At 38.3% G+C, this 144,179-nt stretch overlaps 2 protein-coding genes and 1 long non-coding RNA gene across 3 annotated transcripts; 1 reads left to right on the top strand and 2 right to left on the bottom strand.

Moving 5' to 3' along the window:
• Positions 1-31,388: 31,388 nt before the first annotated feature.
• LOC132145444 (trafficking protein particle complex subunit 3-like) lies at positions 31,389-38,683 on the bottom strand. Its single transcript, XM_059556483.1, has 5 exons — positions 38,516-38,683; positions 37,318-37,415; positions 34,035-34,134; positions 31,951-32,133; positions 31,389-31,860 (listed from the first exon to the last, which is right to left on the bottom strand). Exons 1-5 carry the CDS (start codon positions 38,555-38,557, stop codon positions 31,741-31,743), a joined length of 543 nt encoding a protein of 180 aa, XP_059412466.1. The 5' UTR covers positions 38,558-38,683; the 3' UTR covers positions 31,389-31,740.
• A 31,337-nt stretch (positions 38,684-70,020) lies between these two features.
• On the top strand, positions 70,021-131,968 carry LOC132145442 (angiopoietin-2-like). Its single transcript, XM_059556482.1, has 9 exons — positions 70,021-70,801; positions 93,307-93,453; positions 94,866-94,987; positions 100,771-101,003; positions 101,232-101,356; positions 103,883-103,984; positions 105,697-105,863; positions 129,871-130,001; positions 131,381-131,968. Exons 1-9 carry the CDS (start codon positions 70,520-70,522, stop codon positions 131,539-131,541), a joined length of 1,470 nt encoding a protein of 489 aa, XP_059412465.1. The 5' UTR covers positions 70,021-70,519; the 3' UTR covers positions 131,542-131,968.
• LOC132145443 (uncharacterized) lies at positions 78,200-78,620 on the bottom strand. The gene is made up of 3 exons (XR_009434464.1): positions 78,577-78,620; positions 78,423-78,458; positions 78,200-78,326 (listed from the first exon to the last, which is right to left on the bottom strand). It is a non-coding gene; the product is annotated as an uncharacterized LOC132145443 (long non-coding RNA).
• Positions 131,969-144,179: the final 12,211 nt, after the last annotated feature.

Genomic DNA, 144,179 nt, shown 5'->3' with positions numbered 1-144,179 from the left:
ATTAATTGTTTCAAATGAAAGAGTGAAATAAACCATTTCAATATTTATTGTATGGAAATTATAATATCTTCTTTTTAGCTCTTTATAAATTACAGTTTTTCCACAAAATTATTAAATTATGTGTATTTAGTGTACATGAATAGAACTAGTTTATTCCAACATTGTCTAAAATGTTCAACCACAGAATGAAAGAAGCACAATACACTATTCAATATGTGGTTGAAAATACACTCTGGTGGAATTGAAAAAAAAAAACACTGCTGTGATGCATGCATATTCACTGTTAGGCACTGTTAATTATCAAACTAAACAAGTGAGAGCAAAAAATCTAGGATAATGAGCTCAGTTTTCTGCTATTCAGGTTTGTTCATTTATTTCCCTGTGGCAGATTTCCTTAACAGAAAAATACCATCTATTCTCATTGCCATGATCAAAAGGAAGAAAAGGATTGTTTTGCCATGGAACTTTACGCGGTCATTGCTGATGGCCAAATTGTGAATGGTTCCCTGCCCATGGCTACAGTCCATTCTGCTTCCTGCCCTATCGATCAACCTCACAAAACAAAACATTTCCTAAGCTGTGAACTTGGACAAGCACCTGTGAACATTCCCGAAAAAAAGCTTTTGATAGGACACAAGTTTGGACTGGGCACATGCTAAATATTTATCTAGCCGCCACTGGGAAGAGAAAAGAGAAGGCCGTCTAAATACTCGCAGAAGTTTAAGACTCAAGGAATAGAGAAGAATGTAAGTTTGTCCTTGGACGACTGAAGGTGAAAATATGTTTCTTATAGAATATTATTAAACACCATAAAACCAAAAGAAAGTCTTTTATCTCTCGCCCGAATATTAATGTTTATAAGCCAAAATACCATTTGAGGGAAAGAAGTGTGAAATATATGATAGTTTACCCAAATATGAAAACCCTGTCACCATGTCTTTCGAAATTCATAAGACATTTCTCTTCTTAGGAACAAAAAGAAAGAAATTTAGCAGAATATTCAAAGTATCTTTTCTCTTTTTTTTTCTCCAAACAGTGAAAGTGAGTTATCTACTGCACGATATATATCAAATAATAAAAAGATATTGTACAACATTGGAAGGCTTGGAATATAAAGCACGGATATAGTTGTTATACGTCGAATATACTATCAGTTTTAAAACTGGATGCATCCTGGTACCAATATACTTCCTTTTCCTATTGGAAGAGAGCAGCTTGAACATCTTGCTAAATCTGTCTCTGGTGTTCCACAGTAGAAAGAAAGTAATACGGTGTGAGTGTGAGAGAAATGTGCCTGTTACGCTAAATACACAAGAATGTAAAACTTAATTCATGGGCAGTTTAAAGGAGCTGTAAGCCAGCCAGCCATTTTTGGAATGCAGCATGGATATAAGATAGGCCCAGGTTGGAAATTCAAATATCCAAAGGAATGCTAATTACAGTGGAAATCAAACACCATCAATTATAGAGTTTCAGCGTTACTGCTGGTCTTTCTCCCCGACTCATTCAAAAACCATTCCTCATCCAGCTATCTCTTCCGGCCATTCTATTATGATAGGAATAGGCATGCAGAACAAGATAAAATTCATGTTGTGCTTTGTTCACTTCATCATCATATACTTCATCAACATTTACAAATATTAGCAAACGTGGGGGAAGAAATGCCTTGGAATGTCCCAGATGATAACCACAGCTCTAGAAATAAAAAACAGATTATTATTGATGAAAGGGGACACAATAATTCCTGAACTCAAATGCACTTTGGACATACATTTTTTGAATATTTAAGTCATCTGTTGGGTCTGTTTGAGAATACTGTTCTACCACAGTGTCACACCAAACCAAACACAGAATCACTGACCTCTGCTGCAGAGAATTCCTACAAGATTTACTTTGCATGGACACCACACACTCTGGCATGACTCTCTTATACGCAGCTATTTGGCTAACTAATGATCTCTAACAAAACAGTTTATTTTCTCAGGACGTGTCTTTGCGCTTGAAGAACGAGCTCTCAACAGTAAAAGCCACTGTGTTTTAACCTAATATGTAGCAGCGTATTTATTATTATAATTTATTTTTATTGATTTCAGTTTCTATTTATGTGCATGTAGAATTCACAATGAAAATATATTTATTTAAAATCAAGTAGCTTTGATTGCTGTAGGTAAAAAGATGATAGAAATTTCATTATTTAATAGCATTGCCCTTTTGTTGCTGTAAACTTGTATGACTTTTTTCCCTATGACACAAAATTGTCAGCAACAGATGTCAAGGTTCAATTTTACAACCATGGCAAACCAGTAATTAAACCCAGGTACACTTTTATGCTAAAACAAAACAGCACCAGTAGACCATGATGTCATTTAGAATAACATTTATGCCTCTGCAAAAAAATAAAATAAAAATAAATAAATAAATAAATAAATAAATAAACGAACAATAACATGAAAAATAAAAATAACAAAAATAAAAATAATAAAATAAAATGTTAAGATAAAATGTTAATAATATGTTAAGAACATTTTTCACTCTACAATGGAAGTCCTGCCTTTCAGTTAAAAGAGCCAATCACCTTTTTGATACAGGCATTTCCCCTATTGTTTACTGTAGAAAAATTCAAGATGCTCATACAAGGTGGACTGGCCTGAAAAATATAAATAAATATGTTAAAAACAGTATTTAAAAAATGGTTGCATTTTCTTTTAAGGTACAATTTGCTATTAACAAACAAGTATGACTTTTGCCTCAATAAAGTCTTAATTTGCTGCTTATTAATAGTTAGTAAGGTAATTGTTATGTTTAGTTATTGGGTAGGATTATGGATTTAGAATATGGTCATGCAGAATACTGTATGTGTTATATAAGCACTAATAAACAGCCAATATGTTAATAATAGGCATGCTAATAAGCAACTAGTCAACTATACAGTGTATATATATATATATATATATATATATATATATATATATATATATATATATATATATATATATATATAATGTAATCTTAAAATGTAATATGAAATCCAATAAACAGATTTTGGGTTTTTATTCTTTCCCCATTAATGAATATAAGAGTTGTACTTGTACTATAACTTTTGCCTATTTTGTTGTTTTATCAAGATGGCCACCAAGTGACTACCTTGCTTTAAAGTAACTAAATCAGATGGAGAAAAAACTATGGAAAATTACTTAAATTGCTTAACATATTTATTAGTTAATTTGAAAATACCCAAATATTTAACTAAATTTCATATAAAATTAATATATTATCCAAATCATTTTCTGCTTAGTTGACATGGTTGCCCATTAAAGCTATGGAATATTCAGCAGAACAGACACTCTCAACTACCTTTTTCAATGTATTTATCCCTTTTTTAGAAGGGAAGTCAGTGGTTTTTGAAGCAAAATACAGGGAAATAAGCTTAATGGTGTCAGTAGCTGAGAAAAATGTAGGAGTATGTGATTCTTCTACTGAGTTTGTTTGAACGGTGCGAGTGTGTGTGAGAATGGTGTGCATTTCAGAGTGTGCAGAGTTTATGTCTAGGCCAGTCTGGGATGGGAGAGCACTTTATGAGTCCTCTCTGCCCATCTCTAATCGGTCATCATCTTTGCACGCTAAGTTAACCGTCTGTCTGTGAGAAGACAAATACCACGGGGAAAAGACGCATTAACAGCTGCACTCGAAGCCCTGCCAAGTGTCACTTAGCGTTATTGTCAGAGCCATGCTTTAACACCATACTGCTGACCTCCATTTCCTGTTTCCTGCCCCTAGAGGGCCTAAACACAATCTGAGGAAATCATACTGCCTCGGCCCTGCAGAAGGAAGGTGTTCATTTAAACAAGAGGCCTGGGCACATGTAAATACTTTGGGCTTTGAGGAAAAAGTGCCCCACCGGTGTGTTAAAAACGAAGCAAATAATGCATCCTACCCATAATGCACATGTGGAAGACAGCAGCACAAGCTGAGAATCATTCATGAGGTTGTATAACTGAGCTCTGATTGATTCTCTTGATTTGTAGCTGATGAAATGACAGCTCATTCCATGAATCTTGCATAAAGTTATCAAGAAAAGAAGAAAATTAAAGAACTTCAAAGTGAAGCAAAGATCTGCAACTCATATACAACAGAGTGGAAATGATACTATTTGTCTGACTCTAAACAATCCAAAATGAAAATAAATGCTCGTTCATCAGGCTTACGTGACTTTCCTACTTAGAAACAACATCAGCAGAATGTTATTTAAAAACAGGGCAATATGACAATCATCAGCTCATCAAACCCATCGCCTGTTCTCTTTTTCTATTTAAAGTCTGTTAAGTATGTTTTTAAGAAACATTCAGCTGAGTTTGGAGCCAGAGGTTTGTGGTCCCGGCTAACAATGCTCTCACATGTCACTCATCTTTTATAGGTGCAGCTGACCTCTAAATAAATCATTGCGCATGCATGCGCCGTGAAGCATGGGACTAGTACAGGAAATCAAAGCAAAGGCAATCACTCGATGATGACAGACTCAAAGAGGCCTCAGCCTAAAACATACATTTTTAACGTCTGCTCCCATGGTTACCCTTCAATAAGCTGCCATAAAAACTGAGAATGATCCCTCTGAATAAAATACACAACATCCAAAGTGGCCTTTGATTTATATCTCAGACTTGTTAGTTTGATTTGAATCGTTCTTTCTGTTCCATTCCCATGTTCAGGAGTCTGGTTGTCTGTAGCACACATGGTGGTACTGTACATGCATGATGTGAAGTATTTAAATTGGTATGCAGTTTAATTTGAGGTCCCATATCTGGCAAGTCTGGTTAGCATGGGCCCCTCTTTTAGATGCATTAATATGTGTTATAAATATTGTGCTATGTTCCCCTTGGGTTAGTTTGGTGCCATTGACCTATAATGATCACCGGTATATATATTTACTTCCCTCGTAAATCCAAGTGCTTTAAAATCTCCTATTTAGCTGGAGTAAAATCCACAGAATATTCCATGCAATATCAATTGCCATTGAAATTATAAAGCAACAATGTTGAAAACTTCTAAGATCGTAAGGGTCGGCTGAGGTCTAAAGTCAGTGTTTTTGTACAAAACTGTTTTTTGATAATGTGGAAAAAGTCACCATGATTCCAACACGCAACATTTAAAACCACTTAATCATGTGGACTTCCCTGGAACATTTCTGGGAATCTATATACTGTTCCGGAGGCTGTTTTGTATTTCTGACCAAACAACACACATTTTCAGACTTGCAGTTTGTTTAACTGTGATGTTGTGGCAAATTAGATTAGAGAATCGGAGATAATGATGTCACATAAATCTGGAAATCCACAACACATGCTCGCAATCAAAATGTATATGTTCTACAGAATAAGACTAAATAAAAAATTGAATAAATAAATAAACCTTGAGATTTAGGAAAAGCAGTGACCGAAAAAAGATTCTTAGACCAAATAAATAATGCTAAAAATCTCAAACACTGTTTTAACTTCCATTACTTAACATTAATGCATCTCAACGCAGCTTTTCAGTATCCCCGTTATCTACTAAGGTTCGGCCCAGTAAGATTTTTTTTTTTGAAAGAAATTGACAATTTAATTCAGCAAGGATGCATTCAATTGGTCAAAAGTGACATTTATAATGTTAGAAAATATGTTGTTCTTTCTAATTTTATTCATCAAAGAGTCCTGAAAAAACATTCCTTTTTAAGTTTCCACAAAAATATTAAGCAGCACAACTACAGTTGTGTTCAAAATTATTCAACCCCCTAGAGACTGCAGTACTTTACAAATACAAGCTTTTCTGAAGATCCAGGATATAATAAAACTTGCATCTATAACAGTTCACTGGCATATTAAAAGTTATATTGTCAATATATAATGTAATATATTTGAGTTATAAGATTTTTTAATAATACTGCTATGTCATAATTATTCAACCCCTATTCAACATTGCTGTTTTTAAATCACTTATTTGTATGGTGGGGAATAAAACAGTCTCAAAACACAATTAAGCCTTTAGAAACTCTATTAAAAACAGAATTAGTTTGAGCTGTTACACATACAGTTTGGCCCATGCATGTATTGAAGTTGAGTAGCAGAAATGTCAACAGAGATCTCACAAAAGCAAAAGAGAATAAATATCGTAGTACTTTAGAAAGGCTAAGGCTATATGATGATTTCCAAGACATTGAAAGTTCCTAGAGACACAGTTCTCCGCCTTATTTCTTAGCTTAAAGTGTGTTTTACCAGAAAACCTTTGAGAGGTTGTGGAAGAAAATGCACAATATCATAAAATGTTTAATCAGAGCAACTGAGAAAAAACCTGCAATGTACAGCCAAAGACTTGCAAGATGACCCGATGAAAGGAGGAAAACCATTTCAATGCAGTGTGTAAGAAAAACACTAGACAAGTATGACCTTCATGTTGAGACATCTTGCTAAATACCACTCTTGATCAAGAAGAACAAAAAGCCAACTTGAACTTTATAAAATTCATTTGTGTAGACTTGTGGAGCTCTGGAGGAATGTTTTATGGAGTGATGTGACCAAACTGGAACTTTTTGGACCCATGGATCAGCGGTATGTCTGCTGCAAAAAGTGGCAAAGCTCATAAGCAGAAGAACACCATCTCCATCGTCAAACTTGGAGTTGGATCAGTCCTGTTATGGGGTTTCTTTACTGTAGAAGGAAGTGGAAATCATGACTGTATGAAGGACATCATGGATTCTTTGAAGTATCAGGCCATTTTGACAAGAATTGTGATTCCTTTGGTGCAAAAACTGAAGCTGATGATCAATGGACTTTCCTGCAGGCCAGTCATCCCAAAGTACACATTCAAATCTACTACTGCTTGGTTCAGGGATCAGTCACAGAATGTACTTGAGTGACCTGTTCAGTCTCCAGGCTTAATTCTCATTTCAAATATCTGGTTGAATTTGAAGAAAGCAGTGGCAATGTGAAAACCAAAGATTATCAGTGATCTGAAAGCTTTTTCAGGCGTGGAATGGGCCAAGACTGTAGTAGAGAGGTGACAGAAGCTTCTAAACACTTACAGACAGCGTTTATTGGTGATTTTAAAGAATAAAAGATTCTGCACAAAGGGGGTTGAATAATTTTGAACATGAATGTTTAGAGCCAATTCAAATTTTATCATGATTCATCAATGTTCCATTCTCAGAATCACTCAAAAGTGTATTAACAAACTTTCTCTAATACTTTACTGATGCCTTTGTTAAACTGATTTCATAAAATGTTATCCTCCACAGCAAATTGTCTTGCAAGTCAAGGGGGTTGAATAATTTTGAACACAACTGTATTTTCAACAATGATACAACTGCAATGATAATATATTTCTTGAGCAGAAAATAAGCATATTATAATTATTTTTGAAGGATCATGTGACACTGAAGACTGGAGTAATGATTTGCCATCATGGGAATAAATTAATTTGCAAAAATATATTCAAATGGAAAGCATTTATTATAAATTGTAAAAGTATTACACAATATCATCAAAATTGTTTAATCAAATAAATGCAGCCAAGATACTTCTTTATAACAATCTTCTGCTGAGCATTTGAACTGTAGTGTGTGTGTTCAGTGAGAAGTTAATAATATTCATCAAACATATAAAAAAAAAAGACATTTGCATAAAATTCCCATTAAGTTAATGCCACTCTCAATTCAGTTTTGTCAAGAAAGGTACTTAAATAAGATTAATTCAACACCACAAAGTCTTGCCAACAGTTGCCTTCATTTTTTTAAGTTCAGCGAACACCTCATTTTGTATAGTTTGACCTTTGGATATCCAGAAGAGCATCTCACATCGCCTCATCTCAGTCTTCTTGATCCTCTTCGTGACATACTAGGCGTCCACAGAGCTCTCCACAGCAGCACTGGGAGTCCTACACTTCACTGAATGATCATCTGTGTCTGCTGGCCCATCTTTCAGCCCTGCTAAAAATAAGAGGGAGTTGTCTGCACAGTTGTCTGGCCTGTCTGGCTCAGTTGTATTTGGTTACCTGATAAAATATTAGCCCAAGGAATTGCGGGGGTTCTGATGCAAGTAGGGGTTAACAGCTTTTTATATGGTAAAGAGATGCACACATTCAATACATCTCATCCGTCTTTCTAGAGATTCTGCTGCAGCAGACATTGAACAGCGTTCAGCTGTTGTCCAGATGTTTAGAAGGAACAAAAAGGGGAAAATGGTTCTACTGGCACGTACCTCACTGATAGCACAGAGTTGTATATCAGACTGTCAACTATCGGGCCTCTCATGAAGCAATATATTGGCATAAATTTAGCCTCAATGTTTAAGTTTGGTCTGTATTGAAAAAAAATGCATCTGGGGCATTGTTGTCAAACTGTAACAAATGTTTTGCGAACTTGTGAATTAAAAATGTTCCTCACAGACCCATTTTGATCCTGGAAGACTTGATATAATAATACTTCATACTCAGGTATTCAAGGCACTTGAAATTATATTACAATAGCAACAATCTGTTCCAAGACACTATTCAATAGGCCCTGAAAGATTATTTATAAATAGATCACCCAAAAATGAATATTAAGCCATTAGTCACTCACCCTCATGTCATTTCAAACCTGTACTACTTTCTTCTGTAGAACATAAACGATTTGTCCATACAGTGGAAGTCAGTATTCACCAAACGGTTTGGCATTCTTGCAAATATCTAAATATTATCAAAGCAGCTTAATATGAACAAACTTAATTTTTCAGAATAATTTTTTTTTCATCAAATAAACGTTCTTCCACATGTAACATGTTTTGAAAGAATAATAAACAGACTGAATTTGATCAAATAGCGCTTATAGTTAATTATCCAAAAACCCAGTCTTGCAAGTCTACAAAGTGACTTTTGCTGGCTGAAGTTCCTTCACAATCATTATTTGGCAAATTATAGTAGGTTATTATTTACAATCCCATCCTCTGCAGTTGCCTAGTGGATCATTTCGACAAATGGGATTACCTCTAAAAACCCAAAAACTAGAGGAACCTTTTCTGCGTTCTGATTTCCGACCTTACTGACTTTCATAGCTTCCAGTTGAGAAGGAAACAGACACATTACTCTCAAGTCTAATAAAAAACAAACAAAAAAAAAAACGTAATTTTCTCATGGACTGATTTGAGTCAGGCACAGCATAGGCTGAGTGAATGAATTCAGAAGGGGAGAGTTTTTAGCACAGTCGGCCAGACACATGCCTGATCGTGAATAAAAGCATCAATGGGAGTCCACCAATTACAGTCATCAATCCAACAGCAGCGACATTAAGCTGCCTAAGTACAGTAAGCTACCGAATCCATTTTTCCCCATAAATGAATATTATGTCGGTCATAATTATTATGCTCCTTTCCATATACAGAAATACAAATCAAAAGTGGAAAAAGAAAACATGAAAACAAGGACAGCACTTTTCAGCAGATTAATTTGGCATGTTTTACAAGTTTGTAATTGGGAAATGGTAATAAATCTCCAAAATGGGAGATTAAATAAGAAGAAAACTCTATGCTTAATACGTTTTTGCTGTTTGTACGAGCACACCACCACTTCATGGCCAATGCGTCATTACATTTCATTATATGCAGTTCTTTCTCACAGAGCAGACGTTGCAATGTTATTCATTACATCAGATGTTTATTAAATCCACATGCTTAATGCTGAGGCAACCGTCCTCTGCGAAATCAAAATAATGTTTAAAATGAATGTTCAACAATAGCCAAACTATACTCAGAGGCAACTAAGTAATAAATGGACAATATATCAACAATATGCTCTCTCTAGTGGACACATTCACTGACAATTTGATGCATTGAGCTTTAAATCATAGAAGTTTAAACTATGCCTTTATGGCACACTTTAAGTGCATTTACAGACGGGGAGACCACTGGTATATCTGAATTGATGGCATGAGGTCTAATACTCGCTGTATATCTAGATGTACATATTAAGATTTACATGAAATACATGCATTACCTTGTGCTAATAAAACAAAGACTGAAAGAATATAACTTTTCCACTGTCTTACTTGTTTTACAGCTCATGCAATGTGTAACAAATTGTGAAATAAAGCTAAAAGACGTTAAGTATGAAGCTGCCCCCAGAGCATGTTAAAAAATCCACTAGTGCCTTGGTGACTGTATGGCTTGATTTTAATTACAGTGAAGGGAGCTGCTTTTGAAAACAACCCAATATTTTGTTATATGGTCTGTGGTCAAATAGATTTTTCCCCCCATATTCTAATGAGGTTTAAATGAAAAGAGAAGACATTAATGACATTTCCACCCAGCTCTAATTTCAGTTACAGCTTGGCTAAATGTCAGAATCCAAATTTGACAGTAACAGATGTTGCTCATATGCTCTCAGGGGTCGCAGTGTGTTGTATGTAGAGAATTGTGACAAGCAAAAAGCAAAGCTAAATGAAAAAAAAAACTTTCTTTCACTTTCATTGCAAAATTCCAATTCATGTGTGAACTAATAAATAAATAAATAAATAAATAAATAAATAAATAAATATCAGACCATATGTTGCAAGATACAGATTAACTTAAATATATTGTTTTATGGTGCTAAATTTCCTACACCTTTCCTACCTTATTCTATTTATTCTCAGGTTAGGTAAAGTAAGTTATATCTGTCCTATCTCATAAGCATTTGAATTTCCATTACAAAACAGGTCACAAAATACTTTTCTGTGGTCTGTTCTGCTCAAGCCTAATAATCAGAGTCTTTTGGAAGACGAGGTTCTTGGCTATAATTTGAATAGTTTTAATGTAAATAAGTTAAATACTTAATTAACAAAACACTAATATAAAAACAGAAATAAAAACGAAAGCATATAATTTGCAAGCTCGGTTGTTCAGAGGCATCAATAGCAAGGCTGCCGGCACCGGAGAACCTGTTAAACAGAACCAGCATCCGATTTCCTAATTGAATTTAGTCCCTCATAGACAGCAGGTGGATTCCAATGTCTTGTGACATCATAAGGTCTGGAATTTCCCTAACAAGTTTCTTATAAGAAGCCTTCAATTCTTTCTGGGTCTTTCTTCTTTGATACCTCCTGCGCTGCTTCTGCAACACAGCATTATATGGTAATATACATGTTTCATTTCTAGCTATATTTTTGCTAATATATGCTATGACCATTTTCTCAAATATATATATATATATATATATATATATATATATATATATATATATATATATATATATATATATTATTTTCCATAACCTAAAAATTAAGACTGACAAAAAGTGACTACCTATAATTAGCAACGTGCAGAGATTCTGTAGCTAATGAAAGGAGCAGCCTGTCTTACAAGCTGCAGCATTCATGTTTGAGTAAAATCCACCCATTCTCTCTGGAGTGAACATCTGGAAGAGTCTCTCCATGTATGGGTTCCAGCAAGTGTGTCCATTTTTGATTTTCACGTCACACTGAAGATATTTTCATTCATAAGAGCAATACTGTTTACACAGACGCAGCGGCAATTGCGTTCATATGCGACTCGAGGGAGACGTGCACTGTGTGTTTCCACATGTTTGACATCTAATACCTCACACTAATTAATTGGATGATCCCTTTCACAGATCCTGCTTTCAACATCTGAATGCGCAGGCATGCCTGAGAAATTCTTTTTCATTGTATTTTCCCACTAATTGTTTACATCTGCGAACAGAGGCTTTGTGCAATCCATCCCTTTATCCCCTCATTTTCACAATAATTTGCTTTTATAGGACATTTTATATACATCAACTGTTAGTCTATGTGTTTAAGCTTTCAGGTCTTCTCTAAAAGCTAAATAACAGTGTATTTATAAAACCGCGTCCAGGTCGAAATTGTGGATATCTCAGCAAATAACTGACATGAAATAATTCACTATTTGAATTCCGACTTGAAATTGCACTACAAATATTTGTATAAAAGGCTACAATCACTGTGAATTACCTCTGACATGTTTGCACACTTTCAAAAGTCGGCTTCACAAAGCCAAAAATCAAAACACATTGCATTATTTGTGTGTGTGTCTGTGTGTGTGTGTGTATGAGAAAAAGAAATAAAGGGATAGAATGAGCCTACGAATAAAGCAAGTATAATAGGGTAGGATGGGCTGAGGGGCTTTTGTTGGTGGAAGGCATGCAGAAACTATGTGGTTTTCTCAAGGAGAAGTTAGACAGGGCAGGCCACCTCACAGAGAGAAGCTGGAGTCTCCATGGTACCATGTGGAAAAAGGGAGGGAAAGAATCCAGGCCAGAATGAAAAGAGGTAACCCTAGACGCTGAGGTGGCCTGATAGAAGTCAGAGGCCAGGGTATGGCTCCCCCTTTCCCCATCCACACCCACTTTGTGTTGTGTTGAGTGTAAGGAAGAAACTCTGCTTAGAGTCAAGATAAGCAAATATAATGGTGCCACACATTAGGTTACTGTAAGGAAGGAGAAAGCGAGAGGGAGTAAGCGAGAAAGTGAAAGAGAGAGTGTGTCTTAGCTCTATCAGCAGTCCAATCGGCTCCTCCTTTTCTTGACATTTAAGAATAGGGAGCCATGCGATAAGGAGATCTTTCTCAAGCTGAACTAGTGCCAGAAAGCGGCAGCTGAAACCATACAGTGTCAAGACCTCACCATGCTAAAGAATAGCCCAACAATAAATCACCTCAGACATTTCAATACGGAGCCTGTGGCTTTAAAAATCTCATTGTTATTCTGAAATAAGAATTATTTTAGTATTTATTTTAATTTTATAATAAATATTAATAAATGTACACACACACACACACTTCTTAAATTATAGTAGACATGCCAGTATTCGGTAATACGATATATCACGCTAATGAATATGCAGAATATTGTTATTGTGGGCACTTCTAAATACCATGAAAAATGATTAAAAATGATTCAGAATTTGGAATGCATTTTAAGAATACTATTCCCATCAACTGGTCAAAATGGACAACACCGATGTATGCTGCTTGAAAGACACATGTGCGCTCTGATGTAAAAAAGCATGCATGAGAAGCACATGGGGGAACACGTGAGAGACTGCTGAATGAAAGCGCATTCACTCTCTGACAGCAGATGGCACTAACCTGCAGAAAATGCAGCTGTTACCCTGGAAACCCCATAAATAAAGCAGCTGCTACTTTCTAAAACATATTTAAATAATTTTAAATGGCCATTTGCCAGATTTGTGTATTCACTATGATGTTCGTCACAGTGTCAAATACTTAAATATTTAGATTTAACAGGCTAACTTTTTTTTTCATTTTCATCTGGACTACAAACGCCCTAGAAGTGTTTTGATTCTTTATTTTTCATTCACACTTTATTAGGACTTCATTAATTTAATAGTTAACTTAAACTGCCAGCGAAAAAAGTTACATTATATTATACCTAAATATTAAATTATATGAATAATTATTATTAATATTATAGAAGTATATTTTAGATTAAAATCATTATTAATTGTACTACAACTAAAACTGTTGTGAAAATGATTGTATATATATATATATGAGCAACAATTTTATAACTATTTATCTCTGAAATATTAAAGTGAAGTCTGGTGAAATCAGTGGCTATCACATCTGAGTGACAAAGGGCCATAAAGACAAACTAGGTTAAAATAACAGATGTAAATATTAGGATGTAGACTGTATTCTGTTGAGAAAATACATCTCTAAACTGGCATCGTTATCTGAACTGAGGTCAGAGAGTGAGAGGCGACAATGTGCTCCTGGACCAGGATGAGCTGCTAATATTGAATTTCAGGACAAATGGTCTTCCTGCCCGCTTCCTTTCTCATCATGAAAAGATAAACATGGATGCAAAAAAACTACTGCTTTATTTGTTTTTATTAATCTTATATTAAGTGTTTTATAAAAATCAGAGTGGTTTACCCTGTCCAACATAAAGACATTTTTCAGTGCATTCATCTAACTGAATAAAGCCACAGAGGCATGTCAGGCCACAATTAACACCCACCATATGCCAGAAGAAAAAGTAATTTTGGCAAGTAAATAAAACAGGCCGGCTGCTCAACTAATTAATGCAAAATAATGCACCATGACTGAATCAAATAAAAGAGATTCAAAAGATTTTATACATAAAGATCTTATATTAAGTTTATATGGGAGGCCAAACCTTTTTTTTCAGAACTTATGGTGATGAAAAATATTATTAATAATAAAATAAGGACATAATGCACAATAAAGTTTCAATTTTGGTAATAATATATTCATGGCCAGTTCATTTTCTCAATTTAACACCACTGTATGCTAGTTTATTTGGACTCTGCATGTATGTGTTCCATCAGTTCATCTCTGTCGATAAGTTATATGACATCAACTGAACCCATATGTCAAGTCAATTTAAAAGGAAAAGAAGAACGACACCAGATTCACAGATGGAATATCTTATATACTGTTAGCTTTACAGTTCCAGAAAACCTTGCATTTTGATACATACAACTGCAGCCTGATATTTACAACGTTTGAGCAAAATAAACCCCAGGCCAGTTAGGCCTCTGTTGTAAGTGGATTAAACTTTGTATAAAGGCGTCTGCTAAATGCATAAATTTAAATGTAAATGTTAATCACATCTGACTACTAAAAGCAATGTCTGGCCTACAATAAATTTGGAGGAAGCTTCTCTGTCTCACTACATTAAAAATTAAGAAAGCCATTTTTGTTAGTAGATGATCCAAAATACTTCATCAGTCAATCAACAGAATCTCTGGCTTGTATTTCAAAACAAGATATGAGTTAATCGTTTCCTTATTTACCATCATAAATTTCATCTTTCTTGGGATATATTGGGACCTCATCTTTTTGTTTACCATCTGTGATTCCAATCGTTACTGCAGCATTATGGTGCCTGGTAGGGCTGTCTGGAGAAAAGCAGTTAAAGTACATTCATCAAAACCTTGTTTCCAACATGGTTATGTAACTTCACACTCTCTGCCCAGCATCGCTACAAAGGCTCCCTCAGGCCTCCGTAACATGTGCAAGTACACTACACGCAGACATAAAATACTAAAAGGAAACGAATACTAAGTTTCAACCTCATTTATAGTGGAGAAAGATGGTCAGCGCAGCCAATATATTTCCTTTTTCCTTTTCCCTCTTCAGATTGAAATATGCAAGCATAATAGTCAACAGAATGGACGAAAATGGCCTCAGAAAGGTTAATTCACAGCTTTTTTTCAGGGATGGAATCCCTATATTGGCAAGAGATGTTCCAGTGGCCCTGGAATGAGAGAATGCATCTACGGCTTTCCTGTGGTTTCTCTTCATCTGCAAGTCATAGTTAGACCCTGAAAGAGTCTCGGCTCCTTGCCCTCTCTTTCCACTGCCAAGTAAATGGCAGGGAAAACATTCTCTCTCTTTATTTCGCCATGTCCATCTTGTTCTTACCGGTGTAGTTAATATTTACTGAGCATAGCAGCAGAAGTCACACTCAAAATTTCCAAATGGAAACAAGTGTGGTAAATTTTTACAGACATACTGTCTTCGAGCAGTGAAGTCATTCTAACCTAGATCAACCTCACTTTCAGATTCAAATTTACAATAAATATCACATAATCCATGTGGTTCAGTAATCAAGAACCAGGTCTGGTTGGGTTAAGAAGCATTTCATCGACATAACAGGAAATAAACAACAGGGAAAAAAAGAAGGAAACATCTTTTCCATGATTGCTTACATGGGGAGAACCAGTATAATATGTTTAAAAACCACGTTTCAGAATTTGACATCTGGGAATAGCACATGAACTCAAAGCAGCATGTTTCATCAGGACAAAGTGAGGTTCGGAAGTCTTTCTGTTTTCCCTAAAAACTCTTAACAGCGACCATGTGGACGGGCTCCCAGGCGACTCAAGTGTAACATACGCCTGTGTTTCTGCCAAAGACATTGATAACCATTGTTCACCGTTGCTGTTTGACAGCTTTGTTTGCCCTCACTCATCCAAATTAGGATAATAGAAGGCAATTATTGCAGACCAGTGACCGTTAAATGTCTGTCTCTTACTCCAACGACAATTACCCATCAATTACCACGGGGTGATATTTGCTAAGTATACAAGGTCATGTCACAGTCTGCCACAAGTGAAATTGAGACCTTATCTGTCCACAAACAGGCTCTTTTCAGCTAACACGGCCCGTATAGGACCTCACAATTTTTAAAACACTGTAATAACACAGTCTGCAGTATTAGGGTGTTTTAAAGATACAAAGGTCAATTCAGGCACAAAAAATACATTTATTCATCAAAGAAATGAGAGGAAAAGGAAGCTAGCTTACTTCCTTAGTTCAGGAAAGACTTCAGTGAAATCCACCCTTCCTTTCCTGTGTGTCATGGGGTGTTAGTCCAGCTGCCAGTAGCAGCCAAGATCCCTCAAGTGTTCATTTACAGGGGAAAGATGCATCCCACTCCCACTGTCCTTGAAATGGGTAGATTGTCCATATTTTCTAGCATATCTATCTGCATAGGGAAATCTTATACTCTCACACAAAGTTCTAGATCACATGGATTCCTATTGGAATGATTGGATGTAGCTTGTTAAAATGGTGGCCAGTTTTAGGATATGATCCAAAACACACCTTTTTTGTGTATGTCCCTTTAAATGCAAATGAGCTGATGCTCCGGGCACCCTTTTCAGAATAGGGCGGAGCTTCTCTATTATTACAAGCCTGATATCTCTACAGAAAACATACTCAGTCTAAAAGTCAGTCATCTGATTGTACTTTGCATACTAAATGAGCGTTTATGTATTACACATAAAGGGAGCATGGCACAATAAAAATAATGACATATCTGGTCTCATGGTGCCATCGCGTGCTATCACAAACTTTATAAATCACGCTTGTGATTATGAGCTCGGCAAATTCAAGCGGTCGACTTCAGATTGCTTTCAAATGCAGTTTTTATGGGTTATGAAAGGTTCATATTTTGGTTTTGGGAGTCCCAACAACAGCTTGACATGCATGCAAGGTCAAAAAACACTTTCATTGTCTTATAATATGCATTAATTTTTTACCTTATTTGCTCAACTACTAATTTTTCCACCCCCTCCTTTTGCGTGAAATTAATCTACCATGATTGGTTTGATTGGATCATGCCTGTAATGCCTGATAAAGCAGCATTTGTGACCACAGTGCTGCTTTGTGTACAGCTGTTACAGGGGAAACAGCTATTTTGCTGCTTCAAAAGTGGCATCTTGTGGCAAAGAATGAATTTGCATTTTTATTCAGACCAACCCAAAAATCGACTGATGGTTTTATAAAGCAAACACTCGGAGCCGTAAATATGAACTGGTGTCCTGACATTTTATCCTACCCGTCAGATTTTCCTACCCGGGTTTACTGCGCATGCTCACATCTATATCGCGTCCTTTTTCTCATGCTAAACAACGATATTTAAAGTATCTGCATTACTGTAAGAGTAGGTTTAGGGTTGGGGTAGGTGTAGACTTTAATAAAAACGCAATCTAATTGGTAGAAAATAATATTTATTGTTGGTTTCCTGTAGCTGCATCCCTTCTAGCTACAACCGCGAATATAACACATAATTACTGTATTTTCAGTACTGTAAGGGTGGGTTTAGGGTTGTGGTAGGTGTAGAGTTTGAATCTGAATAGCACGTTCAGCGCGGGGGCGTGGTCACATTAGATATAATGAAGGGAGACATGAAAAACAGACATCACGTTGTTTTCATATGGATTACTTTATCACAGAAAATCTGTTTTCGGCGGCACTTGTTTAGTTTAAAAGTAGACATGTCAAGCTTTCTATAGATATCTCTCTCATGTCTCTTCGTTGAGTATTCACGGAGTTACAGTTCATTTTAATGACGTGTTTGTAAATAAAGATCAGCGCAGACAAAGGCTGCAGACATCACACCTTGTTTGTTATCTTTATTTTATAAGTGCACAAAGTTTTGTTGTTATTATGTCTGTATCCAAAAAAAAGTAGACCCTTTACAGATTCGATTGATGTATTGCTCTTATCTGTACGATTAAAACTGAAAGTGTAATTTAAGTTCTTTTCGGGGTTATCAGGAGAAAATGACTCAAAACGCGTATCCGCGTTAATCGACTTCAAAGGGTTAATAAACCATAACTTTGCAGTAGCATTTTTCGTTGTCGAATTGTACTACCCACTGTTTTAGTGGGAGGTAGGAAAATCTGACAGCGTAGGACAAATCGACAGAACACCGGTATATACATCCCACGGGGGAAGCACTGCCACACATAGAGTGTAACTCTTTGGGAAACACTAGCAGTCTTCATTAAAATGATGGGGACACAACACAAGGTTGGGGCTATACTAGTCTCACATAGCCAGACCTTCAGACTGATGGCAGATGGTTTGGAATCCATGGCAGTTTTCATTGGCCAAGGCCCGCCCATGAGGCCATTTGATGACGTCAAACAACCAATCAGAGTTTGTTTAGTTCAGTGTCATGTTTCAGGGTGTGGAAATGTTGCCACAATAACAGACCATTGTGTAAAACTCTTAGACGTATTTTAAGGATTCTATGAAATATTACATATACATTAAAAAATACAGCGTTTAGTTGATCCTGATAAATTCTCATCGTCACAGTTGTAAACACAACGGCTTTCTTCTTCTATGAGGGGGTTTGGCATCACAGCCTCTTTTGTTTCCTGGCAGAACATTAAAGAACATGACACGCACGTCTCCAGGAAATCCTGAACACTTCAACCAATCAGAGGACAACTTTGAAACTCCTAAAGTGTTTCCAGCTAAGTGAGCCGTATGCATCAGATGTTCAGCCATCGGTCCGTGGGCATGACTTTATGATTTATCAGTATTATACAAAAAAAATTAGTGGGTGGATTTTTAACATTATAGGCTGGTTGCTTTCACACACTGCGGCAACACAACTGTGTTCAGACACCTTATAAAAGTGATTTTTGTATAATAGGTCCCCATTAAGTGTTGCAGTTCCAACACAAACCCTCATTTCATGTTAAAAATACTGTCAGGATTTACTAAAGACACAGAGGGAAATTGGCACTGAAAAGGCGTGAACTGATTTTTGCCACTCACTTTAGTGAATATGCGTTCGTAGGAGTTTCCATTTCAATCACCCAATGCAATTTACAAAGATATGCACTCATCAATTCACTGGTACTTGCGGCATTATTTAACGCCAAAAAAAGAGCATGTCTTAAAGCAGGCGGTAATTTGAGCTGCTCTTGGTAGATTGCGGTGGTTATTATGTATATTAGATGTTGTGTCTGTGTTCTCTGTTGTGTGCATTGTCAGTAAATCACCCGCACAATATCCTCCTCCCAACGTAATTTTTATGGAATTGAGCGCTAATGCTATTTTGCCTTGTACAGTTAACCTGGCCCTAAATCCATGTGAAATTAAGAACTGAGAGTAAAGCATAGCAATACCTCAACATACTGTACATCTCTTCAGCATTAAAATAATTAATCAGAGACAAAATACCTGGATATTTCTACTCAGAAGAACATTGAGAAGCTGTCATCAGTAAAAAGTAGCCTACAGCATGTGGTCTGTCAAGAGTTGGTAATATATATATATATATATAAAAAAAACAATTTCATCATTCATAATTCTAGTAAACGTCTAAATTGTCATGTACCTTATTTTCAGACCAGTGATATTGGGGCATGACAGCAAAACATGCTAAACAGATTTAATATTAGCACAGTTTTCATGTGCAAGAGCTAGTTGCCAATGTAATCACCTCAAATTAAGTTAAATTGCATACATTTAAATTCCTGAAGTTAATGTATGATGTAGCAGTAGGCCTATCAAATGAGAAGGGTCCTGTTTTTATGAATATCAACAAGGTTCAACCGGCAACACAAGGCCACAGACCTTACAATTGCCTACTGTTAATTAAAAGTTCAAAACATCATTAATAAATTACTTTTTTTTTCTTCGCCAACAAGAACAGCAGCAGCAGAACTGGTTCTAGGAGCTATGAGTGAAAGATTCAGTGATACACTCATATTTACTTGTTTTGTTCTTGAATGAATCACTGTTTTTGAATGAATCAGTTGAATGAGTGGGTCACTGTTTTGCTCATAAACAAGGTCATTTGTTGCCATCTATTCACTGAAAATCCCCACTGGCAGTCTGTCTGGGACACATTCTTTTTACATTCACACATTCTGTACCTATGCATTGTTCTTTGACGTTTGTAAGTATAGAATGCTAAATATTGTAGAAATGTAATTTTTTGTAAAGTTGCTTTGCAATGATTTGTATCGTAAAAAGCGCCAAATGTTTCGTAATTAAAAACCTGCCTTTGGCATACTATTATGGTCATAATGGATTTCTTAATGTTTTACACTTAAAGTTAAATGAGGTTCTTTATATCCAAACCTTTAGGCTAAAACCTATACAAGTGAATGAAATCTTTCCAGACAATTCAGGAAATAAATTCCTACTGTATGAAAGGTGATCTGGGGATAATGCCAGAATAAGCTCTCAGGGGCATCCAATCCCAGACTTTATTTCTAATGGGAAAACTGTGCAGGTTGGTCTGTTTCAAAAATGAAATAGGCTTCCTTTTCCCTGTCTCAGTGATAGAGGGGATGGAATATCAGCAAATGGATAATACTTTACAACGGTTTCTTCATGAACTCTTCTATGAATGAAATAACAGCTTTGTGTACAAGAGACTCATTTGAAACTAAAACAAACATATAACATAAATAACAGGTGTGAAGCCCCATTAAATTGTTTTCAAATTGATTTATACAATACACACATATACAAAGCTAGAAAACTAGCTGTAAACAGAATATAATATATATATATATATATATATATATATAAAATATATATATATAAATAAATCAAGCTAGAACTAATAGGCTACATTTGTAAAATGAAACATTTGTTTTTCACCATTTTCTACTATCTTTTTCTACCCACCTGTTTCTACTTATCTTTTAGTGTATAATATTAATATTTTTACAGCCTTTATTTGTCATTTCCATTGATATAAATGACTGACTGATTGATTGATTTGCTGTTAGCCCCCTTAGCATTAACATCCATAACATTTAACTAGAGTCTGAATTATTCATTTCAAAATATTTCCAAATATAGAACTTATTTTAAGCAGGTGTAGCACATCTTGTTTTGTAGGGTAAGTATCTGGTCAGTTTTCTCAAAGAAAGTACAGAATCTCTTGATTCCCTCAACATTCACATCTCCTCTCAGACTCAACATGAAGTATCTGCTCATGCACCCTGAATGAACTTCTGCACAGCCTTGTTTTTGTACTGTTTGTTCTTAACTTGTTGGATGGCTCATTTCACTTTTTTGTTGAACAGTTTTGTTTCCGCTACAGATTCTGTTTAGCTACAGACACTCTTTACTTTTCACTGAGGATCCCTCTGGGCTGTTTTGGGTTTGTTGTTGGGAAAATGGCAATCTGTTTTGTGGATGTTATTGAGTCAACAGAATGTTATGTTATTGGTGATGGTGGGAACCTGCTTATCCAGGCTGGAGCTTGTCTTCATAAACTGCTCCCAGGTGGTACAGTCAAATCAATGTTTGCCAGCTGCTTACATCCCCACTTTTACCCTAAAACACTAACATTTATACATCAACAGGGAATATTAAACCTATGAGATGAACCCTGGACGGTTCTTTCAGGGTGATGGATTTATGTCTTGCTCCTTCTTGGTGTAAAAAATAATTTGGCATGTATTGCTTTGCTAAATGATTACCACAGGAGGCTACATGTGTTCTGTTCATGGTCAAACTCAAGTACTAAACAGCTTAACAGAGAGAAAATACATACACACACTGACTGCAACTTGAGTATGTTGACAGATGAACATGACCAGAGGGAAATAAAAATGTCTTTTAAATCCATTGATCTAACAGCTATTTTTTGAAAGATACAATTTTCCTTATTACCTCTCTAGTAGAGAAAATGCTATTTCAATTTCAGATTTTACTGATTAGTGTTTAATAACTAACCCTTAAAAAAAAACACGATATAAACAAAAAAATAAAATGTAGTCTTGTAAAAAAAAGAAATGGCTTTGAAGAAATTGTCCAAAACACAATTTGAAATGAAAAGAAAAATGAAAAGAAGTTTAGAAAGATCAAAATGTGCAAAACAAGGTTCAAATGTGCTTCTGTTAGAATTAGGGCAGAACAACATGAAATTCCATTTATCACCACAAAAGGTAGGTACAATTGCCAAATAGATAGTTGATCACCTGAAAACATTCACAGAGAACGTGAAGCTGGGGAGCACATAAATTTACTCTTACTTTGAGTTGGAGCCTCTGGTGACTAATAACTAAAATGTTAGGCTGAGCAATCAAAAAAAGCATATGATTCATGCAGTATGTGATGGGAGCCCTAAAAAGGATATAAAGTGTTTATTTATGTTATAAATCACGACAAGTGTTTATTTTTTCTCAAGTATAAGGAAGAAAGAGATGAAATAGTCTTATATACAGTTAGAAATTACAGATTTAGCTTGTTCTAATTAGCGCCTTGTTTGACAGATATTTAAGTCTTCTTCCATCGTTCAACTTCAGGGTTGGAACTGAACTCTGCAGGAAGGTAGACCTCCAGGACCAGGGTTGGGCACCCGTGCTTAACATGCACCCAAAACGAAAAACGTTCAGAGTTGCTGTTGGGTTAAATTTACTCAGATACGAATCATAGATGAGACTTAGGAGTAAACATGTGGTAAAATTGGAAATGGATTTTAGAGCATAAAATAGAGTCAGGAGGGTTTCTTATTTATTTGTCTGTAGAATTAGAAACACATTGTTCATTTGTATGGAAAATATTACACACAGAGTAGTGTATCAAAGATCTGGATCCAAATATCTGGCACCATTACAATACAGCTGAGAAAACTTAATTTGAACAATTTGTCTGAAAGCTATCAGGCAGCAAGTATGTGATTAGGGAGCAAGTATAACTGTACACGTTCGTAAACACAGAACCAGCACACTTTGCTATTGACACAAGCTCTGCTAACCTGCAGTTTGTATAGCCGTTTCTTTCTAAGGTGTAGGAAGACTAATGAAGCCCAAGAAAACATTTCCAGAATCCTGGTATTAGGTATAAAGTGTTATAAAAACAATACAAGCTGTCAACACTTCATTATCACCAGGGTCAAAATAAGAAGTTTCAGACTTGCACATTCGGGGTTTAACCACCAGTGTGAAAGGGCCTGAAGTATTCACCATGCCAGGCCTAACATGTGTCGAGTTCCACCCACAAGACGGAAGTTTTGGTTTTCCATTTTCCTCCTCTTTGCACATAACACCAATGGCTATTTGTACACTTTGAACTGACAGACTCACTAGTCCAAATTTCACTTTGCATTCAGGTGCGGATTTTAGCCAATAATCATATTTTAAAAGCTTTGTTTTGCTTTGCTTTGCTGCATTGGAATAAAAACTGTACCTGGTTCTTTAAATTACAGCTTAAGCAACAAGCAGAAGCGTCTGCCAACTGGTTGCATTGACTGATTGAACAAGCCTTATTGTAAGCTATAAAAATAATAAACATTAAAGACAAAATTGTGAGGTATAGTGATAGTAATTCATTTCTGTAATTGCATTTGTAATTACACTGTTGACCCATTCATTAAATGTACTTATTTTTGATGTTAAGTACGTAGTAGTTAAGGCCACTTAATACAATGTAACTTGCTCTTCAGTAAATTAGTCATATTTTGATTCAGCCTCTCTGACAGATTTGGCAAATTCATTCAGTGAAGGGTTATCCAGATTTAGCCTGGCTCTTTTCTAATGATCTGTTTAAAGAATCAGTTGATATTGAATAATTTGCTAATGAATCAGACTACACATCCCACAGTAGTGTATGTTTGGGCCTGAATGTTAACCTATCATTTATCATGCTCAGGAACTAAAAATTGCAAGATTTTGACAAACATTTTCCAATGTAAGTTACATTGTTTAGATATTACATATAATACAACTATCTTGTGAATGTGTCTAATCAGGCATGGGGAAGACTGCTGGATCTGACAGTTGTCCAGAAGACAATCATTGACACCCTTCACAAGGAGTCAGGTTATACTTGCATTTGCAGTCTACATGCCAACTTGAACTCTTGGACTACTGAAAACGTTGCAGGAAATGCTGCTGGGATCTATGATGTCATGATATGCCCACCAACGAACTTCAAATATCTTGCAAGGCATCATTCTCACACTTACGTCCCCCTTATTTCTACTCAAAATCCACAGCTTGAAATCCACTGCGTTACATCACCTAATTGACATTCATGAGCCAATGTGTTTATAAGGTTACTTAAGGGTTGTGGTTATGAGTTGCCGTCTCCAAATTTTGGTTTTCCGCTCACAATATGAGCACTGTAGTTGAATATGAATGTAATATGAAAATAAATGTAATGGCTCTGCTCTACAGAGACATGCAGAAAGCAGTTTCTAAGCCATTTATGTGGTTGTATTGATGTGTGCACGAGAGTGAGTGTTACATCTATAGAAGGTGGTGAACTTCATAGCACACGTACCTTTTTTCAATTAGAAATAGGATTGGCCCAAGAGTCATGAGATTCAAATCTGCCCCAGACATAACACCTGGCTTTTAGATTTAGCTCGGAGAGGTTCTTCAGAATATGTGCCAGTGACACCTGCCTCTTGTCATATTATTGCACCGAAGGTCAGCACGTCTGTTCTCTGCACTGTCATCGCCCACACAAATACGTCTACTTGCAATTATGCAGCAATAGCACACTCATATGGTTCTATTAAACAACAGTAATACTCGATGGATCTGAACTCTTGAGAACTCTTCTAGCTTTTAAGCACAGCTGGGGAATCGCTTTGTTCATGGCCAGTTTATATAATCAGATGCTAATCAATGTTTCTTGGTGGCCCAAGAAGCATTTGCTCCTGGAGGGCTTTCGGTATGGGCCAAAAAGAGATCTTTCAGACAATGCAGCACTCCATGACATCCTTCTTTGCGGGCAAGTTTATTGCCATACATGCCAAAAGAATTAGCACCGCTTATACAAAGGGTTCATCCACTCGTGAAATGAACCATTAAACTTAATGAGGCAAAAAATGTATTTCAATAAACACATCTATAGGTTGTGTTTTTAACAATAAAGAAAGAAACAAAGATCAAACCACCATGAATCCAAACATCTCATTATATGGCATCATTTCTATACACTCCAGAACTCTCTCCTTCCAAGAGAAACATTCAAAGGGTGCCTACATTTGTGTAAAGAGCGTACCCATTAAAAACACAGTCTCTCGTAAGAATTTTACTTTTCTTCTCAGTTCGCTGGGCACACATGGCGCAATGTGTACACAAGTTACACTGGAAAGTTTTGACTGTTTCCAAAGTGACTCATTCATGTGGGTCTGCTTGAGCATTCCATCTCCTCATGACAGAAACCACTCTGGTCTCCACAGCCCATCCTCTGTTCCAGAACATTCTCTCTTTCGGATCGAGTCGGGACACACAAAAAAAATCACAAGCAAATTAGAGTCGAGCGAGAGAGGAAAAACAGGGAGCTAAATGGCACTTCCTGCAATTTTGAGATTTGGGCAATTTGACTCTGTCGGGTGGTTTGTAATCGTTTTCAACATGTATAAAAATTTGTGAAATGTAGAAAAGGCTCTGTCTGTTCGGAAGGGAAATGAATAAATGAAAAAGCTTTATTGTGATTCTTCAAGTGAGCATACCGAAATATGACCAGACCTCCACTGTGAAGTGTATGTGCATTTATTGCAGTGAAAGACTGAGCTGTTTTAACCTCATTCGCTTTAAAAATGGGTTAAAAGGGTGGGTCTGGTCCTGGACCTGGTTTATTACACAATAAAGAACTCAAAACATTCTTGACTGCTTGATTGGAACGGCAGCTTTGACGTGGGGGAGTATTCATGTCAAGCGGACTAGTAATGACATCACCAGTGGGCCATGTTCAGGTGATGGAGTGTTGTGTCATGCTTTGTTTGGTTTTCCAAAAGAAGCCAAATTAATTTAAACAGAGACTTTGAGAAAAACATGTCAGGAGGACAATCATGTATTCAAGGAATGTCATTCGTTAGAAAACTAGTTAGTTTGGAACATGCTCGGTTTGATTTTAAAGAACTGTCCAGTCTGCAATGTCAACATACAAATGAACAGCATGCATTTTCATATATTAATGCAGCTTTGTGCAGACCTGAGTGAGGTAAGTGTATCCTGTCACTTAACGGCAAAAATAATTATAACTACATTACACCATTGTGCCAGTTACCAAATGTTTATGTTTATCTAAAGACAATTTCAGGTTTTCTTCCTAAAACGTTCTTGTGTATAGAACTACTTCATCACCTTTAGTCTAGAAACAGCTAAAAACTAAACATGGCACAGTGATATGCAACTTTAATTCGGTCAACAAACATGGAATTACTTAGTAGTCATGCATGTCTTAATTTAAGAAAGTTTCACAATCAATAAATCAAGAATGCTGACTTTCTTTTGTTGTATAAACAAAGAGAGGTCCCAAATGCACAGATGTTCTAACTGAGTAACTGCAGGTGTAGTGCATCACATTAACTACGAACATGGTCCACTAATGTTTGATAACTAGAATGCTACCACATATATGTGCATTTGAACAGTTGTATTATGTAAACCTTAAAATGTTTTCCTTGAAAAGAGTGTTTATGCTATGTTTCGTAAAAATAAATGTTACTGTTTTGGCTGATATACATTGGTGCTTTTTAATATGTTGCCCTGTATGGCTTTTTAAATACTCAAATCTGTCAGTGCCTGAACATGGAAATTTGTTTTCTCTAACGAGAAAAGATCCACTTTTAATTGTTCGCATAAATTCTACTTGGTTTGATATTTTGTTATATAACGTTAAATTATACTATACAAGTACACAACAACATATGACCTTAAGTAAACAATGGCATATTACTGAAATTAAACAATTAAATGAATTATTTTAATAATTCCCATCAATCCTCTCAAAATACTGAAACTCACTGTGATATGATCTATTAGTCTGGGGATACAATGGAAAAAGAGGACCTTTCAAGTACCATTTAAGACATTGGCAACAGGTCCAGAGTTTGCTGTGTGAGGATTTATGCTCTCTATTTGTCCCAGATGTGTTTGATTCAGATCAGCATATACCAGTAGTCATGGGAAAGTGGAAGTAGCACATTTTACATGTTATAAATATGGTGACCTATCCAAGTTAATCCTGTAAATAGTGGCGCCTAAAAATAAAAATCTGAGTTCAACAGAAGATTTTATGAATTAAATAAATAAAAAACAAACAAATGTTTGAGGACTAATATGAAAAGTCTTTGACATATGGCGTTCCTCAAGGATCTAATTACATATTTTCTTGACATCTGAGAATTACCTCAGACAAGAGGGTTTGTTGCATTTCCATCTTGTATCCTTTGATTTACTGTCTCGTGACCTTTACTGGAAACAGTGCACATGCTGCTGTTCCTGTGAGCCAGGGAAGATCATCCATTCGTGTGTCATCTCCTTTGTGCTCCAGAACAGCTGTGGGAGACTTGGACACCATGCGATGGGCTGTGATGGCTCTCCAGCATTGGGTCGGTTCTCTGCACTCCAGGGCATGTTGATATTCCCACAAGGTGTGTTTTTGAAACGCACTCGGTCTTGCCCTGCACCGTTTCCCTCCTCTGACCTCCCATCATCTCGCTGCCAATCCTTTTGTCCTGGCAAGGCTTGAAAGTAGGGGATACAGTGGAAGAATCAGAGAAAGAAAGTGAGAAGAAAAGAAAGACGGAAGAATGGATGAGGGGGATTCAATAATGGTGAGCCAGCAGCAGGCCGTCCACAGGATTTTATTGTTTCAGCGTGCCATTCAGCATTTGTTTCTGATATAGTTGCACATGGTTGCATTTAGAGGGTTTAAATGAGATTGGTGTGTACCGTCTCGTTTCCAGCGCATACGTAACGTTTGCTACTTGTATGCTAGAACTGTCCTAATAAAATAATAAAAGGGACAGTCACCCCAAAATAAAAAGTCTGTCATGAGTTACTACTCACAGTCATGCTGTTCCAAACCCGTAAGGCTTGCTTTCTTCTGTGGAACATTAAAAATGTTCACTCTGCACTATTCCATGTAATGAAAGTGGACTGGCAACAAGTACAGGTGCATCTCAATAAATTAGAATGTCGTGGAAAAGTTCATTTATTTCAGTAATTCAACTCAAATTGTGAAACTTGTGTATTAAATAAATTCAATGCACACAGACTGAAGTAGTTTAGGCTTTGGTTCTTATAATTGTGATGATTTTGGCTCACATTTAACAAAAACCCACCAATACACTATCTCAACAAATTAAAATATGGTGACATGCCAATCAGCTAATCAACTCAAAACACCTGCAAAGGTTTCCTGAGCCTTCAAAATGGTCTCTCAGTTTGGTTCACTAGGCTACACAATCATGGGGAAGACTGCTGAAATGAAAGTTGTCCAGAAGACAATCACTGACACCCTTCACAAGGAGGGTAAACCACAAACATTCATTGCCAAAGAAGCTGGCTGTTCACAGAGTGCTGTATCCAAGCATGTTAACAAAAAGTTGAGTGGAATAAAAAAATGTTGAAGAAAAAAATGCACAACCGACCGAGAGAACCGCAGCATTATGAGGATTGTTAAGCAAAATCGATTCAAGAATTTGAGTGAACTTCACAAGGAATGGACAGAGGCTGGGGTCAGGGCATCAAGAGCCACCACACACAGACATGTCAAGGAATTTGCTGAACCACAGACAACGTCAGAGGCGTCTTACCTGAGCTAAGGAGAAGAACTGGACTGTTGCCTAATGGTCCAAAGTCCTCTTTTCAGATGAGAGCAAGTTTTGTATTTCATTTGGAAACCAAGGTCCTAGAGTCTGGAGGAAGGGTGGAGAAGCTCATAGCCCAAGTTTCTTGAAGTCCAGTGTTAAGTTTCCACAGTCTGTGATGATTTGGGGTTCAATGTCATCTGCTGGTGTTGTTCCATTGTGTTTTTTGAAGTCACTTCACCCATTTACCAAGAAATTTTGGAGCACTTCATGCTTCCTTCTGCTGACCAGCTTTTTGTATATGCACTACATGCCATTGTAAGACTTCCAGAGTATGAAAAAAGAAAATTAAGATGATATTTACATAAAATCTTGCTTGTCAGTCTTGGTCACCATTCACTTTCATTGTATGCAAAAGATCAACTTAGACATCCTGCTAGACATCTAATCTAGTATTTGCATACAAATAATTATACAGGTTTTAAAACACATGAAAGTAAAAAATATTTTTGTAATCTATTTTCTAAACGCATGTTATATATATTAAGAACAGTTCATCAATTTCTTTTTTTTTTTTTTGACTTTGTGATGTTTAATCAGAAAATCTAAATTGGAATATTCTGTGAAAATGACTGATCTCTGGTGATGTATGCAAAACTTCTCCAATTATTTAGTCTGCTCAAACCATTCCCCTCCACAATCGACTGAACACTCACATTAATTTTTGAAGTGCAACATCCACATCTAAAAATCCAATCAAAAATCCATCCATATAACAGAACTTACACAAACTGCAAGAAGTTTCAGGCGTCAATGCTTTAATTTGCTACCATTGACCTGTCTTTAGACATGCAACAAAAATGGCTTGTAAAAATCAATTCATTAAAGGGCTTCTTGGAATTATTTTGTGCCTTCTCCATGAAGAATTTCAGTACTGGCCTAATATGGTGGTCACACCGATATGAGCATACAGATGACGGAGAGAAAAAAAAAAAAAACCTTACAGTATAGGAAAGATGATGAGAGGGTCATCTCATCTGGAGTCCATTCTTCTTCTCATGTCAAGATTCATATTTGTTAAAGGTGACCGTGATGGTTAATAAACACTGACACATCACTTTGTTTCGGATGCTTGGCCAATGAGATATCCTGCATTGTTAAGATGGAAGAAAGAAGGAGCAAGAGAAATACCTGAGAGCATATGGAATAGTGATACAAGTTTTCACGCAATACACAATCCCAGTTGTATATCCCCATGATACAGGGGTCTAATTCTGCCAAATGATTTACATCAAATGTCTGCGCGAAACCATTTCCATTTCTCTCGCTTTCCAATATACACATTGTACAGAATACATACATTGTATGCATAATCTAGTGAGAGGGGACAAGGGATTCGGCCTGACAGGGCTCCGCATACATTTTCCACTGTTTTTCTTGTAAATGTCCCTGAATCAAGAGCGAGTGGATAAGGAACATATTCCACAAAATAATTTCCCAGTCCCAGAGATTCAAAAACAAGCAGTTGGTGGACTCCATGAGCAATCAAATACCAAATTAAAGAGAAACACAGAAAAATCCATGAGAATGGAAAGAGAAAAAAGGTCACCCACCACAATGCTCACAGCTACCTCTAGTGGCTCAAAGAAACAAACCAATACACTTACACAATGAATGCATTATTCATCACATCAGTGTGAATCAAATCACATGAAAACTGCATCTGAATGGGCTAAAGTTTATAAAACCGAACCCATACACTAGCTTATGGGAAGCAGTAGTAGAAGCAGTAAACGTCTTTCCATTTGTGATTTATGAGGTGTGGAATTCTGGAAAAAGAAGCCCAGATCATGACGTAAAGCGATGAACAGGTGTCAGGAATGAACTTTGAGCTGCTCCGGGGAAATTAATGGCTTTCAGCGAACGGCCTTCCCCTTCCCACTGGTCAGCGTGACCATGAACCCCTCGGCTACACCACTAAAACGCACTGGCTCCCAAAACAGCCCTGTCCTGCACATGCACCAGTGACCCTCCAGGCCCTGATTGCTTCCACGTTGCTTGAGTAAACATCTGAGACGAATTAGGCCCTTGTTATTGTTGTTTAACTCTAACCACATCGTGCTGCCGCGCTGTAGGAATAACAGTCCCACGACACAAGGGCCAGTACAAGACAAGTCGAAGACGGCGATGGGGGCTGCCGTGACACTTCATTACATACGTGTGGAGGGATCTGCCCCAGGCTTGGCACACACAGGTCCCATTATCTACATACCTTGTCCCCTCCTAGACTCCCCTTAACACCACTGGCTCTCTACAAAACATGTGCGTCTCAAAAGACTGCGTCTCTGTTCTTGGCAAACATGGGGCCCTTTCTTCAAATGTTAGTTTTAGATTAGCCATCTAAAGTTGTTTTTGATACAAGTGTTACGGATATTAAAACAGCAGTGTGATACGGCCCACTCAAATGAGCGCTTTATTGCAACTGAGTAAATATTAGTTTGTGTCAAAGGCCTATTGAGTAGAAGAACGATAAATGAAGGGACTGGCCACAGTTGTTGGTAGTTAATGGTTTATTCAATCTAATTACGATACTTGACTATATAATTTAAACATTCTGTGCCATATTTATGAGTTAAATGCAAAAAGAATAACAGAAAATATACTAGAGACAAACTGACATACAAATAGAGGCTTAAGAAGGTATTTGTAGGAGATAAAAAAACATGGACCAGGTGGAAAGAACATGCCATCCTTGGTGACACATCAAGAGATGTCTTCTTGACAGTGAATTCGCATTGCAATACTTGCAATGTTTGGGGATTGGTTGGCCTTCTTGACCAAAACTGGAGTATTGGTTTCTAATCCAACATAAAAAAAGTCTCTCGAATCAAAAGTCTCTCAGTCTTATTCATCTCCAGCTGGCAGGTTCTCCTCGATCCTTTTGATGAACTTCATGCGAATTTCTGTCACATTGTCACCTCTTAGCGTGTCCTGAGCGAATCGCACATCCACTGCCATCTGAACCTGCAGAAGTAGAAAAATAACTTCAGTGTGAACAGTGATTGAGGGTTAGCAGAAGATCATCGATTCATCTCACGCAAACATGCTCTTCACCATTTCAAGAGCTCCTCTCAGCACTCCACAGAGCAGGTTGGAGTAAACTAGATTACTGTGGTTGTCAGGAAGCTCTACAAAGTCCACCAAGGGGTTGCTCTCAAGGATTAGAGAGAACTCATCTCCAGCAGGACTCCAGTTGGTCACGCTGGGGGTGATACCCAAGTACATCTTGAAGGCTACCTGTTAATGTGAAGACAAAAAGGCTCTCGAGTCTTCATGTTAACTCGCTTGGCTACATCTATGATGTCAGGGCCACATTAAGTGAATTTGCAGAGCTGCTACATTCTTTTTAGGTGCTGTATTCACAACTATGACACTGAAGTGACTTGTTTTTTTGCCCAACTGCACAGTACGGGTTTGAAAAGACATTTTGAGAACAGGCCATAAGACCACCAAAATCTTGATTACTTTTTATTTAACAGTATATCACAATTTTATAATTTGTGCTGGAAATTCAAGTAACTTAAAAAACATTTAACTATTAACAATTTTAGATAATCCATTAAATGCTTTCTTTTTATTTTAGAAACCTGGCTAGTATTAAGACTACATTTTATATTATTATTATTATTACTTTTTTAAAATGTATATCAGTTGTTTATTTACATGTAGCAAATTTTTCAATCAAATATCAAAATAAATAAATATTTTTCATACTGTTCATTATGATGTTGCAATGCCTAAAATAACTTGTTGCAAGTGCTGTTATTGTGAACTATTAAATATAAAAAGATGTAAAAAAAAAAAAAAAAAAAAAGGTAAGTTTTATAATAATAACACCAAATAAAAAGCTTTAACTAAAAAAAACCTAAAGAAGATTAGAAATGGCTATATATATATATATATATATATATATATATATATATTTTTTTTTTAAATAGCTATTGCACAAATATAAAAATAACCCAAAACTGATAAAATGACAAATGCACATTAACTTACAAAAACATGAACTAAAATTAAAATGGTTAAAATTAAAGTAAAAAAAGTAAAAATATACAAATAAAAGCAATTTTAAATTTTAATTACTATAACTATAATATATAATATACTAACTGTAATAGTCTGTAAATAATACGACACACACACACACACACACAAATATATATACACTTAATAAAAAAATAAAAACAGCTAGGAGCATTTAAAGCGATACCTTTTAGTTTTTAAGGCAATAATAAAATGAATGAATATTATAATGACAACAATTATTGGCTTATATTGAACAGAATTTAAGTCCTGTGAATCTCTTACATCCTCAGAACATCAGTGCAAAAACAGCTTCACAACAAGTAACTCCACAAAAAAAAAAAGTGTTTTTCATCCTCATTTCATAATGGATGTGCTCTGTTTGAAGCCGTAAAATAGCCAAAATACACACACCTGAGAGCGCACAATTTTGTATTAACACTCCCAGTCACTGCATTGCACAGCAACCATAAACAACTAAACAATATCCTACACATTCTAACCCTCAGTGACTTAATAAAAATTGTTTTAAAGACCCAGAGATTTAGGATTCTGATCAGGGACCTAGCAAACTGATGCATTCTGGATTAACATTCGACAACGTGGCACACGTGGAGGAAAGTGAGGAGAGAAAGACAGAGAAAACAGAAGAAAGGAGAACAGACAGACAGACGAGACCAAGCAAGCATGGACAGGTGACGGACAGAGGGAAGAACGCTCTGTCAATCCTGTCAGTGTTAACCCTATACGCTTAGGGTGAGGTGCATTGTTTCATAAAAACACAGAGTCCGTGGCTCTCGCAGACCAAAGAAAACAAGCCGAGAGGAACACGAGTGTCTCGGTTCACTCCAACGCCACACAAACGGCCCGCCAATTGGCTTTGCGATAGTGTAGCGTGGATGTTTCTCAAGCTGTGACTGTGAAAAATTTAAAACAGTAGAAAGATGTGATGAAAGCTAAGAAAATATGTGGGCTACTGCAGGTTGAAGTTCAAATTCCAGTCACTTGCTTGCGCATTAACATGCCTGCCTGCTTCTCTCTTTCTTTCTCTCTCACTTGGCCTAAGGGTGGGCTCAGCATGCGCTCTGATTGGCTCCAAGTACTCACGTTACCTTTGCAATGACATCGGCCGTTTCTCGGAAATCGTGACACCTCCCAACACTGGACCGAGCCAAGAAGTCCTCAATCAGACGCACTCCGATATTGTATCCCCTTGAAAGGATGGAAGAAGAGAAGGGAAACTGTGAAACTGTCATTGTCAGAGCAACTTCGCTTTCAATCGCCCTCATTTCACCCACCAACGCAACCCTAAGAACTATAATCTCTTTTTACTTTGAAGGTCTTACCAAAGCCCTTTAGCTTCAAGCACTCGAAAGGAGAGACACAAACTTGTTGGATGGAGAGAAAGTCAAATCTCGCTTTTGCTTATATTATATTTAATGCTTTAAAGAAGCAAGAGGAAAAAAAGATTGTATTTCAGACATGTTGCCAAACACAATATCAGTGGGACTACTGGATTAGTTCAAGGCACGGTTTAAATGAAAAGACCACCCAGCCAAAGAACACACGCTGCCCACTGATTCTCTAAATCACAACTGCTGGACTCCAAGCATCTCAGGGCTTTCCACGCATCCTCACTGCTTTCCCACAATCTTTAAAACAGAGCTTCCTGACTGGTTTTGAGTCAGGGCTCAGATTTTTCATTGAACATCAAGTGGCGACCCAACACAGTACCAAACTATTACTACAAATAAAAGCAACAAACATGTACTTGCTCAAACATAAAAATAAGTTCATACAATTATTTGAACAGGCCCAATAATATGCAAAATTATGACTGGAAATGAGATATGCACAGCCTTTAGTGCAGGAAAACATTCATAACTACATTTCAATAAGTGCATTTAAATGTACTGAGTGAGATTTCAGTGCGATTAACACCAAAGAAAATAAGTGAAAAGACATTGTAGTGTGGGTTATTTTTTATTTTTTTTAACCCTGCGTAGTTTACGTCAATGTTCTGAGCTTCTACCAAGCGACAGATGGAGATTTTGATTGGACATGGAAGGCATTTCTCTTTCCTTTGAAAAATTGATAAGACTATTTATTTTAACTATATACTGGTTTAGGGTCTGCTGTTTTTTGAGTTGTCTAGTCACCAAAGGTCCTAAAAAAAGTACCACGGTCTCCGCAAAAATATTACAACTGTTTAAAACATTGATTACAATATGATTTCCTTCCTTGAGCATCAAATCAGCATATTAGAATGATTTCTGAAGGATCATGTAACACTTAAGACTAGGGGTGTAACGGTTCACAAAATTCACGGTTCGGTTCGATACAATACACTGGTGTCACGGTTCGGTACGTTTTAGATACAGCAAAAAGAAAAAATTGGCAGATAAATTTCCTTGATTTAAAAAAAAATGTTTTATTTAATAAAAATAACAAAGTATGTTTTTTTTTTACATTGAACAATGATGGAGCTATTCTTTACCCATCTTCTATGGTGTTTTCTTAGCAGCATACTGTATAAAACAAAAACAGCTCCTTATAAAAAAAATGAAAATGTTATATTAGTTATGAACAAATACAAAGATGTTACTTTTTATATGGAACTCTATAACTCTTTATATTGAGTGTGTTTTTACTCAATTGGTTCTCTATAGGGCTTATGTTTTTTGGAACAAAGCAGGAATTACGGTCTGTCTGAAATGGGCTCGTGAAGGAATATTGTAACGGGGCTCAATTACAATAAGCATGTTCTTAAAACCTAGGCGCTCGCTCACTCAGTACGCGCTGAAGGCTCGTTGCAAAATGGCTAATGCGTTTAACAGACCAGAAATAGAAGATCCTTCAATAACCAACAGGTCTGGTGTTTGGGTGCACTTTGGATTCCCTGTAAGCTATAATGGTGATGATAGAATCAATGGTAAATAGTAAGGTCTCATATCCGCGGCTATAATGTAAATGTAGCCTACCAATCGCCGTGGTGATGTCTTATGCCCTGTTTGAATCCGTTGGAAAAGTTTGTCTAAATGCTGCGGGGATAGTTTGTTGCGTGTATGTTTCTCCTTTTTTTCGTCTTTTCCCAGATACTGACACACTAAGGTGATGTCGGCGTAAATGAGTTGACATGTTTCAAGTATTCCCGCTGGTGTTTTTTTTTTTTTTTTTTTATTCCCGCTGGTGTACCCTAGATGTGACATATCGTTGTTTTTTTATCCACCACTCTCTTGCCATCACCATTATAGCTTACAGGGAATCCAAAGTGCACCCAAACACCAGACCTGTTGGTTATTGGAGGATCTTCTATTTCTGGTCTGTTAAACGCATTGGCCATTTTGCAACGAGCCTTCAGCGCGTACTGAGTGAGCGAGCGCCTGACTGAGTAGCCTAACATAAACATATAAGTTGGTGTTTTTTTCTTCTTCGGGGGTGTCAGGGGCGTTGCCTGTTACGTCGTTTGGGTTATTGGGCTACCTTGTTGAACGCATATCATTATATTTCACAATTTTTTTTTTATTTTCCAAATATAATTAATTAGTCCAACGAACCGTTCGGTCCATAATGCGTACCGAACCGAAAGCCTCGTACCGAACGGTTCAATACGAATACGCGTATCGTTACACCCCTACTTAAGACTGGAGTAATGATGCTGAAAATTCAGTTTTGACTTCACCGGAATAAATTATATTTAAAAATATATTGCAATTGAAAACATGTATTTTAAATTGTAATACTATTTCAGAATATTGCTGTTTTGATCTTTATTTTGACTGAATAAATGCAGCCTTACTTTAAAAACATAACAATAGTCAACATGTTTTAAATACATTTTTTTTCATTTTTAATTTTTCCTGCCTTGCAACCCACCAGCTGAAAGAATCAGTGCTGTACAACATGAGATGTGAACTAGCAAACAGAAAAAAAATAGACCATCAACACTCTCATCCATCTCTTTCATCTGGATCCACTCTAACAGTGGAATTGAATCTGAGAAGTACAGCCAAGTGGGGAACAGAATCATGCATCTGAAAAACCAGGGGTGTAACCTAAAGCTAGTCGATTCATTTAACAGGGTGGGGAGAAAGACAGCTCTTGAAAAACCTAGAGTGGCACATTTTATACACTTCATACCACCTAACCCAACTTCAGCAGACTGGATGGCACAATCACCACACCTAATATAACAGCCTACTGACTATACAACACCCACACTAAACCCTCTCTGTTACAAAAAAATTAATAAAAAAAGGTGACCAGTTCCAGCACCTAATCCTTACACTGACTGCTTAATCTACAATCTTAGAAAAGAGAGAAACCGTAATTTGTTAACTGTTTAATGTGACCAGATTGGATGGATAGGTGAGAAACGGAGGAAGACAGACTCACATTTTATCCAGTTGTTTGTTGACTTCTTCATCATTTTCATAGTCCTTACACAACTGAGTGACCAAGGCTCCATAAGTGAGAGTGAATAATTCTGAATTCTGTTTAAGGGAAAGACAAGACCGCCCAAAATTACCCAACAACATGTTCACAATATTCACTGTGTTTACCGGTTAACCACTGTTAACAATTTACTAAAAATATAACCATTGCTTTTCTAAGATCAGAAAATGGGAATTTCATAACAACAGGAAACTATCCAAATGTCTGAGATTTCTAGTGGAATGCTTCTATTATGCATTTGGTAAATTAATACACCTGCTTTTTATTTCAACATTTATTATAAGCATAATAACTGGAGTGAAACAGTAACATTGGAGATACTTTTAATAGCCCCCTTTTTCTTTAATGACAGAAGCACATGGTCTGCTTGAACTTACAACCTAAAGATTGTGCTCTGCTGCATGATTTCAGAGGATCCAAATAGCACATCATGTACACAGGGTCACAGTTAAAAAAAAAAGTTATAGTTATATATATATATATATATATATATATATATATATATAAATTGTCTTAGTAATACTCAGGACTGAATGGATGCGGGCACACAGTGGTCTTGAGCGCCCTCTCACGGCACAACGTGAAGTTATCACAAACATTAATTATTACATGTCAAATTGTAGCCAAAACGTAATTTCTAGTAATGCTTGCATTTACACATCTGGATAAACTTTCTCTGCTTTCACTACTGTACTGTTTGTTCCGTGTTGAGAGTGTATCAATACTTCATATAACCTACTGCCCAGTGCAGTAATACTTATACTAAAATAAAAAGTATCACACACAATGCATAATACTATGAAAGCATGTATCATTCTAACCAATGGGCCTATATCATTATAATTCCCTCAAACGATTATTAAAAAAAAGCATTTCACAAGATTTTTTATTCAAAAACCAGTCACGATTGACTGACTGAAAGTCTAATGTCTATGCACAAAAAAAAAAAAAAAAAAAAAATTATTAACTAGTGGAATAAACGAATGCACGTCTAGGTAACATGTCTACTACGCTTTATTTATTTGTATGGAAATATACAAACACTGCTCAAACAAACTTATTTTCCGATTATTATAAAAGCATTTTAGCTAGCTGCATGCATTTAGCTCAGATCTGCGGAAACACAAGACACACTCACCATCTTCTTGCTGTCTGTGGCTCTGTTCGACTGCCTAGACATGTTGTCTTATATTACAGGTGTGTACAGATCAGTCACAGGTAATATTTTATTAATCTGCTCAATGCAAAGAGAGTCCCGTGATGTTGTTCCCGTCACTATAATAGATTTACTTCCTGAATCGCAGCTGACTCACCGGAAGTGTTTTCTTCTCTGGATTGTGGGTATTATAGTCAATTTGTAGTTCTGACTAGTTAAAGGTTTCTCGTGTAACCTAATGGAGTTTACTGAATCATTGACCATGGGTGCTTCTCAATATCCCTCCTCGTCTCCTCTCTCCTCCGTCCTCTATCCTATGACCCGGAAACCGATCGAGCTCAGCCATCTTGAAGGACATCTCAATTCTCTAATTGCACCGCGAGGAGTCGAGGATCGAGGAGTGAGGAGGCTTCCAGAGGAGTCATGAGCGAGGATACACAGGTGCATCCTATGCGGAAGAGTTTTATCGACTAAAACGTGACGCACGTATAAATTCTCCTCCCCCTTCACATCGGTCACAATAATTTTGATTTCTACTTTACTTTTGCAGTTTATATAAACCACACACCTCACATATTTCAACAGGGTATCTTTCTTTATTATTATTTATTATGAATTTCTTAAATAAACAAATTTCAACAACATGAGGGCAGATCCTCTGAGCGCTGCTTATGACGCAACGAAGTGACGCTCGAGTGATCAAGGATTCCAATGTGTAAAAAAAGCTTTCATTCGATCCCTCCGTCCTCGCGTCTTTTCCTTGCAGCCTTCCCTCGCATCCTACAGGGGGCGGAGCTGAGACGCGAGGAAAGGAAGCGAGGAGAGGAAACGAGGATGCACAAATAAGAATTGAGAAGCACCCCATGTGTTTATATGACATTTAATCACCACCAGTCCACAACATTAGTATGGAGCTCGGAGTTGTAATTTGGCATTGTAGGATGGAAAGTCAATTTATCATTTCAAAATTAGGATGCCTTTTTGGCATGTTCCAACCTCAAGTTTAGATCAAAGCAAAACATAACATTGTGGAAAACAACATAGTTGTACTTGTGACTCTATGTGGTATGTAGAACAATGAAATAAGTTATATTCAGATCAATATTTGTTGTTCATGTCAATTATAAGTAAGAGCCATAATAAGCAAGAGGTCAGTGTCACAAAGTAAACACTGAGATGTTGATCAGGAGATTCCATTCTGTGTTCCTGGACATTCTGATGTCTCTTCTCACATGCTAAAAAAATTTAAACTCAAATGAACAAAATTTTATGTCTACTTATTTATTTAGTCAGTGTCTCTAGAAGTTGGCATCTCAATTGCATTTCAGGTAAAGAATGTTGACAAGAGAACTGAAGCAGTGACTTAGGGGCCATTTACACAAAACGCTACGAAAAACACCCTTACATCGAAAAATCAGTGAAAGCACAGGGGAATGCAAAAATGCAAGATGCAAAGAGATGGAAAAAACGCAATGTATGCACTTTTAAATGTTTAACTTTTAACTGGTCCGGTGCATGGCAAACTTTTAACTCGAGTGTTGCACTTTTGGACAATAGTGTAAGGTGAGATGCTGCAAAAGATGTACGTCTGTCTAACATGTTTGTCATATTTACAGAAAAACAATGGAAAACCATGTTTTTAAACATGAGCTTGAGCAATGTGTTTTTGGAACATGGTGTAATGTGCAAGGCTATAGTACAAAAGATGCGAGACTCAAGTGCAACAGTCAAACATATCCACCATGTTAATAGAAAACAATGGAAAAGCACTTTTTGTAAAAGTCAAACTTTTTTAAACTTGAGTGCTGTTTTTATAACACTGTGTGTGTTTCAACTTGTGTGTCGCATTTTAGAATGTCATGTACGAGATGTGAGTGCAATGGTCAAACACATGTGTCTAGTGCATGTTAACAAAAAACAGTGGGAAAGCATGTTCTATAAAGGGTCAAACTTCTTTATAGTTAAGCGCCACAATTTTAGAACACTGTGTAATGTGCCAGACATTGCAAAATACAGTATGCGTGTGCAAAAATCATTGGTTTTTGTGTTTTTGTCTTGAAACTGCACTGATAAAAATGATTTTGTGGTGAAATAAATACTACATAAAAACAAATGTAATTTCTACATTAAATAATTTAGTTAAGGCAAGAATTAAAAAAAAAATAAGTACATTCTATATCAGTACTCAATTTAAGCTTGTAGAATTTAAAGTTTGAACTTATAAGTATATTTTACTAGGAATTGCTTGTTATGTTTACAAGGATTCTTTAAGTAAATATCAATGTTATGTTCCTGTATTTCCCATCATGCACTGGGGCATGAATAATTAAAAGAAAAATGTTTAATTATTCACTGTCTTTGAGTTGTATTTAACAATGTTTTATGGTTGCTTTTGTTGTTAGGTTTTAGTAACTTACTGTTTTGTGACATGTGGAGTTCATTTTCTACTCAAAATGATCCATTTATACTCAAACACTAACCACTGATTGTTACCACCATTGTGTATGGTGTACCAAGTATAGAGGTCTCTGTGTTCATTTGGAAAATAACATGTTTGAGACATATTATGTTTGAAGGAAAACATTTTTTTTTTTAATTTACTTGCATGTTTGCAAGTGAACCACATGCTTTAATATCATGGTTGTTTATGAGTGTTATTCTTGTTAGAGAAAATTTTAAAAACTGTGACCGAGAGAAATATACTGGTGTATTGCACTAAAATATGACTAAATATGAACATGTATTTACTCATCTTACCTGCACAAAAACAGATTTGGTGTCCCTCCAAATTAATAAAAAAACAGTCAAATCCAAAATCAGAATAGTATACAACCCTGTAACAATTATGTTAAATAAGACAAATATAATTTATGTATTTTATCCCATTTTAATAAACCATGTATTTACTGCTGACCTTCGACAATCCAATTCAACCATACTAAGCAAAAATAACACATTTGTGTTTCATTTTTGTTTATTGCTGAATAATGGTGAACTTTCTTCTCCAGTGTCACATTCTTCATGTAATTTGTTTGAGCTGCGCCCTCTACTTTACAGACATGAATTTACATTTTTCAGCCTGAGCATTGTTCATTTCACCTTTGTTTTGAAAGGGCTTTTCACATTTATAGGATAATAACTTATATATATATATTTTTTATTTATTATGGCAGATAATGTATTTGACAAATTCACGACATTTAACGTGTAGCCTATCTAGTTAACATACTGTAAAGTTCTGGGGTCAAGTTTAAAACAGTTTTATGTTAATTATTGCCATATTAATGTAACCATCTATGACTGAACCGAGCTGAGTCATTTTCAGAAGTGGTCTGGACTTTACAGTCAGACTCCGTCTGGTTGAACAGGAATCGGGCCAGTGCTTTACAGCCGCATCACAAACAAGTGCGTGAGAGCAGACTGCGGGCCACACTCGGCCCGGATAACACTCGCCGATGCCCTGAGCCGGAGACTCCGCAGGGCAGCCGAGCTTGGGCCGATTACTACATGCTATCTGGGTTAGCTCTAACCCTAATCAAACAAACCTGAGTTTGCTAATCAGTGTTTTCAGGATCATTAGAAAATCACAGGCAGGTGACTTTGATCAGGGCTGGAGCCAAACTCTGCACCGCTTTGGCCCTCCAGGGCAATATTTGAAAAACCCTGCTATGAGATAAGAAATCATAACTGAAATCAATAATATTTTGATAAATAACCGTGGAGTAATGTACAGCGGGCTGCTCACAAATATAACAAAATAAATTCCTTTAGGAATCCTGATCACACTGTCGAAGTTAAGGCTATTTTATAATAATGCTTATTAGGTCACTTTATATAATCTCTCATATAAGAAACTTTTTTTCTTCACTAGAATGTTGACCAGTCCTTAACATCTTACTCATCATAAATTGAAAACAGTCAATCTAAACCACTCTATATTTTCCCAAGGGAAGCCATTCCAATATTTTCTTGTTTTAAAACTACAATCCAAACTGCTCTATTTGTCCTTACAGACGCGGTTCTGTGGCATTTCTTTGTTCTTCCACTAGATGGCTGTGCAACTACATGTACGTTTATAGTGTGGTGTGACCATGAATCCATGATACAAATACAGACAGTCTTAGAATCTGATCTCTGAGTACATTAGAGCTATCATAAACTTGCTTAGTGGTATTCATATCCTGCAGGAAAAAAATGTGTGATATTTCCTTAAAAAGTTTATTTGCAGAGCTCCAAAAACTGATATTTGGACAACGACACTTAATGTCACGCTTTGCTGAGTCAGTTGATCTTACTTGAGGAGAAAAATTCAGTTTCTGCCTGTTCAATAGCAGCTGTCTCACTTTCTCTCCCGATGTTTTCTTTCTCACGCTGTACAGACTGGAAATGACGGATAAGCTCCTCAGAACAGACTTGGAATAACTTAATGCACTCAGAGCAAATACCAGCGAAACCTCAAAGTAAATAGGCTACCAGCAAACCCAGCAAAACGATATTTGTAGCTTGTGCGCCCACTCGTGAGATCATAAGTAGCAGACGTCATATCACAATGTATAAATATTCTGTAGCTATTTGGCATGTCATTACCGAATACCCAGGGAATTTTGTGCAGGTTTGGAAAAGGCTGGCTTAGACTTAAAGTGGTGCTTTATTTGGGATTCTTTCTCTTTTTAAATCTTAAGTGACAACATTATGGTATACACAGTCAAATTATTAGTCTGTGTGGAATTATTTGTGATTTCTAAAGGCCTTTAGGAATCATTTCTCAGAGTAGTGATTAGTCATTCTACCATAATGTTGCTTGGTCCACCCATCACAGCGTGCATCTACTGTATATGTCAGTGATCTCTGGCTGAACTTCATGGAATGTTGCTTAGCAAAGAAGTAACACAGAAACAGTACAGTCTGGCCGTTGGGAAAGGTATTATCCCCATTTCACAGGATATATTCTCACAACAATCTCTAAAGCTGCAGATTTGAAGGAAAGCAGTTGTAAGAGGTTTGATCTGGAGGAGTTATGGGGCAGCCAGTGGCAGTCTGAAAATCAATGATGTGCATGTCAGGCTTTGTTTTAAGCTAATACGTGATAATAATTTCAAAATGCAAAAATGCACTTGTAAGCACCAATGCTATTTTTTTTTAAGTATTGTTTCATTTTTATACAGCTTACTAAAGAGAAAAAAGTTCTGTTGCCATTTTGCATGGAGAGATAATACAATTTCAGGCATAATATCGTAAGGAAAGGGTTTGAGATTATGTTCGTATCACTCTTGCCACAGATATTTAATCTGCTGCAAATTCAAAATATCTTTGAGTCATCTGTTCCACTTTTAGCAAAGATTGAAGTATAAACCCTGGGTTGCATTGCAAAAACTTTTTCTTCTTCACACTACATTATAAGAGGACTAAAAAAAACACACAAAGGCTGCTTCAGAAGGCCTTGATGTACTTTTTTAGCTTATAACGGGACACTCGATAATGTTAGTTGCTCTGTCCTCATCTATTAAATTAGCTACAGTGAGGGTGAGCCAGGATCATAGTCCTCTCTCCCGTGTTATCATTTGGCATCCTTCTGGCAGTGTTATAAATCCAGTCTCTTAAGCGCAAAGATCAGCAGAAAACCGAAAAGGTTCTCACCCAATGAAGGAGGCTTGTGCCTTGTCAGATTGAATCTAAAGTATGCAAAAGTACAAGGTGTAAAATTTAGATTGAATTTATGCTTTTTGGCATGAATGCATCTTGCAATGCTTCCAGAGCTTCATTTCTTAAATTCAAACCAATATAGGAGAGCATTGTAATCGACTTTATTCTATTCAAGCTTTTTTTAAATTATGCTTTTTTGATGTTGCTTATTGCCACCTTTTTTTTAAAGCTGGGATGAGATGAAAATTCACCTTATGTATTTTCAAAATGGATGTTTATCTGTGCATGTTTTTTTTCTTTCTTTTTCTTCTTCTTCTACCTACAGTAATACTCAAAATGTCATATCTTGATCTTCTGGGGGACATCTCAAATCATTTAAAGAGTTAGTTCACCCAAACTCACGAATGCTTGGCAGAGACTGATATGGAAGAGAAGAATTGTTGAATAAAGTCCTAGTCTTTGTTTTCTTTGCACACAAAAAGTATTCTCATAGCTTCATAAAATTATTTGAATCCTTCCTTACAATCAACTGCATGCTTGTGTTCAGATCTTCCTCCGTCCAGTCAACAATCAATGAATGAATGAAGTCCTGCCCTACATTCTTTTTCATTGTGTATATCAGAATACAGATGAAAAGCCTACATTGGTTTCATGACAACTTTAAAGACTGTACGTTTTCCAGAAAACATCTGCAATTGGTTAGTCTCGCCTCAAACTATTGCCACTGGTTGAGCTGACGTTCCTGTGACAAGATGGTAGGGATGCTTAAAGAAACCAAACAATGTTGGCAAGCACAATGTTTACACTTCTTAGCGGAACTATTCTTTTGTATTTTCACTAAATAAAGCTGAGCTAGACAAAAAAAATGCAATATCAAAAATTTGTTACTTAAAGAGGACAATTCTGTCATCATTTACTCAACCTCACCGCCATTCCAAATACCATCCAATATATATTGTGGAACAGAAAATAGGGTATTTGGAAGAATATCTCCTCCTGTGTTCTATAAAAGTCATACAAATTTGAAATGATTAAATGTAGATTATTGATTGAACTATCACTTTAAACTATATCAGAGCTCTTATGCTAGAGTTTCAAAGGGCTCATATAATAACTCTAATCACACAGCAGCATCTTTGGTCCAGGAACAGTGCCTTTCCTGAAAATGAGACCATCTGTTTGGGAGAGGACTGTGATGTCTGTATTACGCTGGCTGATTTTAGAGTAACAGAGAGAGTGCTGAAAAGGGAATATCACACTACAAAATCGCAGCCTCCAGCAGGGGAGGGTGACCAGTGCCATGAGGAAATTAGAAAGCACAGAATGAGGGAGAGAGTAAAAGAAAGCAAAGGATGGGGTAGACACCACAGCTGAGGCTCCATGGCAACCAGTGTTTTGAGTAGGAGGACTAAACACCATGCAGACCTTAGTCAGGCTATCAAAGAGTGCTTGCCAGGGAAAGCTCTGATAGTGAATGAGTAAACCTATCTTAAATGCTGTTTGTAGATATATATTTTATTTATATTGGGCAGTGTTAATAAGGCAGAATCAGTACAAAGTAAATGTCATATGAAGTGGTAGAACATACAAGAGAATTGTAATATTATGACCGTGCTGGGGAAACCACTTCGCAACTAAGCTACTCATATTTTACAGTTAAACTACAGTCCAGCTACTCTTTTGAAGTAAATGATTACACTATATAGACTTATTGTAAAATCAAGTTTTTAGACAATGGTTTTTCATAAACTATACAGCATACACTACCATTCAAAAGCGTAAAAACAATAAAGATATTGTGAAATTGCATTACAATTTAAAATAAGCTTTTTCTATTTGAATATATTTTAATCTGTAGTTTATTGCTGTGATGGTAACTATTAATTTTCTGCAGTCATTACTCCAGTCTTTAGTGTCATATGATACTTTAGAAATCATTCTAATATGATAATTTGCTGCTAAAGAATTCTTAATGTTATCCATGTTAAAAACACATCTAATATTTTTGAGTTTCTTGATGCATTATTTTATTTCATTATCTTCTTCAGGAATCCCTCAGCATTTATTTGAATTATAGAAACCTTTTTTTACAGGTTATAAGACTTTACTGTCACTTTTGAACAATTAAATGCATCCATATTTAAGTGCATAAATAAGTTTTACTGACCCCAAATGTTTGAACAGTGGTATATGCATGAATATACTTTTTAATGTGAGTAAATTGCAACATGAATAAAATATAACAGTGGCTGTTAATATATTTTATTTACAAGAAACTATAAAAATAGATATTTGTCAGAATGACAAATGTACATTCATTATAAAATCATCAATCCTATAAAGTGTACACATTGGGGATGTTATAAATATTACAAGCTAGCCGTTAAATCAAAGTAAATATAAGATTCCAAACCATCTGCTACTGCTTCAGTGATTTGATCTGATCGTAGGCAGTTCTAAATGGCAAAGGATTACGATGCTGTGCTTCAACTTCCTAACTTAGTTCATTTCGGACCAGCGCCCAGAGCTGACCGGCTGAAAATTTACGGTGAGAAATCTCAGAATAAATACTATGTATCCAGCGGGATGCTTGAAGAGATAGTTTGGCCTTGTTTGGACAACTGGATAAGCGATAAAGTGCTTTGACCGCAGCCCACATGGTCTCTGAACCGTGGGTGTTCCAGAACCACGTGTTCTTAAAGAGCAGTTTAATATATACATTTGATAATCTTAATAGGTTAACTAACCGAGCTTAGATGCATTCTGCTGCAATAAATCTCTGTGTCATTCACTAATTGCATTTTTACTCATGCGCAGAAAAAAATTCAGCTGGGTTCACAACAGGAATTTGTTCTGCAGGGAGGATGTGCCTGTTATGGAAGCCTGTTTCCACCATAGAAACATAAGTATAATAATAATAATAATAATAATAATAATAATTTAATTGTGACTTCTTAGCTCATTTCTTACTCTCTCTTTTTTGTCACAATTTTCAGTTTATATCTCTTAATAGACTTTTTCTTGCAATTCTAAGATGTAAACTTGCAATTCTGAGTAAAAAATAAAATAACAATTAATTGCGAGATAACATAACTTGCTTTTGCAAGATAAAAACTCATAATTCTGAGAAGAAAGTCTTAATTATGAGAAACAAACTCGCAATTGAGAGAAATGTGAGATAAAAAGTCGTAATTATTATAATTTTTTTAAATATATTTTGGTAGACAGAATTGCAAAATGTAAAATCTGAATTCTAGATACATTTCAGAATTGTGAAATGTAAATTTGGAATTGTGAGGAAAAGAGTTGAAACTTTGAGTTTATATCTTACAATTCTGTTTTTGTTTGTTTCTGCCACAGAATGCAAAATAGAAAAGTTGATGCGTTTCTGTGTTTATAAAAATACTGTATTTTTTTGTTCCTTTTCTTATTGTTTTTCTTATCTTTAATGCAGAAACACGCTTTCATAGCCTTAGCTAGTATTCAGTGTAATACACACCCAAACTTCCATATGAGGGAAATAATTCTGTTCTGTAACGATGCACACTTTTACACTTTTATATAGACATAAATTACATGTGATTTGATATTTTTGTGCATATTTTGTGAATTGTAGAACCATTTAGTTAATGCACTTCCCATTTATATTATATAATTTAATTTGAGTGTATTTTAATTTTTATGTATATTTTGTATACACATTTATTTAGATATTTATTCCTAAATTTATTTGCAAATGCATTGATGAAAACTTCATATAGACACATTGAATGAGACTCAACGAGTGGTGCAGAATTTGTTCAGGGCACTGAGATGTTTACTTGGAGATTGTTGAACACTTTATGATACTGCTCAGAGTGTATCGCTATCTGTGACAGCACCCCACCGCTAAATATATTATCAGCCTGCCTCAATTCCTCCCATGTCTCCAAAACATGATTATCCCCTTTGATTTGTCTAGAGCTATTAGATACATCACACACCTACCACTTCTCTACAAGTGCTTGTCATGTGTTTGATGAGAACCTTAGGATATGGATGGATTTAAACAATGTTTGCAAATAGAGATTGATCTTGTAAATACTTTCGTCAGTGTTTTTCCGAGAATTTACAGGAAGCTGAATGTGCACATTAAACTAATCTAACACTTTGCCTTGGTTATACAATGTAATGGGCTTCAAAATGAATAGTTCCGGCCACGAGTTTGTCATTTTGAAGTGCAGAATTTACATCTACTTTTCATGCACTGCTCGGACGTAAATGTGAATGCACTCATGCACACAAATTGACTTTCACATACAGCTTGAATGTAAATGAGGGGCTTTTCACATGTTTTCACATCTGCTGAGTGGGATGTTTTCTGTGCAAAACTCACTCAGAAGCACAGTGCATCCATGAAACAACATCTGCATCCATTCAAGTGAGCATTCTCTGAAATGTCTAATTTTCTTTCTTGCTCTGCATTGATGTTGCAGTTAAGTATTTGTGAGCTGCAAAGAATGCAGATACAACAGAGAAAAATATACAAAATACTATCATTTTCTTAAAATATTTATGGGGTTCTGTTGTGATGGATACAACTTGGTGTAGAAAATAGATTAGTAGAATTGTGTTACATAGCAATTGCAACTATAACTTCTTATTTGGTGATGAATGTTCTTAGATTGATGCTTCAGTATAGACCTTTAAGTTATTTACAAGGTTTTATTGGCTGTATTTGTTAAAAGTGACATTAGAAGTTCAGTTCTCCCATGCCAAGCATCTGAGGCAGTAAGGGAAATACTTTGTTCCCTGTATTAAGTCCTGTCACATTCATGAGTGAGTAGTATGCATTTAGAAGAAAAATGTTGAGTGTGTGGTGACCCCTGAACTCTAAATATGTTTATTAAAACCACAAAGACCCTAATGAATGCCACAGGGACCAGACTGAAAGATGAAGGCAGAGGAAAAACAATTGGTTAAGTCACTTCTGAGCTGGGTCATTAGCCACATTATGTAAGGGCATATATAATATTTGAATGAAAACCCATCCATTCTCCTTTTCTGAAAATTAATGTGTGATGTCTCTTATGAAAACGAGAGATAATGCTGCTTCTTGTACTTTCTTAAGTGAAAATCCCTCCTGAAATTGTTATATTATGCATGTACTGTACTTTGAAGCTAAGCTTTAAATAACCATTTTTAATGTAAAGGGTATAATAATTGAATCTGTGTACTTTCATTATACTTATAGTGTTTTTCTAAAATAGAAGAGCGTTATATTTATAAGACAGTCCATTTTTCACCATAGTAAATCAATAACATTTCCAGTTTTGGAGACTACATGATTCACTTGATGAAAACCAACAAATAATTTCACAGATATCAACAGCACATCGATTAAATCAGCTGTTGCAATAAACAGACTAATTTCGTGCACATTCAGATCATGGCTTTGTGTTCTTCTGTAAATGCCTGCAGACCAGTTTAATGCCCAACCATAAAACATGCCCTCAGATTGGGCTTTAAGGTGTGTGATTTATAGTGCTGTACAAGCAAATGATAATGAACAGCCCTCGAATGAGTTTCTCTATTATTGGCAACCATTGCACAGAAGCTTAACCCAAAGATTTCTTTTGTTTCCTGAACTCTAGTCCAAACCATTAAAACAGCAGGACATGTTTCTCGGGATGTGATAACACCCACATATTACAATTAGAGAGATCTGCTCCTCTTTCATCATCATAAATCTGTCTAAATGATTTCTTGCTCATTTTCTCTCCGCCTCTCTCTCTCTCTCTCGTGATGAAATCATCTTGTGAGGTTCCACAACCTATTTGAGGAATGGGCTGTTTGCTCCGAATGGTACATTAAAACAATAATTCACCGGGGACCCGATGTTCCCCCGAATTCACGCTAGTCTTGCCGAATTTTTTCTCTGTCAGAGTTTTGTGATGTATGCTGCTAATATCTTAATCTTTAAAACTTTCAGTCAAACTCTAAGATATTTTGCTCGTTTTCAAGTCACTTGTACACATCATTGTCTACTTAATCAATGACTTGCATTGAAAACAGACATGAGTGTTGATGACAAACATTCAGTTAAATATCCAAGATATATAGTCTCCAGTATTCTTTCCTAGTAGGTCTGATCATACACTGAAAAATCAGTTTTAGTATTATAAGATAATTGCAGTTATGATTATAGGATATGAGATGATGTAACCTTGTTTTTGCTACAAGGGGTTGTGTATTAACATTGACAGTTTCTTTTATAAACCAACTGTGACTGGACTGTATTGTGTATATACATATTTTAAGTAGTGCTGTAAAATGATTAATTGCGATTAATCACATCCAAAATAAAAGTTATTATTTACATACTATATGTATGTGCACTGTGTTTATTTATTATGTATATATAAATACACAGACATACAGTATATATTTTGAAAATATATTCATATGTATATACATTTATATAATTGTATTTTAAATTATATATATATATTTTTTAATATATAAACAGCATATTTTAAATATATACAGTTTGTATTTATATATATACATAATAAATATACACAGATCACACTCATATAGTTTGTAAACAAAAACATTTATTTTCGATGCAATTAACTGTGATTAATTGTTTGACAGCACTACTTTAAAGGAACAATTAACCCAATAATGAACATTTGTTGAAAATGTACTCACCCTCAGGCAATTCAAGAGGAGAAATTTAGCATTACATCACTTGCTCACCAATCCTCTGCAGTGATTGGGTGCCGTCAGAATGAAAGTCCAAACAGCTGATAAAAACTTTACAGTAATCCACAATTAATCCACATGTCTCCAGTTCATCAATCAATGTCTTGTAAGGTGAAAAGCTGCATGTTGTTAATAATAATAATCATCAACATCATCATCATCATCATCATCATCATTTAAGGGATAGTTCCTCCAAAAATAAATATTTGATGTTTATCTGCTTACCCCTGGGGCATCCAAGACTTTGTTTCTTCAATAGAACACAAACCAAGATATTAAGCTCAAACCGTTGCAGTCTACCAGTCTTATAATGTAATTGGATGGGAATCATGGCAAAAAAAATAAAAAATAGACAACACCAAATTAAACCCTGTGGCTCGTCACGATACTTTGATGTGTAAAGACAATATCTGAACTGTTAGAACCCTCTGAGCGCGTCCTGTTGTGCGAGTTCTCAGCAGCAGGTGCATGAGGCATCTTCTTCTTGCTTTATGGTGGATTACAAGTCTTATAAGTGCATTACCGCCACCTATCTCTCAAATGGACCATTGCAACTCTATCTACAATCTCAATTAGGAGTGTCAGTGGTCCACATAAGTCTGCGATCCACCATAAAGCAAGAAGAAGAAGACGCCTCAAGTGCCTGCTGCTGAGAACACGGACAACAGGACATGGTCACGAGAGTTCTTACAGTTCAGACATTGCGTGAATCAGTGGTAAAAAATAATATAAATACTGTTCTGTTTCTTGCACAGACCGATGGTTTTGTGTCTACACACATAAGTGTATCGTCACGAGGCGCATGGTTTAATTTGGTTTTGTTTGTACGTTTTTTTGTACGTTTTTTTTTATTGTATGTTTTAGCCATGATTCCGATCCACTTACATTATAAGAGTGATAGACTGCAATGGTTGGAGCTAAAAATCTTGGTTTGTGTTCTGCTGAAGAAACAAAGTCACCTACATCTTGGATTCCCTGGGGGTAAGCAGATAAACATCATATTTCCATTTTTGGGTGAACTATCCCTTTAAGACTATTTTAACTTCTACTCATATTTTTTGATGGTTTCAAAGTGAATAAATGTTCAGCAAGTTAACTTTTTTGGATGAACTTTTCCTTTAAGGAAAAGGACACATTTGTTTGCATTGTATTATGTGATTTCACTACAATGCAATAGAGAATATTTGTGTTGTACCCTACTTCAGATTTTAAAAGGTGGTTGAGTTAAAAAAAAACAGAGACTGAAGTACTCTTAAATAGAGTTTAGAATTGACTATGATTTATTGTACATTTTCAGGTTGGCAGTCCCAGTACCTTGTAAAAGTCGGAAATAATAAAAGTAAAATCTCCCTTGAAGCTGCTTTGTGCAGTATATATAATCTATACAGTAAAGAAAACACTTTATTTATAAGGCAGATGGAGCATTATTTTTATCAGTACACAGATACTTTGTTATTTTCTGTAAATTAAAAGTTGCTTAAACCTTAAAATAAAACTTAATTGCATCTTCTTCTGTCATTTGTGCACAGGAAGCAACAAATGTAATTAATCTAATAAATAGAGATATATATGTACACCTGCTGTCGATGTGGCATTAAATCTCTGCCACAGCATATACTGTATGTTACTTCAGATACAGCTTCTGATTTGTTTTTACAGATTGAAGACCCTTTTGCCGATGTCTGTGTTTAATAACACATTCCCAGCAGCCTGTACAGGCCGGAAAAGTGAAAACAGCTATGTGGGAACAGAGGCACCATGAAACAAACCCCTGCAGAATGCAAGGCAACACTTGTTCAGGAAGATACAGTTGACACCATTAGAGGAAACTAAAAACACTTGTTAACATCAGAGTAAAAAAAAAAAAAAACCTTGACTGGGAGCTTAGCATTCTTTTCCCTCGGACCTGTAGAGTTATTCGGCTGTGATCTCCATGCTGCTTGATGTTGCATAGCGTTCTATAAAGGAAAAGAGCATGTTAGTGTTTATTTTTTTAGTTGAATTCACATGTGTATTGCACAAGGGTGTTGTGTGTTTAGTCATTCGAGAACCTTGATACTGCTAGTTGTGTTGCTAGTAATTTGATACTGTGCTATGATCATTTGTACTGGACTATTCCTGGAATTTGTGTTTAGAGCTGGTTTGTGTTTCGTTTAATGGGAAAAAAATAATTATAATAATCTTTTACTACTCCCATTTTGTCACTGGAAAGCTTATTTCCCCCTTCCGACAAAAACTTCATTGTCTAAAAGCTATTCTGCTAACTGGGTGTTGTGAAAAAAAGTTAATCTAGGTGATGCAATTGATTACAATTTATGGAGGAGTTACTTGTGCAAGATCTACAGTTATGCACAGGGCAATTGAAGGTGTTTTTATTACTTGATGTATTGGTTTTTCCTTACAATCGCTTAGCCAGCCCAGCTCATTATATTAAAGTGGGTGGGAAAGGACAAAGTCTGTTATACAAGGTGAAAGATGGGATTGAATACAATACAAAGCCACAGTTCCCCCAGAGTATTCCAGACAATGTTGGCGAGAAAATCATCCTTAAAGATTTGACCAATCAATACAAGGCTTTTGAGAGACAAATAACCAAATTTGATCAGCAAATGCTGGAGAAAGGATTGAAATGACATTAATTTTTCTCGATGGAATTGGAATACAGTGTTCGTAGTTTACAGATCATGTCTTCTTGTGATTGATGGGAGAGCAGAGGAAAAGACTCACTCTAAAGAGAGCTGACAGGAGTCTCATAAGAAGACCAGTTGCAAACATTTCAGCACCTTTTGAGTTGGACATTCGGGTCTGAAGGAAACCCCCCTGCTGTGTTGGACCCTCTTTGTGCTTCTGTCCACATCAGGTGTTACAAACTTCAACCAGCCGCTTTGCGAAGAAGAAAACTACTGATGAGGGGTCAAAGTGCAAAAACAAAAGGAACATAATGATGAAGGCATGTAAAAATGCATATAATTTCGAAATTATACAAAAAATACATTCTATATCTACACCGTAAAAAAATGGATAATGTACGTACTGGCAGAAAATTACCAGGACATTTTCCATTAAATTTACGGACACTTCCTTCAACATTAAAATGAAAAAAATCTGTAGATTAACATTTTCTTCCGTACCATAAACAGAAAATCCGTTATGCAGAGATTTAAAAAAAAAAATCTATAACATAGGCCTATATTTTGTAGCAAATAAATCCAGCACAATATGTACAAATTGAACATGGTTTATTTTTTACCTCATGTGAACATTCTTAAAAATGCGTTTAGTAGCTTTTATTTGCCTTAAACAGGTGAAGACAAAAATATTATGACATCATTTAATTTAACAATGTGAAAAGCACAATTTAAAATGTTTGTATTATAAAAGACTTTTAAGTTTTAAACAGCAAAATGCAGAAAAAAGAAAATATGAGCAGGTACTTGTACAATATTGGTGTTGCACCAAATAGTGGTCACAAAGATAAACATTTTCAAATACATAGGGTAAAAATTTATACAAAGACAGGGCTGTCATTATTAACAATTGCTACAGATTTATAGTCAATAGTCAAGTGAAATGACACCATTTTCCAATAGAACACAACATTATTTAAAAGCACAAAATGTGAATTCTGACATCAGTTACTCTGCCTCATACGATTTCCATTCATCTTCGAAACAAAAATGAAGAGTATTTTTAATGAAATCTCTGCTTTCTGTCCCTCCATTGACAGCCTATGCAACTACCATTTCAAGGTCCAATACAGTATAGCTGTCAGATTTAATTAAAATGGATCTTCATTAGTGTTCCAAAAATGAACAAAAATGTCTAACAGGATTGGATTGAGATTTTTCATATAATATTATGGGTGAACTAAACCTAGTTAGATTAACTAAAATTTTATTCCTGCTAAATTATCTGCATCTACAATAGACATAAAAAAAAAGGTTTGTACAGCATTTGAAAATAAAGAACAGAGACATTAATGTTAAACTAAGAGAACTATACAATCTAAATTAAGATCAGGGGGTCCAAGTGTTTGTGTGCTTTTAGTATCTCTTGCCATGTGCCCGTTTGAGAAAAGTACTTTTTTTTTTTTTTTTTTTTTTTTTTTGCTGCATGTTCAGTCCAAGTCCCAAATTGAGATTTGAAAAACAAACTTGGAATCTAGTAGTTCATACATGAGTCTTGGAAACGTAGATTCCCTTCATCTGAACCTTTGACGCTCATTCAGGATTTCTTCACAGGAAGACTGAATGAAAGTGAAGTACAGAGTAATGTGCAGAACAGGTTGAGATTGAATTATCAAGTTCCATTTTAAACATTGCTTATAAATTGCTAAACTTGCATTTCCAGTAGTGTCCAATTGCATCGGTCACATGATCTTGTCAACAATGTTTTATGATATACTTAAAGAGATAGTTCACATAAAAATGAAAACTGTCATTAATCACTCATCTTCATGTTGTTCTAAACCCGTTAGTCATTAAATTATCTTCAGAACACAAAATTAACATAAAATTACAGTTGAACTACTGATGTCACATGCACCATTTATTCGATGTCCTTATACTACATTTCTGTGCCTTGATCGTGGTAGGGCACTTGCTGTCTATGTAGGGTCAGAAAGCTCTCAGATTCCATAAAAAATATTTTAATTTGTGTTCTAAAGATGAATGAAGGTCTTACAGGTTCGAAACAAAAAGAGGGTGAGTAATTAATGACAGAATTTTTGTTTTTGAGTGAACTAACACTTATTATTTTCAATGTCAATGTCACTTTTATTTGTATGGCACCATTCAAACAACACATGTTGACCAATGTGCTTTACACCATCTCAATAAAACAATACAAAAATATTAGGACAAACTGATAAAAAATATATATATATATATAAATAGTAATAATCATTATCATCAAATAGATGAATAAGCCATTTCAAACAAGTGTGTCTTAAGTTGTACTTTAAAAACATTTACAGAATCAGCGTCCCTAACATGTGATGGTAAGCTATTCCAAAGTTTTGGAGCAACTACCCCAAAGACACGATCCCCTTTCTGGCTTAGCTTGGTCCTCGGAACTTTTAATGGCAACATAACAAAATGCTTTATACACAGTTTCATTTGATATGTTTCTTACATTTGTATGAATTCCAGCGTAGGTGCCATTCTCCTCTAGATGGAGAAATGGTAACTGGTATGACAGCAATCTGGAATCAACAATAACAATAAACAAATTATAAACAACACATTTTTAAATTCAAAAAGCCACTCCAAATAATTTTAACATAAACAAGCCGATGAAATGTCTAAACCTACCTCGTTTGGCAGAAAAGTTGTGTTATCCTTGAAGAACTCGGTGACGTTACATTTAACAAAAAATTATTTACAAAGGAAGAGTGAGAACCATTCTCAAAATCCTAAATCCGACTTTAAAATGAGATTTTGACCAAGACTATCTCCCTGAATAATGGCGCCTGCACAAGCACTGGTTTCGCACCAATTGTCGACTGAGCTTCTTGTACCCACAATGCAAAGCGTATTTAAAAAATATGGAGAAACGCCTGTAAAAAGAAAATACGGACCATTCCTTTAAATTATTACGGTATATTGTACTGTATTTTTATGGACTTTTTTCCCATTACTGTAATTGCGTAAATTACTACAAACTATTGAAGCAAACTGCTAATTTTCATTTACGTTAAAGAATTATGTTCTAAAAATGTAAATAAATCATGTGAAAGAATGTCACTCTTTTCTTTGAAGAAAATATTACTTTGTATGAAGTCACTGAAATTGTTCAAACTGTAAAGATGAAAAGTGAGTATTTTCTGTACTGGTGTTTGATGCTAGTGTTTTTCCTCTCAGTGTGTTCTGAGTGACAGTGTGTGTTATCTGTCATGGTTCATGAATCGGCTGTCTCACACTGAGGTGTCTGCGTGAGTGTAATTGTTTGGGTGTGGTTACTCATTGTGTTGATTAGTGTCACCACCTGTCGTTGATTTCACCTCCCTTTATATGCCAGTAATTTCCCTCTCATGTTGTCAGATCGTTGCGGTTGTTCCCTGGTGTGCGTCTGTTCTCGTGTCTCGTCAGCCCAGTTCTCCGTCTGGATTTCGTCAGTTCTTCGTGTCGTCTGGATTTCATCAGTTCCTCGTGTCGTCTGGATGTTCCACGGTTCCTGGGTTTCTCTACACCCTCTTCACCGCACCACCACCGGATCGCCATCTCGTCCCTGCTTCAACCACCACCTGATTGTTTGTCCCCGACCTGTGTCTTAATTCTGACTTTCATAATTAAACCTTATTTACTTGCACCTTGCATCCTCTTGTTATTTCATCACAGAACGATCTGACCAAACCATGGATGCAGCATGCACTTCCCAACTCAATGATTTCATCGCTCACAGCATCTCACGAATGGACCAACAAGAAGAAGACATTTCAGGCACAGGTCGTGCGGTGCAAGCACTTGTGAAGAAGGTGTCCGAGCTCACCCAACAGGTACAACTTCTACGGACTCCCACTGCGCCCCCCCATGCCGTCTGTTCCCCCACCACCAGCGCCTTCAGCAGCAGAGGGACCAGAGCCACGCCTACCCACACCAGAGGGATATTCCGGTGAGCCTGAATTTTGTAGAGCATTCCTCACGAGATGTTACATGCATTTCGCTTTACAGCCACGTACTTTTCAGAGCGAACAGACAAAGGTTGCATTTGTATTAACCCTGCTGTCAGGGAGAGCAGCGCTTTGGGGAACGGCAGTGTGGGAGAACGGACACAACTGCTGCACCTCGTTCCAGCCATTCTCCGAATAGATGAGGAGAGTTTTTGATCGTGCAGTGGTGGGTAAGGAGCCGGCCAGATTACTCACTGAACTGCGACAGGGAGAAGGCTCGGTGGCGGATTTCTCCATTCGATTCCGCACCCTGGCCGCAGAGTGCCGTTGGAATGAGGAAGCACAGTGGGATATGTTCCTGCATGGGCTGGCTGACCGCGTTCATAAGGAGATTTACGCCATGGACTTACCAGAGACGTTGAACGGACTGATAGAACTTGCCCTGAGAGTAGACGCTCGTCTGAATCGCGTGACCCGGCTGACGCGCCCCAGCTGTCCACAGCCCAGCTCAGAGGACCACCAGCCCGATGGTGCGAGCTCGGTCAGCCCCGCATTCGATCACGAGCCCATGCAGGTGGGGAGAGCTCGGATTTCCCGGGAGGAGAGAGAGAGGCGGAGATCCTAGGGACTTTGCCTATACTGTGGCCGGGCGGGCCACTTCATCCACTCCTGTCCAGTAAAAGAGCAGGCCCGGTAGTAAGTATGAGGCTACTATCGGATGGGATCTCCGCCGAGAAGACCTCATCACCATCATCGACCCTCCTCCCGGTAAGACTGAGATGGCGAACGTCGAGGCACTGCACCAATGCACTACTGGATTCGGGAGCGGAGGGTAATTTCATGGACTTTAAACTGGCTGTTCAACTTCAGATCCCCATCACTCCTCTCTCGCACTAGATCACTGTCAACGCACTCAATGGACAAGAGCTTCCCCGGATTAAACATTCCACTGAAAGTATCACCCTCATCACTTCTGGCAATCACACAGAAACCCTCTCATTCCTCCTCATGGACTCACCACTTGCACCAGTGGTTTGGGACACCCGTGGCTCTCTAAACACAACCCCCGGATTGACTGGTGCAATAACACAATTTCCAAATGGAGTAACCACTGTCATGAATCCTGTTTAGTGTCTGCCTGTCCCTCTGTGTCTGGTTCTGTGTTTCAGAGTAAGGCGGCGGATTTGTCTAACGTGCCCGCGGAGTACCTCGACCTGAAGGAAGTGTTCAGTAAGTCCCGTACTGCTTCTCTCCCTCCGCATCGTTCCTATGACTGTGCGATAGATCTACTGCCAGGTAAGACTCTGCCTAAGGGCAAACTTTACTCTCTTTCTGTTCCCGAGAGGGAGGCCATGGAGAAATATATTTCTGATTCTCTGGCCTCTGGGTTCATCCAGCCTTCCTCTTCTCCTGCAGGGGCGGGGTTCTTTTTCATTGGAAAGATGGATGGTTCTTTGTGACCTTGCACTGATTACCGAGAGCTGAACAACATCATGGTAAAGAATTCTTATCCTTTGCCGTAGATGTCTTCAGCTTTCGAGAGGTTGCAGGGAGCATCCATTTTCACGAAACTGGACTTACGCAATGTATATCATTTGGTTCGCATCAGGAAGGGGGATGAATGGAAAACCGCTTTTAATACCCCCAGGGGGCACTTTGAATATTTGGTTATGCCCTTCAGGCTTTCCAACAGCCCAGCGGTTTTCCAGGCACTCGTGAATGACGTGTTGAGAGACATGGTAGATCAATTCATATATGTTTACCTGGATGATATATTGATTTTTTTCTTCGTCTCTCCAGGAACATGTTCAACACGTCAGACGAGTGCTCCAGAGACTGTTAGAGAATGGGCTTTTTGTCAAGGCGGAGAAATGCTCGTTTCATGCACAGTCTGTTCCCTTCCTAGGGTACATCATCTCTTCTGAGGGAGTGCGCATGGACCCTGAAAGATTAAGGCTGTGGTAGATTGGCCAAGTCCAGATTCCCATAAGGTCCTACAGCGGTTTCTGGGGTTCGCCAATTTTTACTGACGTTTCATTCGCAAATTCAGCCAACTAGTCGCACCTCTGACTGCCTTTACCTCCCCCGAACGACGTTCAGGTGGTCAAACACTGCCGAGGCAGTGTTCACCAACCTCAAAAGTCACTTCGTTTCGGCTCCCGTTCTCGTCACCCCTGATCCCACACGTCAGTTCGTGGTGGAGGTCGACGCGTCAGAGGTGGGAGTAGGAGCAGTGCTTTCACAACGCGCTTCCTCAGACGATAAGATGCATCCCTGCGCGTTCTTTTCTCATCGACTATCGCCTGGCGAACGTAATTATGACATTGGTAACAGAGAGTTGTTGGCAGTTAAGTTAGCATTGAAGGAGTGGCGTCATAGGTTCTGGGGTACCTTTTATCGTTTGGACCGACCATAAGAATCTTGAATACATCAGATCAGCTAAAAGACTCAACTCCAGGCAGGCTCGGTGGGCTCTTTTTTTTTTTCTGACGTTTTGATTTTTTTCTCTCGTACCGCCCTGGGTCTAAAAACATCAAACCCGACTCTTTATCTCATATTTTTGATCCATCCGAACGCCCGGTCACTCCCGAGTGTATTTTATCCGAGAAAGTTGTCATCTCCACTCTGGTATGGGAGGTCGAATCGAAGGTCAAGACAGCCTTAGAAGGGGTAACGCCTCCGCCTGGTTGCACACCGAGTCGTTTGTTTGTGCCGGTGGGGTTACGGTCCGGCGTTATTCGATGGGGTAATTGCTCCAACGTGGCTTGTCACCCAGGAGTGACTCGCACTATTTTTCTAGTTAAGCAACGATTCTGTTGGCCACTAATGGCTCGCGACATTCACGATTTTGTTTTAGCTTGCTCAGTCTGTGCCACTGGTAAGACATCTAACCGACCCCTAGACGGGTTACTTCGACCGCTGCCTGTCCCTTCGAGACCCTGGTCCCATATCGCTCTAGATTTTGCCTCTCACCGCCCTCCCGCCCTCTAATGGCATGACGGTTGTTTTAACCGTAGTGGACCGGTTCTCAAAGGGAGCACATTTCATCCCCTTGCCCAAATTACGTTCAGCCAAGGAGACAGCGGTCACAGTCATAGATCACGTCTTTCGGTTACATGGCCTCCCAATGGACGTGGTCTCTGACAGGGGTTCCCAATTCGTATCCAAATTTTGGCAAGAATTTTGTAAATTACTGGGGGCCACGGTCAGTTTGTCCTCGGGCTATCATCCCCAGAGCAATGGTCAGTCTGAGCGAACCAATCAGGACCTCGAGAGAATGTTGCGATGTTTGGTTGCCAAGAATCCGTCATCCTGGAGCCAACAGCTTTCTATGGTGGAGTACGGCCACAATTCGTTGCCAGTGTCATCCACGGGCCTCTCACCATTTAAGTGTAGTTTAGGTTACCAGCCACCAATTTTTCAGAGTCTGGAATCCAAAGTCGCGGTCCCCTCTGCTCACGCATTCGTCCAGAGGTGCCACCGTACTTGGACTAGAGCCCGTGAGACTCTACTCCAAGCAGGGGGGCGCATAAAGGCAAAGGCCGATCGCCACAGGTCAAAGCCTCCCATTTACGTCGCGGGTCAAAGAATGTGGCTTTCTACCAAGAATATTCCTCTCCGCTCCGTGTCTAATAAGTTAGCTCCCAAATTCATTGGCCCGTTTCCTGTCACCAAAATTATTAGTCCGGTGGCAGTCCGACTCCGGCGTACAGGAGAATTCACCCCGCCTTCCATGTGTCTAAAATTAAGCTCGTGTTTTATTCTTACATTAATCCGCATGCCCCGATCCCCCCCCCCCCCCCCCCCCCCCCCGCCGCGACTCCTAAGAGGCGTTCCTAAGGGGAGGGGTACTGTCACGGTTCATGAATCGGCTGTCTCACACTGAGGTGTCTGCGTGAGTGTAATTGTGTGGGTGTGGTTACTCATTGTGTTGATTAGTGTCACCAGCTGTCATTGATTTCACCTCCCTTTATATGCCAGTAATTTCCCTCTCATGTTGTCAGATCGTTGTGGTTGTTCCCTGGTGTGCGTCTGTTCTCGTGTCTCGTCAGCCCAGTTCTCCGTCTGGATTTCGTCAGTTCTTCGTGTCGTCTGGATTTCGTCAGTTCCTCGTGTCGTCTGGATGTTCCACGGTTCCTGGGTTTCTCTACACCCTCTTCACCGCACCACCACCGGATCGCCATCTCGTCCCTGCTTCAACCACCACCTGATTGTTTGTCCCCAACCTGTGTCTTAATTCTGACTTTCATAATTAAACCTTATTTACTTGCACCTTGCATCCTCTTGTTATTTCATCACATTGTCTCAGTGAGGGTTGTGTGTAATGTTTGGCTGCACTGAGCCTGTTTTGAGCCATGTGTTAAGAGTTGTGTTGCTTGGAATGAGTTTTGCAGGTGAAGTGAACTGTTTAGCTCAGGTGACTGTTGGTAGTGCAGACTGTAGTTAGAGTTTTGCACATGTAGCTCCAGTTGTGCTCAGAAAAAAACTCTAATGTTGAAAACTTTTGCTTATTACAGTTTTTTTCGATTGCTAAATGACAGTGTGCACAACTGGAGTCACATGTGCAAAACTCTAACTACAGTCTACACAGCAGCAGTTCATGTGGACCAAACTCTAGTTCGTTTTTCATTGCTTGAACACAATTTTCAAAACTCTACACACTTATCCCGTGACTTTAACCACAACCTGCACAACACTGTGGATTTACAGCACTTTGTTCAAATGCTAACACACTGCTGTCAAAACTGTGAAGCGCACATTCAAAACAGAAGAGATTTCAAACAATGCTGATTGCAGTTTCAGGATTGGCCCCTCAATTATTTGTTCGAATTACAGTTTGTACTTTTAGTTTCTACCTTTTTTTTCTGACGTTTTGATTTTTTTCTCTCGTACCGCCCTGGGTCTAAAAACATCACTGTAAACATGTTACTGTAATTCTGTAAATTACTACAGACTATTGAAGCAAACTGCTAATTTTCATTTACCTTACAGTTTTTCTCAATTGCTAAGACACATTTCTTTTAAGCTGCTCTCCTTTTCTCTAAACTGTGAACACAAAACCCAATTTTCAAGCTACATTCACAAAACCTCAGACTCTTCTTGCAAAACCAAACTTTCACCTCAAAACAGTTCAATCTGTGCTCAAAACTGAACTATGTTGTCAAATCGTGCCCCAGGTCAATCAAAATTAAAAACACTACTGAACAGTCACTAAACACTACGTAGAAAAATAGAAAACACAATGCTCAGGACATGAAGCTGGATAAATAAATGTTTATTGTTCACTGTAGGCTAAATGCATGTTGCAAAACAAAACAAAAAAAACTGTGCATTTAGCACTTGTACAAAAAGACAAAACAGAAATCTTATGCGTGTGCCACTTGTGTACAGTAAGCTGATGTAAAAGTATAGTACAAAAATATACAAATAAGTGCATTACTCACAGCATCATGTCTCCGTACAGGGTCAGGCCACAGTACTTCATCCACATCACAGGCCACATTTTGTCTGGCTGAGCAATGGGGGAAAAAACCCTGGCATGCTGTATCCAGGCTTGGCATGCCTCCACACCTATGTCACCACAGGCAAGTCCCATGACTTGCAGGAGATTTACCCTGGTGTAAGGTTGGCATTCATATACCTTCCACCGTCATGAGGAGAAGAATTCCTCAATGGGGTTTAGGAAAGGGGAGTACGGTGGAAGGCAAAGATTGATAAAACCTTGGTTCATATTGAACCACTCTCTAACCTGGGCTCTGTGAAAACTCACATTGTCCCAAACAACAACATAGATGGGATGCTCATCCTATTGCCCTAACAGAGCATCTCGCATGTGATTGAGGAAAATGAGGAGCTGGTGAGTGTTGTAGGGCCCCAGGTTGGCATTATGGTGGACAACCCCATGATTGCTGATGGCAGCACATAATGTGACATTGCCACCACGCTGCCCAGGAACACCAACAATGGCCCAATGGCCAATCACATTACGGCCTCTCCTTCTCCTTTTGGTCAGATTTAATATATATATTTAGTATATAGTATGTCATACAGTAATTGCTGTCAACATTTACACACTGTACTATAATGTCAAAAAAAGGTAATTACCTCACCTCTTCTCTAAATCTTCGGATTATGGTGGACACAATGAATTTACTGATGTTTGGTTTTACCCTTTGTCCAGCCTCCCTCATGCTCATACCATGGACAAGAACATGGTCAATCACAGTAGCTCTGATTTCATCAGATATTACTGTTCTTTGTCTTCGCCTACCACCTCGACCACCTCGACCTCCTCTCACACGAACTCTTCCTCTCAGATTTCTATCCATTGTAGGGCCTCACAAACCAGTGCTCTATGAACTGTCTTACTGTATATGTTCCCTCACATCATTAGCCACAAGTGTGATCAATTTTGAGTTGTTGTGTTCAAATGGTGACATCTGTGCTTTAATTGTGTTTGACTTTTGTCACCTGTGCTCACCATTATGTAGCACGGGTGCATCACAATGAAAATGTGTTGGCAAGTTGTGTCTAAACAGGTGAAAAGTGCTTATGGTTTTGCCAAAAGAGTGATTGATTCAATCAGTGGGTTCAGGCAACTGAGCATTTGGTTCAGACAATAGGATTTAGTGTTTTAGCAATTGAGAAAAACTGTAAAGAATTGTTATGTTCTAAAAATGTAAATAAATCATGTGAAAGAATGTCCCTCTTTTCTTTGAAGAAAATATTACTTTGTATGAAGTCACTGATATTGTTCAGACTATAAAGATGAAAAGTTAGTATTTTCTGTCTTGGTGTTTGATGCTAGTGTTTTTCCTCTCAGTGTGTTCTGAGTGACAGTGTGTGTTATCTCAGTGAGGGTTGTGTGTAGTGTTTGGCTGCACTGAGCCTGTTTTGAGCCATGTGTTAAGAGTTGTGTTGCTTGGAATGAGTTTTGCAGGTGAAGTGAACTGTTAAGCTCAGCTGACTGTTGGTAGTGCAGACTGTAGTTAGAGTTTTGCACATGTAGCTCCAGTTGTGCTCACTGTCGTTTAGCAATCGAAAAAAACTGTAATATATTTGTGGAAACATTTTTTTTGGGAACATTTTTTTTCCAGGACACATTGATTATTGAAAAATTCAAATAGACAGCAGAAAATAAGATATTATTTGTAACATTTTACATGTCTTTGCTGTCACTTTTGATCAATTTAATGCATCCTTACTAGTGCATTTTTGTTTGTTTATTTATTTATTTTTGGTAGTGTTAAGCAAAACAAACAAACAAACAAACAAAAAACCGGCATACTGATATACGATACCCTCACATTATATTATTTATCAATTGTTATTTTAGTTGAATTTTACAGTAATCTAAAATAGAATAAAAGTCACAGTCATTTAAATGTTTTTTACCGGTTTTACAAGCAATAAATGTATGAATGTGTAGATATAGACCTGATTAAGCATCATGCCCTGGTTTCACATGTATGCCATCCCCTACAGGCACACACATCAAAATAAAATGGATCTTTTGAACACACTCCAGGACATTTTGTAGGGAGGGTAAAGTCTCTACGACTTCCTGATTCACACAAAGCATAAAGAGAAAGACAGCTGGCTCTAATATGCTCTCTAACCATAAAATGCTGTGTATTACCCAACCACCACTGAAACAGCCATTCGTACAACATGTGAACCACATTAAAGATCATTATGCCTTAAACGTGACACACATGTTCAGGGCCACTGCAGGACCTCAGCAGGAGAAGCATCCATGCTAGATTAACATGCTAGTCGACTTAACATGGCATGAAGTGTGATCATGTTTAACTGCTTCGCTCCTTCAGTTACGACTGCATAATCTAATCCAATAACAACTATTTACACAGAGATTAGTGACATTAGCATTGAGGACTCCTTTTGACTCCTCTAACAGCCTGAATTAAGAATAACAGATAATTTAGGCTAAATTGTTAGTATTGAGATCTTCTGGCCAGACAGATTAGCATGCAAACACTAAAACTTACGACTGCATTTCGCTTATTGCTTTAATTGCTTAGAAACCACTTTAAGATTGTTTGTGGGGGCAGTGTTTTTTTACAAGCGGCTTGCTGTGACTAATGAGAACTTTTAGGAGTTGAAAATGGAGCAAACGGCGATATTTTTACAGCACGGTGATCAGAGCAGTTGTTGGTCGTAATATAAAAATGAAAAACAGATACGCTTACACCATCCTGACAGGAGTATTGAATAAAAGTTTATGATATGATATATGTGGCCTTGGTAAGAGCCCTGAAATATAGTTTCAACAAAAAACTGAAACATTCAGTGTAAAAAGAGAGAAGATCATCATAAATGCCTGGAAAATCTGGATCCCCTCTTGGTAATGTCCTGCTTTACTGGCACTATTAAACCTGTCTGTTCGCTATTACATGATCTTAGCTTCCAGGTAAAGGTCCATTTATTGTATTTTTAAATGTTGTTCTGAGGGTTCACATGAGTTTAGAGGGCACTCACGTTATCTTGCAATAATTTAAGAAAATTCTTTTTTTTTGGAGAAGAATCAAAGTTCTCTGCAGGACTCTATATATGGCACGATTTTTAGATCTTGTAATAAAACTGTCATTTTCACAATTCACAATCCAAAGACAAGACAAAGGATCATAATGGTTTTTCCTGCCAAGACCTGTCAAAGGTGAAATTACCCTGGCGCTGGAAATCAGAGCCTTCATGTAAGTGTTGTCCTGTCCCCATGGAAATAAAGTCTTGTTTGTGTAGAAACATTAGTGGGGTCAGAGGTTAAAGGCGTTGAATGACATCACCATTGCTATAGTTTAGGAATACGTTTTACATGTATTGTTCCTGTAAATTAAAAACTGATGCTAAACATGCACTTCTGTCATGACATCAGGCAATACTGTGAACTTAAAGCTTTTTAATAATTTCAGTTCATTTTGCAGCCCTGTTAGCAGTGCAATAAATGTTTGCAATACCATCATTCACATGACTGGCCTTTATAGGAATAGTTCATCATTTAAAAACCACCATGTCTTTAAAAACTTTGTTAGGTTACACTTTATTTTAAAGTGCTCTTGTTACAGTGTAATTAAACAATTAAGTACTGAGTAATATTAATTAATAACTTGTACTTATGATAGGGTTTGGTTTAGGGTTAGTTGTATGTAATTATGCATAATTTCCTGTTATTGCTATATATTAATGCTATATCTAAAATGAATAGCGGCCATGGCTATCAAGCAAGAATTTCAGAATAACAACTTGTATTTAATTTTTTTTCCCTCAAAGAAAGCTATAAAAAATATTATTTTTTACTTTTTGAAGCTTGAGGATCTCTGGGCACCATCCACTTTCATTTTGTTCCTCCCAAGTGTTTTTTTTTTTGTTTTGTTTTTTAAATCCTTTTGTGTTTCACAGAAGAAAGAAAGACATGCTGGTTTTGGAATGCTGAGCAGATTTTATACAACAATAAGGATAGCGGCCAATAATGATTTGTTCTTGTATAAGGGACTGTTTTCTGTCTTCTTTACATGCTGTGAGAGCTGGTTTGGTTTGCTGTTTGTAGAGTGACAAATCCACCGAAATAGACATTAAATGGCTATTGATATTGCCCCGAAGGCTTGTTTCTTTTCTCCATGCTGAAATAATACTCGCCTGCCTTTTGACAGGCCCAAGATAGAAGATAAACTCTTTCTGCCCTGATAGAGATGCCGGTTCATGTCACTTCGCAAAATGACTGGTTTGTCCGATTGAGAACCTTTGGGGAGGTTAGTAAAATACCAGCCCTTTGACGTAGAGCAAACCCAGAGCTCTGACTGGACTGGTTCACTAAGTACTTGCAAATTTCTTCTGTCCCTGATGCTTTCGATGGACCAAAACTGGTCGTTCAAAACATGATAGTTTTGACTAACAGCTAAATGTTGTTTATACTGTACCTTAATCAATTAAAATCAATTCAGAATTTAAGTACATCAATTGTGTGTTTGTGTGTGTGTGTGTGCACATGCTTATTATCTTATTATTTTAATACTAATAATTAATTATAATTCAGTACTAAGTTCCATGTATTTTGCCAAAATCACTAAATTTTGTATGATTTTATAGTAAAAAACATTTTCAATAATAATAAAAAAAACATACTCTCAGTTTGTTCAGCAATAAGTAATTTTCCTTCTATCTGAGCCATTCAAGATTGATATAATGACAGTGTTAAGCTTTATAATATCTAATTCAGTGCTGTTGTCTGCCACAATAATGTAATATGCTTGACTGCTTTAATTTTGGGGTCCATGATTAATTTGACAATTTATTTATTTTTTTTTTATAAAAAAAATTTTATGGAATGTCAAGGAAACTGTAGTCTTTTTTCTGTGTTTTTTTTATTTTTTTATATCAATTGCGTGTGTTCATGTTGTGATAATCACTTCATTTTTACTCAAGCAAAATATCAGCACATGGTTCTCAGTGTGAAAGTGAGTTTGGCAATGATAAAAACAAGATTATTTTCACCAGTCAGAGTAGGAAAATTAGTGGTTTGTTCTGTTATGATGAACTATTGAACCTAAACAAACCATATCATATTCTGAAGCCTCTCCGCGCACATCTGCACAATTGATCATAGCTTTTAGCTTTCGCCGTGACCTCAACTACCCCCTCACACCGCTATGCATACTTTGATCAGTTTCTATGATGGACACTGCGACAATAAAGGCATTCAGAGAGTTGCAAAACATCGCCCACACGCTCTCTAGTACACCCTGATCCACGAGGCATCACATCATTACCAGCAGACTGTTCTTATTTAGCTGCTGCGCTAAAGAATTTAGCAAGACAGATGAACCTGTTTCTGTCAGTACAGACATAAAGAAAGATAAGAAGAGGGAGGGAGAGGAGGAGACGAACTCCTGTCAAAGAAAAGACATGTATAGACAATTAATTTTTCTTTGTGTTGGCAACTTAATACCATTATATACCCACAGGATTTTTATAGCTACTAACTTTCCATTAAGTGTAAACCATTTATGAATTATAGCATGTAAAAGTGTAAAAGGAAACAGTTTAAGTGAATGAGATTGACTCTGTTAGATTTTATCTTGCGTCTGGCAAAAGCAAATGAAAGAGGGAGGAAGATTTAAGCTCTCAGATGTTCCTGAGACTATTCATACCAGTTTCTGGCACGCAGTCTAAAGGCCAGGCTGTATTAGTCAGTGGGAACCAGTAATGGAAGGATGACTTTAATAGTACACACAAATCTACATTGTAAACTATGAGAATAATGGCCAGGGGTTAAATTGGGTCAGAGCGATCTAGAATGCTATTCCACCAGGCTAGACTCAAATAACTTGCAGACTCTTTGTCAATCAATTCATATGTAGTGCAGATGTGGTTTGATGCACTTCTTTCAGCTTTATTTAGCAAGCTTCATTACATTAAATATTAACCTTCCTATAATGAGTGGCAGTCCCAATCTGAGAAAAATATAACTTTTACAGAAAAAAGGAAAGAACTTCCCATTTATGGTGAAAAATTGTAAGCACAATACTGTAAAATCAGTTTTTGCAAATAAAAACTAAGATTTACCTTATAATTTACAGTAATAACCAGTAGAAGGGAATTCCCAGAATTTCCTAGATGGCGCATCACATGTGATTTATACTTGAAATAAACATTTTTGTTTCTTCTCTTTTTAGTATCTGTAATTTACATTATGGGTGTCCCTTTTGCTTAGATTTAGTTCATGTTTATTGCAGTATTTTAGTGTCATATATGTAAACCTAATTGTGTTTTTATTTTGTGTGCATGACTCTGTGCCTCGTCTCTTTTATGAATGATCTCTGACTGATCACATGACTCTGTTTTATTTACTCATGTATTTTTGTGGTGGTTATCAACACATTTTTAAGGAAATTCAAGTAGACTGTTATATTAATATTAAACAATTATACATTTCATATTATAGTTACCTAGAAAACTAAAGTGCTGAATTTTTAAATATATAAATTTCAATTTCAATTTTAAATAAAAATAAGCATAACTTTTAACACACATTTAATTTATATCATATGAAAGAAAAAACAATCAAAAATAATAATAATAATAATCCCAGATTTTCTCAGATTTTGATCTCAGACCTTTAGATCCACTGTATTTTTTACCAAATTATTTAATGCATGGTCACCATCAGATCATAGCCTCCAAACTTAAAAAATCCCATTTTAACCACCACTAACATCCCACATTCCCGTATCCAGCTTCTTTTCCCATGTAGCTGTGCAGGTGTGGACCCATAAGCCATTGCTCTGAGGGAGAGATGGCAGGGGGTTAATGAAAAGAGAATGTTATCTGTTTGGGTATTTTGTGGTGGTTGCTGTGGGCATTTTTGCAGCTTCCATTTGAAAATGCTGAGAAAGGGAAGGGGGAGTATGTAAGAGACGGAGAGAGAGGAAGAATGAAGGAGGGGGTTGAGTGATTATGTGTCAAAAGAAGGGATTTTAGATTCAGTCTTTAAAAAGCTCTGGCACTGAGTTCAGAAGTTCCCAGACTCAAAACTCCCAAACCTGGACAGTCACAACGAGTGAGTGAGGACGGTGCAAAGCCAGCGCGGGAAACTGAGAAAGAGGGTAAATAAACAGAGAGGATGTTTCTAGTTCTGAGCTGTGCTGAGCGCAAAGTAAGCAAGGAATAGGAAACAATCTCCCCCTCCAGGCTGTCATCTGGACAGTGTTGCTTTTAAATCTACTGCATTTTTTGGCAAACTGCAATACAAGTATGCTGTTGTAGAATAAGATCTCTCTGGAACAACTCATCAAGCAAAGAAAAAGGAAAAAAGAAAGAAGCAAGTAGAACTTGAACTCCGAACTTCATAAAAGTTTGGACAAGTGCAAATCCGAGCGAAGCGCTCTCATCCGACCTGCTTCTAGAGGAGTGCCCACGCGATTCCATCCTTCCCTGGATTATAAGTTTCCTACCGTCAGCATTTTTCTGGGATGGGCTGGCTGCTGTGTCTGTGTTACCTGGCAGCAGCAGTGGCTGTGGCTATTGGCTCGGAAAGACGACAGCACCAGGTGCAGCATGGCCCCTGCCGTTACACTTTTATCCTTCCAGAGGTGGAGCAGTGCCGACCTGCAGGGGACTTCCAGGTGACTAACTCCCTCCAGCGGGACTCGCCCTCGGCCCCGGAGTCGCCCAACGCAGAACCCACCTGGCAGGAAAGGAAGCTGGAGACCCTAGAAAGTGCCACAGAGAACAATACACAGTGGCTGCAGAAGGTATCGTGAATTAGCTTCAAAAATCTAAACCTCATTCTGTCTGTTTCACTCTCATCTTTCATTTGCATCAGTGGTTCTCAAATTATGTTGCATATTCGTCCTGGTCATGTATAGCTAGAAAGAATTAGCTAAATACTAAACTGCTAGATTAGGGTTTCCCAAATTGAGGTTTGTGAAAGGAATGCTGGTGTTCATGGGTTGTTGAAAATTAATTAATTAAAAAATAAAATGTTATAAATGCAACATAATTTTTTTCACCATGGTGCTGCAACCCTGTATTAAAAAGTAAAAAAAATAAGCTTACAAAAAAAAAAAAAATAATAAATAAATAAATATTTTATCTGTTTATTTGCATGCCATGTGTTCATTAACTGACATCAGAGAACCGTGAATATGCAAATGTGTTATTAAATGATTGAAATACTACTTTTAAATCTCAGGGGGACTTCAAGGATATATTTTACATCTAAGGGTTTCGGCTTGGTTTGGGAACCTCTGTGCTAAATGATAGCTAACAAGATAAGTTAGCAAGAGGCTTATCAACTTTTAAAAGGAAGTAGAAATCATTTTTGTTGACGTCAAAGGCTGTACATGCAATCAAACGTTATGGTATTATGCTGCAAAATTTGGTATGGTTAAGCAGATCACATGGTTGGTGTTCCAAAACTGCTTGTTTTAGTGACCTGGAAATTTGAGGTGCAGACTTTGACATATTTCAATTAAAACAAAAACGAAATTCTTCTTGGTAGAAGGTTGAACGTTTGTGTGACATCCTCGAACACCATGAACAAAGTTGTGAAAGGAAATACAACCCAGACTAACATGGTTTGTGTTGACCACAATGTATTCGTCTAGTGAATTATAGGCAGCCAAGCATGAACTTGTTGAAATTTAGACATTTAGAAACCAAACTGTAAATATTTGAGCTTTTCAGACTACGTCATGGATAATTTGGGAGTTCTTGGAAATATTAATTTTTAGTGTTTGATTGTAAGGGGATTTTGTTTACTTTCGTACAATAAATAATTTTGATGCTTTTTTGGGCCGCCACTTGATGTCTAATGTGAATTCTGGATTCTGAAGCCAAACCACTTGCGAACAAGTTTATGTGCATTATTTATGCTTCTGCACTATAGATGTGTCCCAATCTGCATTAAACATTATCCTCACATGGTTATTGAATTTGGGAGGAGAGAGAAAGAGAGAGGTAAATCTTGAATGTGTTTAAGCAAGATTTCCTGAATGTGTAGATCTTTTTAGCTGGTGGACAGTTTGTCAGTATCAGTTTTAAAACACGGATTTGGCCTCCATTAAGAGCCGGATCCATTTCTCTCTATCATATTTTTAGAGCATAAAACAGCAGCATTGATTCTGCGGTGTAAAAAGAAGTAGCCTATATATTTCTACCTAATCTAACCCCTTAAAAATAACTTTTGCTTATGTAATCGAATGAAATCAGGTTGATACTTCAATTACATTTATTCATTTAGCAGGTCCTTTTATCCGATGCTTGAATAAAAATATTCCTGTCATATCATATAATATATTGACTTTGATAAGTCTATTTAACTTCTCTTTTTTTTTTTAGGTTTCCTGATAAACATTGTTACAGTGTGCTTCTGGCTAACATAATTCAAGCTTATCTCAGAAAACATTCTGTTTGACAGGGATATTGCTGTTTATAAAGATACCAACAGTTAAAACCTGCAGATTATTGTTCGGAAATTTGAGATAATGTTGTTTTTGCAGTGAAGGTCTTTTAAAGTCTGATAAGATTAAGGCACAGTCTTTTCATACAGTAATTCAAATCAATTGTGCGTTTGTAGTCAGTTTATCTCTGTGCCCTTTGCACTACATTTCAAAGAGAAGGTCCTTACTTGTCACATCACCACTTGCAGATTCTGCTATTTAGGTCTTCTAAAACACTCAGTACTTCTAATCAGGGGCGTCGGACTGGGGGTAAAACCAGTACTGATTACCAGGGCCCCAAAGGAAGCGAGGGCCCTTGAAAAGTCTGGAATATATTTTATTTACCTGGATATTTTCATGGGCAGGGCCATGGGGTCCCATCAGGACTGCCTATGCATAGGGCCCGGGATCTTGTGCAACGTCCCTGCTTCTAATATATGCCTGTTCTGTGCTAAACAAACAACAACATGGTTTATATGTTACATGTCCCAGCTTTGGCCTACTCTGTTTGTCACCCAGCCTATGGGCCATTTGGAAAGTCTGTCTCGTTATTCAGCCCTCCTATCGGTTTGCTCCATAAATATGGAGACGAAGTGGGCTCAGTATAATACGTGCATAACAGAAATGTTCCTGCATGCCAAAGGATTACAAAAAGGGTCAAAAACACACATGAGTTGGCTCACTTTTCATTTTACAGGCCATACATCTGGCACAAGGTGCATTTAACTGACAGTAGAAGGTATAGGGGGAAAAAAGTGAAGTGGCTACTATATCTTAGAAACAGCGGTCTAGACAGACCCTCTTGACATGCCTATATGCACGCTTTCACCAGCGGGCCAAATGTTGTATAAATTATTATTTTACTCCCTCTCCGGTCATTGAGTGCAGTGTGCGGTAGGAGCAGCAGCTTCCTGAGCACTGGCGAGTGTTGACCTCTGGCCCGCTGCTGAGTGGATTGAACTGGGTTTTCAACACCACAGATGATCTGCTTTGCATATGTATTACTAGACTTTCTGGCCAGAGGCCACACATGAGACGGTATATCCGTTTCACACACACACACACACACACACACACACACACACACACACACACACACACACACACACACACACACACACACACACACACACACACACACACACACACACACTAAACTCCCACATGATTATCTGACCCCTAGGGTCTTCAAGACCCATACCCCCCAAAGAAAACATGAGCTATTCCTGGATGTTCTTCAATGAATTTCCAATGAGGGGACAAGCATGCCGAAATACATGTCGAAGTTCCTGATTTCTGATGAATCACATTCATCCTGTGGATGGTCAGTAGGAGGTGTTTATACTGCTATAGATTAAATGTATGAGAGATTTTGATCAAAACCAAATTTTAGGTCTTCATCAAAGCTGCTTGCAGCTTATCTTTCCTGGTCTTTTTGCTATTCATATTAGACTTATATGACAGATGTAGTCTGGTTCTTTAAATCAAGATGGTAAAAGAATGAGGTTACATTTTTGCCAGTGTTAGAGAAGCTATTTTTAAACTTTAGCTTTCAAGGGTAATTTAAAATGATTAAACTACAGTCAATACATGTTTTAGGAAAATTTAATGAGAAAAAGTTCTTTTAAAAGTTCTTCATTTAAGTTCTTTAAGAGGGCATTTAAGATCTCAATTAGGATCACAGTTGAAATAAATCTGCAAGATATATAACTGAATAGAAAACAATGATGAACATCAGCATTTACTGCTTCAGAAAGGTAGACACTTAAATTAAAAAAGGGTTGGGTCTTTCTGAAAAAGGTATTAAAATATAAATAATGCACTGTATATCTTATAGATCCATTTTGAATGTTGATGTGTGTGTGTGTATTCCACGCACAATCAGATGGCACACATTTCATGATTGGTTTGAGTATAAAATGTGATTCATACATGGGTGTAAAACTAAACAAACCTATTATGAACAGCAATTAACACAAATCCTCTTGCACGGAAATGTTTATTCAGTCACTATTCAGAAAAGAGAGAACAGCAAACAAGAAAAAACACAACAAGCTCATTGTGTCATAGTACTGGCACAACAAACCAAAAAGCCTTCATATATTTTTTGTTTTTGAGGTGAATAAATCACCATTCTTCCAGGCAAGAACACATCTTGATGTGAAATATACACAGGCAGTTGCAGTTTCTTGGCTTCCCAACATCCGTTCTAAACACTGTGTTCTAATCCAAAATAATCTTCTACGACAGATCTGCTGCTTGCTTATGCAGCCTTTGTCTCTCAGTTTAAAGCAGCCAAGATGCACTGACATGTCCTGCTAAAAAAAGATAGGAAAAACAAAATGAGTGAGAGACAGACAGACGAGATAGAGAACCATAGGAAAAAGTGAATTAAAGGAATAGTTCACCCCAAAATCTGTTCCAATGAAGAAATAAACTCATCTACATCTTGGATGGCCTGAGGGTACATATATATACATTTTTTTTAGGGGGACATTAGTTTTAAGGAATTACTTCAAACCCAAAATGAAAGGTTTTTATTTTCCAAAAAAATGGTAATTCCATGGCTTTAAAGCTACTAAAAAGTAATATAAAAGTAGTCCTACTAATTTGTATACTAAATATGGCATCATTAGTGCAGGTTAGATGTCAGTAACAGCAAACATCATTGATTCACGTTTCAAAACCAAATGTCATAATGTCAAAACTACTTTTGTAGTTTGTTTCTGGATCTTGACAGTGGTTGATAATGTACTGTATGTAAAAGATGTATGTGAATGTTCTCTACCAAACCTTTTTGTGCGTACCATGGGGAGAAAAAGAACATACAGTTTTTAAACATCGGGGGGGCGAGTATAATATAAAAAAAGTTCAGTCTTGCACAATAAAATAATTCTTGCTCAATTGTCCTTGAGAAGACGCATTTATTGTTTTCAGTAAAGCTTCACAGAGAGCCTGGAGTGTTCATGTTTGGCCCCATTTAATAATAAATCTAATTTTCCAGGAAATGGGAAAATACAAATGGACTAGGCCACTTTTTAATACAGTTGCATTTTTTATGACTCGTTATTTAACTCAATTAAAACCTTTTGAATGTTCATTACTGAAAGTGGCGGAACAGCAATATTAAAGAAGGTTTAATCAATGCTTCTTTAGTTTGCTGAGAAGCTCATCTACTTAGAGACTGGCAAAAAAAAAATCCTTAAAGAGAAATGTTGAAATTATATGGTATAGTGAAGATATGAAAGGATTTCTCTTCCCTTCTTTTATTTTTTGAAAGGGTCACATCAATCTGAGATCTGTTTATAACTCTCAGATGCTTGGTGCCTCGATTTTATAGTTTGCATAAATGGTCAAGATCTTTAATTATTTATTTTAGCCTTCCCTCATATAACATCCAATGAGGAATTAAACTGAGTGAACAAAACATTTTTTACTCAAGGGCACTCACACCAGTGTAACAGTAGTTGTGGCCGAAAGATGCGATGGATAGTGAATATGGTATGAAGCACACAGTGTCATGGCTTCTCTGTAAGATGCTGTTTAGTTGCGGACAGTGGCACAGAAGATGGATGAGGGTGTATTTGTATTGCCTCATTAGAATTGTACAGTGTGCCCTGATGTCCATTTGTCCAAAGGGAGTCAAGCATTGTCAGTAAGATTGATTGTACAGTACTTGTTTTAGCGTTAATTTCTGACCATGCATTTCATATTGATTGTTTTTTGCTGTTTTGGCCTGGTGCCAACAACCACCAACAGATTTGTTTTTTTGGTTTTGTCGGTTCAGTGTGTTACCCCTCTTGGCATCTCTTTATGTTGATCAGTATATACAGTATATATACAGGTGCATCTCAATAAATTAGAATGTCGTGGAAAAGTTAATTTATTTCAGTAATTCAACTCAAATTGTGAAACTTTTGTATTAAATAATTTCAGTGCACAGACTTAAGTAGTTTAAGTCTTTGGTCCTTTTAACTGTGATGATTTTGGCTCACATTTAACAAAAATCCACCACTTCACTATCTCAACAGATTAGAATACTTCATAAGATCAATAATAATAATAATAATAATAATAATAATAATAAAAGTTTTAGTGAAGTTTTGGCCTTCTGGAAATTATGTTCATTTACTCTACATGTACTCAATTCTTGGTAGGGGCTCCTATTGCTTTAATTACTGCCTCAATTTGGCATGGCATGGAGGTGAGTTTGGAGTTTGTGGCAATGCTGAGGTGGTATGTAAGCCCAGGTTTCTTTGACAGTGGCCTTCATCTCATCTGCATTTTTTGGTCTCTTGTTTCTCATTTTCCTCTTGACAATACCCCATAGATTCACCTTGGGGTTCAGGTCTGGTGAGTTTGCTAGCCAGTCAAGCACACCAGCACCATTGTCATTTAACCAACTTTTGGTGCATCTGGCAATGTGGGCAGGTGACAAATCCTGCTGGAAAATGAACTCAGCATCTTCAAAAAGCTGGTCAGCAGAATGAAACATGAAGTGCTCCAAAATTTCTTGGTAAACCAGTGCAGTGACTTTGGTTTTCAAAAAACACAATGGACCAACAGCAGCAGATGACATTTCACCCTAAATCATCACAGACTGTGGAAACTTAACTGGACTTCAAGCAACTTGGGCTATGAGCTTTTCCACCCTTCCTCCAGACTCTAGGACCTTGGTTTCCAAATGAAATACAAAACTTGCTCTCATCTGAAAAGAGGACTTTGGACCACTTGGCAACAGTACGGTTCTTCTTCTCCTTTACCCAGGTAAGACGACTCTGACATTATCTGTGGTTCAGCAAATTCCTTGACACGTCTGTGTGTGGTGGCTTTTGATGCATTGACCCCAGCCTCAGTCCATTCCTTATGAAGTTCACTAAAATTATTTTTCCTTCCTCTCAACTTTCTGTTAACTCTCCATAACTAATTAATCTAATTAACGCGTTAAATTACCAGCCCTATAATATATATATATATAGCACAGTTGTGCTCATGAATTTACATGCTTCCTGCAGAATATGCAAAATGTTAATAATTTTAACAAAATAACAGGGATCATGAAAATTGTATGTTATTGTTTATTTAATACTGTCCTGAATAAGCTATTTCACATTTCAGATGTTTATATATTCTCCACAAGACAAAATAATAAGTGAATTTATAAAAATGACCCCATTCAAAAGTTTACATACCCTTGATATGTCTTAATACTGTGTGTCGTTTTCCTGGATGATCCATGACTGTCTTTCTGTTTTGTGATAGTTGTTCATAAGTCCCTTGTTGGTCTCGAGCAGTTCAACTCAAGCTGTTCTTAAGAAAAATCCTCAAGCTCCTGCACATTCTTTGGTTTCCAACGTTTTATATCTGAACCAACAGTGACTTACCATCTTTTTACATGGTGGACAATTGGGGGACTCATACATAACTATTATGTAAGGTGAAAACATTTACTGATGCTCAAGAAGGCAACATGTTCAGATTTAATCAAAAATATCTTAATTTGTGTTCCGAAGAAGAACGAAGGTCTTACGGGTTTGGAATAACATGAGGGTGAGTAATTACTGACAGACTTTTCATTTTTGGGTGAACTAACCCTTTAATATAAAATACATTTAACTTTTATAAAATACAATGAAATACAATACTGTACCAGGTGTGCTTAGTGATGCTGTCAAACAACACTTGAATCAGTAATGCACGGATGTGAGACTTCTTCTTAAAGCCGGAATCCTTCCTCTGCAAAGCTGCTTGCAGTTCAGGGGGAAAGACAGGCAGGTTGTATACTGCTGGCCAAGGTTGGGCAACAAATGAGCCCTCATTCTCACAGGGTTCTTGTCTGTAAACATGAATACAATGTTGAAGTCTTTTATATAGGATTTCATTTTACTTGCCACAATACAGTTTGTTCAAAATTCAAAACAATGATACATACTGAGTACAAGATATTTGAGGCACTTCAGTTTCCAGGCTGTTTGAAGAATTATAAAAATATAAGGATTTTAAGAATATAAGGATTTTAAGCTTGGTTAGCATTTGTTTGTTTTATATTTAACAACAATGATTAATATTTAACAACACAGACTTACTTTTTTAACTTATTAAGCTCCTTCATAAATGTCACCTGATGTTCCTCTTCAGGAACTCGAGCTGCGGCGAATCGCTTTGGGGAACGCGTTCAGCGTACGCGACTCTGAATATCGTGTGTAATCAGTCCAATGGAAGGGCGTGACGTCACCGACGTGGTGACGTAAGCGACCAGGAAGCTATAAAAGCACGTGCCACGCAGCTGGCGTCAGCTTCGCGTCTTTCAGCAAGCGCTCTGTGTGTGAATGTCGGTGCGGCTGCTTCGTTCCCGGAGGGCCCTCTTCGAGGAGGGGGCCTTCGCCAGCGTTCCCCGCGGTGCTGGTCCCGCTTCTGCCGAGGCAGAACGGCGGCTGCACTCGTGGGGTTCGCAAGTCGATCTGGTAGAGGGAATGGAGACGGGCCAGTCCCTATCTCCTTCCACTTCTGCCAGATCCGGCACCCAATCCCTAGAGTCGGAAGCACGCACAGCGGTTCCTTCCACTCAGGGTGAGGTATCGAGGCTCCGCCTCTCTTCCTCCGAGGAGGTCGATGTGGAGTCGCTCGATAGGGATTCGCCACCCCACTCGCTACAGTATGAGGAGCTCTTAGAGGTGGTTACTCGCGCGGTGGCCAAATTAAGTATCGATTGGCCCGCCGAAAAGTCTACCGAACCGCAGAGAAGCAAGCTGGATGAACGCTTCCTGCGCGCAAGTTAGCCACCTCCCAGCCGGGGCCTTCCATTCTTTCCCGACCTGCATGATGAGATCGCCAGGTCGTGGAAACGTCCATTCTCGGCCCGCCTCTACATCCCCTCGTCTGATTACTACGGAAATGTAGTGGGGATGGGAGAGCACGGTTATAGAGCGATGCCCCGGGTGGAACAGACGCTTGCGAGCTATCTGTCCCCTGGCGCGGCATTTTCTCTGAAGGCCCCGGCATTGCCCTCAAAGCCACTAAGAACAACTTCGGCTTTGGTGGGCAAAGGGTATGCGGCTGCAGGTCAGGCTGGTGCGTGTCTGCACACCATGGCGGTGTTACAGGCGTACCAGGCCGACCTGCTTAAGGAGCTAGACGAGGGAGAGGAGATCAAGTCCCATGATATTTCTGAGTTAAGAAGGACCGCTGATCTCTCCCTACGCGCCACCAAGGAGACCGCCCGAGCGATTGGGCGGTCCATGGCAGCTATGGTGGCCGCGGAGAGGCACTTATGGTTGACCCTGTCCGATATGAAAGAACGGGACATGGTCTGCCTCATGGACGCCCCGATCCAGCCGACTGGCCTGTTCGGCGACGCAGTTAATTCTGTCGTCGACAGGTTCCAGGAGGCCCGCAAACAGGCGGCGGCGTTCCATAAGTTCCTCCCTCGTCGCTCCCTCGGGGCATCTGGGAAGGAGATGCCCCAGCCGCACCCTAGCTCCTCACACCGCGAGGCCCAGAAACAGAGCGTCGCCTCTCGTGCTCCTCCGCGTCGGGAACGAGAGTCTCAGCGACGCTCTAGGCCGAGGTCTTCTAAGCCCAAATTAGATTTAAGGGCGGTTATCGAAGCTAAGAAGTCCTCAGCCAAGAAACCCTGACGCCAATGGCCCGGGGTTTCAGAGGGCAGCCTCCGCTGGGGTAGAACGGTACACACCGCAGTCCACGGTGCCCGTCCCACCTCAGTGCCATCTAGGGGTCGTTCTGCCAACCCTGCCAGTGCTCCAGGGCGCAGCGGCCCCGGGCGAGCATCGTTCTCAGTATCCTCCGCCCGTGCGCGTAGCGGGGCTGGGACGCTCGCAGACTATTAGTCGTCTCGAGAGACTGATTCCCTTAGTAGATTATTTAGCAGCGTGGTAACTACTGCCAAATGTATCTCGTTGGGTCCTGCATATAGTAGAAAAAGGCTACCGCATTCAGTTCGGCTCCGTGCCGCCTATATTCAACGGGGTCGTTCACACGATAGTGGGCCCCAGGCAGGGTCTGGTTATGGAACAGGAAGTGAAAACCCTATTAGAGAAGGGGGCCATCGAGGTGGTCCCTCCTCAGGACAGGGAGTCCGGATTTTACAGCCGGTATTTCATAGTTCCAAAGAAGGATGGGGGGCTGCGTCCGATTATAGACTTGAGGGTCTTAAATCGTTCAGTTATGAGACTGAAGTTCAGAATGCTCACAATCAAGCATGTTGTAGCTCAGATCAGGTCCAAGGACTGGTTTGTCACGATAGATCTCAAAGACGCATATTTTCATATCTCCATCCTTCCTCAACACAGGAAGTTTCTGAGGTTCGCTTTCGGGGGCGAAGCCTACCAATATCGAATACTTCCCTTTGGCCTTGCACTCTCACCCCGCACGTTCACAAAGTGTGTAGATGCGGCTCTGGCCCCCCTGCGCATGCAGGGCATGCGCATTCTCAATTATATCGACGATTGGTTGATTTTAGCTCAGTCAGAGCAGATTGCGGTTCGACATCGAGATGTCGTTCTCGCACATATGGGGGAGCTGGGTTTGAGACTGAACGCCAAGAAGAGTGTACTTTCTCCGGTTCAGAGAACCACCTATCTAGGCGTAGTATGGGATTCGACCGCGATGCAGGCACGATTGTCCCCTGCTCGTATCGAGTCGATCCTCATCTCAGTCAAGAGAGTCAGAGAAGGCCAGTCACTCACTGTCAAACAATTTCAGAGATTGTTGGGTCTGATGGCAGCTGCGTCCAACGTGATACCTCTTGGCCTGCTGTACATGAGACCCCTACAGTGGTGGCTCAAGACCAAGGGATTTTCCCCGAGGTGCAATCCACTTTGCACTATCAAGGTCACGTGGCGCTGCCTCCGTGCCTTAGACATGTGGAAGAAACCTTGGTTCTTGAATCAGGGCCCGGTGCTGGGAGCTCCTTGTCGCCGTGTGACACTAGCGATGGACGCGTCCCTCACCGGCTGGGGTGCGGTCATGAGTGGCCACCCTGCCCGTGGTCTGTGGAGCGATCGCCATCTAACGTGGCATATCAATTGTCTAGAAATGCTAGCAGTTTATCGTGCACTGAAGCACTTCCTCCCAGACCTGAGAGGTCACCATGTGTTGGTGCGCACCGACAACACATCAGTGGTCTCTTACATCAACCACCAGGGCGGTCTGCGTTCGCGCCCTTTGTACAAGCTGGCGCACCAGATCCTGGTGTGGTCCCAGAACAAACTCCTCTCATTAAGAGCAGTATATATTCCTGGGAAGTTAAATATGGGAGCAGACATACTGTCGAGGCAGGGGCCGAGGCCCGGGGAATGGAGACTTCACCTACGGGTGGTAGATCAGATATGGAGAGTGTTTGGCAGGGCTCAAGTAGACCTTTTTGCGACTCAGGAGACGTCACAATGTCCCCTCTGGTTCTCTCTAGTTCATCCAGCTCCTCTGGGACTGGACGCTATGGTACAGACCTGGCCGAGGCTTCGTCTGTACGCTTTCCCCCCTATCGCTCTGCTTCCGGGAGTTCTGGCGAGAGTACGCCGGGGCGGGGTCCGTCTGTTATTAATAGCCCCGTTCTGGCCGGGCCGAGTATGGTTCTCAGATCTAGTCTCGCTCCTTGATGGCTCTCCGTGGGAGATACCGATCAGGACAGACCTACTCTCACAGGCGCAGGGCACGATAATTCACCCTCGCCCGGAGTTGTGGAAGCTGTGGGTGTGGCCCCTGAGGGGGCACAACTGGTAGCAGCTGGTCTCTCAACTGAGGTTGTGGAGACCCTACTCCAATCCAGAGCTCCCTCTACGAGGAAACTATACGCCCTGAAGTGGAAGCTTTTCACTTCATGGTGCAGAGACCGCCAGCTAGACCCAGCAAACTGCCCAGTTGGTACAGTTCTGGAGTTTATACAGGCTAGGCTCTCTGCAGGGTTGACCCACTCTACTCTGAAGGTCTACGTGGCGGCCATTGCAGCCTACCACACCCTTCTCGACGGTCAGTCTCTGGGAAGACACCCCCTAGTTACACGTTTCCTCCGCGGTGCACTGAGGCTGAGACCTCCAGTACGGTCCCGTATTCCCCCGTGGGACTTGGTTGTGGTGTTAGAGGCTATGTGCAAACCCCCCTTTGAACCTATTCAAGATATCTCAGACAGACATCTCACACTTAAAACCTCTTTTCTGTTGGCTATTACCTCTCTGGGGAGAGTAGGAGATCTTCAGGCCCTCTCGGTGGCCCCTTCTTATCTTGAGTTTGCACCAGGCATGACTAAAGCGTTCATATACCCTCGAGCGGGATATGTTCCCAAGGTTCCCTCTGTTACACCACGACCTGTAGTGCTGCAGGCCTTCTGTCCTCCTCCCTTTCCGGAGCCCGACCAGGCAAAGCTAAACTGTATGTGTCCGGTTCGAGCACTGGACGCATACGTCCACAGAGCTGCCCTGTGGAGAAAAACTGACCAATTGCTTGTGTGCTACGGTCCCCCCAAGAGGGGTTCTCCTGCTTCTAAGCAGACTATTAGTCATTGGATAGTCGAGGCTATCAACGTCACCTATGAGTCCTCTGGTCGGCCCCCGCTGTCGGGAGCCAAGGCTCACTCTACTCGGGGTATGGTGGCCTCTAAGGCCTTCTTAGCAGGTGTATCCATGCTGGACACCTGCAACGCTGCGGGGTGGTCCACGCCCTCTACATTTGTTAGGTTCTATGGCCTAGATATGCCAGTCACTCCAGGCGCTTCTGTCCTCCTGTCCTGAGCTGTGCTCTTCGGATACACACCAGGCAGGGGTTTGGTAGTCTGGCGGCGTTAGGACTCGTTCCCCAAAGCGCTTCGACGCAGCTCGAGTTCCTGAAGAGGAACGTCTCTAGGTTACGTATGTAACCCTAGTTCCTCGATGGAACGAGACGCTGCGTCTCGGAACCATACCCCCGGCACCCCTGCCGGCGCTTGCTGGTACTCGAAGCTGACGCCAGCTGTGTGGCACGTGCTTTTATAGCTTCCTGGTCGCTTACGTCACCACGTCGGTGACGACACGCCCTCCCATTGGACTGATTACACATGATATTCAGAGTCGCGTACGCTGAACGCGTTCCCCAAAGCGCTTCGACGCAGTGTCTCATTCCCTCGAGGAACTAGGGTTACATACGTAATCTAGAGACGTTTCATTACAGGAAAAAGTCTTTCCACCATCCTTTCTGTGAGACCCAGCAGAGTCTCTACATCAGTTTGTTGCTCTGTAAAAAAAAAATAAGAAGAAGAAATAATAAATAAGAGAGAGACATGCCACAGAAGTACAATATATTTACCTAGAAGACTGCACTCTGTGGTATAATGTAATATACTTAGTATCATCATGCACATATGTGTCAAGAGGATGAAATTCTTTTTCCTCCCCTGGCTGCACCAGAATCCACTCCTTCTGGTCCTCCAATTTGAAAGCATGGTAATGTCTTTCAAATGTTATTGGTATCCGCAGCTTGCCGAAGATCATCCAAGCACCCCTGAAGCGCAAAATCTTCACAATCTTCATAAAGATTGGGATGTCCTCCTCCACAAGATCTATAATTAAGTTGTCTCCCACACAGTATTTCACGTTGTTGGTCATAAGAGAGCTACACACACCAAGCTTCTCGTCACCCTGAACATCCTCTGCCTAACTTCTTCCAATCACACCTTTCTGTATCTCCAGTGGTAATGCTCGAAAAGGTACTACCCGTTCACCCTCCGTGTAGTTGTCCTGATGCAGGGAATCCAGCGAAGTCAGTTCCCAGCACTGCCTCAACTGGTGCCTCTTGGCAAGGGTGTAGCTGAGATTCTTGAAGTTACACGTGTTGTGGGCTAATCGCTTGAATTATTGGAGCTTTCCCTCGAATCTCATGCACCACAGCTGTTTCAGTGGCCCAAACTTTAATATCAGTTGTGGATAATGAATGAGAAAGTGTAGTTTCGGAGTGAAAGTACAGGGAATACAGACTGGAATGAGGACAGGAATCTGAATGCTTAGAAAAGGGATGATTTTCGTTTGTATGGTGGGGGACAAAATCAAATCTCCTATATCCCTACACTTCAGGTAAATGTCCCAGTGCATCTCACCTTCTGGAATGTAATGTCCAATGAGAAATGGCAAAATCCTGAAGAGGCACCAGACCTGAGCTGCAGACCCTGATAGTGTGTTTTTCTTTAGGACAGAATCTGGAAGTTTCTGAGGGAGGTTAGCCTGTTCATTCCTCCCTATCTTAAATGCATCCAATTCAGCATTTATCTGACTTAATGAGACAATGTGCAAAAAATGTAATGCCTGGATAACTCTGGTAATCCCAAGAGGCACCACACCCTCGAGAAAATCGTGCATTAAGTCAGGGGGAAAGTTTTTTGTCACATCAAAGTAGTCCAGCTCAGTGAAAGGGCACTCACTGACCATACCATATGTCTGTTTGGATATTCCAGTACTTTCCCTGAGTGCTTGCAGATGGTACTGATGTACCTGAGAAGATCGAATTATTACATCATCTTCGTTAACGTGAGACCTTAGGTCTTTGTAGCTAATCATACAAAAGCGACAGATCCGTCCACTGCTAAAGCAGCAGGTGAAACCTGCCAGGCTGTGAGCAGACAAGTTGTCAGCTGAAATAGTGGCAAGGGCGCATTTCAAAATGATGTTCTGACCATTTACACTGACCTGGAGTCCTTCAGTGTACAACAGTTTCAGGTCATTAATCAGGGGCAGCAAGATGTCTCTGTATGAGTACTTCTTTAGAAATTGATTTCTTACAAGTAAGCACAAATGTATATGCCTCAATTGTGATTTGCAGTTAGATTCAAGATTGCCAATCATAAAATAGGAAGCTGCTAATTTGTCAACTGATCTTTTAGACACCAAGGGGTTTACCACTTCATATTCATCAGTGTACAGATGTAATCTTACAATATTAGGATCTCCAAAAAAGGGGTTCTCATGGAATAATTCTCCATCTGTGTAACTGCTTAAAAATAAATACTTGGGGCTTGTTCACAGGTTCTTCGATATGATTCAAATATGTCATGTTTCTCCAACTAAGTCTTAAGAACATCAATGATAGGCACATACTGAAATGTGTCCTCCTTCCCCTGGCTATTGGTTCCAATAATGTGCTTGACTGGCTCCACTAAATGTAGATGTTCTTTGCAATATTTGAAAAGTTGATAATCTGACTGAATATAGGCAAACACACTTTCAATAAGTGTCTGATTAATTAGCAAGTTATTCAAGTCTTCCTGGTCCTCTAGTCTAAATCCAGATTTTGTCAAGTGGAATTTTATGATTTCAAAATAATTTTGTTGGAAAAATTTCAAGATGAACTCCAAGCTGGAAACAATGGTATCCTGAGTTACTTTAGGAAGTAAATGTTTTTCTTGAACATTTAATATAAAGAGGGCTACATGCTGTCTCAGTCCCAATAACACAGTTTCTAAATCAATTCCAAGCAAAGAATTTTGGATCTTCTCTAGCAGATCATCTTCAGGAACCTCCTCCTCACTTTCATTGTTGTCTTCAAATACAGTAGCCTTTTCAAATAGGGGATGTTGCAAAGCTTGTCTGTGCTTTCGATAGATATGGTTTCTGTAACTTGCAACAGTTTTATATCTTCTAAAACATCCCTCAATGTCACAGGTAACACTAAAATCTGCTTGGTGGTTATGTTGCACTTGCAGGTGAGTTAGAAACTTTGTGAGTTGAAACTTCACAACATCACAAAATGAACATTTATAAATTTTCATCTGTAACGTTATCTCTGAAACTTTCTTTTGCATCAATGAGGATTTATAGTTTGAAGCCAGTGGCACGTACCATCTACTGACCATTTATCAACCATGGTTCCTTTTCAGGAACTCGAGCTGCGTCGAAACGCTTTTGGGGAACGTCCCTGATGAGACCGACTCTGAATATCGTGTGCAATCAGTCCATCGGAAAGGCGTGACGTCACGGGCGGGGTGACGTAGCGACCAGGAAGCTATAAAAGCATGTGCCGTGCAGCTGGCTTCAGCTTCGAATCTGTCAGCAAGCGCTCTGTGTGTGCATGTCAAAGTCTGTCCTGTTGGTCCTATTTATTGTTGTCTGTCCCTTAGCCATTAAAAGATCGCTAAAACAGCTTAATATGCCAAAACAAAAGCAAAAGACCTAACATATGAAGGGCGATTCCAAGCCACGTTATAGATTGTGTGTTCCTCCCTGCCCTCGCTACATTACGAGTGGGGATACACACAGTTTGTGCGTGGCTTGCCTGGGATCGAAGCACGCTGAGTCGGCTCTCGAGGGGGCCGACTGCCCGCATTGTGAACGAATGCCAATGCGGACGCTTCGATCCCGCAGGGCTCTCTTCGAGAAGTGAGCCTTCGCAAGCGTTCATCGCGATGCCGGTTCCGCTTTCGCCGAGGCGAAGCCGCGCCGGCATTCGTTGGGTTCGCAGATCGATCTGCTGGAAGGTATGGAGACGGGCACGTCCTTATCTCCTACGTTCCCACCAGATCTGCCTGATTCCGGGGTTTGGAAGCCCGAGCTTCGGCTCTTCCCCCCGAGCATCGGGCTTGACGCTCTGCCTTTCTTTCTCTGAGGAGATTGACACGGAGGGCGTCGGCGAGCTTGTAGTTGCACAAACAAAGTTGCATAAGCACAGTATAAAACAAACAGTGTCATTATACGGGCAGCGTTAGTGAGCAGCTATTTAATCTCCGAGGGGATTAATATTGTTTGTGTGACTAATTATTTGCGTGCTGTCGAGGCAACGCGTGTATTACATCATTTTCAGTTTTGATGTGAATTTTTCCATACCCGACCGCGTGTCTGGTTATTTTAACTCCATTTAATAAGCAGGAGTTGGTTCTATCACGTCAATGTGTACTTTATCACAATCTAGACCGTGTTTACTTGTCTGATTGTTTGATTATTTTTAAATTCTGAGGAATATGACTCTGAGAAGTCAATATATCATTATATGTGTACTTTATCACAATCTAGACCGTGTTTACTTGTCTGATTGTTTGATTTCACTAATTCTGAGGAATTTGGATTGCATTAGATTCTGAGGAATCTAATGACTGTTATCTAACTTCGAGAAGTTCAATATATCACTTCAATGTGTATTGTATCACAATCCAGACCGTATTTACTTGTCTGATTGTTTGATTTCATTAAATTCTGAGGAATATAATGACAGTTATTTGACTCATGAAGTTAGATGTACTGGAGGGACTGCTGGGCGGGAGCAGCCCCCTCCGCGTACAAACAGTCACGACTACAGAGGGCAGCCCCTACTGGGGTAGAGCGGTGTCCACCTCATTACACGGTGCCCGTCTCACCTCAGTGCCCTCGGGAGGTGGGTCTGCCAACCCTGCCGGAGTTTCAGGGTGCAGCGGCCTCCAGCGAGCACTACTCAGTTATTTCCGCCCGTGAGCGTAGCGGAGCTGGGATGCTCGCCTCCCCTTCGGGGGCCTCTTACTCCAGAGATCAGTCTCGAGAGACTGATTCCCTTAGGACATTAGCTAGCAGCGTGGAAACTACTGCCAATGTATCTCAATGGGTCCTGCGCACAGTGGAAAGACAATAGTCGGCCTCCTGCAGGCTCTGGTTATGGAACAAAAAAGTGAATACCCTTTTTAGGACGGAGGCCATCGAGGTGGTCCCTCCTCTAGTCAGGGAGTCCGGGTTTTATAGCCGGTATTTCATAGTTCCAAAGAAGGATGGGGAGTTGCGTTCGATCTTAGACTTATGTCATCTAAACCTCTCAGTAATGTCACTGAAGTTCAAAATGCTCACTGTCAAACAGATTGTAGCTCAAATCAGATCCGAGGACTGGTTTGTCACAATAGATCTCAAGACGCATACTTCCATATCCATCCTTCCACAACACAGGAAGTTTCTGAGGATCGCTTTTGGGGGCAAAGCCTACCAATACTGAGTACTTCCCTTTGGCCTCGCACTCTCACCCCGCACGTTCACGAAATGTGTAGATGCGGCTCTGGTATCCCTCCGTATGCAGGGCATCCGCATTCTGAACTATATCGACGATTGGTTGATTCTAGCTCAATCAGAGCAGATGGCGGTTCGACATCGAGATGTCGTCCTCGCACACATGGGGGAGCTGGGTTTGAGACTAAACGCCAAGAAGAGTGTACTTTTTCCAGTTCAGAGAACCACCTATCTAGGCGTAGTGTGGAATTCGACCACGATGCAGGCACGCTTGTCTCCTGCTCGGATCGAGTCGATCCTCACATCAGTCGAGAGAGTCAAAGAAGGCCAGTCACTCACTGTCAAACAATTTCAGAGATTGTTAGGGCTGATGGCAGCTGCGTCCAACGTGATACCTTTTGGCCTGCTGCACATGAGACCCCTACAGTGGTGGCTCAAGTCCAAGGGCTTTTCCCGAGGGGAAATCCACTTCGAGTTATCAAGGTCACGCGGCGGTGCCTTCGTGCCTTAGACATGTGGAGGAAACCTTGGTTCTTGAATCAGGGCCCGGTGCTGGGAGTTCCTTGTCGCCGTGTAACGCTAGCGACAGATGCGTCCCTCACCGGTCGGGGTGCGGTCATGAGTGGCCACCCTGCCCGCGGTCTGTGGAGTGGTCGCCATCTAACATGGCACATCAATTGCCTAGAGATACTAGCGGTCTATCGAGCATTGAAATATTTCCTCCTAGACCTGAGAGGTCACCATGTGTTGGTGCGCACCGACAACACATCAGTGGTCTCTTATATCAATCACCAGGGGGGTCTGTGTTCGCGCCCCTTGTACAAGCTGGCACACCAGATCCTTCTGTGGTCCCAGGGCAAACTCCTCTCGATCAGAGCAGTGTATATTCCTGGGAGATTGAATGTGGGAGCAGACATACTGTCGAGACAGGGGCCGAGGCCCGGGGAATGGATGCTTCACCCCGAGGTGGTGAAGCAGATATGGAGAGTATTTGGCACAGCCCAGGTGGACCTCTTTGCGACTCAGGAGACATCGCAATGTCCCCTCTGGTTTTCTCTAGTTCATCCAGCTCCTCTGGGACTGGACGCTATGGTACAGACCTGGCCGAGGCTTCGTCTGTACGCTTTTCCCCCTATCGCTCTGCTCCCGGGAGTTCTGGCGAGAGTACGCCGGGACGGGGCCCGTCTACTACTAGTAGCCCCGTTCTGGCCGGGCAGAGTATGGTTCTCAGATCTAGTCTCGCTCCTCGACGGCTCTCCGTGGGAGATACCGATCAGGACAGACCTACTCTCACAGGCACAGGGCACGATAATTCACCCTCGCCCGGAGTTGTGGAAGCTGTGGGTGTGGCCCCTGAGGGGGCACAGCTGTTAGCAGCTGGTCTCTCAACCGAGGTTGTTGAGACCCTACTCCAATCCAGAGCTCCCTCTACGAGGAAACTGTACGCCCTGAAGTGGAAGCTCTTCACTTCATGGTGCAGAGACCGCCAGCTTGACCCAGCAGACTGCCCAGTTGGTACAGTTCTGGAGTTTTTACAAGCCAGGCTCTCTGCGGGGTTATCCCACTCCACCTTAAAGGTTTACGTGGCGGCCATAGCTGCTTTCCATGTCCCTTTCAATGGTCAGTCAGTGGGTAGACACCCCCTAGTTACACGTTTCCTCCGCGGTGCGCTGAGGCTGAGACCTCCAGTACGATCCCGTGTTCCCCCCTGGGATTTGGTTGTGGTTCTAGAGGCTCTTTGTAAAGCTCCATTCGAGCCAATACAAGATATCTCAGATAGACATCTGACACTGAAAACTGCCCTGTTACTGGCAATCACCTCACTAAAGAGAGTTGGAGATCTTCAGGCCCTTTCGGTGGCCCCTACTTACTTAGACTTTGCCCCTGGTATGGCCAAAGCATTCTTATACCCTCGAGCGGGTTACGTTCCGAAGGTTCCCTCTGTTACACCACAACCTATCGTACTGCAGGCCTTCTGTCCTCCTCCCTTTCGGGAGCCAGACCAAGAGAAGCTAAACTGTATGTGTCCAGTGCGAGCACTGGACGCATACGTCCACAGAGCTGCCCTGTGGAGAAAATCAGACCAATTGCTTGTTTGCTACGGTCCTTCTAACAAGGGTTCTCCTGCCACCAAGCAGACCCTTAGTCGTTGGATAGTCGAGGCTATCAACGTCTCCTATGAGTCCTCTGGTCTTCCCCCTCCTTTGGGGGCCAAGGCTCACTCTACTCGGGGTATGGCGGCCTCCAAGGCCTTCTCAGCAGGTGTGTCCCTCTTGGACATCTGCAACGCTGCGGGGTGGTCCACGCCCTCCACATTTGTCCGATTTTACGATCTTGACATGCGAGCCACCCCGGGCTCTTCTGTTCTCTCGTCTTAGCTGTGCTCTTTTGACTACACACTAGGCAGGGATTTGGAAGTCTGGCAGCGTGGGCACATCGTTCCCCAAAAGCGTTTCGATGCAGCTCGAGTTCCTGAAAAGGAACGTCTCAAGGTTACGTATGTAACCCTAGTTCCTTGAAGGAACGAGACGCTGCGTCGCAGAGCCATACTCCCGGCACCCCTGCCGGCGCTTGCTTCCCTACTCGAAGCTGAAGCCAGCTGCACGGCACGTGCTTTTATAGCTTCCTGGTCGCTACGTCACCCCGCCCGTGACGTCACGCCTTTCCGATGGACTGATTGCACACGATATTCAGAGTCGGTCTCATCAGGGACGTTCCCCAAAAGCGTTTCGACGCAGCGTCTCGTTCCTTCAAGGAACTAGGGTTACATAAGTAACCTTGAGACGTTATCTGGGGATAAAAAAAACAAAGCATAAATAAAACTTCTTAAACCAACTATGCATTAAACACACCTAACGTTAAAAATTTTTGGCTTTAGAACACTTGAATACTAAAATGTAACCTTGTGCTATCATCACTTTAATCCAGCGCATGCGTCACAGTAAACATAAACGAACGCTGCACAGACCGGCCGAAAGTTTTGAACTGTAGCAGTGTCCATTTTCCTGCTGAGTTTAGCTCCAACCCTGATAAAACACACCTGAACAAGCTAATCAAGATCCTCGTCTGGTCTGGGTTGGAGTTAAAAACTGCACGAAAGTATCTTGCGGGCCAAAGTTAAGAACTTCTTCACCTGTTAACATAGGCCTGGGAAAAATACTCACTGCAAAATGAGTAGGCCTATGTGTGAAACTGTGACACACTTTCACATAATCATTCACCTCCGTCTTCCACCCGGTTCACTTTTATTTGAATCGGCGCCGTTTATTTGAACAAAGAGCGCGTGCTTAATTGAAATGAACGTTAAAATTCACGCTTCTGACTCGAAGCTCGTCTCCTTATAACACAGTTATCTTATTTGTAGTTAACAATTCCATTAACATTTACAAGGAAATAAAGGGAGACTGTATCTTAATTAATTTAAAAACCGGAGCAAAATTAATTTAACAGGGCTTGAACCGACGCCTGACGAAGCCCATCAGTGCTTCACACCAGTGTTTTTGAGCTTCTAGTATCAGTGTTTAACACAATGGCTACTCTAACAAATATAAATATTAACTGTAATACAAAATATTTCGGTAAAATCATTTAAAAAATGTTAAAACTTAACTTACCTTAGGGTATGAGCTGTCACTTGTCTCGACTCCTCTCGAGATTCATCTTCGCCAATCCACCAATAGGAATTCAAGGATGGATGACGCAACGCATATATGCCACCGGGGAGGAGGAGGGGGTCTTTTTATGATTATTTGTTTTTAATGTTTCCTTCGGTAGATTAAAACCATCACAATATGATATACAAAATAAAGAAAACTCCTGATTAGTTTATGTTTTTCTTCACAAATTGATTCGTCAAAAAGGTAAACTATAATGTAAAGTAATATGTTTCATGCTAATGTAAAGCTCAAATCATACATTGACTAGATATTAATATTTTTGACTACAGCAGTCATTCTCATGGGTCTTGACTCAAAAAGCTTTGTGAATGTGTTGAGTAAGGCCTATAATTATAGTGTAATATTTAGTTTACACTTCAGTCATAAAACATGAATTATAGAACCATTTTAATAAAAAAAGGTTCTTTGCATGCAAGGGTTCTACATAGAACCATTTTTTTGGTAAAAGGTTCTATTGGCCAAGTACGGAACCCCAGGGTTCTATATAGAACCTTGAGGAACCCTTTTTTTTAAGAGTGTGCATAATTATCACCTTACTGCACCCTACTTTTTCAGGCTTCTGATTAGCCAACATGGCTTTACGGTTGAGATTATATCACCACCTACTGGCTTGGCATGCTCTTGACAGAGCTTCATAGCATGCGTTTGCATTTCATGTGAATGAAGATTCTTTTTAAAAACAGAATGAAAAACTCAGTTTATAAACATACAGGTGTACGTGTGGACATGGCCTAAAATAATGTGGTTAATCAAAGTTCTTTCATGATTTAACACGAGGGGGCAATTAATTTTTCATTTAGGGACAGGTAGGTTTGGGTTTATCAAAGTTCTTTCATGATTTAACACGATGGGGCAATTAATTTTTCACGTAGGGACAGGTAGGTTTGGACATCTTTTTTCATTTTTGATAAATTAAATCATAATTTTAAAACTGAATTTTGTATTTACTTGCATTATCTTTGTGTAATTTTAACATTTGTTTGATGATCTGAATCTTTTAAGTGTGACAAATATGCAAATATGCAAAAAACAAACAAACGAAAAAATACACATATATATATATATATAAACAATAGGCTTTTAAGTTAGTGCGCTTTAATAGTGCCTATGCAAGCTTATGTTCTCTTGTGACGCTAACAAGCGTAGCTGTTGGAGATGTTGGTGTACAGTATGTTTGTTGATGTGTCTTGTGCCATATTTACAGCTGGAGAGCTATATACAGGAGAATGTGAGATCAGAGATGGAGCGGAATGTCATTCACACTCAGACAGCCACCATGCTGGAGATTGGAACCAATCTTCTAAGCCAATCAGCAGAAAACACACGCAAACTCACAGATGTGGAGACACAGGTGAGGCTGATCAAATGAGATTGTCCGAATTGTCCAAAATTCTCTATTATAATGAGAAAACTGCCCAATAATTTGCATTGGAGGCTTACAATTGAATTAAATTCTTGGAGCTCAATGGCTGGGAATTTTTAATCTTGTGCAATAAGTGAGTTCACAAAACTAGGCCTCAGTGCATCACATTTGACACTTAAAGCACTGCTGCCCATTTTGTATAGTGTGTGTGTGTTTTGATTTTTACTCATCTGAATTCATGGCCAATAGAAGCAAGGTTTAGTGGCCATGCAGAGTAGTGTTGGAAAAGAATCAGAGAGACAGTGAAAACAGTCCAACTAAAACAGCAATAGTGTTTATCCTCTCAAAGAGTGATTGTTTCACACCGCTATGTTTTACCTTCATTTTTTTACCATCAGCAGTTCATTGAACATCATAGTGCAGCCTGAAAAAATATTGAAGTGTTTTTGCCAGGGCTTTCAGTGTGTTTGCTGTGTTTGAGCTGCTTGAAAAAAAAACATGTAGCTGTTTGAAGTAACAGGCATGATGGGATAATCACCGCTGATCTATGTGTGACTTTTGGAGTGTTTGGATCACTTGATTATGGCTCCACAAACTTAAAGAAACAATTCATCCAGAATTTAACCAACTCTCATGTCGCTCCAAATCCATAACTTTCTTTCTTCTATGATGCACAAAAGGATAGATTTTAAGTATTTTATGCTGCTATGAATAGGATCTGTCCAATGTGTGATCATTCTTTCGAGCTGAATCGTTTCAGTGAACCAAAAGATTTGGTCACAGTGGTTTACAGCTTATTTAAGAGGAAGATTGCAAGTGAATACATGAATGTTTCAATGTTCCTAACACAAAACTATCATATGGTTTTCAATATAGTGCATGAGTTTAATGAACTTTTTGTTAAATACAATTTTTAAGGTGCTTTGCATCCTCTTTGAAGGTTGAAAGCTTCAGTCCGCATATATTGTAATTGAATGGAAAAGTGTGACCAGCACAGTCTATGGATTATTCCTTTTTGTGTTCTTTGGAAGAAAGAGAGCAATTCGGATTTGGAACCACATAAAAGTAATGACAGAATTAAAATTTTTGGGTGAACTATTACTTTAACCCTGATGAAAGCTTATTAACACATTGTATTTGTTTCCAGAATTGCTACTTCAAACATTGTTCTCAGATAAAGTTGGCAAACTTAATGTTGCAAGGAAACATCTGGTACTACCTTCAACATTTAACTACAGCGTTTTCTTGGAAAAAAAAATTAAATCCTGTACATTTGCATTCAAGCAGAGATGAAAAACCATAGTAGTTGGACAAGAAAAGCGCCATCATTCTCCCATGTCTTTGAATATTTTAAAGGTAATCTCTCTTTCTGCTTGTCTGTCATGTGGGCCTGTTTGCAGGTGCTGAACCAAACCAGTCGTCTGGAGATCCAGCTGCTGGAATACTCTCTGAGCACCAACCGACTGGAGAAGCAGCTCTTAGAGCAAACCCAGGAGGTCTCCCGCCTCAATGACAAAAACAGGTGAGTCGTCTGGAAATGTGCAGTGTCTGTCACACCTTCCTGTACATGAACTCTGTCTCTAAAGTTGTTACAATGTGTATTTTTGACACAGGAATGCAAACAGTAAAAAAAGATGCAAAAAAACTGTGATATTATACAGTACCTCTGAAGTTGTTCATACATACAAGTTTGTTCAAAAAGATGAAAATGTGTCTGTCCTTGAACTACACATCACACAATAATACCTATGAGTATTAATTAGAGCATGTATCCTGTTTTCAGCTTTCTTTTTATGTAGTGTTTTCTTTTAATATTTTTATATAAAATAAAATCCACTGGACCTCATGTCCTCCTGTACTTAACTCTAATATTAAACATTGATTCCACGCACATTCACGGAGCTGATCAAATATAGTAAACAGAAACTAAAACATGTTTGCTTGATGTGCAAGAAATAATGAAATTTGTTCTTGTGCATAGCAAGTGCATTTGAGCATCTGTTTACAATATCTGATGTTCTTTATATAGGCACTACTTTGATCAATGTTTATATACAATTAAAAGATGGTATCTTGGTAGAATGGACTTTCAATGGAGGGACAGGAATCTGTCGGTTTCTTTTAAAATATCTTCATCTGTGTTTTAAAGATGAATAAGAGTGAGTAAATGATTAAAGAGCACTGTAACCATTTACATATCCTCATGTATTTCCAAACCTTTGTGTATTTATTTCTTGTGTGTAGCACAAAAGCAGAATGTTGGTAAGCAAGAAGTTTCAGTTCCCATTGACTTCCATTGTATTTTTTTGTCAATACAGTGAAAGTCAATGGGAAACAAAATGTTTGGTTACCAACATTCCTCAAAATATCTCCTTTTTTTGTGCTACAGAAGGGAGACAATTATACAGGTTATGAAACAATATGAGGATGAGTAAACGATGAGAGAATTTTCATTTTTGGCTGAACCAATCCTATTAATATCAGCTGTAAACAAGACCAAAATCATCTCATCTTCATTCACTCATCTTTATTCCAGGTGTTTATTATCTTATATACTGAAAATGAGTTAGAAAACAAGCATCACCTGTTTCACATCTCTTTTATGACTTTATAGTTACATTCAAATAAACAATGATGCTGCAGAGAACCAAGTACCTTTGACACAAAAAATAGCACTCTGTTACAGTAAATTGGCTGTCAAGAGCCAGTAATAAAGGAAACACATTTTCATCTTTCCCTGGTGGTCTTAGTATGGCTCAGTAATTATGCATCTTTCTGCTAACCCAAATTAAAATATGCAAGGTTTTTTGTGGAAACTTTCTGTCTGGATATGGGACAGTAAGATAATCTGTTCAGGAGTGAAATATTGTTGGATTTTATTTTGAGACAAGCTGCTTTACAATAAAGCTGCAGCTTAACAACAGCAATGAAAAATGTGTTCATGTCCACAAATAAACTTAAAGATAGATAACTTAAAAACTATTTTGTGTATTTTCAGACAACATGACAAGGTTTACTCAAGTGCAGAGCTCCTTGAAGGGATGCATGCTGGAAGAACAGAAAGAGCAAGCAAAGAGAGATTTAGGGAATGTTTCTTTCGAAAGTTGGTTGTTTAATCTGTGTGGGTGGATCGTTTCAATAAAAAACTGCTGCAAAGTCATTAGTCGGACTCATAAAGATCAGACCTGTGGGATTTATTGTCTTTATTTGGAGCTTGGTACGGTGCCAGCTCACACAGCCTGTCAGAGTGTTGATTTTGATTTTGATAGAGAAGCCCAGGCAATAACACCATCTGTGAATGGCAGCGGTGTCCAGGTGTTTACAGGTCTACTAGCCTCTTAAGCTCACAGAGGTGTGTTATGTGGAATCTGAGAGGCTTGTTCAAGGGTGTCGTCTGTGCTGAGAGCAGCATGAACCAACAAACAGCTATTCACACACAGAGTGAAGTATTTAAAATTAGGATTTGATATGACACTTAATATAGTAAGACAGAACAATTGTGTCTAAAGGTGCGATTTATGTGCTTCTCGTCAACATACTGTTGCCTGCTTGAGCAATACAAATGGTAAAACATAATTCCTTTATAAATAAATTTGCTAATAAAAAGTCTTTCAACATTTACTGATAATCAAGAATATCACTATATTATTATCACTATATTAGTATTTTATTTGAATGTGTTCAGGGAACGTATTAAAAATTAGCCATGGTAATTTAATTTAACTCCGCTCAAATGAAAGAAATGAACAAAGTGATTTTTTGTCATTCCAAACACTTGAGAAAATGTAAGCCTAGATGCACTGTAAGTCGCTTTGGATAAAAGCATCTGCTAAATGCATACATTTATTTAAATGTATTTATTTATATACAGTATAGAGAGAGAGAGAGAGATGTTGTTTCCAGGTCCAATACATAGCTGGTTTTCGTGAACTTCAGAAAGTCATTGACATATTTCCCCCCAGTATTTGAAGCATTTCCTTCATTACTTCTTTTATTTTATTTTTTATTCTTTTTTTGTTGTTGTTGTTGTTGTTGCTTTTTTCAGTCATATAATTTAATTGTGTATTTCTATTTTTTCTTGCCCTTTATAATTAATTAATTTATAAATTAATACAAAAAATAAAGAAAACATTATAAAGTGTACAATAAAGCACAATCGAATCCTTATATTATAATCACATTGTATTGAATCAAGTTAACGGTGTAATCTGCCGATTGTCCTGCAGGTGACCGCATAAATCTGTCTTCTTCAGTGCACTTAGGGCTTTACGATTACTCCAGAGCACCCGTAGATCTATGATAATTTTCAAACAGGCCGTAATATTAAGATCAGTTGTACGATCATTTTTACAAACTTCTTAGCCTTAATAAGCTTTTGGGAAACTCAGCCCAGGTCATTAGATGTGAGCTCCGTTCATGAACTGTGTTCCAAATGACATGGTCCCTACACAGTGTCTATTGCTCCCTACTCCCTGAGCAGGTGAAATCTGTTGAAATTTATTCACTTCAGAACATTCATTCACGGATTTGTGCAGTGTCTTCACACACAGAGAAGTGTGACATCATATAGCTCTGTAAATAAATACAATTTAAATTTACATCTCGCACTCTTCAATGCACTATGAATGGAACATATACATTCGCTTCAAACTGGAATCATTGCGGAATATCCTGTGATGTCCACTTCGCAGGGCACTTACATTCGAATAGAACAAACGTCTGAAGCATAAGAGAAACATACAAAATGTGCATATCAGGGGAGTGCTAGGACTGGAATTGAGAACCGCTGACTTGTACTGTCTTTTTACGAGTTGCATTGCATACTGCGCCTCGTAAACATAAAACAATGTCTCCTTTTGTGATCGGAGAAATGACAAACAACAAGCGCTACTAGGGTTGGGTATCGATCGGGTTTTTTATGATACCGGTGCCATTTCGATACTTTTAAAATGGTACCGGTGCCTAAATGGTGCCAGAACCGATACTTATATATAAAAAAAAAAGAAAAAAAAAGAGCCACAAAAAACTATGTTATAATAACTATAACATTTAAAGAACATTACAAAATATTTTAAATAAATCCATAGTTTTCACACACTCCTTACTCTAAGCCTTATAAATGTATTTTTTGATCTGGGTCACTGTTTAATACAAGCCACACATAATGTTTCTACTGTATCTCTGCAAACACTCTGATATTTAGTTAAAATGAGTCAAAAGTCTTAGGCACTTGTGGCGAGTGGGGCGGGGCCGAGGGACGTGGGAACACGAGTGAGGCCGGCAGTGATTGGACAAATCAGTGGCACCTGCGGCCCACCGCCGGTCTCGAGTCCCACGTAGGAGATGGAAGGGTATAAAACTGGAGCGACGACAGTGAAGGACGAGAGAGGACCAGGCCTGGGCGTTATTTTAGGTTTTGGTTTCATTTTGGTGTGCACCAGTCGTCCGTGAGGGGCTGGTGCGCTGTTTTGTGTTTGTTTTGTAATTAAAGTTTCATTTTGATTGTCCGCCGGTTCCCGCCTCCTTCTTCCCGATGACTAGGAAGTCTTTTATAGTTACAGCACTTTAGTATTTTCACCCCAAAAAGGGTTTTAAGCCAGTTATTTATATATTTTGCTGTAGTGTCAGTAGGAAATTTCAGTTTACATTTCCAAACAATAATTTTGCCATTAATTTGAATAATAATCTAGTGAGATTTTTTAGTGCACATGCAGATCTCTGTGTGGAGCACTGGTTGTTTTCAGACTGCTTGTGCATTCAAAACACCATTGTTTGGGGTGAAAATACTAACGTGCCTAAGACTTTTGCACAGTAGTGTATGTATAAAGAATTTATAATTAAATTAAGTATATTTAAATAAGTGTAAAGTATGCGTTCATACGTGTTAAGGGCTAGATTTTCGCTGGAGAAAATGTGGTGTGATGAGCGGTGAACGGAGCGAAAACTTTACAGTAAATGAGAAACTGATTGCTCCATTGTAACCTTTTGTAAACTTGCATTTATGCATTTATGCATTTATGCATTGCATTTGCATTTATGACAAAGAACTGCACAGATACAGATATTCTAACAATCTATCGATAAACACACACCTTGTGTCCTCTGTTTCTGTTCGAGTCAGCTCGTGCTGCTCCGCTGTGGTCTGCAGAATGAAGAGTGCGCTGAAAGATGGGGAGGAGACCGGTCTGCCGCCGTTTATATATGAAATTTAGGGGAACTGACTCTGAGGCTATCGCGAATTTGTGTACAGTTTATGGCTAATGCTATAGCCCACTAAAAAAGCCTAGCAACGCCCGTGCGTCTTGTGTAGGCTTCATTTCGGAGAACCAGGACAAATATTTTAATCGATTGCTCAGACATTTAAGAGGCACCGAAGTCTGCGTTCTGATTACATTCGGTGCAAAACGGTTCCATAGGTACCGGGTTTCGGTACCCAACCCTAAGCGCTACTCTGCACTGCTCAAAACTCACGTTTGAATCGTCAGTGGCAAATCCTTTAAATATGTAAACGTACTTACAGACTGTGAGTCAGAACAGCTTTCATTGTAATCTACTCTCCCAGGATCAGTAAAGAGTCCTCCATAAAATGCACTGAATATTTGGGTTGAATTTAACCACTGATTTTTATCTGTGTCCTCTTTTGGAAAACCAAACAAAGTAGTTTCGCTTTCACAAGGAAACACACAGCGTCTCCGCAACACGGTGCCAACAGCGTGTTGCAACAGTGAAAATCAAAGTTACGCCTTCTTTCTTTGCGTGAACATTTGGGCAGCGTTATGCAAATCTTCCTACATCGTGACATAGACATGTGTGGGCATGTTAGAATGAGCCGTTTTAGGAGGGCGTGGTTGACTCTTAACTTTTATAAAGAATCTTTGTATTTGAGACTTTAGACTTTGCAACTTTGCAACTTTACAGATCTTCTTTATGCACCAAGAGCTTGTAACACTCAAAAGAGAAAGTTAAAGTTGAAATCGCATCATATGAGCCCTTTAAGTTGGAGTACACTACACAACTTTTAAAATCTGACTTTTTGACTTTTAGCATCTAGCACAGACTCTAAATTGTGACAAAAATGTGTAAATATCATGAAGTGTATTCCAGCCTAAAAGGTGTATTGATGTATCCTCCAGACAGAATTCCCACAACTAATTAACCAACAGACAGTCTATGTGATACAAACAGTGAAAAATCTCAGTGCTGTTGGACTGTTATATCAGAAATATATAAATTGTTTTCTAAAATTGTTGTGCTTGTAATATGCAAATATCAAGACCATATATGAACCAGCCCGTTTCTTCTCAGCTATCTTGAACAGCGTTTTGCTGCCATGGAGGCCAAGCACAGCAGGGAGCTAAAGGCCATCCAGCAGGAGAAACAGCAGCTGTTGGAGCTTCTGGACAGACAGAATCACCTGGTCAGCCTGCTGGAGGGAGAACTGGCCAGCTCCACTCTTAACAGCACACTGCTCCAACGACAGCAGGCCACACTCACTGACACGGTGCAGCAGCTACTGGCTATGGTCACTCACTGTAACGGTTAGTGCCAAATTCACATTATTAAAGGCTAAGCTGTATACGACCAGCTCAATGGGAATAAAAGAGTCTCTCTAAACTGGGCAACTGCTTAAATCCCCAGAAGTGGTGTCTAACAATTTTCCAAGAAGATTGCAGTGTAAATCAATATTGATTGAATCAATCAAAATAGGACCGGGGTAAACTTGTATTTATTTTTCTCAAACCTAATAATACCTTGTGTGTTTCCAGATATTTCCACTCCAGTTGAAAAGGAGATGTTAAAGTTCAAAGACTGTGCTGAGATATTCAAATCTGGAGTTACAGAAAGTGGGATATACAGCATTCATCTTCCTAACTCCACCCAGAAAACTAAGGTTTGTGCTTTGTAACCAATTTATTTATTTTTTTTTACGTTTCATTTTTATGGAATTCCATGTAACACTTTTGTGTAGGGACCAATTTTCACTAATAACAAGTTCCTTATAAGCATGCCTATTATTAACATATTGGCTGTGTATTAGTACTTATGCACACATTCATCATTACCATATTCTATATTCCTAATCCTACCAAATACCTAAACTTAGCAACTATCTTAGTAACTATTAATAAGCAGCAAATTAGGAGTTTACTGCGGCAAAAGTCATAGTTAATGGTTTGTTAATAGCGATAATTGGATCTTAAAATAAAGTGTGACAGAATTCAATATAAATATAATAAATAAATAAAAAATACATATTGCATACAAAACAAAACCAGTTTGTAAAGTATGAATCTTGGCATGTATCTTGATTACTGAAGAAACAGCTCTCCTGACATTTGTTTTTGAGGACTAAATTATAACCTGGAAGGACAACATTTTTTAATGTACTGCAATTTTAGTACGTCTTTGAAAAAAGGCTAAGATGAAAATGTCATGTGGAAAAGAAAACCAAATCAAGAAGTCAGAAACATTTCCTTCAGGCCAATTCTCAGTCCATCTAACTCAGAATATGCACCCATATTTATTTCAAAATCTTGCCCTACTGAACCACAAGAAAACTCCTAAAGGTTTGTGTTTTGCCTTTGACTTCCAGAGTCATATCTAATTGCTGGCAGGCTCTTGGGATGATGAACATTTTAAAAATGTGGCCCAAATTGTTTTTGTTATTCATTGTTTTCCTGTGCACTCATTCGTCTTTCCTTCCATTTCCTGTGGGCATAGGAGCCAGGTGTTTGGCAAAGATTTGGGATCTTCTTGCCAACACAGGGTTTAATACAGAAAGTGAGAGCGAGCTGGTATTTGTAGTATCACCAACATTTCATTCTGTGCTACCCCTCAGAGAAACACACTGGGTGGCTCTTTTCATTTAGAGTTCTTTTTAGAGCTCTTTTTTATATTTTGAAGGATATTGATCAGTGCCGATTGAAATTGATTGATAAATGGTTCCTTTGGAAAGTCTTGATCAGTCATGCTCATTTATTAAAAAACTTCTGTGAAAGTTTCAATTTTTTTTTTTTGCTGCCAGAGACAAGCTAACGTTTTAGAAGAAGAAAAGACTCCCTTACATCTGTTATGCAAATAGAAGGATAAGTTGTGCCGAATAAGAATGAAATCAATTCATACTCCCCAAAAGCAAACTCTCTACAGATGTCATTAATGCAAGTGCTTTGTCTTTAAACCCTGATTAGCCGTTTAAAGTTTCACGATGGACAGTCTCATGTGTTGCTAAATGAGCTGGTCCTGCCAAGGGATGGAAATGTGCACTTACTTTTTGTTTTTGCCAAGTAGATCTTATTGCTTTTAGCCTTCTTGAGCTTAATTCTTCTCAAAAACAGCTGGGAAAATTGGAGAAAAATCATTTAGAGGATATTTACTTGGAATGTTTTCACTTGACACCCACAGGCTAGAAATATTTAATATTTCAGAATAAAATCCTTTACGGGATTGGGTTTAAATAGTTTTGATGGATTCGGATGATGGAATTCAATGAGTTGGCCTTTTATAAAAAAATTTTGCCACTCATAGCTCATACTAATTTGCTGTTTTTGCCACAAAACAGTAAATTATTAAGTTGTTTTGTGTTCAATACCAAATCAATGGTTAGTAAAAGATTCAGTGGAATTGCAATGAAGAAATTAGTGTAAGTTTGAGTATTTAAACTGCACCGAGACAAGTGTGCACATGTCCCAAAAATGTCCGCATGAGACTTTGTTTGTACTGTATGGTTAAAATTGGTACAATTCATCATTGGCAAGTTTACTGCAAAGTGGTTAACCAAAGACAAAAGCTAAATACAAACCCAGCAGAGTACTCATAAAGCCTAAAGACCTACCATCTCACTGTGGACTGGAACAGAATGTCCTGCCTCGGAGGTCCAAATGTTGTGGTCTGTGAAGCAGTCTCACCCCCATGCACATTTAAAAGGATTGTGGGCCATAGTTTTTGTTGATTTCATGATGACTCTTAAAGTTCATATTCTACAATTTCAGTTATCAGATTATTTTGTAAGTGTAACCCACAGATATAAGAAAGGTCCTTATTCAAAACATCATGAGTTGAGATATTTGCTTTGTGGCATATCCTGGGAAATTACAGTAGTTCGAGTGGTCAAATGTCAAAAATGCCACTTATTTTCTGAATAGTGTGAGAGTATTTGGACAAATTTGGACTATAATATCAATGTAATGATGAAATTATGGACAATTAACTTGCACCTGTAAAGAGTCTCACAGCATTTTTTTCTCAAATAGTTTTGTCACAAATATTATCTGAAAAGAAATGGAATGTTTCATTTAGTTTCCTAGGTAGCTAATACAAGTGTTATCGCTCAGTCTCTGCCGGTATAAAATGTATACAAAGCATAAATTGACAAGATATATTTATATTGCATGTATGTGTTTCTTAATGATTGTTTCAGGTATACTGTGACATGAAAACTAAAGGGGGAGGCTGGACTGTCTTTCAGCATCGCTATGATGGATCCGTCGATTTTAACCTAGGCTGGAATGATTACAAACTGGTAGGAAGCATTTTGCACATTTAATCCATTTAACTGTATACGTATGCTATAGCTTTAGGAGCAAGTGTTGTAACTTTCTACAGTTTGGCTTCAAATTCAATCTTCGATCTCTGATCGTTTATTTTATCACAGACATCTACATTAAGCAGGTCTACATATATCTAATATCTTGAGAAAGATTGGAATAAAAAAACCCATCTGGTAAATTCCACAATATCAGTCACGTTTTGAAAAAATGCACATATTGTCATGCATCATAACTGACCAAGGTGAACATTGTAAAGTACCAAGCTGAATTAATTTGATTTTGTGCCATCATTAAAGATTGCTTAAAAAAGATTTTTCTTGATTTTGCTTTGGACAATGAAGTATGACCACTCCTTTAATGAAGACATACTTTATCATTTACATGTGGGTCTGTCTATCCTTCATTGAGATTTATATACACTTCTGCTACCATTAATCTGAGGCGCCTAACATTTAAAACACATATTTAACCTGCACTGATGGAGAAAGTCTAACTCATGTGCGATGTCTTATGTGTATAGGCATAGAATACTGATGTGTTGGTGACCCCATTGACCTTTCTTCAAGAAAGGGATTTCTGATTGGCTCTCTCTGCATTCCCATGTCTCCCTATGTTGTTACACCTGCATCCCCTCCCTATCCGGGAGGATAAGTATATATTAATTTGGTCACAGGGTCATTTGAAAAGGAAAGATAAGAAAAGACATTAGAATTTAAGTAGGATGTCATCATTCACGCACTACGTCCATTATTTAAAACAAGTTATAGAATAAAAGGAGAGCACATAATGCTATAACGCTTGCTTAAAATCAGTGTTTTCTACCTGTGAAATTAACAACTCCCTGGAGAGCTGATTTGTTTGGAAACTATTGAGTTTTAAAAGCAAAAACAGTGGTAATCCATCTCACCTGGGTCACTTCAACAGACAAATTGCTATAGCTGCTCTGGTTGCTATAGCTGCTCTAGTTTTGTTTTCTCTTTTCCTTGTTGTTTTCCAAGAAAAATGTTTTTTTACAAGTGAATGATAAATATTTGGTCCCAGATGGAGCGTGGGAGTGGGGAGCTCCTGTAGATTGTTGATAACGTGTGCATTGAAGCATTTGAATGCCCAACTGCACTACCACATCTCACAGTGTTCAAATGTGCCGTCTCATTTGCTGGGCCAAACAGATGGAAATGCAGCATTTTCCTGTGGTTACGGGAGGTCTTGTGAAATGTTTACTAGTATGTGACAAGGAACTCCAGGATTGTTCTTCTGAAGCTTCTTTCTGCTATCAGTGTAAATAATTATGTAATACTTATAAAATAATCATTTTAGACATAGTTATTCATAATTGTCTGTTTTACAGAATACAAAAATACTGGTAATTTACACCTCATGCTCTTAGTTTTGGTTAAAATAACACATCACATCCTGTCTGGTAGTCACATACAGTCTAGCCGCAAAAATTTGAATATTTCATCCCACTCAAAGCTTATAGCTGGAGCTAAAAAATTTGGCATTTACAAATAATATGAATTACATACCTCCTGTACAATGTAAATAATAATTTTCATAGTAAAAAAAATAATAAATAAATATGTTAGTACAATTTAAAGGAAAATATAACTTAATTCTTTATACTTAAACATTTTGTCAAACTTACCAACATTTTTTATTTTACTTCACATACTGTATGATGTAGGGATTTGGAGATCCATCGGGAGAACACTGGTTAGGAAATGATGCCATCTACCTGCTTACAACATCAAAAGACTACACTCTCCGGGTCCACCTCAAAGACGCCGAGGGACAGGAGGCTTATTCTCATTATGACCATTTCTACATTGATGGAGAGGATAAGAAATACAGGTACCAAATGTTCCTTGTTCTCTTGATTCTAGATGTTGTGATGCATACAAATGGGCGTAACTTTGCTTATAAAAGTTTTGAGAACAATTTGGGAGATGCGCATGGAAGGTTTGCAATTAGCTCATGACAATTTATATAATTAAGTTATGTGCAAATAATATGATGTTTTATTTTTACTTTGATAAATAGTCTCAGTGATGTATTGATCTGGTCTAGGCTTGTTTTGTCTATTACCAAAAAAACTACTTAATCTTTTAAACCAATTTCAATAGCATATTGAGTGACTGTTTTTACACAGTTATTTGAGGGTGCAATATTTTTTCCAACCATCTTGGGCTGAGATATGATTGGTCTATTGGCAGTGTTTTTGCTTTAAGTATGAGGGGTTCCCTAATATAACCTTTCACTTGAGTAAAACAAAATCAGCAACAGAAAAACATTTGGTTGCATTTTGTTCTGTGATTTAACTGGAACGGATAACAAGCAGTGGAAAGTGAAAGAGAGGTGGCAGGGGAGTATGTGGTAGAGAACATTCCAGCCAAAAGCTTTCCTCCACTGAACGCAACTGCAACAATCACTCAACAAAACATTAAAAATGATTAATTCCAGCACAAGACTTGTTATAATACCCTCTCACAAATTGAAAACTCCTAAGCATTTGAAGATGCTTCCTAGTATTAGCATCCCAGACCTGAGCTATTTCATTAAGTGCTGGGGATAAAATCACCCATGACAAACACATCCTACCAGTCTCCATCGTAAAGAACCCCTATGTGGATACAAGTGACTTAGGAAAAGCAAATTAGCAGAAGATAAAATCTCTAGTATTTTGGGTTTTTCATCAGAGCTGTGTTTTATTCTATGTATTAGTCAAAGCTAGACTGAACTGAACTGGTGGGAGTAATGCTATATATATTTTTATACATTGTGTGTTATTTAAGTAGAATATGTTCATTATCTAATGGTTCAGAGTTCAGAATCTGATTAAGACTTTATTTGCATTCAGATTTGCAAAGTGAATCATATTTTCAGCATATTATTGACACATTTAATTTTTTTCTCTTTGTCATTTTCCTGGGATAAGAGACACTTGTGGGATTATGTCCACAAGTAAAAATTATGAGCTAAATATACGGTAAACCAGTATTTCTCCCAGCATCATTATTGCTTCTGGTCTGCTGATCCCAGGACAACAAAAGAGAAACAGGGCAAACAATTTCCAGCATGAGGCTTTGCCAGAAAACTGCAGAGTTAAACAAATCTCACACCTCTCTTAAGGGATGCAATTAAACATGCAGCATTGCTTGTGGGCATACTTATACAATGAATGAACCAGAACCAGAAATATTTAAGGAAACACTGAATTGTGTTTGTGTGTGTGTAAACAGGTAGAGAAATTGCTGAACAAACACTTGCCAAATCCCACCATGTTTGTTTTCTAGTTTACCTCATGGTAAGTGTGCATTATATTAGCATGCTGAGAATCCTGGCATGGTCTCGAGGGTGTTGGGCCCGTTTGGGATTAACCAGCCAAGCAACCTATGGTGCAAAAACGTTTTAATGCCAAAACAATCTCCTGGAGTTCCTAGCTGTGTGGTCCTTATTCTGGCACAGTGTGTTCGCAATTCTTCCTGATGAGATAAAATCAACAATGGATTGTGGAAAATGGAGGGTGAATATCTTTGGAAAACACATTAATGAGTCTTAGAGCTTAGTGAAATAAGAAAGAGGAAAAGATAAATCACTTAGGAATATCTTATATAGGTCCAATTACTGGGGTTAACAGTGGATGTAATAGATGTAGACGCTTTCATCTGATTATTTAAAAAGAAAATAAAAAAAACATTATATGTGATCCTTTGTGTATAGTATTTAAGTGAACTAATCTAAAACAGGGTATGTGTCTGGGCTGATTAATACAAGAAGTGGCAAAAAAGAGAAGGCGCTAGTAGCAAAGTTTTCTGGCACAGCTTTAGACATAGATTACCATACACATTATAGAGGTAGATTCAAGACTAAGACTACATGATAGGAATGTTTATGCAAATATTTATTGTAAAAGTATTGATTTTCAAGGGGTTACATCCACCGGCGGCGCTAGTGGGGGTCTTGGGGGGTCTCAAGACCCTGCAATAAAACGCCTTGACCCCCCATTTGACCCCCCCACCCTCTTCCTGATTAAAAATATATATAACGGGATAAAGATTAAAAAAATATTTCTCTTCAAACTATGCAGAACATTAATAATTATTATTTCGACATTTATTCATACACTGAACCGAGAACCGTTTCTGTCAGACGCGTCCGATTCGAGAACCGAGGAGCTGATGATACTGTGCATGTGTGATTCAGCATGAAGCAGACCGACATACAGAGCGTCTGAACAGAATGGATTCTTTTGGTGATTGATTCTGAACTGATTCTGTGCAAATGTTATAAGCGCGGGTAAACCGAAGGCTAGAATGAGGGGCAGTCATCGCCAATGACATTGCATAGAGTGCAAAAGAACCGGTGAAACTGGTTTTATTTGATCGAATTGTCCGAAAGAACCGGTTCACTTGAGAATCTGCTCCTTTGCCCCTTAAGTGCCCTTTTGTGAATGCCTGCCCACGCCCAATCATAATATTAGTACAATTTATTAATAATAATTTAGCCATAAATAAAATGACCCACATGATGACCTTTCACGCACGCACATTTTTTAATTGCTAGAGGATATTTTCAACACCGTGGCAGCTGGTAAGTGGTGTTTCATTCTCAGCGAAGTGATTTTGATGTTTATTTACTTATTATTATTTTACAAGAACGATGTGATGTGAGAACATGCAGATATGTTGTTTATATTGCTGTGTGTAGCCTGTAGTGTAGAAGTAACACTAGCGTGCTGTTTGAGGGAGAAACGTTACACAGGCAACGAGGGGTCTGGTCTTTTATATGTTATTTGACTAAACTTTTATTATATTACAGTACTTATTTATTTTTTAAAACGTAGAGTGCCTTAAAAATAATTATCACAACACTGGTAAGGCTTATTCAGATTTTCTCATTCTCTGAATTATCATTATAAAAATAAAAACTATTCAGAAGTGAATTAAAATATAATTATATTTTAAATGTGACGCATTTTTTTTCTACAATAGCAACAGTGTTTACAACAGCAAGACCACTTTAGCCTGTAAACTCAATACTTTCTCTCTGGAAATAAATGTAAAAATATCAATGTCAAAAAAAAAAAAAAATGCATAATATACCTGACATCAAAGTGCAGTGTGAAGGCTATGAATAACACATGTAGCCTGTCATTTGTTTACATTGCAAAGGTGTTCAATTTTAGACAACTACAAAAGTAATAATTATATTAATCACTATATTCCAGTGTATCAGTTTTTTTATGTTTTGTATCAATATTTAAGGTAGACTTATTGATTAGGTGCAAGAGTAGTAGTGATGGTTAAAATAATAGATTAATGCTGAAATAGTAAATTGAGCCTTGTTCCTAGATGGACAGAGAGTGGAAAGTAATAGATCAGATGAGAAGATGGAGATAGAGGAAGAAAAAGAGGGACATGTAGAGGCACAAGTGACAGAAAGAGAGCAGGTAACAGCAAGCCAGGAGACAGTGGCTGGTGAGAAAGAGGAAAATGTAGAGGCACAAGTGTTTTCTATAGTTTTTACTATAACTGCTGTTCTTTATTATTCTGTAGAACAGAGAAGAAAAAGCCATCAGGTTGGGACAATTTAAGACATTTCAGTTTCTAATCCCAGAGCTATTATTATTTTAAACTTAAAATTGTCTTCTCTTCAAAACTGCATCAAAGCATTTGCTGCAGTATCAATACATAATCATCCATATTGATACACTAATCAGCAAGGAATGCATCACAATATATTGCTGTATTGATATATGCACCATTTAAAGACTTGTTCCATGTGCCCCTTTTATACTTTGAGCACCTGCCCCTCCAAAGGTCAATACAATAAACATAATATTTCTCACAAGCAAGTTTTGAGGGGGACACCAAATAAAACAGGCAAAATTGTACAACCCGAATTCCGGAAAAGTTGGGAAGTTTTTAAAATTTTAATAAAATGAAAACTAAAGGAATTTCAAATCACATGAGCCAATATTTTATTCACAATATAACATATATTACGTAGCAAATGTTTAAACTAGTGCTGTCAACGTTAACGCGTTAACTCATGCGATTAATCAAAAATTATTAACGCGTTAGTATTTTTTTAACGCAAATAATAAATGTAAACAACTTTTTCCGGAACTTTTTTCCGTTATTGTAGGCAGCGCGGTGCCGCGGCGCGTCTTTCTTTGATGAGGACATGGCAAACGAGAGTAACTTTTCTGTGAACTTAACGTTAATGTAAATACGATGGCAGAGGAGACGGTGCCCGCTCTGCTGAACGGCAAGTTTCGTTATAAAAAGCTTCCTGATGGAAGTTTTGATAAAACCAAAGTTGTGTGCACTTATTGCAGTGATGAATTGGCCTTCCACAGAAGCATGACAAGTTTGAAGTACCATCTCCGGGCGAAGCACATTTCTGCTAATGTTGTTAGCAAAGAGGCTAATGTTAGTGCTGAGACCGGGTCAGCTAGCCGTGCTCGTCAGACGACACTGGCAGAGTACAGCCGCGGCTCTGTCAACAAAAAGACGACCAATAAGCTAACTACTGCATTTGCTAAATGGATCGCCGCAGACTGCAGGCCCATCAACATAGTTCAGGACCGGGGGCTTCAAGACGTCATTCAGATCGCCACAGGCGACCCGTCATACAAGCTGCCTTCGAGGGGAACTGTTGTTACGAAAATACATGAACTGTACGACACTGAAAAAGCAACCAAAATAAAGCAGTTGACAGAAGGTACTTTCATTGCCCTTACTGGAGACCACTGGACTTCAGTAAGTAACCACAACTACCCTGGTGTAACGGCACACCTAATCGATGACAACTGGCAGCTGCACTCATTCACTTTAGGAGTATTAAAAACAGAAGAAAGACATTTTGCCGAAGCATGCGCTAGCCAGTTTCTCAAAGTTGCTAATGACTGGGAGATTACCGCTAAAGTTACAACTATAGGAACAGACAGTGCTCGCAATATGATTGCCGCTGCAAGAAGTCTACCGTTCGAGCATTTGCCGTGTGTGGCGCACATGATACAAAGGGTGATCACCGTGGCTTTACGGGACAGCTGATTTGACAGCGTTTTAGCAAAGTGCCGTAAAATAGTCGGCCACTTCAGACACAGTCCCGCTAACACAGCTGAGCTCAAAGCTCAGCAAGCTTCTCACGGACTAATAGAGGAGTCCCTTGTCCAGGATGTACCGACGCGCTGGAATTCAACTCTTGAAATGATAAGGCGGATTCAACACAACAAAGATCCACTGAAAGCAACCTTGGAACAGCAGAAGCAGAACTTAGCCATGCTAACTTCAGCTGAATACGACAGGCTGTCAAAGTTGGAAACGTTACTGGAGCCTTGCAGGTAACGTTTATATGTTACACTTTACAATACATTAGTTAATGTAACGTTATTAAACTAACCATGATCAATTTATTTGTTTCTGTATTTGTTCATCTTTGTTAACTATATTTAATAAAAATACAGCGTTTCATTGTTTGTTCATGTTAGTTCACGGTACATTAACTAATGATAACAATATTTTAGTAAAGTATAAATGTCGAAAATTAACATTAACAAGATTAATAAATGCTGTTTATGTGCAGTTTATTATTAGCTAATGTTAACTAATAATAATAACAGGTTATGATTAGCTTTATTATTAACTAATGTTAACTAATGAACCGTATTGTAAAGTGTTATCAAAATCCAAGTTATTTAGACATTATAAATAATGTCATTATAAATAATTTGATAATGTTATTTTTAAGTTGTGTTATTTGTAAGTTATTTAGACATAGTGGCTGTACCCTAAACAGATGACATCTGAATAAAAACTAGTCATTAACCACTTCAGCTGTTATTTTGATTTTTTGAGAATTAGGCATATGCAATATTGGACCCACCGGTGGGTCCCCAGAGTTGATGTGGTTAAGCCAATTGTGTGGTGTTGTGTTTTCACTGTAGGTACATCACTGAGCTCCTAGGTGGTGAAAAGTATGTGTCCTGCTCCGTGGTGCTGCCTGCACTTTGTCATCTCCTGCGTACGATGGAGGTGTCCGATGTCGATCCTGCATACATAGCACGCTTCAAGACTGCATTCACAAAAGACCTCACTATACGAAAGGAGAAGTCAAACATGCCATGGTTAAAGGTAGCAACCGCTCTTGATCCTCGATTCAAGGACCTTAGGTGCTTGCCCAAAGCAGAGAGGAGAGAGGTGTGGCAAAAGCTGAGTGAGATGCTGAAGGACAGAGAAACTGCACCACAGACCTCTGGAGAAAAAGTGGAGACAGAGCCACCAAAGAAGAAGATGGCTCTCCTTCTGATGGGATCAGAGTCAGAGTCTGATGATGATGATGATGTACTGTCCACAGATAAATATCTGGAGAGGTACAAGGCAGAGCCCTGTGCCAGCATAGAAACATGTCCACTACTGTGGTGGTCATCACAATCAGGTGCATATGGTAAGCTGGCCCATATTGCAAAAAGGTACTTGGCTACACCTGCCACAACAGTGCCATGTGAGAGACTGTTCTCTGTGGCAGGCCACATTCTGCAGAAGAAGAGGTCAGCTCTACTGTCTGAAAATCTGAACAAGCTAGTCTGCTTGAGCAACTGGTTGAAAGGAGAGTTGACGTATGATTGATTGACATAAGGAATGTAGCACAGATTCACACTGTTTGAAGTGAATCTTTAACCAATAATATAGAGACTGTTCACTCTGTCTCTTAAGACATTGTTCCATTTCCAAAATAGGCCTGCTTTTTGTTGCAGTCATTTGAGGTGATGTTACCATCCAGACATTTTACAATAAAGCAATTTGTCACTACGTGTAGACATGACATTGTAACAGTTGCCTGCTAAATATGTCTGTAGTTCATATGGATGCTTCAACAAATTGTTATTAAACATTTGTTCTATAAACATTTGTTCTATAAATGTTAATTTTTGATAAAACCAAAACTGAAGAATCGGTTTCCTTAAACCAGATTGCCATGGATGCTTCAACAAATTTTATTGAACATTTGTTCTGTAAATGTGAATGTTTGATAAAAATAAAGAATCTGTTTCCTTAAACCAGATTGCCATGCATATTTCAACACTGCATGTTTACAAGTCATTTTGCGATTAATCATGATTAATCACAGGCTATTATTGTGATTAACTTGATTAATTTTTTTAATCGATTGACAGCACTAGTTTAAACTGAGAAATTTTACACTTTTATCCACTCAATTAGCTCATTTAAAATTTAATGCCTGCTACAGGTCTCAAAAAAGTTGGCACGGGGGCAACAAATGGCTAAAAAAGCAAGCAGTTTAGAAAAGATTCAGCTGGGAGAACATCTAGTGATTAATTAAGTTAATTGATATCAGGTCTGTAACATGATTAGCTATAAAAGCTTTGTCTTAGAGAAGCAGAGTCTCTCAGAAGTAAAGATGGGCAGAGGCTCTCCAATCTGTGAAAGACTGCGTAAAAAAATTGTGGAAAACTTTAAAAACAATGTTCCTCAACGTCAAATTGCAAAGGCTTTGCAAATCTCATCATCTACAGTGCATAACATCATCAAAAGATTCAGAGAAACTGGAGAAATCTCTGTGCGTAAGGGACAAGGCCGGAGACCTTTATTGGATGCCCGTGGTCTTCGGGCTCTCAGACGACACTGCAGCACTCATCGGCATGATTGTGTCAATGACATTACTAAATGGGCCCAGGAATACTTTCAGAAACCACTGTCGGTAAACATAATCCGCCGTGCCATCAGCAGATGCCAACTACAGCTCTATCATGCAAAAAGGAAGCCATATGTGAACATGGTCCAGAAGCGCCGTCGTGTCCTGTGGGCCAAGGCTCATTTAAAATGGACTATTTCAAAGTGGAATAGTGTTTTATGGTCAGACGAGTCCAAATTTGACATTCTTGTTGGAAATCACGGACGCCGTGTCCTCCGGGCTAAAGAGGAGGGAGACCTTCCAGCATGTTATCAGCGTTCAGTTCAAAAGCCAGCATCTCTGATGGTATGGGGGTGCATAAGTGCATACGGTATGGGCAGCTTGCATGTTTTGGAAGGCTCTGTGAATGCTGAAAGGTATATAAAGGTTTTAGAGCAACATATGCTTCCCTCCAAACAACGTCTATTTCAGGGAAGGCCTTGCTTATTTCAGCAGGACAATGCAAAACCACATACTGCAGCTATAACAACAGCATGGCTTCGTCGTAGAAGAGTCCGGGTGCTAACCTGGCCTGCCTGCAGTCCAGATCTTTCACCTATAGAGAACATTTGGTGCATCATTAAACGAAAAATACGTCAAAGACGACCACGAACTCTTCAGCAGCTGGAAATCTATATAAGGCAAGAATGGGACCAAATTCCAACAGCAAAACTCCAGCAACTCATAGCCTCAATGCCCAGACGTCTTCAAACTGTTTTGAAAAGAAAAGGAGATGCTACACCATGGTAAACATGCCCGTCCCAACTATTTTGAGACCTGTAGCAGAAATCAAAATTGAAATGAGCTCATTTTGTGCATAAAATTGTAAACTTTCTCAGTTTAAACATTTGCTATGTTATCTATGTTCTATTGTGAATAAAATATTTGCTCATGTGATTTGAAAGTCTTTTAGTTTTCATTTTAGTAAAATTTAAAAAACGTCCCAACTTTTCCGGAATTCGGGTTGTACTTAAGGATATGTGTACAGAGAGGAAAGCCTTACTATTGCATGGAGACAGAGACAATTTATAATGGAGACCGTTCCATTATCCTTCTTCTCAAAGTTTCTTTCTGGTTCAAAGAAAAAGCTGACTAAATTGACCAAAACATTCTTCAAAACAATTTTTTTGTTGTTGTTGCAATGTTTTTGAAGTTGTTTACACAATCAAGCCACCAAAATACAAGGGAATTTGAACTTAACTTCAACTTTTATTTATTTATATAGCACATTTAATAGCAATGTGTTGCTTCACAGTTATAATTAAAACATGAATATATAAAAACATTTGCCATGCCTAGCAAAATGAAGGCATACACACTCTTAGACATACACCCTCACACAACTGTATAGTGAGATCGGTATAGATGTGAAAGTGAGGGGAAAAAACAAAAAATAATAATTTATAACGTCAATGACTGATTTGTTCAAAAAGTGTATTCATTCAGTTAGGAAACACCTCCTCAGTGTGTTTCTCAAAGACACAATTACAGTGCTGTTACTGCTGTAGCTTAGTTTTAAACTTTTTTCGTTGGTGAAATAGAGCTAAAACAGTCAATATGGTGCCTAAAATGCACTTAATATTAACTTCTTGTTTATTCAATTTTTATAAAAATCAAAATCACATTTGTTATGCTAATATCTGGAGAACAACTGCACTCTTAGTATGATTTTATATTAGATTAACTATATAAAATGAAATAAATCGACCAGTGGTAGCTCGTGGATTTTAAAATAGAGGAGGCAAACTAATTGAATTGGCCTGGGGATCCCTGCCGATTGTTATTATTATTATTTGCTTAACCACTTTAAAATTGCTTTTTAGCATTTTTTAGTCAGAAACCGTAAAGAAAATATATTCAATATCGCTACTCATTATAAATACTTGGTAAATTATCAGCCCAGTCGCTCCGGGAGACGTTCAGACCATAGACTGTATAAAAACAGGTTCAAACTAATAGCATCTAATTTATGTCTCTATGATGGTTGGTTGATATTCCAGAAGGAAGGCTAGCCTCCTCTATGATGTTACTTTTCTCAGCACTCTAAAATCTAAACGCGCACCCGCACTAATCTAATCTAACGTACAAGACTTGTATATGCGTACACTATGGGTGTGTGTAAGACGTTATTAAACAAGCTAGGTAAACCCCTGTATACAACAAGGGTAAACGTTATAATCGCTAACAGCGCAGACTACATCGGTAACAAAAGTAAATTGGTACGCAATAATATTTTTGGACACGATTTATTAATGACTCTGCATCATCTATATTAAAGAGAAAATAATCACGTCATCCGATGTCATCTGATACTTGCTCACGTCATCCAGGGGGAACTCGAGATGTTTAAAACTTTTTTTGTTTTTGCTCCGTTTGCATTTGTATTAATTTACTACTTACACAATTAGTTTAACTATTTATCATTATATTATTTACAATACACATATTTCAATTATATTTTAGTGGGGGACAACCCTCAGATAGGGGGGGTCCAGACCCCCCCGACCCCCCCGCGATTTCCGCCTATGAGAGAGTGTCAGCCACGTTAAAAAAGTTAACTGCTTAAGTCATTTGTGGATTGATGCTTATTGAAGATGTGAACCGTTTCAAACAATTCAGTTCGATTTGATGAACTGGTTCAAGAAGATCCGGTTACATCGAATGATTCGTTCGTGAACCAGATATCACAAAATGCAGTATTTTGAAATCTCACACAACAGACACGGAACAGAAGACAATGCTGAATAAAGTCGTAGTTTTTGCTATTTTTGGACCAAAATGTATTTTCGATGCAGTAATATGCAGTTATTAGCCGTGTCCACTGTATTTTTTTTTTGGTTTTCATGAGACCCCCCTTGAAATGACCAGGACCCCCCCATTGCCCCCTCAATCAAAATAGTCTGGAGCCGCCACAGTAGTATATATTCTACTGCTTATGTCATGATGATTTATGACTTTGACCTTTGACCTTTTGACAGGTTGAACTTCCGGTGACCTTGTGATGGATGGGTTGAACTTCCGGAATGAGTTCAGGGGGTAACCTTAGACCGTTTCCCACGCATCGATCATGTGGTTTTGACAGAAAGTTTTACCCTATTGACCTAGTTAGTACTAAATTATAGTTTTTGACGGCTAGTTTAAACGGTAAAGGAAACACTCCCCACACATCGATCATGTGGTTTTGACAGAAAGTTTTACCCTATTGCCCTAGTTAGTTCTAGATCATGGTTTTAGGAAACCCTCCCGATGCATCGATCATGTGGTTTTGACAGAAGCTGTTTGAACTTTGTGTCAGTTAGCTTGTTTGAAGTTTGTGCCAGTTATACGGTTATGTGTGTGTGTGTGTGTGTGTGTGTGTGTGTGTGTGTGTCTCCCCCTCCCATTACATTCCTGAGCCGTGTATAAATGGGATCGGTGTGTTCTACGTTTATATATAAAACATTCTATAATTTATATAATATAATTAATTATCATGCTAAAGGTGAAAACATTTTAGTTATTTCACATTTATATATATATATATATATATATATATATATATATATATATATATATATATATATATATATCATTATATAATTTATATATAAAACATTATATAATTTACTAAAACAATTAAAGGTTTAAAACACATTTTAGTTATTTCATATATGAGACATTCAGTTATTTCACATTTATATATAAAACATTCTATAATTTATATAATATAATTAATTAAAGGTTTAAAACACATTTTAGTTATTTCATATATGTGACATTCAGTTATCTCACATTTATATATAAAACATTCTATAATTTATATAATATAATTATCATGCTGAAGTTGAAAAAAGAAAAACATTTAAGTTATTTCACATTTATATATTAAACATTCTATAATTTATATAATATAATAATTGTCATGCTAAAGTTGAAAACATTTTAGTTATTTCATATATGTGACATTCAGTTATTTCACATATATATATATATATATATATATATATATATATAAAACATTATATAATTTATATGATATAATTAATTATCATGCTAAGGTTGAAAAACATTTCAGTTATTTCACATTTATATATAAAACAGCCTATAATTTATATAATATAATAATCATCATGCTAAAGTTGAAAACATTTTAGTTATTTCACATTTATATATAAAACATTATATAATTTATATAATATTTATATAATTTATATAATATAATTAATTATCATGCTAAAGTTGAAAAACATGCCGTTCTTTATATTCTATCTTTTATATAATATACATAATCTAAAAGCAATTTAACTAAGGTTGAAAAACATTGTGTTCTTTTAAAAAGGTTATACACGAAACGTTGATAAAAAAATATAGTGAAACCGACTGTTTCAGATAAAACAAGATCCATTTTTTTACGGGGCAGAAGAAGCTGTTTTCACATCAGCTTTGATCCTGACCCTCTGTGTCCCACTGTCTACGTCTGCACGCTACAGTGCACACTCGTCCGAATTTACTACAAAATCACAATATCTTCAAAGCCATTGCTAATTAAAACTAACGTATCTCACGCAGGAGTACCGTGTTTTGACAGTTTTCTGACGGTTCACCTATGAATTACGGTTGGTGCGCGGCTAGCATCTCTTGTACCCCTCTCTCTCTCTCTCTCTCTCTCTCCCTCTCATTCGTCTCCAAGTCTTATTTTCTTCTTTTAATGAATATAAACACATTATACATTCGCAAACAATATAAAACAAAACATTTACATTAGTTTTAGTCATCACTAAAAATATACATTTTACCAGGATCGGAAAAAATATATAATTAAACAGAACAAAGAATATGGTCTATTGAGGAACCCGGATGTGTCGTTGACACAATTCAGTTAAATTCATTTCACATTAATCGTTGCAAAACATTTTCTATATTATATTTAAAACCTTTTATATCCATCTTTATATCATATCTTTTTCAAAAAGCTGTTTAATTATTTATTTTAACCGTACACCTACAGTACCACCACACACTAAAATGCTGCATGCACGTACATTTTTTTAATTAAATTTAGTTTTTAAGTGATCTGAATTGTGACTACCCTATACATTTAATCATAAACCACACGTACCGTGTTATATCACTATAATATCCATTCCACTATACAATTTTGTATTCTGATAAACCAAATAAACAAGCGGACATACGCATGAACATATCAAGTTAAAAAGAGACTTATCTCTATTTTAAAAAATATAAAAAAAAAATAAATACAATTATATATGACAACGTGTTACTAAACCAGAACACACGTTTTAAACAAGTATTCATCATGTTTATAAAACACATCGCAGTAACAGACATGTTACTAAACCAAACCAAATCATTTATCATACATTTTTAATCATGTATTCAACATATACTTATAACACCAATGTCTCGGGGGGGGGGGACCTCCAGTCACCCCAAAACCCACTCAGACTCCAGGGGTTAAAGAATATGGAAATAAATAATTATATAATGACATCATCATCCTAAAGCAATTCATTAAACAAAAAAAGTATAACTTAAAAAAAAGATCACTTATTTTAAATGTGATAGCATAGTATATAAAATAAACATTTCTGATGATACATATAAAAAATATCCCTTACATTTTTTTAGACCGGGGAGAGATGTCCAAACATGAATGAAATATCCCAAAATAAAATAATACGACTTAAAAAAATAAAGTAAAATGTTTAAATCATAAACAGAATCTCACAGGTCCAAGTTGGGGTATTCTCCTGTATGTGAGACCTGAGGGGGGTGCTTCACACACCCCGCGCGCGGCGAGGGTGGAGTTCCAGACCGCATGATCTAAGCCAGAGGGGTACATTATTTCAAAGTTAACATTAATGTAATGTTTGAATAATCAGTACCCTCACTACATCTGATGTAATTCATTACATCTGTTTAAATGTTTCTTAATTCAACAAAATGATGATATATATTACCTAAAATATTTAGATTTTTATATAATATTATATAATAATTATTTATTATTTATATTTACATCCTAGAGATGTAATTTATGTGCGTTGCTACGGTCGTAAACCTTTCACATATCTACGGTACTTTCAGACACAGAGCAGGAAAGACATTTGCAGGGCCTCTGTTTAACCGTTCCAAAATACCTCCATTTAAAAGCAAAATTAAAATATAAAAATGACCGCCTGTACAGCTGTAGTTCTATTTTATATTAAAAGTATCCTTACTATCCATATTATATTCTTTATTTAAAACGATATATTTAACCGGCAGTATCCCCCCGACGTGTTTTCCATCAGTTGTTTGGCCTTCGGGCTTTTTACGTAGTGCTTTTCAGTTACTGTAAGATCGCTTTACACTAGTGTAATGAAAGTTAACTTTTCTTAAAGTTTATAGTTGTATTTTACTGTATCCGCATCCTTCTATCCTGTAGATTGTATGCGTACTGTAAAATAACAAATATACATTTTGCTTAAAGTCAGTAAAATAATTACACCTACAATTTGAAACGTGTTTAAACACATTGTGTGTCACTAAAGCAAGGCACGCCGTCTATCGTCTTATTTTTTTTTAAATAACCTGATGACCAGCATTGTTTCTTCATATAATTTATGCCCCCGAGTGCTTTTCTCACACGAGTAGAAAACTCTTTCTCTTTGGATGTGTTTGGCAGAAACATAATTTCTACATCAGAAAATGTTTTAAATGTACGACTGAACTTTTCTCATTCGACAGAAATACTATTTTCAAATTATTTACCGGCCTATGACACTAGGTGTAAATGTTCTTACCTAGAACAGAAAACATACGCTTTGATTATTTTGTAGGCATCGTGTAATGTTAAATGGTTTACTAAAAAAATTAAAGCACCGGCAGCTGTGATTTTCAAAATGAAAGACATGTACGAGCTAAGGATGTGTCAACTATTATCATCATTTCCTTTTGACCCGGATAATACGGTAATTAATTTTCTATGCGAGTGACACAATATACAGTTCTCATACTATTGGTGTAAATAGCCGTGCTAAAACATTTATGACTATTTTTGCAGGCCAGCAGATCATGTCAAGGGTGTTTCACATCTAAGAATCACAATGTTTTGTAAATGACATTTTTCTTACACCTCGAGATTTAACCGTATCAAGATTTTGGGCGACCGTTCGCAATTTCATCATTTCGTCATCGTAATAGGAATAAATGAAAATTAAGAAATTAAGTTACAGTTTTTCTCTTCGAGATATTTCTTTTAGCGCAACTTTGTGTCTGTCCAAAAAGTGTGATCGCATGAAGCATCGACGCAAAAATGAAGTCTAGCTGTTTTACACTTAAAACTATTACAACATCAAACGTTACACTCGTTTAAGTTTCCACACTCTTGTTGAGATACATTTTTTATCCATAACCTTTCGTGTATTCGAGCGACCAAATCACTAAGAAAGACAGTATAGCAAGAAAACTAACGTTTACAACGCATATAGAATTTATTTTTTTTTTTTTTGATTTGTAAATGATATTTTTATTATTCCGTTAGATTTAGTCATCGTGTTCGGATAGCCGATGACACAATTCACATTCTGTTTTAAGACTCCTGTAAGTTCATGCTAACTCTCGCGTGGGAAAGAGAGCGGGGTGAGCGCATTCTATTCATTTAAGAACAATTATTAAACATTTGCCCAAACTTTTTTATTATTTTGACAAAACACAACACGACGACATTAAAGATTGTTATCAGTTCCTACGGCCATCTTCTTTGATTCAAATAAAGCAACATCTCTGGTGTACGTGTGTATGTGCTAAACATCTTTGCTTTTCCACTTCTGACAGATTTGTTAGATGGGCTACCGTTGTAATACAAACACATTTGACAACTACGATGTTCTCACTTTTGTAACGGTTATAGAAAAATGCCATACACACTTTTGCATTTCATAATTCAGTGATTTTAGCTGTAATGAGCACATGAGACAAAAATTGTCAATGTGTGACTCGTAAACATGAATAATTTTATTTATTTATTTATTTTTACCAGAGATAGTCGACCGATCTGTTGACACGTTGTTTTGCAGTTTTCTGATGAAGAGTTTTCTCTGACCGCGGTCAAACATACACTGCCTGTTCATAGGAATTTTACAGCATAAAAATATCACCCCTACATCTAGAGCTCTTGTTCATATAGCCGATGACGACGTTCACATTTTACTCGTCGTACTCGTTTCAACATTTCCGCTTGACATTAAAGAGTAGACCTATGCGTACGCCCCTTCGGTCGTAAGCATTATCATCTACCGCGTGCTGAGATTTTTCTGCTTTGTCCACTTTTGACGGATTTGCTAGAGGGACTATGTCACCTCGTTGTAACGTGATTACGTTTAAGATCCATAAGATTGCACTACATTCACCTGAAAAGGTTATAGACATACTCTTTTATACAGGAAAACGCGTATCAGAATAACAAATACCTAATAGTGAAATCCAGTATAAACTAGGATAGTATAATGATATAACGTAAGAGATAAAATATTTTATGAAATCATGCAGATTCACAGAGATATCGCTGCGTATGAACAAAGGGGTTGACGGCAAAACTAGAAAAACAATCCGCGAGGCCTAGGAAATTACACTTAGTTGGTGAAAATAAGAATGTGAAAGTCCGTTTAAACAAATTTAAACAGAAAGAATGAGCAAAGTCCTGGAAGCGTACGATTGTACTTGTTTAGATTAGATTCGACTTTATTGTCATTATGCAGAGTACAAGTACAGAGCTAATGAAATGCAGTTAGCATCTAACCAGAAGCGCGAGAATATAGTGTTTTATATTCATAAAAGTGCAGAGTAAGTAAAGCTATGACATACAGAAAGTACAGTGTAGTTGCTATATACGTACAATATCGATCGGAGTATATACAGAATATAAATATGAATGCAATGAAGGATTATATATTCATTATGAACAGCAGGAACGTGAGAACGGTGGTAATAAATACAGTCGAATGAGTGTGCAAAAGTATTGTTGAACGATGTATCATACGCAAAAAAAAAAAAAAAAAACTGTAGTGCGATGATATTTTTTGTAGAAATAGTTTACTGTGCTTGTACATTAACAACTTTAGACAGTTTATGGTGTAATAGCTTTAACCATGTGCTGTTTTCTTAGCGTAATGCGATGAGAAAGTGTGTGGTTTACAGTTCGCTACGGCGCGATGAGATCTAGAGTCCGTTAAACACGGCAAAGTCAAGAAATCTCGCAATTTTAGGGCGAAAGAGTTAGAACAAACATTTGTCTATGCGGTGTTAGGCTATACTAAACTATACTAAAGTTTTGTATGTTTATTTTCATTTCAACATATTAATGAACGCTGTTACAGATTTTGTCTTAGTAACGCGCAATACAATAGTTTGTTAAAAGATAACGCTATGGGCTGTTTGAGTAACACCGTCGTCGACGATGCTTGAAGTTTTCACCGCTTACAGGCGCCACACTAACCTAAACCTGTAACTCTATCATAATTATTTAAAATAACTATAAACTTCATGCGTGACGCCTATGTAACTGACTAAAACTAATATGTATGCTAAACAAAACATTTGCGGTTGTGAAAAAATGAAGTGAATTAATAGATGTCAGAAACTGCTCGCCTCGTGTTTTCTTAAAGAACAACGGGTTATTTAGACGTGACAGAGCACAGTTCCAGTCGTAGCGCAGTTTCCGGATCAGACCTTAAACACGATGAATGACTGAAACAGTCAAAATCATCCCGTCTCTCACTTAAATCAACGACTTATCAACAGTGGTTTATTGATTGAAATACCGTACAAAGACAACCAAACAATAATGTATACAGTAGTAGAAAAAAAAAAGCTATTTACAGAGTTGCATTAAAACTTTCACAATAGTTTAGAATACTGGATTTCACTATTAGGTATTTGTTATTCTGATACGCGTTTTCCTGTATAAAAGAGTATGTCTATAACCTTTTCAGGTGAATGTAGTGCAATCTTATGGATCTTAAACGTAATCACGTTACAACGAGGTGACATAGTCCCTCTAGCAAATCCGTCAAAAGTGGACAAAGCAGAAAAATCTCAGCACGCGGTAGATGATAATGCTTACGACCGAAGGGGCGTACGCATAGGTCTACTCTTTAATGTCAAGCGGAAATGTTGAAACGAGTACGACGAGTAAAATGTGAACGTCGTCATCGGCTATATGAACAAGAGCTCTAGATGTAGGGGTGATATTTTTATGCTGTAAAATTCCTATGAACAGGCAGTGTATGTTTGACCGCGGTCAGAGAAAACTCTTCATCAGAAAACTGCAAAACAACATGTCAACAGATCGGTCGACTATCTCTGGTAAAAATAAATAAATAAATAAAATTATTCATGTTTACGAGTCACACATTGACAATTTTTGTCTCATGTGCTCATTACAGCTAAAATCACTGAATTATGAAATGCAAAAGTGTGTATGGCATTTTTCTATAACCGTTACAAAAGTGAGAACATCGTAGTTGTCAAATGTGTTTGTATTACAACGGTAGCCCATCTAACAAATCTGTCAGAAGTGGAAAAGCAAAGATGTTTAGCACATACACACGTACACCAGAGATGTTGCTTTATTTGAATCAAAGAAGATGGCCGTAGGAACTGATAACAATCTTTAATGTCATCGTGTTGTGTTTTGTCAAAATAATAAAAAAGTTTGGGCAAATGTTTAATAATTGTTCTTAAATGAATAGAATGCGCTCACCCCGCTCTCTTTCCCACGCGAGAGTTAGCATGAACTTACAGGAGTCTTAAAACAGAATGTGAATTGTGTCATCGGCTATCCGAACACGATGACTAAATCTAACGGAGTAATAAAAATATCATTTAAAAAAAAAAAAAAAATAAATAAATTCTATATGCGTTGTAAACGTTAGTTTTCTTGCTATACTGTCTTTCTTAGTGATTTGGTCGCTCGAATACACGAAAGGTTATGGATAAAAAATGTATCTCAACAAGAGTGTGGAAACTTAAACGAGTGTAACGTTTGATGTTGTAATAGTTTTAAGTGTAAAACAGCTAGACTTCATTTTTGCGTCGATGCTTCATGCGATCACACTTTTTGGACAGACACAAAGTTGCGCTAAAAGAAATATCTCGAAGAGAAAAACTGTAACTTAATTTCTTAATTTTCATTTATTCCTATTACGATGACGAAATGATGAAATTGCGAACGGTCGCCCAAAATCTTGATACGGTTAAATCTCGAGGTGTAAGAAAAATGTCATTTACAAAATATTGTGATTCTTAGATGTGAAACACCCTTGACATGATCTGCTGGCCTGCAAAAATAGTCATAAATGTTTTAGCACGGCTATTTACACCAATAGTATGAGAACTGTATATTGTGTCACTCGCATAGAAAATTAATTACCGTATTATCCGGGTCAAAAGGAAATGATGATAATAGTTGACACATCCTTAGCTCGTACATGTCTTTCATTTTGAAAATCACAGCTGCCGGTGCTTTAATTTTTTTAGTAAACCATTTAACATTACACGATGCCTACAAAATAATCAAAGCGTATGTTTTCTGTTCTAGGTAAGAACATTTACACCTAGTGTCATAGGCCGGTAAATAATTTGAAAATAGTATTTCTGTCGAATGAGAAAAGTTCAGTCGTACATTTAAAACATTTTCTGATGTAGAAATTATGTTTCTGCCAAACACATCCAAAGAGAAAGAGTTTTCTACTCGTGTGAGAAAAGCACTCGGGGGCATAAATTATATGAAGAAACAATGCTGGTCATCAGGTTATTTAAAAAAAAATAAGACGATAGACGGCGTGCCTTGCTTTAGTGACACACAATGTGTTTAAACACGTTTCAAATTGTAGGTGTAATTATTTTACTGACTTTAAGCAAAATGTATATTTGTTATTTTACAGTACGCATACAATCTACAGGATAGAAGGATGCGGATACAGTAAAATACAACTATAAACTTTAAGAAAAGTTAACTTTCATTACACTAGTGTAAAGCGATCTTACAGTAACTGAAAAGCACTACGTAAAAAGCCCGAAGGCCAAACAACTGATGGAAAACACGTCGGGGGGATACTGCCGGTTAAATATATCGTTTTAAATAAAGAATATAATATGGATAGTAAGGATACTTTTAATATAAAATAGAACTACAGCTGTACAGGCGGTCATTTTTATATTTTAATTTTGCTTTTAAATGGAGGTATTTTGGAACGGTTAAACAGAGGCCCTGCAAATGTCTTTCCTGCTCTGTGTCTGAAAGTACCGTAGATATGTGAAAGGTTTACGACCGTAGCAACGCACATAAATTACATCTCTAGGATGTAAATATAAATAATAAATAATTATTATATAATATTATATAAAAATCTAAATATTTTAGGTAATATATATCATCATTTTGTTGAATTAAGAAACATTTAAACAGATGTAATGAATTACATCAGATGTAGTGAGGGTACTGATTATTCAAACATTACATTAATGTTAACTTTGAAATAATGTACCCCTCTGGCTTAGATCATGCGGTCTGGAACTCCACCCTCGCCGCGCGCGGGGTGTGTGAAGCACCCCCCTCAGGTCTCACATACAGGAGAATACCCCAACTTGGACCTGTGAGATTCTGTTTATGATTTAAACATTTTACTTTTATTTTTTTAAGTCGTATTATTTTATTTTGGGATATTTCATTCATGTTTGGACATCTCTCCCCGGTCTAAAAAAATGTAAGGGATATTTTTTATATGTATCATCAGAAATGTTTATTTTATATACTATGCTATCACATTTAAAATAAGTGATCTTTTTTTTAAGTTATACTTTTTTTGTTTAATGAATTGCTTTAGGATGATGATGTCATTATATAATTATTTATTTCCATATTCTTTAACCCCTGGAGTCTGAGTGGGTTTTGGGGTGACTGGAGGTCCCCCCCCCCCCGAGACATTGGTGTTATAAGTATATGTTGAATACATGATTAAAAATGTATGATAAATGATTTGGTTTGGTTTAGTAACATGTCTGTTACTGCGATGTGTTTTATAAACATGATGAATACTTGTTTAAAACGTGTGTTCTGGTTTAGTAACACGTTGTCATATATAATTGTATTTATTTTTTTTTTATATTTTTTAAAATAGAGATAAGTCTCTTTTTAACTTGATATGTTCATGCGTATGTCCGCTTGTTTATTTGGTTTATCAGAATACAAAATTGTATAGTGGAATGGATATTATAGTGATATAACACGGTACGTGTGGTTTATGATTAAATGTATAGGGTAGTCACAATTCAGATCACTTAAAAACTAAATTTAATTAAAAAAATGTACGTGCATGCAGCATTTTAGTGTGTGGTGGTACTGTAGGTGTACGGTTAAAATAAATAATTAAACAGCTTTTTGAAAAAGATATGATATAAAGATGGATATAAAAGGTTTTAAATATAATATAGAAAATGTTTTGCAACGATTAATGTGAAATGAATTTAACTGAATTGTGTCAACGACACATCCGGGTTCCTCAATAGACCATATTCTTTGTTCTGTTTAATTATATATTTTTTCCGATCCTGGTAAAATGTATATTTTTAGTGATGACTAAAACTAATGTAAATGTTTTGTTTTATATTGTTTGCGAATGTATAATGTGTTTATATTCATTAAAAGAAGAAAATAAGACTTGGAGACGAATGAGAGGGAGAGAGAGAGAGAGAGAGAGAGAGAGAGAGAGAGGGGTACAAGAGATGCTAGCCGCGCACCAACCGTAATTCATAGGTGAACCGTCAGAAAACTGTCAAAACACGGTACTCCTGCGTGAGATACGTTAGTTTTAATTAGCAATGGCTTTGAAGATATTGTGATTTTGTAGTAAATTCGGACGAGTGTGCACTGTAGCGTGCAGACGTAGACAGTGGGACACAGAGGGTCAGGATCAAAGCTGATGTGAAAACAGCTTCTTCTGCCCCGTAAAAAAATGGATCTTGTTTTATCTGAAACAGTCGGTTTCACTATATTTTTTTATCAACGTTTCGTGTATAACCTTTTTAAAAGAACACAATGTTTTTCAACCTTAGTTAAATTGCTTTTAGATTATGTATATTATATAAAAGATAGAATATAAAGAACGGCATGTTTTTCAACTTTAGCATGATAATTAATTATATTATATAAATTATATAAATATTATATAAATTATATAATGTTTTATATATAAATGTGAAATAACTAAAATGTTTTCAACTTTAGCATGATGATTATTATATTATATAAATTATAGGCTGTTTTATATATAAATGTGAAATAACTGAAATGTTTTTCAACCTTAGCATGATAATTAATTATATCATATAAATTATATAATGTTTTATATATATATATATATATATATATATATATATATATATATATATGTGAAATAACTGAATGTCACATATATGAAATAACTAAAATGTTTTCAACTTTAGCATGACAATTATTATATTATATAAATTATAGAATGTTTTATATATAAATGTGAAATAACTTAAATGTTTTTCTTTTTTCAACTTCAGCATGATAATTATATTATATAAATTATAGAATGTTTTATATATAAATGTGAGATAACTGAATGTCACATATATGAAATAACTAAAATGTGTTTTAAACCTTTAATTAATTATATTATATAAATTATAGAATGTTTTATATATAAATGTGAAATAACTGAATGTCTCATATATGAAATAACTAAAATGTGTTTTAAACCTTTAATTGTTTTAGTAAATTATATAATGTTTTATATATAAATTATATAATGATATATATATATATATATATATATATATATATATATAAATGTGAAATAACTAAAATGTTTTCACCTTTAGCATGATAATTAATTATATTATATAAATTATAGAATGTTTTATATATAAACGTAGAACACACCGATCCCATTTATACACGGCTCAGGAATGTAATGGGAGGGGGAGACACACACACACACACACACACACACACACATAACCGTATAACTGGCACAAACTTCAAACAAGCTAACTGACACAAAGTTCAAACAGCTTCTGTCAAAACCACATGATCGATGCATCGGGAGGGTTTCCTAAAACCATGATCTAGAACTAACTAGGGCAATAGGGTAAAACTTTCTGTCAAAACCACATGATCGATGCGTGGGGAGTGTTTCCTTTACCGTTTAAACTAGCCGTCAAAAACTATAATTTAGTACTAACTAGGTCAATAGGGTAAAACTTTCTGTCAAAACCACATGATCGATGCGTGGGAAACGGTCATAGGTTACCCCCTGAACTCATTCCGGAAGTTCAACCCATCCATCATAAGGTCACCGGAAGTTCAACCTGTCAAAAGGTCAAAGGTCAAAGTCATAAATCATCATGACATAAGCAGTAGAATATATACTACTACTCGCCACTGGTTACATCCCCAAGGGACCTTGAAGGTGCTATAGGGGTCTGGGAAAACTTTTGTGATACAACAACAACAATTATTTTATGTTAATTAGACAAAATAGAAAAAAAAAAAATACACTGTCAACTTAAAAATCCAGATCATATTTTAATCATAACATTAAATTTTTAACCCCATAATATTTATAAATATGCATGAAAATAGTGCTCAAGATTTGGGGTGGTAGTATTATTATCATTATTTTTAAAGAAGCATATTTATTTATTTGAATATTATTATTTTTTTTTACTCAGATTTATTCCTGTGATGGCAAAGCTGAATTTTCAGAAGCCATTACTTCAGCCTTCAGTGTCAAATGATCTTTCAGAAATCTTTCTAAAACACTGACTTGCTGCCCAAGAAACATTTATTATTATGGTCAATCTATTGTTTGATGAATTGAAAGTTCAAAAGATTAACATTATGAATATCTTTACTTTCATTTACATTTAACGGATCCGTGCTTAATAAAAGTATTTAAAGTATATCATCAAATAAAATCATACTAACCCCAAACCTTTTAAGGGTAGCGTATATATTTGACTTTATATTTATATATGGGGGTCCCTCACATATTTGGGAGTCTGCAGTATCAAAAAACATTAAAAACCATGTTTTGGGTATTATTTATTCTGTATCCATCCATGTATTTCTTTTTCTCTTTAGTCTCCATGCAAGTGGTTTCAGTGGTACAGCTGGACGCACCAGTAGTCTTACCCACTCAGGAACTCTGTTCAGCACTAAGGATCAGGACAATGACCAGTGCAGCTGCAAGTGTGCTCAGATGGCCACAGGAGGTATCACATTTACATTCTTTCTAACAGTGTATGTAATTATTAAATTGCATATACTGATTTTTTCCCCAACATCACCCAAGTCAATGGGATTTCAATGGCAACTGAGAAAGTAGTGATAGTGTATGTTAATTAAAACAGCAGTTCACATTTACTTGACTTAAATAATGATGTTGATCAAAACAAAATATGGCACTGTATCAAAAGGGGTTTTTCCATATCGATATGATTAGTCAGGTAATGTAGGTTTGCTGTTGGTTCAATACAGTAGGCAGTGCCTTATACTTTAATAGCAGCATTTTTCCAAAGCCTGCATTCCACCCTGATAGAACCTCAAAACAATCCTCACTTAAATGTGCTGCACAAACTCTGAACTTTGGGTTGATGTGATCAGGGACCTTGTTAAAAACAAACTTTGGACACTCTTTACTAAAGTTAGGAAGAGCCACAGATCAGAGTTGCTGGAACCAAGCTCTCTCCTTACCTCAAACAGGTAAAAGCAACTCACAAAACATCCATGAATCCATCCCTTGTGTGCTGCTTACAATAAATCAAAAAATATTTGATCAAATGTGAAGCTTGTCTGCTATTTTATCTCAATGCCAAGTCAGTGTGATGCACCTCTGCAGAGTCTTGTGGCAGATTACCTCTGACGGAGCCTGCATTTACAAAGCCAATATTCAGTGTTGTTATTATTAAAGGAATAGTTCACCAAAAAATTTAACATTTGCTGAAAATGTACTCACCCTCACGCAATCCAAGATGTACAGTAGATCAGTTTTTCTTTAGGAGAAGTTTTGCATTACATCACTTGCTTGTGGTGGATTCTTTGCAGTGAATGAGTGTCATCAGAATGAGACTCTAAACAAATGATAAAAAAAAATAATCATCACAATAATGGAGACTGGAGAAATGTGGATTACTTTTTATCAGCTATTTGAACTGCCATTCTGATGGCACCAATTCACTCAGAGGATCCTTTGGTGAGAAAGTGATGCTAAATTTCAAAGATTTGTGCCGATGATGAAACAAACTTCATTTTCAGAGTTCATTTTCAGCAAATTTTCATTTTTGGATGGACTATTACTATTAATTGAAAGAAAAGCTGAAATAAAATATATTAACATATAGACTATAAAAATAGATGAAACTGAACTACATATATTAATAAAAGTGAAAAATAATTAAGCTTTGAAACACACACACACACACACACACACACACATATAAAATGCCCTTAACAAAATTCACTCAAACTAAAGCTTTTTATTTTATATCGTAAGATGAAGGAAAATCTGATTGATATGACCTCTTAAATATTAATGAAGGACATTTAAACCGATCAAAAAATAACTAAAATTACCTGCCTTTTGTCCCTGTAGGGTGGTGGTTTGAAGCTTGTGGTCCTTCCAATCTCAATGGGATATACTATTCTGGAAGCTCCAATGTGATACGGTATAACAGTATAAAGTGGTACTACTGGAAAGGGCCGAGCTGGATGGCGACCATGACCACTATGATGATACGGCCTGTGGACTTCTAAAAGCAGGAAGAGACTCTCACAAATGGGTCATTTGACTTTACTGACAGCCAAATCATCCAAACAAGCTGGTGACATCAATGAAAATTATAGCCAACTTGAGCACTGGACAGCTTATGCCCATGCCATTTTAGCCATTCAATCTGTCTCCATTCTGTTTGTTTAGTCTGGCGAAACAGACACAAATTGCACCATAAATGTTTTATCTCCCTGTATAGCAAACTCTTCCAATGAAAAATGCAATGAACTGAAATGGCTGATCAGTGCTCACATTTGTAGTTGGTGTTTGAGCCCAATGTCTGTCTGGTAAAACACTAACCTATCTTCCTCCTCTATCCAGTGGAACCACGGCTCTCCTGAGATTTCTTCTCCCATTCTAGTGCTTGTAAAGGGTTTAAGAGAGAATACCTTTACTTTCCTACATAATTCTGTTCCAACCTCCCATACAATAAAGGCCTTTGGGAATATTCCTTCATTACAAACTTATATGTTTCATGATATGTGAATATGTAATTTGTATGTTTAGCAAAAAAGATTGTTTAATCAAACAGAAAACAAAATGTGATACTGACGTGACTGAAATAATAACTTGTGAATAACTTGCAGTTAAGTATGTGAGAAGTATTGATATAGTAATTCATTTCAACTGAATGAAGTGCAGGATTCATCAACTGATACAAACCGGTAAAAACTATTCATTAAACTACTGTACTCATTCATTTGGGAATCAGATTTGGATTTATTTATGGGTATATTTAACTAAAAAGAATCAGTTTATAAGAGTTCTTTGTTCGTGAATCAGTCTACACTGGTTGTGGTGTTTTTTGATTGTCATTCTGGTCATGGATTTTGATTTCCAAACAAGAACCGGTTCTCAAGAGCCATTCATTTGATAATCACACTATACTGTTCATTCTGTATGTTTTTAAATCATTCAAAAGAACCAGTTTATAAGAATCATTCATTGGGAATCAAACTAGATTAAAAGCGTGGTTGTTTCTGATTCACACACACACACACACACACACACACACACACAGAAGAGTTTCAGAAGAGTAATTCATTCGGAAATCAAATGACATGTCATACGAAGTGTTCTAAAAAGGCGGATCTAAAAAAGATCCACCCTTTGAGGAGTCATATATTAGTAAAGCACTACACTGGACATGCTGTATGTTTGTTTTTTCATACTGTACTGTACATCCTGTGACAACAGTTAAACAGACATTTCTTAGCATTATTTCACAGTATGCTTCGCTATATTGCATTTGCTACAGACTGCAAACTCGCTTATTTTGCTGTGGCGCTGGAGATTCAGCAGTAGCGAGAACTCTGCTGGAACGTGGTGCAGGAAAAAGCCTCAAATCCACTATGAGGTAATTACTGTGGTGTTGTCTACGCTTGCACTCTGCCATTTTCATAATTACAAAAGCAGCAGGTTTGGTTTAAAGCAGCTGTGGAAGACTGACCATCCATGCAGTGTGTTAAGAGTCTATATTAGCCACGCTTTTATGCCAATCGCTTGATGAATCATTCAATAAAGGCTGTTCCTATAAAACACTCCTCAGAGGCTGGCTCTCTTGGCCTGCTGACCTGTGTTCACACTCAGCACTTAGCCATGCTACTACTTTCATGATTTAATGCTCTGGTCTACAACCCCAGAGAAGACTTACCTGTCGTGCTCTTTCGCATGAGATTCTGCATTGATTTGCCAGCCATTTGCCAGAAATATACTGCAAGGCTTGTATGGATGAAGACTTTCCCCATGTGCAATAAAAGCTAGCACAACTTTATTATGGGTCCAGCAGCAGCAGCTGTGATAGATTACTGCTGGTGAAATGAGGGTTAAGCTTTTTGGGGGGGGGGGGGGGTTCCATCATATTTGAGTTTAAGGAGAGATCTGGACAGCTGGCTCCTCTCGGTTTAGAGCAGGTATGATCCTCGGCTTGGAGCATGAATTATTTGTTGACGCCATCATAATACTGACTTGGTTCAGTGTGCAAATGAGATGCCCTACATTGACAAGGGGTTCCGAACCAGTAGAGCCTTTGAGCACCTCCAAGAATTTATCATCTCCTTGAGCAAGAGAACAGAGAAGAAAGCAAGCTCAGTAGGGAGGGTGTGCATGGTTTCCACACATAAATCTCTGTCCAGCCTCAGTTCCACATGGTAGACCGGATGTGAAGGCAGGTGAAGTCAGGGATGTGCCATAATGAATCTAGGGGACGGTGTGATACTGATGGCTCAGCAGAGCAGAGACTACTGACCTCGAATGAAAACGTTTTTTTGTATTCTCTCTCAGATTGTTTGTTTACATGTAGCATGTTTAATCATGTTTGCAGACAAAATTTTTCTTGTTGCCAGTAGGGGGCACTGGAGACACAGAAACAGCCAACCATATTTCTAAAACCAAATAGAAGCTGTTTATTTGGATTACAGAACTGATAGGGAGTTTGTCTTCTCTTTGCTCTTTGCTCTTCTCTTTTTGTCACAACTTCTTATGCATGCCAGTCATAACTATTATGAGGTGACTCTTTTGTGCCATTGTCTCAAACGGATGGTCGAATGGAGGGCTGGAAAAAAGGGGTGTTTGATGGTGGAATCGTGTGATACTTGCTCATAAAGCATCAGGAATCTGTTAATGATATGTGCACTAACAAGTGAAAGTCAAAAAAGGTTGGAAGACCATCAGAATGGGCTCGTTAATGCTGCTGAAACACAGAGAACATATTGTTTCAAATGCATCTGCGAACCTAGTCATCTGTCAGCATCGGCTGGGTAATGATCTAACCTATTAGCACTTCAAAGTCTAGGGTATTTCCTTCTCTGTCTATGTGGTGGGGGTGTCTTCTTATGCTGCATATGCTGCATATGCAGCATTATTTCAGTTGTTTTTCATCTCTTAGACTCTTAGATTTTGATGTTAATTTGTTAAGCTATTCAGTGCAACACCTAACGAACTGAATGTTATATTTTGGTAATTAATCCACTCCATTTGTTCAACCTTGATTTCAATTTCATTTTACTTGAGTTCATTATTTCCAACAGCATATTTACATATAAAAGAGAACCGACTTGCAGTCTGCTGTTGTCATTCCAAAAGGAGGGGTCCTTCTCAAGAGGATGCAAGTGGAGCAATAATGCCTACACCTAGTGTTCGAATTATGAGGAGGGCTAGGAGAGGGCCAAGATCAGCTTTAGAGGGGGCTCCTCAACTGCACTTTGAGGTGTCATTTTGGAAAAGAAACCAACAATACTGTCTGTTCATAATGCGCTCTGCTATATTGACAAGATGATTTGGTGGTGCATGTGAAATAGCAATCTAGATGTGTTTATGTGCAGCAGACATCATCAGGGATCTGTTTACAGATGAATTACACTACTGTTCAAAAGATTGGGGTTAATAAGCTTAATGCTTAAAAAAAAAATCTATTTTGCTCACAAAGGCATACAAATACAGCAATATTGTGAAATATTATTACAATTTAACATAACTGTTTAATATTTTTATATATTTTATAATGTAATTTATTCTTGTGGTAGCAATGCTGAATTTTCTCAGTAGTGCGATGTGCACAATATCGGTACCACTTGGAGCTTTTTAAATGTACAAGTATACTGGACCCCACCACCCCCCACCAATTCTAAGTATCTGTCTGGATGAAAAAATTATCCTAGCAGTAGAACATATGCAAGTATTTTGTAAATATGATAACTTAGGTAAATATCTAAAAAGGCAACTTAAACGTAAAAAATTTAATAACCTACTTTCTTGAAGCTTTCGTATAATTAGAACTCAGTCTCCAGTTCAGCCCTGACAGCTGATGTGTCTCCTTCTTCTTCCACCTCAAGGAGAACTTATGGAAAAGCGTGAAAAATCACAACAGAATCTACTAAGGCAAAGCACAGTCTTGACCCAGGGCACAAAATATATAAATATATAAATATTTGATTCAGACGGGAAATGCAGGCCATGAGTTAATACGCTTAATTATTTATTTAGCTCTTAAAAAAACAAAAAAAAAACTCCCCTCTTCCAATAGCATATGTATTAGGAGCCAACGTGAAGAGCAAATAAAATTGTTGGTATGACCCCTGGCTACTTGTTGACTGCTCCCTCCTGTGTGTGAGGAGGAAGCAGGAAGACTGAGAGAAACCGACTCAAGGAAGCAGAGGAAACTATGTTATGGAATAAAAGTTATTTTTCGCCTGTCGTGCTTGGCTGTCTCCATTGCAGTGTGCTGAGAGAGGAGAAAAAGATTGCAATGAAGTAGCTCTGTCGACTGAATGGGTACATAGAGCCTTGGGCTTGTCAACATCAAATTCACTACACCACCAACCGTCAATCAAAATGTCAGGAAAAAGGGAACATTGCGTTTAAATTCAAGGTTTTGTTGAAAAATAAGACACTTCGCAAGAAGCATATAGAGCGATGGGAATATAACAGGGTCCTGCATACCATGCTAATTGAAATGCACAGTACAGTAAGTCCCACAGCAGATGCTGTGCTCACAATGCTTCACATCAGAACTTGCCATTTATAATTTCAGTGCAGAACACCAAAATTTATTTAGAAATGCATTTTAATAACCTTTGTTTTCTTCAAGCACTGCAAATGGCCCCGTCCGTATCCACTCTCCCCATGACTCACATCATGAATTTATCCAGAAGGCTCAATTAGAGCTAATTGCTGATTTGACATTTATATGTTTTAATTTCCCAATGCATTTCAAGAGGGAAAAAGTTGGACATCTACAAACTATAAAAGTATTTCTTATGGTCTGGTCTTATCTGATGGTGATAAGATGATGATCCCTAGTTGAAGCATCAACCATAAACTCAAAAATGTGCAATTATATGAAGGAACCTAAAAGTTCAAAATAGTTGAATGCATGGATATATTATTTCGAAAACTTCTGAAAACTTCTTGATTCTAAGTTCCACTTCCGATTCGCTATTGCTCTATTGCTCTATTGCGCTATTGCTCTATTGTGCTATTGAGCTATTTATCAGCCGTCCCTCTCCAGCTTGTTTCTATAAATATAAATAATGGTGAGAAACTAGCTCACGAACTTGAACATTTTCGTTTGACAGATCTTTCTGCACCACATACATTTTTGTTAGGTTTCAATGTGCCATTGTCCCCATTAATTAAATTATTTTAAGCTGGGAAAATATTGGATGCAAGAAGAGCATGTAAGGAATTAGGGTTTCAGTTCCAGAGGGCCAAGGAAAAATAGTGCCCTTTATACATTTTTCATCTTCATTAAAGAATTCCATCAGGGAACTGACAGTTGTCCAGAAGACAATCATTGACACCCTTCACAAGGAGGGTAAGCCACAAACATTCATTGCCAAAGAAGCTGGCTGTTCACAGAGTGCTGTATCCAAGCATGTTAACAGAAAGTTGAGTGGAAGGAAAAACTGTGGAAGAAAAAGATGAACAACCAACCGAGAGAACCGCAGCCTTATGAGGATTGTCAAGCAAAATCAAAAATCAAGAATTTGAGTGAACTTCACAAGGAATGGACTGAGGCTGGGATCAAGGCATACAGACGTGTCAAGGAATTTGGCTACAGTTGTTATATTCCTCAGCCACTCCTGTGCCACAGACAACGTCAGAGGCGTCTTACCTGGGCTAAAGAGAAGAAGAACTGGACTGTTGCCCAGTGGTCCAAAGTCCTCTCTTCAGATGAGAGCAAGTTTTGTATTTCATTTGGAAACCAAGGTCCTAGAGTCTGGAGGAAGGGTGGAGAAGCTCATAGCCCAAGTTGCTTTAAGTCCAGTGTTAAGTTTCCACAGTCTTTGATGATTTGGGGTGCAATGTCATCTGGTGGTCTTGGTCCATTGTGTTTTTTGAAAACCAAAGTCAATACACCCATTTACCAAGAAATCTTGGAGCACTTAATGCTTCCTTCTGGTGACCAGCTTTTTGAAGATGCTGATTTCATTCTCCAGCTGGATTTGGCACCTGCCCACACTGCCAAAAGCACCAAAAGTTGGTTAAATGATCATGGTGTTGGTGTGCTTGCCTGGCCAGCAAACTCACCAGACCAACTATTGTCAAGATACCATAAACAAGAGACCATAACATGCAGATGAGCTGAAGCTCACTTTCAAAGAAACCTGGGCTTCCATACCACCTCAGCAGTGCCACAAACTGATCACCTCCATGCCATGCCATGCCAAAATGAGCATACTTTCCTTAAGACCAACAATTCAAAAAAAAAAAAAATAGTTTTTTTTTATTGGTCTTATGAAGTATTCTAATTTGTTGAGATGAATTGGTGGGTTTTTGTTAAATATGAGCCAAAATCATCACAATTAAAAGAACCAAAGACTTAAACTGCTTCAGTCTTTGTGCATTGAATTTATTTAATACACGAGTTTCACAATTTGAGTTGAATTACTGAAATAAATGAACCTTTCCAAGACATTCTTATGGAAGCATATGGGTAGCAATATTCAATTTGGGATGTAATATGCAAAATGACAATGCAATATGTAAAATGACAATGCATTTCTGTATTTACATTTACATTTTCCAATACATTTGTGCAACGTTTGGTGCAAAATGAAAATTAAATTACATAATTTTCATTTGCCATTTCATACACCAGTTTTAATATGTAAAATGTTAAACAACGTGGTTTCAGACATTACAGTGCTTCACTCGCACTGACTCTTATTCTGTCTGAAAGAATGAAAAGACCGAGTTGAAGGTGGAGCGATTCGACCAATCAGATGAAAGCAGCGTTTCAGCTCCGCCCACAAGTGCGAATGAAATAGTGAAGCCATAACCCAAAATGATCAAAACGTATACGGACCAACTGTCTTGTCCATGTTCTCTCACTTGAATCCTCTTCTTGAGATTTGAGTCTCTGACCTTCTGCAAGCCCCGCCTTGTTAACGCAGTGGTTGACATGGCGGGAGGGGGCGGACACGTGATCGGCTCGGAATGCATTTTCAATGTGCACATTGAATTTTGCTACATTCATTGCGGGACATTGAATGAAAATGCAATCGTAAGTGTCTTGACTGTGAGTGTTAATGCATTTAAGAAAAATAGCATTTAAATGATAATTTTGCCACAGTTTTTGCTTGAACATGTTATACATATCTAATCATTTCTGTAATACATTTTAATTTTAATTTTGCAACTTATAAAGCGTTAAAATTAGTATACATTTTACATATTAAAACTGTTGTATGAAATGGCAAATGAAAAATGTAAATGTAAATACAGAAATGCATTGCCATTTTACATATTGCATTTTCATTTTGCATATTACATTCCAAATTGAATATTGCTACCCATATGCTTCCATACATTCTAATTTATTGAGATGCAAATAAAATAAAATAATACAATTAATGTGTTCTACATAAAGTAAAAAGTAATATTTTAAATACAGCCTTACACTGAATACTGCCACTCTTATAAAATATTCCATTATGCTGCTTTGAAAAGCTTATAGAAAAAATGCATGTAACTTAATTGGAAATGTTATGTATGTTTTGCAAAGCCTGGACAATGAGTTACATTCTCACATTAGCATTTAAAAAACATCCAACATTTCACTTATTTCACTTCTGCACTAATGCTATCTGATGTGTGCATTACTGTCATAACAGTACTGAGGGGCTGAGCCATGGCCAATGATTAGCAGTGAGTTCACGCTGCACTAACATGCACAGTTGCCTTAGACCAGAGAGAGGTAATGAGCTTTGGCTACACTGGCCATCTTGTCCATCATTACTAATCATTACAGAGAACATCCTATATTTAGAGAGTCATGGTCTGTTTGTCATTAACTAGATGCATGTGAAGGTGAGCTTGTTTGCGTATAATGAATAAACACATTTATTTATGTATTTATGAACTGTACTATCAATCACTGTAAGTGTGGGCAGGGCTCAATGTCTCCCTGTTTGTTTGCAGAGTAAAATGGCTCTTTGGGACAGCTGTTGAAGGGTCACCGGAAGAGAAGGTGGGTTTTAAGTAACACCTCTCAGACTCTTAATGTGGATAGAGGTCAGGCCTAGGAGATGGCCAATGGTTGTGAAAGCTGAGCTGAAGATGAACTCGAGCAGGCAGGCTGATGATTCATTCAAACACCTTCAGGCCTGAAGTTTAAAAAGTTGGGCAGATATCCGATGTGCAAACACATCAATACAGCAATAGACTATTATAAGTCCACTGGACACCGCTGCCTCTTCTTTGCTCCCCTTGTAGTGCTCTCATGATGCTGCATGTGTTTCCTGACTGATGCAACCCTTCGGGGCTCAAGCGGCGATTTCAGTGACCTTGGGTGTTTAATGAGGAGAAAAATCATTCTATTTCAGGCTTCTATTTCAAGTTTTGCCATGGGTTTTAAAATTCTCTCAAATTGACCGAAACAATTGTTGTCAAATGAAAAAGGAACATTGTCCTCAAGGTCCCATGCTGTTTTGCTTTATTGACCTTTGTATAACATTGGTGCTTAAACACTGTAAAAATGCTCATAATCAATGCTGTAAGTGGGCAATTTTGCAATACAGCACTTCTATATTTATTCTCTTTTCTATATTCTTTTCTCAGAGTCAAAACGTCAGTGTCTGGATTAGTAATGAGACTATATAAACCATACTATCTGGTGTTGGTGCCACTTTGGCCCCTGTGCCCTGTAGTAAATAAATGTATCTTGTACCAGCAATATCTCCAAGTATTTGTTAATGCAAAAAAAAAAAAACCCACTGTGACAATGATTTGCAAACGCTAGACTGTGCACAAGAGAGTACCAGCATTTTTCACATCACATGCTTCTATAGTGTACATCTGTTTGCATTTGACACCTGTAAAAGGTGCACGTGCCATGAACATGTGCTGCTGGGTGTATGGTTTGCTTGTGGAAACAGAAAAAGGAAAATTTCAGACATTATTAGGAATTTGTTGGAGGAAAACACAAGTCTCTCTGTGAAATGTTAATGTCCCCTAAAGTAACTTTCTGTCACTGCAAATTTAACACTGATGTACAATTTATGAGAGCATAGATCTGTCTCAGGTAACTGACAGAAGCCCCTTTCACACTGCACGTCAGACCCGGCATATTGCCGGAACATTGAACCCGGGTCGGGGACCTAGTAACATTGCTGGGTTCACCCCGGGACGAGCGCTGTGTGAACAAAAGCCAGATCTAATGACGTGTTGAAGTGATGACGTGCGTTATCCCGCGACTCTTATAAAAAATATGTGCAAACTGTAATGAAGCAGAGATCAGTTAGTTCCTCACTTTCCGCGCTGACGCCGAGATCGTTTGCTTGCTTCAGTGAAAGTATAACGAGCCTAGCGTTTTCGACTCGTACATTACACGTCACGCCCTAATGTCACGTGATGTTACGGGATCTTTACGGGTTGTGTGTGAAAGCACGCACATATCCCGGGTAATCACTGGCAGTGTGAAAGTGCAAAATCTAGCGACCCGGGAACAATTGCCGGAACACTTTACCCGTGTATTTACTCGTGGGGGTTCGCAGGTAGATCTGGCGGAGGGTATGGAGACGGGCCAGTCCTTATCTCCTTCCTCATCTGCCAGATCCGGTGCCCAAACCCTGGGTTTGGAAGCAAGCTCGTCGGTTTCTTCCCCCCAGGGCGAGGGGTTGACACTCCACCTCTCTTCGTCTCATGAGGTGGATGTGGAGACTATTAGTAGGGATTCACCACCCCTATCGCCCCAGTATGAGGAGCTGTTGGGGGTGGTTACTCGCGCAGTTGATAAATTAAAAATCGAGTGGCCTGCAGAGAAAAAATCTGAACCGCAGAAAAGTAAATTAGATGATCGGTTTCTGCGGCCGAGACAGCCACCTCCAGCCCGGAGCCTTCCCTTTTTTCCCGATCTCCACGAAGAAATAGCGAGATCGTGGAAACACCCTTATTTGACCCATCTCTTCGGCCCCGACTCTCAATATTATGGCAAAGTCGTGGGGCTCGATGAGCGAGGGTACAGAGCGATGCCCCGGGTTGAGCAGACGCTTGCGAGCTATCTGTCACTGGTTCGGAGTCGTCTCTGAAGGCTCCAGCCTTGCCCACAAAACCGTTAAAAACAACATCCATGTTAATGGGCAAGGGCTATGTGGCAGCAGGTCAGGCGGGGGCGTGCCTTCACACTATGGCCGTCCTCCAAGCATATCAAGCTGACCGGCTGAGAGATGTAGATGAGGGAGAGGGGATCAAGTCCGACGATATTGCAGAGCTTAGACGGACCACTGATCTCTCCCTCCACGCCACCAAAGAGACCGCTCGCGCGATTGGGCGGTCTATGGCAGCCTTGGTGGCCGCGGAGAGGCATTTATGGCTGACCCTGTCTCAGATAAGAGAGCGTGACAGGGTCTGCCTCCTGGACGCCCCGCTTCAAGCCTCGGGTCTGTTCATATACCGTCGTCGACAGGTTCCAGGAGGAACGCAAACAGGCGGCGGCGTTCCAGACTTTCCTCCCTCATCGCTCTTGTGGGTTATCTGGGCGGGAGATACCCACACCACAGGCAAGCTCCTCATACTGCGAGGCTCAAAGCAGAGCGGGGACTTCCAAGGCAAAATCAGACCTTCGTGAAATTATCGAAGCGAGGAAGTCCTTGACAAAGAGGTCCTGACGCCAGAGGCGCAGCGACCCTGAGGGTAGCCCCTACTGGGGTAGAGCAGTGTCCACCTCATTATACGGTGCCCGTCTCACCCCAGAGCCCTCTGGAGGCCGGGCTGCCAACCCTGCCAGTGTTTCAGGGTGCAGCGGTCTCCCGCGAGTGTCACTCCCAATTATGTCCGCCCGTGAGCGTAGCAGGGCTGGGAAGCTCGCCACCCCTTCGGGGGCCTCTTACAACAGAGATCAGTCTCGAGAGAATGATTCCCTTAGTACATTATTTAGCAGCGTGGAAACTACTGCCAAATGTATCTCAATGGGTCCTGCACACAGTAGAAAGAGGCTATTGTATTCAGTTCGGCTGTCCACCGCTGAGATTCAATGGGGTTACAGTCGTCGGCTCCCAGCAGGCTCTGGTGATGGAACAAGAAGTGAATACCCTATTAAGGAAGGAGGCCATCGAGGTGTTCCCTCCTCTAGACAGGGAGTCCGGGCTTTACAGCCGGTATTTCATAGTTCCAAAGAAGGATGGGGGGTTGCGTCCGATCTTAGACTTACGTCAATTAAACCTCTCAGTAATGTCACTGAAGTTCAAAATGCTCACTGTCAAGCAGGTTGTAGCTTAAATCAGATCCGAGGACTGGTTTGTCACAATAGATCTCAAAGATGCATACTTCCATATATCCATCCTTCCACAACACAGGAAGTTCCTGAGGTTCGCTTTCGGGGGCAAAGCTTACCAATATCGAGTACTTCCCTTCGGCCTTGCACTCTCACCCCGCACGTTCATGAAATGTGTAGATGCGGCTCTGGTACCCCTCCGTATGCAGGGCATCTGCATTCTGAATTATATCGACAATTGGTTGATTTGAGCTCAATCAGAGCAGATGGCGGTTCGACATCGAGGTGTCACTCTCGCCCATATGGGGGAGCTGGGTTTGAGACTGAATGCCAAGAAGAGTGTACTTTTTCCAGTTAAGAGAACAACCTATCTAGGCGTAGTGTGGGATTCGACACATGAGGCCCCTGCACACCGACAACACATCGGTGGTCTCTTATATCAATCACCAGGGAGGTCTGCGTTCATGCCCCTTATACAAGCTGGTATACCAGATCCTCCTGTGGTCCCAGGGCAAACTCCTCTCGTTAAGAGCAGTATATATACCTAGGAGATTGAATGTGGGAGCAGACATGTTGTCGAGACAGGGGCCGAGGCCCGGGGAATGGATGCTTCACCCCGAGGTAGTGAAGCAGATATGGCAGATATTTGGCAAACTCAGGTGGACCTCTTCGCGACTCAAGAGACATCGCAATGTCCCCTCTGGTTCTCTCTAGTTCACCCAGCTCCACTGGGACTAGATGCCATGACACAGACCTGGCTGAGGCTTCGTCTGTAAGCCTTTCCCCCCCACTGTTCTGCTCCTGGGAGTTCTGGCGATAGTACGCCAGGACGGGGTCCATCTGTTGCTATTAGCCCCGTTCTGGCCGGCCGAGTATGGTTCGCGGATCTGGTCTCTCTCTCCTCGACGGCTCTCCATGGGAGATTCCGATCAGGACAGATCTACTCTCTCAGGCGCAGGGCAAAATAATCCACCCTCGCCCGGAGCTGTGGAAGTTGTGGGTGTGGCCCCTGAGGGGGCACAGTTCATAGCTTCTGGTCTCTCAACTGAGGTTGTTGAGACCCTCCTCCAATCCAGAGCTCCCTCTACGAGGAAACTGTACGCCCTGAGGTGGAAACTCTTCACCTCATGGTGCAGAGACCGCCAGCTTGACCCTGTTAACTGCCCAGTTACAGTTCTTGAGTTTCTACAAGCTAGCCTCTCTGCGGGGTTAACTCACTCCACCTTAAAGGTGTACGTGGCGGCCATAGCTGCTTTCCACGTCCCTTTTGATGGTCAGTCAGTGGGTAGGCACCCCCTAGTTACACGTTTCCTCCGCGGTGCACTGAGGCTGAGACCTCCAGTACGGTCCCGTATCCCCCCGTGGGACTTGGTCGTGGTGTTAGAGGCTCTCTGCAAAGCTCCATTC

Source organism: Carassius carassius, chromosome 8 (genome assembly GCF_963082965.1).
Source record: "Carassius carassius chromosome 8, fCarCar2.1, whole genome shotgun sequence".
Classification (NCBI taxonomy): Eukaryota; Metazoa; Chordata; class Actinopteri; order Cypriniformes; family Cyprinidae; genus Carassius; species Carassius carassius.
The sequence above is the reverse complement of the archived record's forward strand: the minus strand, read 5'-3'. Positions and strand labels throughout refer to the sequence as shown.

What these genes read in the sequence shown, in the direction of transcription:
- LOC132145444 (XM_059556483.1), bottom strand. Translation starts at nt 38,557, where the DNA reads ATGTCTAGGCAGTCGAACAGAGCCACAGACAGCAAGAAGATG. An exon ending in CCACAGACAGCAAGAAGATG is followed by an intron (nt 37,416 to 38,515) that starts GTGAGTGTGTCT and finishes TCCCTTAAACAG; the next exon opens with AATTCAGAATTATTCACTCT. An exon ending in TGAGAGGAGCTCTTGAAATG is followed by an intron (nt 31,861 to 31,950) that starts GTGAAGAGCATG and finishes CTACTTCTGCAG; the next exon opens with GTTCAGATGGCAGTGGATGT.
- LOC132145442 (XM_059556482.1), top strand. Translation starts at nt 70,520, where the DNA reads ATGGGCTGGCTGCTGTGTCTGTGTTACCTGGCAGCAGCAGTGGCTGTG. An exon ending in TATGGTCACTCACTGTAACG is followed by an intron (nt 101,004 to 101,231) that starts GTTAGTGCCAAA and finishes GTGTGTTTCCAG; the next exon opens with ATATTTCCACTCCAGTTGAA. An exon ending in ACTCCACCCAGAAAACTAAG is followed by an intron (nt 101,357 to 103,882) that starts GTTTGTGCTTTG and finishes TGATTGTTTCAG; the next exon opens with GTATACTGTGACATGAAAAC.